The following is a 144,179-nucleotide window of genomic DNA, read 5'->3' on the forward strand; positions in this document are numbered from 1 at the left end:
ATACCTGCCTTGCCTGCAATATTTGAGTTGAACCGAACCATTGTTTCGGTCACTCGTCTGGTCAGTGCTAATTCAATATTAGCTACCAGTTTGTTTGGCACTCTTGGCTTCCTTAAGAGGTTTTCCAGCTCAGTTAGTCCTATGCCGGACTGATGAGTGCTAATAAGCACGAAACTGCAGTCCTCGCCTGGAATTGACTGAGCTGGCGATGTATTTCTGCCTTAGCCCTGGCTTAGAGCCCCTTGAAAATGACAGGCTGACTTATCCGACATTTTGGTTCCAAGACAGAATTGGATCCAACCTCGTTTCTAGTATTTATAAATACGTCATAATATTCGCTGGTTGCTAAGTCGTAAAATAATTGATGATAAGTTGAGTAAAATGTCACTTTAGGTAAATTTTGAAAGATAACTTCGTTTACAAATTCAGCTAAAATGTATCGGGAAATGTTTACGGTAATAAACCTCATTTTCATACCTTATTTGTTTTTAATTTGAATTAATTAAATTGTATTCATCCACAGAATAAAATAATCAAACATCAATGGGTCAACACACCTAAAGTTTGGACACCAGTTTTCTGCAATGAGGCTTTTGTACAAATGTTTATTTTTTTCGCCCGATAATTTTGGAACCAAAATGTCGGATAAGTCAGCTCCCCTTATATAGGAGCCTTACCCTGGCTATAGGAAGGTAACTTACTGAAGATTCTAGATTGTTTTAATACACAAATATTCTTTACTAATAATAAAGCCTCTGTCCGGATCTCTCTCTGTCTCTGAGGATCTCTGTGACGCGCATACGGCCTAGACCGTTCGACCGATTTTCATGAAGTTTGACTCAAAGTTATTTTGTAGCATGAAAGTGTGCACCTCGAAGCTATTTTTCGAAACATCGATGTGGTTCTTTTTTTATTCCAATTTTAAGAACAAAATTATCATAAGATGAACGAGTAAATTACGAAATTATCATAACGTGGAACCGTAACATGAGCACAAGCCAATTGGCGAGATACGAAATTATCATAACGTTTAACCGTAACATGGGTACAAGCCAATTGGTGAGAAAATTAACACGCATTATTTGTAAATATACAAACGAACCAAAAGACCTTTTAATTTTTCGATTACAGGCAAAGCCGTGTGGGTACCACTATTATTAGATATAACTCAAAATAATTATACAGGGTGTATCAGTACAGCGTTTACAGACATTTAGGCCAGATAGAGTACACCTAGACGATGGGGAATCACATAGCAATGCATGGTCTGAAACGATTTCTTGACGTGGTAGTGATGACACAAGGCACAAGAAAGACAGAACACGAAAAAGAAGAGTATACACGTTTATTATTTTTAACACAGCAAAAATGCTGGTAAATTTTTGTCTGGTGTGTACGATAGATGTCGTTACGTAAACCGATGCATCCGATGACGGTGCAAGCGCACACGCTGTTTTTGTTTCCGTGCTCACTTTGACGCTCGATCTTCAATGCACCGGAGATGTGAGGCATACATCACGGCCCGGGGTCGTAATTTCGAACACCTACTTTGATGATGATCGCTGGCTCCTCCATGTTTTTTTTTTCTTAGTTTTTTTACTGTACTAAAGATTATAAACATGTTTTCGCCTCTTATTCGTGTCTTGTCTTTTTGGTGATTTGTGTTGTCACTACCGCGACAGGAAAGCATTTCCAACCATGTATTGCTATGTTGTTTCCCATATTCTATCTGCCTTGAAAGTCTTTAAACGCTGTACTGATACACCCTGTATATACAGTAGACAGTTAAGAATTACAAAACTTTAAAATTCAATAATAATTCTCAGCCTTTAAGAGGCGCCACTAATGCCAAGAGGAAATTTATGACCCTCCACTTTTCAAGTAAATTCCAAACCATAAAACTATTACGGGCGCAAATTGGCCGTTAAATATTCAAAAACGTATTTTATTTTTGTACCTCAAGGCATATTCACATTCATTTCCGCGATTAACAAACTTTTGTTCTGATATTTTCATTATGGTAGTTATAATATTTATTGGCAAATGTATTTTGGAATATTTCAAGTTGGAGCTTTATTTACTTATTAAAAAAGCTGAACTATGTTACTTTGTTTGCACTTATCATGCTAAAAACGCCAATCCGCTTATTAGGCCATTAAGCTAATTAAGCGATACTAAATCATTCAGCTTAAATGAATTCATTAGAATTTCTTTTTTGAGCATTTACTTTGTTGAGTTGTATCAAGATTAGTGAATTAATTCGCTATATATCACTAACATTTCAATATAAAAATTAAAAGATCTGAAGGTTTTTTAAACTCGTTCGGTAGGTTATTCAATAGGATTGCCAAATATTCCATGTTTTGATGACTTTGAATTGATTTGAGGTGTGCTGATTCGTACATTACTTGATGATTTTGCCTATAATTTTTATTTGTGGTTTTGGTTCCAGAATTTAATAATCTGCGAATGTCTAAAATAAATGATCTCAAAGATTTTTGCTGTTAAGAAAAATAAGAATTGCGTTTACAACATAAATAAAACACACAAAACCTACTCCAGCAGTATAAAAGTCAGCAATATAGTAAAATAAAACATGGTTGAATAATGTTCAGTTTTAGCCTGCCATTGTAAACAAGAATACCCTTGTGTTTAGCGAATAAACCTATTTGTATCTGAGTTCAAAATGCGATCTTGCGGTTTAAAATTGTGTGCATCCATGAATTTGATACGGACGCAACATTTTCATAAATTTCTAAAAAAAATATTTCTTTTTCACAAATGACTGTAAAACATTGAGTTCTGGTAAAATTTGTGACAAAGAACCACTTGGTGTCAGTTACTCAATTTTGATAAAAAGTGCAGACACGACTTGTGTTTAGCACGGCTGACTAGCGTAGTCATACACACAGTACTTTTTACAAACCTTACAGTTAGTCTTAACTTCAAAGTCATGCATTATTCCTATATCTAGAGGACAAAAACTATTTAAGTATAAGGTGTTGAAAAATTTTCGTAGGAAAACCTTTATTCACAACAACGATTCTACAGTAAGAAGTAATCAATCTAATTGGAATTCATGCTATATGCATAGGTTAATGAAATCTCATTTTTACCCTACACTGTGAGTCAGACAGCTTTCTACCAATAATTGCAATAAATACGAGAGGTGGGGTATTTATCCTGGGTGCGGCGATTTCCTCCGATTTACCCTATTTTTTTACATTAAAACTAGTTATTCCCTTCCTCATGAAAACAATTAATGTGCAGAAAACATTTAATGGAAAACAAAATCCTTCCACTATTTTTTTTTTCGAAGGTAAACCAAATAAATATTTTTCCTGTTATTTTAAAGATACTAATATATTGTAAAATCAAGCTGGAAAACACATATTTTTTCTATCTTTACGCAAAAAAGGGAATTTCTTTCACTCGAGCACATAAGAAAAGCTCTCTCGCTGCTGCCAAAATCACAATGCACGTGATTTTTTTCTTTAAGTTTTTTACTCCAACAACATGCTGCTTTATTATGAATGCAAAGTTCAACAAAAATTGTTTTGAAAAATATTTTTTTCCACATGAACAATGGAATTATTTTTGTGAGAGATTATTGCTTTTGAGTGCATAGCAGACCCAAAATAGTAAATACACCCCATATTCCTATCTTATTTTTGCGTAGAAATCTTTTTTTTTTACTTGGGCGCTAAAGAAATGCTTCCTCACTGCTACCCAATAAGTAAATTAAATCGGTTCATTTAGGTTAAAAAAGAACAGCAGGAAAGAAAGAATAAAATATGAACAAAAAAGAGCAAGTAAAATAAGAACAGCGGCTACGGCAATCTTATTTATTTATTTGTTTTTACTTTTTAATTATTAAAACTATTAACTGCATGTTTTAAAACTGCCACTAAAGGAATAGTGAAACTGAGAGAAAAACGTAATTCTCGTTTTATCCTCCCATAATTATCTCTCATTTTTACTTGCGAAGTTGACTTCTTTCGTTCAAGTGCAAAAAAAAAAAAACATCTAATCTCAGGATTAACATTAAGATATCCTACTGTTGTTTTGGGACTACGATATATTTTAATGTTTTTATTACTTTTCTCTAACTTTATAATTTTTAACTACACTACATACTAAAACTATAGCTATGTATTTTTGCGTACATAGTAAAATCAAGACAGCAGACGTACTTATTTTTTCCCTCCGTTATTTTCTTTTAATTTGGATTTCTTTCGCTCTAGCGCAAAAAAAAAAAAAAAAAAGGCGGAAAGAAACAAGAAAGAAAGAAAAACGCTCCCTCTCTGCTATCCAACACTTAAATTAAATCATGTCAATTCTGTTCTAAAAGAAAAGCCGAACAAAAAACAACGAATAAAAAAATGAGAAGTGCGGGTGGTGGAAGCTTAAGTATTTTGCATTTTTATTACTACAAAATCACTAACTTTATATTTTTTAACTACACTAGCTGTATATTTTTAAATATCAGAACCAGCAACGCACTTCATTTTTCTCCCCCGATATTTTACGGAGTTGATTTCTTTCGCTCGAGCGCAAAAGAAACGCTCCCTCACCGCTGCCCAACACTTAAATCAAATCACCTCGTTTCGGTTAAAAAAGAAAAGCAGAAAAAGAAAAAAAGAAAAAACAAAAACGAGCAAATAAAAAAAATAAGAAGAGCGGCTACCGCAATCGATACACGATAGACATGGACGGACCAACGAGATCCTCCCGCCACGCCTCTCGTGGAGTTCATTCTTGGCAGATGGTGCCCTCTAGCGGCGAGAAAAAGCCGGCACCTGTTGAGCAAGGTGTTGCTGGAGCGGCGAGAGAAAGATCGTCAGAGGGGAAGGGAGGGAATGAAAAGGAATAGAGCGAAAGAATGAAGAGAAACAGTTTGGGATGTGCCTCCGTTTCTCACACTGTTCAGAAAGAACTTTAATGAAGCATTGGCGAGCACGTGTTCTTAGGCTGCTCGGGATTTGTTTGTGTTCTGGACTTTCGTGATACCTTGAGCTTATATTGCTTCGTCCCTCCATCCGTGGTCAGTCTTGATATTTTTTCTCAGAGCTGTTACATAATTAGAGATTGCCCCTTGAAATATTATATGACATTCAGAAGAAATTTTCTTAAATCTTAAGCTATATAAGTTCCAATTGAGTAAATGGAGCAAGATTCGAACTCTGTTTTCATTTATAGTCGAAGATCACGATGGATTGAGGAACTCTGTTGAAATTCAGTTATTTATGATGAGCTTTATGATTCGGCAAACTGAATATTTATGAATCCTTACTGAAGATTTATGTAGATGATCTGATGTCTTGACTTGTCTCATATATCAAAACACATTAATATAATAAGGAACATTCTTGAGCAAGTTAGACAGTTGAGATGATCACAATTTCATAGTGGGAGAAGACATGGGACGTTTTGATCATCTTGCTTTATTTGGACAGTGAGTAAAAAGAAAAACTGTTGATGGATTCTTCAGAGCTAAAACGTGCCTTTTTGAATATTTACTGTGATGAATATTGACAATCAAAATACTACCAGAGCTTAAATATACATGCAATAACATTATAGCAGTCTTACGTCTTCTTGACATGATGTCATCTTAGCAATATTTCAGTTTTCGGGACTTATAAACTTTTATACGTATTTTTATGAACTTAAACATGGAAACGTGTGTTTTGATACCTGTTGAGTTCAGTCTTGTTCTTACCACTTCACCTGTTACAAAGAAACCCTACAGTGGAGCATCCGTATGGAGCAATCAAAGAATTTCTAGAGGTTCAAGATTTTTACCTTTTCAAGGAACTGTTCGTTTAGATAAGTTGGAGATCTACTCAAATTTGGAAGATAATGATGTGAGTATGATTTTAATCAACTAGTTTAATAATTTTATGAAGTTTCAATGTGAAATTTCATTTTTGAAATCAAAAAATTTTAATCTGAAATGTGTGCTTTAAAAATAGGAGATAATCAAATAGTTCACTTTAAATTAGGCGTTTCAGAAAAACATAGAAACATAAAGAGAGCAAATATATTTTTGTTTTAAGAAAACAATTAATATGTTTTTTATCCATTCACATAACAAAATTAAGATCTTATTGTTATAATTTACATTAAAACGGTTTATACTTCAAATTTTAAGATGTTTTTTACAGCTTTAAAACTTCAATCACTTCAAGACCAAACTTTAACTATGTTTTTACTCAAAACAGTTGATTTTATGCAATAATTTTATTTTTTAGATACATTATCTCAGTATTTTTTGTTACTATTATTTATCTATAACAGTCTTCACAGATTCTTTATTATATCAGTAACAGTTCTAGATCAACATGTATAACGTTAATTTAGCGAAATGTACTAAATATCACTTCTAAATTATTAATGCGACTTAAACAAAATAATTCTTTTGAATTATGGCCAAATTTAAACCTTTCGAATTTTTTACAAAAGTTTGTTTTACTCTTTGGTTTTCACTTTTCAATTTAGTTAGAAATTAAAAACATATATAGATATTATCTAATAATTGTAAATTTTAAATAGTCTCGCCAGATTGTTACTATTGAATTAAGCTTCACTGAAATCAGAAATATTTATATCATTAGAAACAATTTTCTTTAAAAACACTTTTACTCTACTTTTGGGGTACTAACTATCGAAGAAGATTTTTATACTTGTAATACTTTGCAATTTGTTAAATGATTCCCATTAGGAGACACATTAAAACAGTTAAGCTTCTTCTGGTATTTCAAATATCTTTTAATTGCTAATTTTCTTTTAAGGAGTAACATTTAAAGAGTTTTAAATGAGCAAATACGTAATATGACAGATATGCAATGCTTTTTATAATAGTTGGTTTGATAAAGATAACGTACTGATTAAACATCAACTTATTATTTCATTATCAAATTAATTTCTACGTTAATCAGTTATGCTTAAGAAATGAATTAATGTGTCATTTTTATTGATTAAGATTGATACGTTGCGTCTTTACTCTATGAAACAAGATTAGTAATCAGTGGCGGTTATAACTACATTCATTCTTTATTCAGGTTTAAGTAATAAAAATTAATTAAACTAAACGCGTACTGTTTATGTGAAACTATTAACAATGATTTTACGCTTCCGAGAGTTTATAAAATTTATTATTTTTCACTAATGAGGGGTGGGTGGAGAATTCAAAACTTTTTACAATACCGAATTAGAACCTACTTCACTTACGTAGTCTATATGCAATTGATTTTTTTTTGTTCACTTTTTCTCTTTGTGATACTTTTCTTTTTTTTTTTCTTTTTTTATGATGAGTTACTAAATGGTTAATTTTCAATTAATTTCTTATTAATGTGTTATTTCTGTGATGATTTTACTTTGAGATTCTTAAAAAGATTTTTCATCATGATGAGATAAGAAACATTTTCCAAAAGCTGGGAGATATGAAACTTCCTCAGGATTTTTCCTGTTGAATCTCATAAAGCTTTTTATCAAATTTCAACTCGTACTTTAATAATTATGGAAATTTATCTGTCTTTTGTGTTTGCATAATTTGTTTTTGTTTCAAAATACAAACTAACTCATGCCATATTATTTGGATACATAGTGCGTTGATAAATAAGTTTACATTAAAGTTGCGGTTAGAATGGCTAAACACGAGAATACTTTTAACGGAGATCTTTTATTTGTTCATTTTAGAGAGAAACATCTTATGCTACAGTTGCATGGGAACAGAATAACTCAAAATAAATAGATTTCTGAAAAACCGAAACTTAATCTAAAACTCTCCACATTTTATTCTAATGTCACCACTAGCAGACTATAGCACAACTGTTGGGCATTCTAGAACTTGTAGATTAGAACTGCGAACTATGTGAATTATGTGTCATACTTTGTTCTATACCCAGCATTCCGTGTCTCAAAAAAGTAACTTTCCTGAGTTTACTTCTTTCGTCATTGGTAAAGCTTTTTCTGTTACTAAATAGTGATGTTCCCATCAATTTTTTCTGGGTAATTTTCCTGAGTTTCCCAGTGATCCCTTACGCACAATATGAGTATGCGATCATACACATAATATGTCATAATATGAATTTTTTGAAGTTTGAGGATATACGTCATATGTCTAAAAATGTTTGAGAGTATATGGCGTGTATGGAGTTTACCCTATGGGAACATCACAGTTACTAAACCATTAATATATCCGAGGAACTTTCAGAGGAAATGTTATTTGTATTAATTTAAAGTGCCATGAAATGACTGACTTTATTTTTGCAAAACATTTTTTTTTCTAATGCATATAAAAAAATACCTCTAAAACAGATATTATAAAAACATAAATTTTTAAATTAAATAAAGCACAACTTTAAATATAGTTGTTTATTCTGAAAACACAAATGATAGTTGACAACTTGACGTGCACCTAACAATTTGATTTAAAGACGGCATACTTCTCTTAACAGCAATATCACGCTGTCGCTGACTTAACTAATCAGCTTCCTCCCATCTTTGGCATTTAATCATGTCAAGTGTTCGTAAATTTCATCATTAACTATTCCATCCATTACCTACCATTAAGGTGATAGTAAGAGAAGAAAATCAGGAAAGGAATAAATCTTGTAGGAGCTTCATTAATGTTTCATTACATTACTCTTCGCTATCAGCAAAGATACGTAAAAATAAAGTGATGCAACTCAGGATTTTTTGCACTTCTTCATGCCGCCGTTGTGCCTATTTTGCACATTGAACTTTGTTATTTGTCCTGTTTGCACCCACAAATTTCAAATTTCTTCGAACTTTGGATAGTTTTGTTTCACTACATTTTGTAAACAAACGCTTGTTTATCTCCGCTGGAACACTCAAATTTATTCCTTTCTTTTTATTAAGCAACAAATGGCAGTTTTTCAAATATTTGAGGTTTTTTTTTCGTTGTCCTTAAAAATGAAATGCTATGGTTATCGAAAATGAATGTTCGAAATGAAATGTTAATTATTTCAAACAAAATGAGAATGTTGAATATAGAAGAAAAACATCTTTTGACCTAAAAAACTAAATTTCTTTTTAGCAACTAAATGTTTCATGTTTGCATGATTCATGTTTTACGGTCAAAACATAAAACGGGCTATACTGAAACCAGTAGATGTTCGTTTTACAAATTAAATATAGGGAAAATACATATTGCTCTTGGATTTTTTTTTTTTTTTTTTTTTTTTTTTTTGTCTTATCTGTTTTCTGACTAGTGACATTTACTAAAACTCACTAAACTGTATGATGTCAGACAGAGTAAGTTTCGTAATTAAATGAAGAAAAAAATTGTGTGCCTTTATAGATGAAATCTTTTAACCAACTAAGTCCTCTTGTTTGTTTTCTGCTTATTGTCTTGTAAGACAGAACGGGCAATACATTGCCAAATGACACTAGTTTCTCAGTTTAAATTGGGGAAACAAAACCTGCGCTCTAGAAACTAACTATCTGTTTTTAACAATTACGTTATGCCTGTTTGATTTGATTTTATTGGCTTATAACGCTCAAAGCGCTGTACTGTGCCAGATGCAGTTAGCTCGTAATTTTTCTGGTGCAATGCTCTTTAAGCAAAATCTGCGTTCCTGAACGACTTTTTAAAGTTGTTGCCTCGCATTTGAAAAGCATTTTTATTCATTCGTTTTCCAGTACTAGGTTTTCGTTTGTAGTGTCTGTGTTTCGTTTGTAGTGTCTTTTATGGTTGCTTTCAATTGTCCCAGTGGCTCAGTGGTAGCGCTTCGCGCTTCCATGTCGCAGGCCCGGGTTCTGTTCCCGGGTCAGGCAATGGTCGGCTCAGCCGTTCATCCCTTCAGTATCCGCGTTTATAACGCACTTTTCCACCCAGTAAATCCCCGCTCTGACTCCACAAAAAAAAAAAAAAAAAAAAAAAAAACGATTGAAAAATTCCCCGTTTCCATGAAAAAAGGGATTCTCCCATTGTATCAGAGAAAGTTGTTTTTACCCAGCATACTTAGCGGCTAGTAGATGAACTTGTTTCGTGAATACATTCTGGGTAAAAACACCGCTTTCACTCCAGAAGCTAGTAGGAGGAGAAAAATTCCACATAAACGCCGCAAATAACCGGAATGTGGTGCAAAGCAGGTTTTTTCCGGGGTCGAAAGTGTCCATGGAAACGGCCCTAGTGGGTCGATAAAATGAGTACCAAGCATGCTTGGGAACTAAACCCTGGGGGTTCCGTGTTATGCTGACCACCTAACTGGAACATTTGCCTAGCACCCCAGAGCTGGGCAGATGTCCCGGTTAGGTGGACTGAGACGGGCAAAGTAAGCCTTGGCCCCCATGGGCTATCGTGCCACTGGATTTGGTTTGGTTTTTCAATTGTATTTGTCTAGATTATTTTTTCTTGCACAGTGATCATCAAAGAAAATAAAACATTAGAAGTTTAAAGATAAGTTATATTTTTCATTTTTCACCAAATACTTAATTGACTTTGAATATTTTTGAGTTTCGGTAAACAATTGACAATAGCAGTCGACATTCATAGTTGACAATCAATAGAGCAATAATAACCCTATAATATTTTGAGCTGCCAATGAATGTAGATTATCTTCATGGCTCACCGACAAAACCATTTTTCCTCTTAAAGACCTTGGACATGCATTTGGCTCAGTCGAGCGATAAGTATTCTTTTTTTTAAAATCGTTTAATGCAATTCACTATAAACTCAGCTAAGTATTTAAAAGCCTTTTTAAGACTTAGTTCCTTACCGCCGTATTTTAAGCATTGAAATCGTTCGCAATCACTAATATAGCAATTTACCATAATTCGAGGAATTTGTGACTAATCGTTTAGTTGTTAATTAGCTTAATCTGACTCAACTTGATATTACTATATAATCTTTTAATTAAACATTTTCAAATATTAAACGCGCTTCAACATTCACTCAGATAATAAGCTTTGTTTTCGTTTCATCCTAACACATTATTTCGAATCAGTTTCGAAATTGAATTAAGTCATTACCAATTTGAAAAACTTAGCTTCTCACTCGCCTATTTTTTTTTTTTCCTTTTTTAAAAAAGAAATGCGTTAAGTAATAGCTACGTTTAGATAGAGAAAAATGATTTTACTTCTTTTCTCGGAAGACATATTATTTAAAAAGTTAGACACGTTTGCGGTTTTTTGAAACGATTTTCTACTTTCTCTTGTGTTGCAGTCAAATTTTAGATAAGGTCTTTATAATAATTAGAAACGTGATTAGTTTATCATCCACATAGCAAACGTTTGATGTGTCTCTTTTTTTTTAAATTAGGTGTACTTTTTAATAACAAAGTTCAAGCGTGTTGCTAGAAAATATAGGAAAGTGTGGCGTTTGGTCATTTTCCGAAAAGGTCTGGAAAGAATTTTTCCTTTTCTTGTTTAAAAGAGATACTTTTGTCATCTACGCGAAAATCTAAGTTTTTAGGAAAGTGTCACTCATTATTATATTTTGCTCGTACCAGCAGAGTAACGTAGTTGCAGGCCTCTTTTGTCCAATGGCATGGAGTCGAACCCGACAACAATCAGTGGAGTTTAAAATGCAGAAAACCGTTGATGACCATATCATATGATTATGCAGCATGCGAAACAACCCTTGAATACTCTCGGAAAAATCAAATATTTTGTGCAATTCTGTATACGTATGAGCGTATATGCTTCCACCTGTTGGGAAGCTGATTCTAAAGCGATAACGGCAAACCACTAAAAGAGAGGTGCCAAATGAAAGAACGGTGCCACATTGAGAATAATAATTAATTGTATAATTTTCAAAAATGAGTAAAAATTTTCTTGAAACCTTTTATTTCAAATATGAGTACCCATGTTTTCAAATAGTGTGCTGAATTCTTTCATACTCAAAAATGAGTACATAACTCGTTTAATACTCAATTTTAAAATTACTACATATTCAAAAATATGTACAAATATTTCAAAAATGAGCAAACGCTGATTTGAGTATTTGAACGTTCCAAATTTGAATACCCTAAAGTCGAAGCCATTATGACTCTGCGATATGTTCAAAATTGAGTTATTTTCGTCATTTCTGAAATTATTGTTTTTAGAGTGCAGTCTCTTGGGAATTTGCAAAGAGCTCTAACATTGAGGAATCGACACGCAAAACCAATCAAACATATATAACCTGTAAAATATGACTTTATTAGTCCGTGTTTGCCTATATTTCGTAAAATGTTCCGCTTTAGAAATGCAGTTATGTCAGTATTATGCTCAGAAATAATATAGGTGTTATACTCAAGTAGTCAACTTCATTTCATAAACGATTTGAAATAGTTATTATTGCTGTGATAACCATTTTTAAACGTTTTTGAAACGTTTGAACGTTACGTGTACTACCTGGGTAGATAAAAAGCTTTAATTCGACTTGCCTCACGCGAATCAGTTGCTATTTTAAGAACACATTTAGGTTATGCCACATTTGGAAGCTAAACCAAGCTATAACCTTTCGTTCAGAAATGAAATTTGGTTGAATAAAGACTCATGGGAACACTATATTGTCGATTCTTTCACTTAAATTGCTTTACTATACGATTACAGTTCTTAAATTATAATCTGTAAGCACTATTCTTTTCGTAAAAGTTACCCCATTTTTTAAGGACTCCATCGCTCTTTGCGAAAATTGAATCTTGGCGCTTTCAGCTTTCTCTTTTCATTTCAATTTAATATTTTCTCAGCTGCATAGCTGTCTTTTTAACTTAATTTTCCATCTCTTTTTAGAAAGCTTAAAAACTTTCCAGCTCTTTTTAGAAAGCGCTTTATTTTAAAATAGTTTTAATAGAGTAATCGTGGATGTTGATGTATATGAACTGCTCACTAGTTTCTCCTAATTAACATTTAGACTGTGATTCCCAGATTTTTTCTTTAAGATTAATATTTCATCATAACATTAAAAAAATATATAGCATCTTTTTCTTGCTTCTACTTTTAGTTGTACTATTGTAGCCTTTGGTAAAACTTCTTCCCAGGATAGAGCGATGTCACTTCGTAGTTTCAAGTGATTGCTAAGGCAATTTTCTATAACTATATTTTCAATAAAGGGTGATTATTCTTTAGCTCCTAACAATTAGAATCAGAGGAATGGGGAGTAATTCAAAGCACAGAAATAGTTTAAAATGTATCCAAATGTATGTGGGTGATTATTCTTTAGCTCCTAACAATTAGAATCAGAGGAATGGGGAGTAATTCAAAGCACAGAAATAGTTAAAAATGTATCCAAATGTATGTGGGTGATTATTCTTTAGCTCCTAACAATTAGAATCAGAGGAATGGGGAGTAATTCAAAGCACAGAAATAGTTTAAAATGTATCCAAATAGTTATCGCATTTTCTGCTTACGAATATCAGCAGCGAAAAATATTGGGTCTGCCATATCATCCTCCCGTGTTTGGAGAGAATTCTGCGTGAGTTGTGGCGGGGATACGATGTCGGAAATGAAATCGATAGGTAGCAATACGTGTACCATTTATAGCAGTAGCAACGGCACGGTGCGATGAGCATTGTCCTCTGTTGTGGAAGAGTGTATGCAAGATAGTGGCATTTTTATTGCTACTCAGCAAGAATAATGCTTTCGGTTCAGGTTTGACCTACATGATTCTATTCTAGGTAAAAGAAAATAATACATGAAATACACCGCCAATTCAGTCATTCCAGTTCTTCAATCTTCGAGTTGAATCGAACCATTGCTTCAGTCACTCGTATGGACTGTGCTAATTCTGTAATAACTACCAATTTTTGACAGTCTTGGCTTCCTTAAGAGGTATTCCACCTCCAGCTCAGTCACTTCCTATGCCGAGATGATGAGAGCTAATAAGCACGAAACTGCAGTCTTTGACTGGAATGACTGAGTCGGCAGTGCATTTCATGCATTTCTGCCTTGGCCCTGACTATAGGGCGGTAACTTACTGAAAAAAGACAATAATGTTTAGGTATCAAATCGGTCTCAGATTATTACAGCTCTGAAAAATGTAGCGAGTTAGAAAACGTCTATCCATGAATTCCAAAGCGCACTTAAATGAAATACCCCGCAAACTTAAAGGAACTATCACGGGCACGAGAAATAGGAGAAAAAGCTCAGTCCATGACAGGAATGAGCGGAAAGAGATTAAACTCTAAATTTTGAACTAAACACGAAACGTTACACCAAAAAATACTGACGTATTTTCCTTTTAATATCTACGATTGCTTGTATTCAACACTTCAACTAAGTCTAAAGAACATTAACTCCATAGAAACGCTCAGTGAGACATGTTTAGACATGTCTGAAGTAAACATGCTGGTTTTCTTATCGCATTGTCGAAGAAATATTTTACATTAGTTTAACTTTTGGAACATGTACCTTAAACAAAAACTGTTGATACTTTAGTCCATGTTTGGGTTTTATGTTCTTAATACATCTTGAAAAAAAAAAAAAGTTTTCCCACCACACATCTGCATAGTTGAAATTCATTGATAATGTTGCAATTAATGTTAATTCTTGATAAGAGTCCAAAATATGAGCAAAACACGTGCTAAGTTTAACCCTAGGTAGTTTTTCATCGAAAAGTTTTCAAAATAGCCTCTATATAGCAGGACTTATCGGGGTTAGCAATGATTTCTCCAACCCAAAACAAATGAGATTTACTTTTCAATTTTTACAAATTATCTAAAAAGTTTTAGCTTTTTCAGCTACATCTTTATGCTTCTAGGTTTTTCATATGCTATATTAAACCATTAAATTACAAGTAGAAGAATAACTTTGACTGTTGGACATTATGAGGTTTCTGAACACCTCACCAATATTAGAAATTTATTAATATTAACAACTATATCCGTCTAAGATTATTTTTGTTTGTTCCTCATTTATATACAGGAAAAGTACATTTTTGCAGGGCCCGATTAGGATATCAGGTGACCCCAGGTGATGCGCTTTTTCGAGTCCCCTGTGTTGTCGAACTTATCAATTTCAGTCATTGGCCACAGTTCTTCGCATTTGAAGGCCCCTAAAAAGCGAAGGTCCTAGGCCACGGCCGAGTTATCAGGACTTGCTAGTGGGTAGTTATATATAATTCAATCCGACCACCCCATGTGAAAAAAGATAATGCTTCCGGCATGCAAAATTTAACTGTCCTGATGACAGCATCATTAGTCGCCTTGTCATCACATCGTTATGAAACAATGTCCGGCTTCCTAAGACAACCAAGACCAGACGGTTGGATCATTGCTGAAGGCGTTGCACTCAATAAAAGTGCATAAAACCTCTAAAACGTCAATCAAGACTCTTGTCCAACTGGTTGGATCGAAAGTCATTGCAATTCAAACTAAAACAAAAATTACAGAAGTCGTAAATTATCTTAAACGGTCTTCAGTCCACTCCTCGTAGCATGTAATTAGCTTCTTGATTAATTAAAAGAGATCTTATTCCACAATATCCGGAGCTTGAGATTATTGTTCTAATGACCTTATACCGGGTTGTTTATTAGAAGAAATTGCGCTGTTCGCGCATAATATTTGGATCACCCTGAAATAGATATCCTTTCCTGAGACTTAAAAGTTAAAGATGTTGACTCGGGCTTATTTTTATGGCAGATATAATTGGCAATAGGCAACATTGCAGACAAGTATATATGACTTTCATATACGAACTTTATGGAGAGAATGTAGATCAAGCGATCGATGTCATTGGAATCCAGACCAAAATAAGCATAACTATAAATTTATGCATTTCAATTGATTCTTAATTACGTTTAACTCGTAACAATGAGTAGCTAATAAGGAAGGTGCTATCCCTCGGCTGTCAATAAAAATTCAATATTTTTTGCCCAAGTTAGTTATAGCTCTCATTAGCAAAATCATTTTTTCCTTCTAAAATTTGGGTGACTCTTTGATAATCTGGAAAAGTTATCCTACCTGCCTAAAATCATTTAAAAGTGCCGTATGAAACAAACCGGGTTAAAAACGAAATATTTAACGGTATTATATTATACAAGTGGTACCCACACGGCTTTGCCCGTAGAGGAAAATTAAAAGATCATTTGGCTCACCTGTATATCTTTAAATAATTGTTGAATTTCTCAACACTTTGCTATGTTAATTTGCTCGCCCATTTTATGGTCATTTGCTTGTTCATGTTATGGTAATTTACTCGTCCATGTTATGATAATTTGCTCGATAACATGTTCTTAATGTTAGAATAGAAAATGAACAAAATCTAATTTTCGTAAAATCGCTTCGAGGCGCTTACCCCTATGCTACGAACTAACTTTGTGCCAAATTTCATGAAAATCGGCTAAATGGTCAAGGTGCTATGCACGTAACAGACATCCATACTTCCGGTATGCCGGAAGCCACGTCTGAAAGGGTTATAGTAAATTTATAGTGAAGAGTGTAAATCGACCAGTCCGTACCTGAGAGTTTTTGCTTGACATCATTACTATCTTTCATCAATGTATCTTGTAGTTAGTTCTCTACAAATAAAATCTGCGTTTTTTAATGCGAAACAATGTCTGTATTTTATGATTTTAACTGAACTTTTCCGTAGATTTGACATTAAGATGAGCTGAATATAGAGTTAATTGTTTTCGATACTTAACTGAAAATAATATTTGAACTTATTTATCATATTTGATGACTTGCAATGGGACCATAGATGGATTTTGCTTAACAATTTTTGTTGAAAACAGTTCTACAAGACTTTTCAACAGAAAAAAAATTAACTTTGCTTTCACACTTTTACAAAATTCTAGTAATTATACATTTTCAAAATCTGCAGTATCAAAAGAACTCCAAAAATAAAACCAATTGACAATTTAAAAAAAAATTAAATTGCATTTCTCCTTTGCCTTAAAAATAACACTTCACACATTCTGTACACAAATCCCAAAAACTTTAGATGCTTTTATGAAAAAAAAAAGACTATAAATAATTTGTCTAGACTTTATAGACTTTTTTTTAATAAAATATAGACAATTGCATCTAATTTACCATGTCAGGAACTTAAACTTTTCGACACAAAATGTTTATTAATAACAATAATTATGAAAGTACTCCCTCCTGAAAGTTTCCTAATATGCTCCTTTATTACATGAAATACACCGCCAGCTCAGTCAATACCAGCCGAGGACTGCAGTTTCGTGCTTAACTTAACGGGCTTTAACTTACGTGCTTTAACTTACGTGCTTTAACTTAACGTGCTTTAACTTACATGCTTTAACTTAACGTGCTTTAACTTACGGAATATTCTCCTTTATTGTTTGGGTAGCTAAGTCAGTATGGTTATATTTTTTGAAGCAATAGTTAAATTTTTGCGTAACTTTTATGTACAATTTTTATTAATACAAAATATTTTTTCTTTAGATTTTAATTTAAACGGTGAATGCATTATCTAGTTCAACCCGAAATTGTTGCTTAGCTATATTTCGAAAGTAGTAACGCACTTCATCCAGCATAACTATAAAACTCCTGATTTGTTTGTCTACAGTAAAATTAAAAAGTTTTAACAAACAAATGCTAAGATAGATTAATTACACTTCAACAACATTTTTCACTTAGAGCATACTGAACTACAAGAAAGAACGTGTTGATCACTGCAATACAGGTCGAATGAAATCAGCTTTCATTTCATCTTCCGCTGCCAAAGAATAAATCATTGTTAGTTTTTACATTGACCTTAACAGTTAAGTCAGTTTAAACGGCAGTGATTTCCTTCATTAACTAGTCATCCGTCAGCTTACCACTCAGCCTTGAGTAGCAGCATGTCAGGTAAAGAGTAAATCATGTCAAATATCAATTATGCAAATTGCTGCCATTAGTCAATAAAACAATAAGTTGTGTGAAAAAACAACAGTAACGAAGTTGGTAAATAACAACAAGTAACGTGCTTCTGCGTTTATGTATGTGTTTTAAGAAAAATTCTGAAGGAAGAAAGATATATTCGTAGCATTTTTCATTTTAATCGAATTTTTAAAAAATAAACTCGAAGGGATTAAATATTTGAAAGATTTTTCTCGTGTCGTTTTCATGCTTGAAGCTTTGATGAAGTGGATCCATATTACCCTGAATTTTGTGTCCAATATAGTTTGCATTTTTGATGTTAAAGTATGCAAATCCACGGGTGGAACATTTTTATCTATATATTAGCACCCCCCCCCCCCCCCAAGCTTTTGACTTTTGCTTTTAGTTGGCATATATTCGAAAAGATCTAGTACCTTAATATGAAGCATCAACTCTCCCAATTTTTTTTACACTTGAAGCGGGCTTGGCCTTGCGGTCACGCCCGGAACATCAATACCATACAAATCATTAGAACACACATTACGAGAAAAGCTTTGTCGGATGTCTTTTCATCCATAAGCTCATTACTTTTTGCATTGAAAAAGGCGTTCCCTGTAACGCCGAAACACGTGTCTGCTGTAATTGACAAATTTGTGCTTTTTTTAACGTTGTTTTTCTTACTTTGCTGTTCAGCACAAAGGTATTTATTTATCTTAGATACCTCATGTTGTTATACTTAATGGTTCCTTAACTTAGAGAATATTGGAAATGTTTTGGCACAGGAAGACTTTTTTGCATACAAAGAATTACCCTTTGACAAATTTTAATCCAACGTCAAGCTTTTTGGACCAACAATCAACTCAATAGTTTATAGATCTTATTAAACGAAAAAGGAATGAGATTTCCATCCTTATGTCCCTAAATATCAAATCTTGTTGGTCATCTAAGACGCTGTTTTATAAGAGGAGTTAATCCCTAAGCCATGCAGTAAAGTCCTTTCTACCAATCAAGAGCTCAGGTACTGTATGCAACCTTAATAACAAGGAGCTTTTGATGAAGGTTATAGAGACTGCATAAATGTGTAAAAACTTCATGTCCGGGTTATAAATTCATAAAATAGGCATGATGCTTCTGAAAAGGCAGGTGGTCTATGCCTGCCCAGTATTCATTAGCATACAAAGAATTGCATGCATATAACTGGTTTTTAAGGAAGCATAACTCAAATCTTTTTTTGCCACCATCTGCGGATCTCGGCTTAATACCTGACGACTTAGTGGCTTACATGGCTATATGCTGCTTTGGCTAATATGAAGAAGCTCTGTTTTCACTGAATGAGAAAGTTGTTTTTTTTACGACTTGCAGAATCGTGAGTTACTGCACGTTTCCTTATCACAGTATACCGTTGAAATACCTAGTGCGTAATTATTTTGCGTATTGAAGTGGTTTTTTACAGTTAAAAGGTTTGTTAAATGTACAAAATTCGGTGTTTTAATTCATTTTTAAACAAAGAAATATTTTTTGAATGCTTTAAAGGTGGATTACTGAAAACCAGGGGCGTCCCGATTTGCAAGTTTAGGGAGGGCGGAAATTCTCAATTTGCCGAGTTTAATTCCAAGTTTTGCCGAAGGACGATAATTTTGCCGAATCGCTGGGCAAAATTTCCCAAATAAGGAAATTTTCGGAAGGTTACAGTGACATCCCCTGACCCCGATTTGGGAAACTTTAATTTAAATTTTTTAATTAAGTTTTTGTGAAATATTATCATGAAGACTTTCTAGACCTTTAAAAAAGATTCAAATTAACTTTTAAAAAGCTTAATTGGAGTCTGCTTGAACAATTAATATGGAAAAGAAATAAAAATGAAGGGCTGAAGAAAATCAATAAATGCTCTTAATATATGCTTTTAAATATGATTCTTTATACTTACAAACATATAGAAAAAAAAAGCAAATAAGAAAAGTAAGGTATTAAAAACCACGCTTTAAGCATAATTTACAAGATTTTCAGAAAATAAAGTAAAACTGTTCCCAAGTGTTGATAGTAAAATTTAATTGCGATTACAGCATATCGTCGCCTTCCAGCAACACTAAGACATCTAATCCGAGGAATATCACTAAGATATCCTATTGTTGCTCTTGAGGAAACGATATGAAGAAAAAAAGTCACTTTCAGTGCAGTCAAATACACTGCAATATTTGTTGGAAATTCTGTTCATAACTTGATTTATAGAACAATTTGTTTTTTGTGTACTAAGAGCAATTTTCAAAATAGAGCAAATTGTAGTTAAAGGTTAAGTGATCATTGGCTGAAAGATATAATTAAGCCAAAATAACCGATAAAATCAGCTACCGAACTGCACAAACCTTCCATATCATTAGCAAACGACAGTGGATGATTTCGAAAATGAACTATTTCTATATCGATGAGAGTTATCGCTTCAAAACTATCATACCTTGATATATGCGTTCCAAAATAGCATTTTAACGTCAAAGCATCCGCTCTTGTAGGCGCAGATTATCAAAGATTGAAATCAGTATAATCTTCATGATTGCTTTACTTCGGGCAATACTCAGCATCAAAACATGTCGGACAAGATTGTGGGCTGAGCAACAAGATTAACAATTAACAAGAAACACAATCATAAGCTCTGCTAACCTTATTTTCCGATTCAAAATATTTTACATCGCCCGAAAACTGACGGAACAGCAAAAATGGACAAACGAGAACAGCGTGACAGTCAAGAATGAGTTTGAGCTTTAACCACGTTTCTGACCTTAAGTAGTATATGAACTTAGCCTGATAAATGAACATACTGCTAAGAGATAATGTTCTGATAAGCGCTAATGAGTAGTTTTATTATGTGCGTTATGTCATAATAGGCAGTACTGTTGATTATTGTTTCCGCTACTGATTTATGCGCTACGTTTATTAATAATTGTTTTCCCTCACTGATTTATTTCTGTTCCTTGAGCTGTCATTCAAATACCGGTATGGTTTACTTTTACTTCATACTTCATAGTGTTCAGCAAGACGTCTAACATGTTTTGAATATAATTAAAAGTTTTTATTCGCTTCATTCCAGATTAAGGCAAACATGTTAATGCATTAACTTCTAACAAACATTTTGAGTAGTTTTTTATGCAAAAAGTTGTTAACTATCATATTAGAATAATAATTAGTATGTAAGAATAAGAAAAATGATTGAGATTATTGGCAACATTTTCACTTCTCGCCAAGTTCTTTAAAGTCAAAGATCAATGGATGCAATTTTTCGCTTACGCCGAGGTCACTAAAATAAATGATAAATGATAAAACTTCGGTGAAAGGTTTTTAATAGGCATATAAACTTAAGAGCTATATGAGTTCCGTGCAAAAATACAATAAACTATGCTATAAGAAAATTTTAAATTAAAAAAATAGGATTAAATTGCAAAAATTATGAATAAAGCATTCAATCTCGGAGAAAATTCAGAAGTTTTGGAAAAAAGTCCCTCTGTTCAGTTTTGAACTTTCTTTTGTAATAACTTTCAAATGGAATAAAAAAACATTCATTACAGTCGAGCCCGCTTAATGGAATATCGGGCAATAGAATATCCCGCTTAATGGAATATCGGGTAATAGAATATCCCGCTTAATGTAATAAAATTCCAACGTACTACACCGTTAATTTGTGTTATATTTATTCCGCTTATTAGAATAACTTTTTCTGTTAAATCGCCCATTCCATTAAGCGGGCTCGACTGTATTAACATTTGAAACAATTAATAATGAATTAGAAGTGCAATTAGTATTATTTATTTTATATCCGTTTTAATTAAACTTTATAATTGAACTTGCAAGAAAAGTTGTGTAGTTTTCCCTTTTTTCTTCACCTTTTTGGCTTTACACCGTGACTAAAATAAGAATTAAGGATTAATAAAACGCACAACCATTTTATAACACATATCATCTGGCCTCCTTTTGACACTTGAACGAGACACTCATTAAGTAAGTTTCTTTTTCATGAATTTATTATTTCGCAGCATTTTACTTCGACTGCCTTCAAAATATATATCGTTTCAAGCTACACCATTCTGTTGTAAATAGAACGAACTTTCTTTGAAGTGAAATTGCCAACGATACAGGGACAAAAATTTTCATTTAAAACACCACAAACGACGATTGTTCTTTTATAAGGTTTTCTAACTATGTATTCATTTTTTAATTTTGCTTGTTTTTTTGACGCTGTGTGTCAATGCTTCAATATTTTCACAATGATCTGGTAAATACGTATCTTATAAACGGAATCGGGGACCATTTTGTGATATTTCTCCAGAGTTTGTGGTCATTTGCTAATAATTCGCCAAATTTATTTCCAAAAATTAAACTCCAAATTCATTGTCGGTTTGGTGATGCAGGCGACGTCTGGTCAAACTTCTATGTATCCCTAAGCAAATTTTCCCTCCAAATTTCTTACTAACATATTTTACGTCAATAACTCTTTCACATAAATTTTATTTGAATGAAATTTATTGCAAATTTTGTCTCATCATACTTTCGAAAATTCATTAAAACTAGTTCACAGAGTGTCTGTTTAGTGACACTGCCGACGTTTGGTGATATTTCTATAAAGCCCTGAGCTAAACCTTAAAAATTTCCCAACAAATTTTCTACTGACATATTTTACCTCAATAACTGATTCCCATAAATGTTGTTTGAATGAAATCCGTATTTTACTTCAGAAATTTTGTACGCTGTAAATTGTCTCGTATCATACTATTGAAAATTCATTAAAACTAGTTCAAGGAGAAATAAAAAAAAAGAGTGAATATTTCATGAATTTCTAATGAAACGATAATCCGAAGCATATCAATTTCATTTCGTGATCATTCCGAAAATGAGAGCATCCTCAATTGAGCAACACAATCCCATGCTCACTCTTGCATCTTTCGATTTCTACTATTGCTCTACACATTAATCATGTAAGTAGGCCACATATTAAAGCTAAAAAAAACAAAACCTTAAAGAAATTGAATCCTTAATCGGATAACAATGAAACATTTCCGTTATTGATTATTAATCACTAAATAAGCAATTTTATGTGTAACAACCCAATAAAACTCCGGCTGAAATCGAAATGCTAACCTTTTATTATCTTTTCAAACACTTTCGAAAGAAAATGCCACTTTGTATTCCAAACATGATCAGAATAGCAAATATTAGAATAAAATTTGATAAATAACAATTAAAGTGGGTGTGCCTATGCTTCTCAACAAATCATCTAAGTCAATAAGGAATATCTTTTGGTAAACTTGTTGAATGCCGCCATGGCATGGCTTTGATACGGTTTAAAATTTCTTCGCTATTGTTATTTAGCGTCGATATTTCATCTGTTTATGTGCTTGAGCATTCTTAATTAAGTGTAGAGAGATACATTACATTTCTAATCAAGTGTTCCAATGATTAAATATGTATTTCCTCAAGCACAAAAATCGCCCTTGCGTACTTGTGCATTCAGCTTCGAAAGATTATATGTTGAAAAGAAAACTTTTATTGCTTTGGGGGGAGTGTTGACGGCTCTGTAGCAAGCAGTTGACCAGTAAAATAGTCAACAAGGATACATTATAATTTTATAAACCAGTTACGAAACATTTCCTTTTTATTCATAAAATTCGTGATCCTACTGCATAAGATTTGTGAGGCGCTATGCTTTAAATTGCATTACATTTTTCATATCACCAAGTGTAAAACAAATTGCCTTCAACTTACGCATTGAAAAAATTTCAATTCAATATTTTTTTATATTAACTTACAATGACTTTTCAATAAACATAGCTTAACGTATTTATTTTATCTGTTAAGAGCAGGTATTTATAGATAATATATTTTTGGTTTCATTTTGCACTATAATATAAATCTGAGCAATTTCGAGCTGTGCAGTTTTTTTCCCCCTTGTGTTAGCTTTAACGATAAAGTATTTGCATTAACGAACTACACGAAACCTTCATATAGCAAATATGCTAATATCTCATACCGGCAACAGAAATGACATCAAAAGAAAAAAAGAGGGGAAAAATATGTGGTTTTATGCAATACTACTTTTAAATGATTTATCTTCAAACATCACTAAAAAAGTTCATCAAGTTTTCTATTTGTAGTCTAAATTGAAAAATAGTTAAAGTTCGAACAATTTTCAAAACACATTTGAGGACATTTAAATGATATGTCATTACTGAATACATTATTTATAAATGAGTATCGGTTATGTAAATTAATTTTCTGCGAGTTTTATGGCAAGAAAGAACTTTAACTTTAGACTATAAATTATTAAATAATAACTGTTTTTTTTTTTTCATATTTTGAGATTCGTCATATTTGTTGCAGGAGTGCGATATGTTATCTAAAATCAAAGAAATGTGCTCAGGAATTATGAAAAAAAAAGAGCAGAACTGGCTATGTTATTGAATTACAAAAGCATATTATTCAAAAAAAAAAAAAAAAGCTAAAATGCACATCTGCTTCAGCAAATCTTTGTTAGAAGAAAGTGAACTGCTGTTGGGTGCAACTTGTAAAAATATGTATCAGGCGGACAGTCTTTGCGCATGTCCTGAATTAAACAAAGGAAAAAAACCACCAGCATCTGTCCATAGAAGAGATTAAGGGAAGTCCATCCACGTGTAATGTCAGAATATATCTCGGCCGGCGGGAAATCATTCATTAAAGTTGTGTCTTGGATATGTTCCCTTCAGCAGGTGTGATGTGCCGTTGTTATACATCAAGGTTCCTTCATTTCGAAAGGGAGGGGCAAGATTCGCTGCGCAACAACTGATATCAATTCGTTACATGAACTTGTGCAGTGTTCTTTGTCAAGAAGAAAATGATAGAAGAGACGAAAGTTGGAATCCTTAAAGAACTAGAATAGGTGAACTTTGTCATATATCTGGACAGCTGTTTTGACTCAGTTTTACTAACTTTTTTTTTTTTTTTTTGAAGAGTTCGAAGTTTAAGCATGGTACTTTAAAATTTAACGGAATCAAATAAGATTTTTAAAAAATTGCCAAAATATTCGGTAGCATTGATAAACGATAGTGCAAAACTTTCAAACTGAATTTTATAAATTTAACATCAATGTATTTATCTAAATTTGATCCTAACTTAACTTATGTGATCAAGAATAACGAACATCAAAGAATCCGTTCTTGTCGGCGCAGATTATAAAAGACTTAGTATAAGAATTTATCGTAATGAATTCTTCACTTCAGGCAAAACTGACCATCAGATTTTACTCGGGGCTTTTATTTAGTTCAGCCAGCCCAACTGTTCATAAAGTAATATTAGTTTTTCCGGTAACTTTGGCTTGAAAGATTGGCGATGAAAATTAGCTCAAGCTTTCATTTCAGTTTTTAAAATTGTATTTATTTATATTTTATTAGCTGCGTTGTAATACAAGCTATAAAGGCTGACCAGATTTCAATGGTCGAAATTCGGATAGTTATATATGAGTTTTTTTTTTTTTTTTAATTTATTTATTCATTTTCTTTAAAAAAAAAATCAAGTTTGGTATTGCGGGGGAGTTGATATGTCAAATCTGTGTATAAATTAGCTTTCTAGCTAGTTTATCTACTTGTTAACAGGATTTAAAACTTGGTTTTACAGCAAGTGGATTAGTTTTCTTACTCGATTTCATAGCTACTAAATTAACTTTCATTATAACTTTTAAATAATCGCTTTAAGCAGGGTTATAGCAAATGATTTTTATTACACAAAAAAAAAATCGTTTACGTCTTTAATTAACCGTGATTTCATTCAAGTCTAAATTATTATAATTACATTAGCGTTCACAGAAAAATAATACCTTCCACGCGAGTGCAATTTCGACTGCAAACGGAAACGCAATTAACGCGATATATCCCTCGCCACCCCCTTTACACGATCCATTTTATCGCTCGGCGTACTCACACAATGCGCGGCGAACAAAATCACTTGTTGGATCACAAAAGAAGATCTCGTTCACAATGAAGTACACGCTCTGCAGAGTATGAAATGGTGGCTCTATTGCCAGCCAGCCGTCCATGTCCCGTGACGGATCTTGTCGGTCCTCTCAATAATGACCGGCACGCGACCGGCGACTGACCGGCACTACCGGCAGCTAAGTGACCGTGACGACAATATCAGCATTGAACAGTGCACTTTTGATTTCTGAATACGAGATTGCATCTGGTAATACCTGCAAGATATTTGGACTGAGGAACAAATCATTCGTTAAATGAGACAATGGACTTTTAACCCTGAAAGTGTCGGATTCTGGTCACATCGTAATGATAGGAGAGTAATGATGTGAAAAGATTTCGCGTATCATACGTCTCAAATGTTAAATTCGCATTTGAGGCAATGAGAAGAAAAAGGACGTAAGAACCTAAATAAATAATTTTGAGAAAACCACTGCAAATGGTAATAGAATATATCCTCTAATCACAACCTAATGATTTGAGAGTCATGATGTGAAAAGATTTCGCGTATCATGCGTCTCAAATGTTTATTTCACATTTGATGCAATGAGAAGCAAAAGGATGTAAATGATAAAATGAATAATGTGTCGAAATTTTGAAATAACCATTACAAATGGTAGGAGCACCTATCTTGTGTTTTGGGTCAAGAGATAGTGAGAGTAGTCCTAGTAGGTGCTGATATACACCATAATTTACTAAAAAGAGTCAATGAAAGCCAACCTCGAAAAGAAACTTTAAACGCGTTTTATTCAAAACTTGAAAATTTCCACTCACATCCCTCTGCTTATTGCTTCATAGATAAAATTATTCTCGCTTCACAAATTTACTTATAGAGTAAGAGTTTGAAATGATATAAACTATAAACGCGTTTCACTCAAAACTTTTGTATGTCAACTTGCATCCCTTTGCTTCTCACAGACTCGTTTCTTCTAAATATATAATCAATAATTTTCAGTTGACTTCTCCCCCCCCCCTCCAAAAAAAAATCAGGAAAGGGGGGATACATATTAACTAAAAAACACTATATTCATGAAATGAGACACAAAAAAATTAGAAGAGATACGAATTAGAGATTATACGAATCCTGATGATTAAGGAAAATAATGTATAAGATTATATCATTAAAAGTACGTAAGAGTTGGTCATTTCATATTTTTGGGCTGTGGTCAACGAGAGGCACTTAATTTTTAAAAATGTAACTGCATCGGCTGTACGAAACATATTTTTTCTTAATAACAAGTTATTTATGTAGAAAAGTAACCTGGTAACGGTAGCAAATTGGCATCTTCAGTACACTCAATGCAACTCGTAATGGGAAACACTAGTCTGTCCTACTTTAAAGTACTAATATTTCACATTGGTTGCAGCGAAACTTTTGAACGCTCTCGGAAATTTGATATTGATGTACGAGATTGTTTCAGAAGTAATATTAAAAATGCCAAGGTTTTTTATTTTTTTCTTATCGAACTATTACATTTCCTTTCAGAACAGAAAAATATTAATTATAGTAATAACATAAGATGTTATTACTGTAATGGAAGATGATCTCAGGAAAATTTGCCCTATACATTTGAAGGGGTTCAATTCATGCATTAAGGATCTTGCAAACGACTGGTCAAAAAAAGAAATTGCTTAGTTACTTTGTTCAATTTAGATTATCAATCAATAATATTTGTTCATTACTAATAAGATTAACCTCTTCTTTTTCTCGGATATGCTCTGTTACGATAATAGCAATCGACAATTTATTTTTTATAATTATATTTTTGATAAATTATATGATTCGATTAATTTGTTTTTGTTTAATGATATTTACAGTTATCGTGGTAACGTGCTGCTAATAGTTTGAACTTTTTAACTGACTTTTCAAACACCGTTTTTTGTGAACAAAAAGAGACAGAAAGGCTGTTATAATCAATTCTGTAAAATGTTACAAAAACAGGAGAGTTTAACGGCTTGTTTAAGCTATCGGCATTAAAATTGGTACAGTATTTAATAAAACCTTTTGCCTGAAACAACTTTGGAGGAATAAATGCTTCTCTTAAGTTTTGATATAATAGAAAACAGTTAACATTACCTCTGAAAATAAAAGGATGTTTCAAATGTTGTAATCAATAAATAAATTTTGAATCAAGGACGTTTGCTTAAGAATTCGATTCCGTTCAAGTTCAGCCATGCATGACATGAACACGTATACTTTCTATAACGAACTATCTCCGGGGCTTCCAATCAAAAATCAATCAAACTAATTTAACACATTCCAGTTGCAAGGACATCATGCGCCTTAAGCAGTAGTTTTGTTTCGTGATATTTTAGCACTAAATGCTCAACGCCTCTGACGTCACATGACTAAAACGTATAAACCTGAATTTTGTTCCCGATGCCAGAGGTTTTTAAAGAGTTCGCACCCCATGGGCTGACTTAGAAACTTGCAAATCCTACAGACACTCTGACCTGGACTTAGCTGTGGGACATGGGGAAGAAATGGTTCCTGTATATCATCAGAAAAAGGTATCATTTCCTACATAAATATTTAATGCAGCCTACGACTGAAATTTGCGCAAGTCTGACACAATGATAAACGAGATTTAAATGAAGTGTCCTGTTCAACTTTTATTCGTACTTTTTCCGCTCCTAATGCTTTACATACTTGCTGCATTTCCTGATAGTTCATTCCCGTAATGCAACCCTCACTTCGAACAAATTATAGCAATTATTGTAATGGATTGATTCCTTTAGCAACACTTCAACGAAATATACCTTTCCCTCTATATTTCGTACTAGCAGCTAATATTAGACTACACTGTAGGATTGTTCATCTTTAAAAAACTTGATTTCTTTTCACTGATTCTCATTGAATGGCCCACTCTTATGAAAGAGTTAAGTATAAAGTATTTGATTCACTTTTTCCGAATTTGGAATTGATTTGTATTTTTATGTTATTAATGTTATGTATTTATACTAACCTTAATTGCTTAACCAGGACATTATTTGAATAAACAACGTTAATTGCAAATGAATTCTATAAACAAACCGGGAATGGTTCATATTTTTTCTAGTTTTAAACTAAGATGAGATGTTACTTCATTATTCATTATTGATTATTTAATATGATTTTTTTCGTTAATGATTATATTTACTTAATGGTTTGTTTCCTAATTATTTCGGCATAATATACGTAGATCCTTTACGGTGTTTAATTAATTTCTGTAACATAATTCCTTAAGCATTCTGTGCTTGTATGAAATATTTTCTGTCCGAATTTGATAAGGTAATGACTTCCAACTTTGGTAACTCATTTTCTGTAAAGTCGTTATTCGTATTTTAAAATTAAAGGTCTCTCGGAAGTGCACATTAAAAGATTCCTTGTGGTCTGTTCAGAACCAGACTCATAGTTTCTCTATTATTTGACAGTTTATTGATTGCTAATGATAATTTCCATAACAGCACATTTTAATCTCACTAAAAAATGCATTTTACTTAAAGTTTTTTTTTTATCAAGCATTGTCAAAACTACATCCATAATTTTAGTTTTCGAGTATATCTCACTTTTTTTAATTACCTCTTAATCTATAATTTGGTTTGTAATTTATATTTAATTTTTTTCTTCGCTACGTTGTATTCTAACAAAATCTAGTTTCTTTCTCTAATGTCCTATTTCGGTTATCAATTACAATTTCAACAAACGCGTCTTCAGTCTTTTTTTTTTTTTTTTCATTTAAAATATAATACGGGTCTTTAGATATAAATTAAACTGAAATTTTAAATTTGATCATCTTTCTGCTTATAAATGAACTAATTTTTAAATTTCTGTTTTAATTTTCTGTTTAAAAAAAGTTACCATTTTCAAATAAATTTTCCTCTTTCGCACTTTAATATATATATATATATATATATATAAATAAATATATATATTGTGTACGAGATTTCTAACAGCGTTGCAATCTCATTTGTATTTTAACTGCGATTAGCACCTTTCATAAAAACGCAGACAAAGAAGAAATTAATATTCCAGGCACTCATCACATAATTTTATAAAAATTTGTCCGTTAAACACAACGTTTTTCTGCAACGCTGCTCGGAAGCAACAATCAACGATCAAATTGGCTTTTTTCACTTCCTAGGAAGCAAAGATAAAATGCCACGCGGGTCCCAACTAAACGTTTTTATCGATAACCATCTCAACTCCGTGTGAATGTGTCTAAAAGTCTCCAGAAACCTGAGCTTCAACTACTAAGTAGTCGCTTAATTACGCGATGAGCCTGGAATTAACCGTTATGAGGAATGTAAAGTAATGGTACTGAATTCATTTTCTGGCTCACTGCTCATCGATGCCAACATTTGTAGGAATATAACGCCCCGTTTACCTTCAAATAACTTAACGCCATGGTGCACCGTGGGAATAAGACTCGTCCTACGCAATGGTGTAACATTTTAGGAATGAAAATTACGTATGTGATGGGCCACACGCAAGCAGTTAGAAAGAATCTATCAAACTATATAAACTACATGTTACTTATCAAACACATCATGTTTCTGGGGATTGGACGTTTTTAACGTTTAAGGAGAATGTGTCGAAAATAGATTCTTAATGGGTATTCGTGCGTATATCCGATTGTAACGGAGTTAACGTTAAATGTCTGATTTTGTTAAATTCGTTGAAAAGGTTTCAACGGTGTTTTTGAGTGCAAATAACTTAACGCCGTTGTGTAGCGTGAGAATGTACTAGACTATGTCAGTAACATTATAACATACATCACGAAACTTTAAATTTCTCACGCGAGATTCATTTTACACGTGCAGAAAATAAAATTGTAAGATCTAGACACACAGTTTGATGTTTTAACCCATGCTGAGATTTTTTTCTCTTCACCTTCAAATGAATATGTACCCAGGAAATATTATTTTAAAATATTGATGTTGAAAAATAGATGTTTTTTTTTTTTTAAACTTTTCAAGAGATTCTCAGAAATTTCTTTTCTTTTAATGTTTTACTTTTCAAGACATCATCAGAAATTTCTATATAAATTTAAAGTATTTATGTAAAGGAAAAAAAATCCTAAACTTTTATATTTGGGTCAGATTAGCATTTTTTAATTGAATGAAAACTAAGTTGTTTTGTATGAATTAACATACAATTTTTGGTGAAAAGTTTAGTAGCTTTATGCTTTATACATTACTTTTTTCCATATAAAATATTAGAAAAAAAAACTTCTTCTCGCACAAGGTTTTAAAATCAGACTGAGATGAAATTTTGTAGTTATACTTAAACTTTATTAGCCTCACATTAACTGGTTTATTTGGGTGTTTATAATAAGCAAGCGCTTTAAAGTTCATTGAGGCGATAGATCTTTCTACTAACTGTGAATTATTTTAAATTTGTCTCGAAAGCTTATATTCAGTCTTATTTGAACAGAGTTAAGTAAATTTGATAAGTGTACATATATTCACAACATATCCATTCTGAACGATTTTAGTAACTGCCAGGTTTAGCTGATACTCTTTTGTTTAAACGTATGAATCGAAAACTATTACTAATCATCTAACGATTAAATTTGACAAATAGTTAATCAACTTGGTGTCTTATAATATTTTTAATTGAAAATGCTTTAAAACTTCTAAACGTGCTTCTATTAGCGTTTATATCTAAAATACAGCTTAATACGGAATTTATGCATTTTATAAGATTCATCAGATCTTGAGTATTTTCAAAGAGAAACGTAGTCAAGCCTTTGAATGTTTTCAAAGAGTAAAGATTTAATTACTATTCAGACAAGAAGTTTACTTCCTTTTGGCTATATGCATTTATAAAAAAAAAAAATAAATAAAAAAAAAACATCTTTTTTTTAAAAATAATTTATCGAACAACAAGTGATTATAAGCAAAGTAATCTCATAGGGAAGGTACGAGATGGATACATGTACTTGAAATAAAGCTATCCTGAGATATCTTAAACATTCTTGGGTGTTTCGAAGGTATGGGAGATTGACACAAAAACTTAAGACTAACTTGCATCTTGAGGGTGAAAACTTGCTTCATAGAAAAAGTTTAGGTAATGTAAAAAAAAAAAAAAGGCAAAATACATGGAGTGATACATGACGGAGAATACATTTCACCAAAGACAATGTCCTCATCGACATTTATTCCTTCTTTTCTGCGTACAAACGATTAATTTGTAAATGCAGACGCTTTTTTTAAGCCCCAGTACACTTGAGTACCAAGAGTCAAAACTTTTTATATATTTCTCAACTTGAATGTATCTAAATATATTAAGAAAGAGACATCGAATGCATAAAAAAAAGTCTTAAAAAATGAAGCAAATAATTTATTGTGTTTAAAGGGGCAAAAGAAAAGACATGCTGAAGGGAAAATAGCCTCAAGCACACAGAGGGCTAAAGGGATTGATTATAAGCATAAAAAAGAACCCAGGCTTGGAGAAAAAAATTACTTTGTTTAAAAGTCCTGAAAAAGGGGTCCTTGAAGACGATTGGCTCCAGGGCATAGAAAGGATTAACCGGAGTGTATACATAAAAAATCAAAACCGTTGCTTCTGATTGACCTCGGTTTTCACCGGAAGCAAATACCATGATGATGTCGAGGAGAAACATACCTTTCCGCCAAAACCCCCAGCTAATTAGAAACCCCTACTGGAAAAGTTGGATCAATCTTCAAGATAACACCTCTAAATACCCTTTAAAAACAGACTCATCGCATGTTAAAGGGAATGAAAATACAAACAAAACCCACATCAAGTCGGAATCGTAAATTACGTCTCGCTAAAGTGAGCACAGGGAGGAGGAGGTTGGAAAAGATACAAAAGCTAAACGCGATAATGGTTAGTGGACATCTTCAAAAGAAGGATTTAAAGGGAAAAAAGAAAACCTTTGATTATTATTTTAATTCTGGAGCACCGAAGCGGTTAAGGGGGCAAAGAGGAAGTGGGGGTAGGCAGAACGATAATGTCGTGTGCGTGTCGAACGTCGGATCTGTCATTTAGGAACTTTTTAATGTACGTATCTTTGTGTTCTTTTATTTTATTATTTATTCGCTGAAAGCCCCGTGGCGATGTCAAGCGGCGTATTTATTAAGGTGTGGGGTTATTACAACCGGAATGGATTACTTATCCGATTTTTGGATCTTCCTGTCGGTTTTTTTGGTTCTTTGTTTGGTTCCAGGTCGGGGACAAGTGATCACATATCACCTCAGGGGAGAGGGTCGGTTGATGCATTGGATGTTATTTGGAACGAGAAAAATCACTAGCAAAGGAAAATCTTGGGAATTTAACTTTCTCAGTTAGTTGTCCTACTTTCTTGACATTTCATGTGCAACTATCATGCAAAAATAAAAGTGAAAATTAGTTTTCTTGTCAAAGAACAAGCTACAAGGACACAAATGACTGAAATTGATTGTAGCTTTAGGATATATTTTTTTTTAATGCTCAAAGAAAACTACTTACACAACAAAGGTGCTTTTCATACGTAATGATAAATAGCTCCTTGCAATCGCATTTAATTTTAAATATCTGTTTTTTTTTTTAATGTATCGTCTTTTAAAAGTTTTCGTTTTATTTGTCAAATTGTAATTTAGAAACTGATTCGTCAAATTGTTGTTTCGATTTTTTTTACTTACGCAGAAAATCACTAGTTAAAGTTTTATTTCATTTTTTCATGAATTCATATGGAATAATTAGTTCAATAATATTTTTTCTGTATTGGTTAAAGTACAGAGACAAATTGCAATCAATCCTATAGAACAGTGGTCGGCAAATGGCGGACCGCGGTTCAAGTTAGACCGCAAAAGGTATAATACTGTACAGCTAGAGATAATTTAAAAGTAGAAATTACTCAGAGAAATATTTTTTGAATATTTTTGTGTAGGCTTACTTGCGTAGGTATATTTTTAGGAACCACTTTTTTTCACTTTATCTAATATTTAAAAAGCCATTGCGTGACTGATTTAAGTGTTTAATGGGTAAGTGTAGAATATGAAGGTTTTTTTCAATAACTCAGTAGAAATTTTCAAAAGAATCCAGACCCCAACTAAAATTACTTGCTGATCCCTGCTGTAGAAGATTCTATAAACTATTTTTTTTTTATTTTATTTTACGAAACGCACCCTGAGCGTGCGAAAACAGTAAATCTTTCTACAGTTAGTAAAATCACTTGATATATGATCCCCGGTGAAAGGTTAAGGCTAAAAAAGCACGCGATGGTCAGCAGTGTGGAACCGTTTTTCCGGTTCAGGTGATGCAATGGACCCCAAAAAGTCAATCTACGGTATTTATCTCAAGACTCTGTCCATCTTCAGAAAGATAACGATCACACCATAACTATACTATTCCAGGAACAAAAGCGAACGCCATCCTAATGACGGACATTAGTATCGGTTGCCTATCCTTTCTTTTACTTTTATAAACTCATTTGCTAGCTTCCTTCTGTTCGGGGGACTTTCGAATCTTTTGTTTCAATTGTGGAATGTTCTTTCCGTTGGAAGATATGCCTTTTCGGTTGACGGATTTGTTGTTATTTGGAGTGCTATCGCTATGAGCTATCTCTGAAAGCATATGTTAATGAAGATTTTCTCTCCCATTTTGCTCTTGCCGATGGTAAGACTTTTGTTCTCCTGGATTTAAATAGAACTGCCGCGCGTTGACCAGATATAATGATATGTTTGGTAGTAAACAGGTTTAATGTGCTTTTAACTGCTTCGTGATTTCAATTTAGTAATGTGCCAATTGGAATTAGAACGATATATACATAACCGTAACTTATGAATATTAACTAGTAAAAACATCTGTTGTGATTGATAATAAAAACTAAGGAATTTTATTTACAAATAACATGTTATTTGTGTTATTTTTTTACTGCGTTTATCTTATTCATTTGATTTCGTTTGTTGAAAAATTTCTAACTTTCCGTTACTTTTTTAGCTTAAAGGTACTTTTTTATTTAGAAATTTATAAAAATGTTCAGAAACTTCCGTTTTAATGCTCATTCTTTTTTGGCCTGAAATACTAGTTTGCTAGCCTGAAATATTAGTTTGTTTTAAGTGTTTTTCTTCTTTATTGCTCTATTAAAGCAATGCTGATTATATATGAATATGAATCGAACGTTCATGGTTTTTTCCTTCAGTTCAAGAAAATATGTTTTACAATTTTTTTCGAAACATGAATTGGTATTTGCTTTATAGAAAGCGAAAAATTATAAGCGTCTAAAATCTGAGATTGTTTACTTGACAATATGTATAACAACTGCGTGTTTACCTAATAATCAACGTAATCTGCAATGTTTTTAACTTCAAAAGTAAAACACTGAATATAATACTAAATATATGTAATTCAATATATCCTTAACAGCTGTCGCAGAACAATAAACGCAATCTGAAATTTAGCTGACTGCGATGATGGAGCAATGAGAGTTATCTGAAATCTTCGTAACTGCAATAGGTGAACAATAAACTAAATCTGAAATATTTCTGACTACTATAAGAGAGCATTGACAGTAATCTGAAATATTCTTAACTGCAATAGGTCAACGATAAACTAAATCCAAAATATTGCTGACTACGATAATGGAGCAATGAGAGTAATCTGAAATATTCTTAACTTCAATAGCAGAACAATTAACGTAATCTGAAATATTGCTGACTACGATAATGGAGCGATGACAGCAATCTGAAATATTCTTAATTTCAATAGAAGAACAATAAACGTAATCCAAAATATTGCTGACTACGATAATGGAGCAATAACAGCAATCTGAAATATTCTTAACTTTAATAGCAGAACAATAAACGTAATCTGAAATATTGCTAACTACGATAATGGAGCGAGGAGAGTGGTCTGAAGTACTTGTAACTGCAATAGCGGAGCAATTAATCCGAAATATCTCTAACGAAAAAAGTGAAACAATAAACTTAGTCTTCGATTACATTAGACTTCAATTATTACATTTTAACTGTGAAGGCAGAGAAATTAACATAATCTGAAGCATTCTTTATTGCAGTAGCAAAACAATAAACGTAATCTGATGTTTTCTTAACTGCAATAATGGAACAATGGACGTCCAGAATATTCGTAATTGCAATAGTGGAGCAATGAACCTTATCCGAAATATTTTTAGTTGCGATGGCGGATCAGTAAACGCAATCTGAAGTATTCCTAACTGTGATAGCGTAATATTGAGTGAAATCGAAAATACTACTCACTACAATAGCGAAACCATAAACGTAATTCAAAATATTCCTATTGAAAAGCGAACAATCGGAGGTAATCCTAACTGTGATAGCGTAACGATGAACGCAATCTGAAATGTTTCTAAATACAATAGGGTAAAAATGAACTTAATTTTAAATGTTCCTAAGTGCAGTAGTATGACGATGAATGTAATCTGAAATGTTCTTGAATACAGTAGGTTTGAACATAATTTTAAATGTTAATAAATACAATAAGGCAACAATGAGCGTGATTTGTAATGTTCCTAAATACAATAGGGTATCGATGAACGTATTCTGTAATGTTCCTAAATACAATAGGGTAACAATGAACGTAATTTCAAGCCTTCCTAAGTGCAATATCAGATCAATAAACGCAATCTGAATTATCATTAACTGCAATAGCGTACCAATAAATGTAATCTGTAGTATTCTTTGCTGCAATAGCAGAGCTGTGAACGAAATCTAAAACAATACATAACACGAAAGGTAGCAGACATAAGTTTTTCATCCACAGACTATACGTTTGTATACTATCACAAATAGATAATTAGTACCAGAAATACAATGTTTCTAAAGAAAGTAATCTACATTTTAATCGTTTTCCCTTTAGTTCAAAGCCTTTAACTGCCGAAGTTGCCTTTAAACAAATAAACAATTCAATTTGCATTATTTGTTTGCAAATGATCCATCCATATTGTCCTTGAAAATAAACCAAATAACTCTCTTGTCACGTTTTCCTTCCGTTTAAATTGAGCATAATCAAAATATTTCTCCAATATTTCATGCATACTAAGTTTGCTACGATCGCCTTTTTGCTTGAGGAATATATTTAAATCACGTTCTTCAGAAAGATCAATTCCAATTTTGCCGAGAGACATTAAATTGGGAGAGTAAGAGGGAGCGAAAATCCGTTAAATGAAAATTAATGAGAAAGAAAAAGCGCTGGCAAAGAATGCGAAAAACTGAATGAGAGAGAAAACAAAAGAAAGAAAGTTCGTGGCTACCGTCTTGATCGTGAGCGAACAAGCGCAGCAGGAAGTAGAGCAAATTGTACTCTTCAACCTTTTTCCCTTTTTTTTTTCTGACTTTCATAATATGAGAAAAAATTGAACTGTCTAAAAAAGAATACCATTAGAGTTCTTGAACTTGTTTTATGAGAACAGTTTTTAGGCTGGGGTTTTGACAGATTGTCTTCATTTCCTTTACTTTAAAGCGTATATTTCTTATTCCGGAGTTTTTAATTTAAGGTATTCGATCTCTCTTTGCATTAACGACAACATTTTTTTTTACATCAAAATTCGAAATGAAATACAAAATTCATGTGCTGTAACATTAGCTATTGATATACGAGAATGGAGCTTCAATTTTAATTTTTAATTTTTACCATTTATTTGCCGTAAAGAGTTCCCAAGAGGAAGATAATAGCACTATTGCTCAATTTTTGTTTCCAATTATTTTCTTATCTTTATATCAACTAACACAGATCGTTACGGTTAATTTTACGAAAAATATTTCATTTTACTTAGAACGAGCTGACGATTTTTGTAGACGAGTTTCTTACTTTCTTTTGTTGCATTTTATATTTACTGGAATAGCAATCGGTCGTGGTTGAAGCGAAGATAAAAACATTTGTGAAGCCTCGTGTAGGATACTTCGTTAGTTTAGTTTTAATAATAAATTTATCAAGAATTCTTATGTTTTTTTTTTTTTTTTTTTTTTTTTTTTTTTTTGCCTTACCTACTAACAACACTGGATACACTGTATTAGACCAGGCAATTTGGCTTACAAAAGTTTCTGAGAGGTTTTCCATTAATGATGACATACTCTTTTTCTTCGCAGTTGAGCCCCCTCCATTGCCAGAAAGCGTCACACTTCACCTTAATCCTACCCTCCCCCTGTCACGTGTCATTGTATATTACACAAACCTATCGCAATTAAAAATATTTTTCCAACCAGAATGCAAAACATCATACTTTCTGCTACCCCTGCTCTGCCCCTTATAATTTATAGATCATAAACTATCACAATTTCATGACCCCCCCCCCCCCCCGGTATACGTTATGGGCTCTTATGTGTTCTCAAAAGTGAATATTGCCCCTTCTCCCCTGCTCCAATGATAATAAACCTAGTTAAGTTAAACAAATGCCACATTAATCATCCAAAGTACAGCTTGTTGCAAAATGTAAAAAATCTACGTTTTGCAATAACAATCTAACAAAAATTTCTATCGTTCAATTTAGGTTCGCCACCGGTTCGGTTGCTACGATGAGATTCAGGAAATGGATTGCCAAAGAGTCCGGCATTGCAACTGGATCAGGTTCCTGAGGTTCTCTTCCACACTAAGCAATGAAGTCAACCTATTGGGCTCACTGGTTAAGGGTGAACCAGTGTTTGAGACAGTTCGAACCGTTTCGTCCAACACAGAGCTTGTTGTCTTTTTCGAGCCTGGTGATGATATGGATGAAAATTCTTTAAGGTCTCATGTAACGCTGATGGCTTGCCGGAGTCTAACAGCAGCTCATTATAGGCATGCGATGGGCATGATTCTAGAAGGTATGTAAAAAAAAAGGATATGAGGCAGTAAGAAGCAAACGGATGTAAGTACTTAATGTTTCTAGTAAAACGCGTTTAAAGTTCAGATCCAAGGTAGGCTTTCATTGTTTTTTCTCCCCAAATCATGCTGTAAGCAGCACCCATCAGAGTTACCAGTATCTCTTGCCCTAAAACAGAGAGGAGAGGCTCTTCTACCATTTTTACTGATTTTCTCCAAATTATTAATTTTATCACTTATTTCCCTTTGCTTCTCACTGCCTGATATGGTAAAAAAAACTCGTTTTTAAACCGATGACTAAAATCAAGAAAAGCCTTGAAAACATGCAGTGCTTGAAAAGTTCCAAAAGCACAAAATCTAGGTTCATTCTTGAAAATTGTTTGCTAACTTATTTGCAAAATTAACTTATATAATTACCATAATTCGTCTTTATCAATGCTTAAAATGCTTTGACCACCCACTAACGTAATAATGCTACTAAAAAAAAGAAAAAAGAAGCATTATTATTGGTTTTATATATAGTATTAAATGGATAAAAAATAATGTAATCACATTCTGAGAAGGACCTAACATTTTATTGTATTGTATTTAATAACGTTTGTGATAACCTTTCGGGAAGGATTTATGTAAATTCATTATTAAAAGACTGAAAAACATTTTTTGAAAACGATCTGCTCATTATCTATTTTGAAATGTTTTTTTTTACATCGTGTTCTTTACAGAAAATCATTAGTTTTTTTCAAAGATAGATAAAGAAAGTAGGTATATGAACGTAACCAGCTGTCTTCGTAACTGGTTAAGGTAATTAAGGAATAACTATTCTTGATGTTTTGAAGTTAAACCCTTAAAATATCTATGTTCTTTTTCCTTTTGCGCATAAATAACTACTTTAATGGGTATTTATACGTGGTTAGAAGGTAATGGTTTTTCTCTTCCAGGAAAGGCAAGTTATTATTTGCAACCTACTGGAACGAATTCTTTTTGAAATAGTTCCATTTAGCTTTATAGGCGTAGCACAACGGGAGTTAAACGAATACAAAGAATAGTACTTACTTTTTTTAGTATTATTTTAAGTGAACATTGAATGCAAGGATTATATTTTAATATAAATTACTGAATTTGCAAGTATTTAAACTGCGAATTAAATGAACTTTAGTTAAAAGAAAAACAATATTTTCATTGGAAAAAAAAATTATATCAAATGTAAAAATTTGAAAATTCCGTTGAATAATAATAAATTAAATTGTGGAGTAGGAAATTAAAGATTAAAATAAGAGTATTTTTGAGTGACAGTACTTGAAGGTATTTTGCTTAATATGTAAAAATACTAAGTTTTATGCTGTGGCAAGTGACTTTTGATTCCGAAATCATGGCTTAATAAAGTAAGGCAGCTCGTTAAAATTTATACTGTGTTTAAAACAATTCATGGAACAAAAAGTATCAATACCAGTATCTCTCTAAAATTGCAAAATATTCAGAGCTTAATTTTTATCCAAATATTTTACTTAAAAAAAATTTAATTGAATTTTACAAAGTCATATAGTTTTTTTTTTCAAAATCAATTTTAATGTTAAATTTTGCACTTAATTGTAATTTATGTTTTATTTTTAACTGTATAAATTTTAAACTTTGGTACAAACAAGTTCTTTTGAATTTTTAGTAAGCAGAGGATTTGTGACACATGTTGGTGCCATTTTGCTCACCCCCGAATGAATGTTGAGTTTTTCTTTCGACTCGACCACACGTAGATAAGGGCCTAAGAACGTATAGACACGCGAAATATCCATTTTGATGATTCCCGAGTTAGTTACAACGAGTTTTCTCGTGACGTTTGTATGTACGTATGTATGTATGTATGTGCGTATGTGCGTATGTATGTCGCATAACTCAATAACGGTATGTCTTAGAAAGTTGAAATTTAGTACGTGGACTCCCCTAGTGGAATCTAGTTGTGCACTTCCCCTTTTGGTTGCATTCGGGTGTTTTTCAGAGGGTCTTTTGCCCCTTTTTGGGGGAGGAATCATTGTTAATTTCAATGTAAACTCAAGTGGTGTTACAACTTGGCGGACACTTGGCGATATATCGCCAGTCTTTTGGTCGCCAACTTGCGACAAATTTGGCAATTTTTTTAAAATCTGGTTTTAATTTGGCTATTGTTGGTGATATTTAGAGAGTAAACTATTGAATCACATTAAAATTACCAATAATGGGAAAATAACATTAAATCGGAGTAAAAGGAAGTCATGTGAGGCACACATCAGCTCGTTTTCAAATAAAATCTTGCCTTGTAATTCGCAAGGGATCAAAACATTCACATGAAGAAATCTATTTTGTTGACGTTATCCATGTAACTTAAAAGAGCGTAGAATAACAAATGTACATATATAATAAAACATTTTGCAAATTGCTCCAAAGGGCATGAATTACTAAATCCTTTCGAGTGTTATCTAAAATTCAAAATATGTGCTAATAATGAAAAGCAACATCGGAATCTAATTTTCCAACGAAGTTCAAGTCTTCATTTGAATAAGAATTGCTTCACTGAAAGGCAGGTAATATTATACGATTCATTAAAAGACATATTTTAAAGTCAATGCTATTTTTGTCTGCATTTCTGAACGTATGTGAAGAATAAATAAAATTTAACGCCCCATTATTCCTCAAAGTCTATATTTAAATAAAAAGCTGAAATTAGAATATTAAGCTTAAAACGATGCTTTGAATTATATTCAAGGATTACATTTAAAACATTCCTCTTAGCATTAAAGATGATATATTACATTTCCGAAGAGAAAAATTAGATTCACACGTTTAAATTTTCTAGCTCGAAAAGTATTCAAAGAAAAAATAAATATGCTCCGTTTAGACTTACTCGACTATAACGCAAACGCGATTTAACAGAATATTGTGTGCTTTGACTGTCGAAAAATAAATAAGAGTAAAATAAAAACATTATGTAATTATACAAATGTCCTTTTTGTTTCACATAATATTTAATCCTCCTTAAAGATTTCAGTCATCTTAAACAAATATATCCCTTGCCTTCTAAAGCGTTGTCAAGAATAAAGTTACAAATAGTGTTCACGGAAGAATGAATTTGATATTCTTGAAAAATTTAACCGCGTGTCTCGCTTCATGAAGTAACAACTTTTGACAGAAAGACAGTTTTTAATGCATTAATAAAATATCTTCAATTGCTTCTGCTTTTGTATGAAAATTAAGTACACAAAAGGTATAAAACAAATTCAACGATGCGATAAAATGTTCGTGTCTGACTTAATTGTTTGACTTCCAGTGAACTTGCGTTTTTTATTCATTTGAATTCTTCAGTGGTTTATGATCAGTGAGGAAGAAAACTGATGGAATTGGTTGATCAAAGTTGTAGTATCTTATTTTATTTTTAATCAGAAAGATGTTTATGTCTCTATAGCTACAGTAGCCACATTTAAAAACGTAATTGTAGGAAATATTTAGTGAATGAATATTATATCAAACGCTTTTCACTTGTCATCTTCCTAGTAATAAGTGAATTTTTAACTGATGTTTTATATGTAGAAAAAAATTGAATTGCCTTACATTTGTCAAAATATAAACTACTTTCCTTGAAATTTGGTAGAGGGTAAAAGTGCAGCTGTAAAGTGTTTCTACATTACAGCTGGTCGTCTATCTTAAATTTCAAAATTTTTGAAATTAATTCTGTTACTTCAATTATACTGCTTAAGTTTAAGGCAGTAAATTCTTCTCTGTATGCAATTTTTTACCTAAACGTGTAAAACGATTATTGACTTGAAAAAGTAGCTAACTCATCGAGCTTTTGAAAATTATTCGTTATGAATTTGCTAGAACTTGATGCATAAATATCAATCTTCCTCAAAACATTTATTCAATGAAATAAATCATGTTCCAAGCCTTTATTTTTAACCAATGTTAAATGTTAAATAAGTAATTACAATAATTAGTTAAAGAAGATTGTTGCATACAGTTTTATTAACAGATTTCGTTCTTTGAAAAATATTAATAATGCTGCACAAGTAAATCTTTTACAATAAATACATTGTTCTCTTTGCATTTGACTTTTCGAGCGTTTAGAGCGACAAGGCGTTATTTCCTTAACTCTTTTCGTGCAATTTAAATTTCGTTATTGGTTACTGTAAATCATTTTCTAGCCGTTATTTAAATGAGAAAACTAATAAAAATCTTATTCTAAGCACATGTGCCAGACTAGCCACCTGATTTCCTTTACAAACGGCAAACGGTGGAGCACTCTGAAAATATAATTTAATCATTATTATGATACTACAGTCGTGTAACATGGATGACACTAAGGACACTACGGTGTTACAAAGACACTATTCTCGAGCAGCGTGATATGGTGGCATTACCAATTTCATGGGCACGAGCTTGACATTGCTTATGATAATAGTTGACATCATGGTTTTTCCTAAATGAAAGTTGGTTACATGTTCTCGCAAACATGTTGTCTTTTTCAGTAAAATCCATTTTTCAGAAGGCACCGTAAAATTGCAACTTTTTTGTTAAAAAACAAATCAACAATAAAATCACCCATAATGATTTATTGATGCGCATATCAATGCGTAGAAGATCTATTCTAGCCTTCGGCACAAACTTTATTGAATTCCTTCAAGCATACAGAAAAACGGATGAAGCATATCTGAGCCATTTTTTTCATTCGACCAGGCGTCTGAATTCCGGGATAGCCTTAGCAGCATAACGTCAAGTGTCATTTCGCTGCCGAACCTAAATAGATTGGGCATAGCCCGGTCTCAATTTTCGTATCAAACGTTGAAGTTCCTGTCTTCTTCTGTCATTATTCTCAAACTTCTCTTCGGGAGCTGAAGGGAATATTATATGTGTATAAACATATGATATTTTCGAATGAATATAGCAACAAAAGTGGAGGGGAACGTTCTTGATTATGCATCCAATGTCTACGGGTCACTCAACCATTGAATTGCACAGACCCACCTTACCCTACGGGTAGAATGCCGAAGACTTCACACAGCGGTAACTTTGTTTTTTCACCGTGAACTCTATGCTGAAGAAAAAAATTATACTGCATTGTCCCAACATGGCCCGTTTTGCGGTTTGATGTGGATGACGTCTAAGCTCAAGGCACAGTGCTGTAGTCGTAGGTAGCATTGTGGAAAAAGAACAGTAGCAAGGATTTCATTTTCTTGGCTTCTGAACTTTAAATTTATACCGTCGCTGTCATACCTGTAACTTCATAATGTAGCGAAATATTACCTCTTTTTTTTTTTTTGACATAAGTTTTAGATTAAGTTTAAACGACAAAAAACCTCCGGAGGATTTGTCAAGGTTTATGTACAAAGAACTCTGTGTGAAAAAAATATCGCGTCGCATTTCTAAATACGATAAGTTTATTTGGTAAAAATAACAAATACTAATTGGCGTATGTGCAACTGCAGAAAGAAGTAAATGGCAGAGATTTAATTTCTTTGGTTTCTGAGTTTGAAAAATTGATATGTCACGGCTTTAAATATAAATGTCAAGACATTTTACTATGTTTTGAAGAATGGGAAGGGTTTTTTTTTTTTTTTGGAAAATGACTAATAAACTCTAGTGCATTCGTTAACTGTATCAAAAATGTAATTTTATTTTTTATTGGAACTTTTCTGAGCCTCTCTTCTGTGGCATCAGCCCATTTTGAATTACATATATCAACTCGAAAAAGGAAATTAAAAGATCATTCACTAAACAAGCCTGGTCTATTCCTGTACTATTTGTAGCGAGGAAAAGCAAGTATTAAATAATATCAGAGAAAAACAGTCCACCCAAGCCATTGAAGAGAGGAGTTTTCATTCTTTCTAATACTTAAATAATGAGCATTTCAATTGGTTTTAGCTGTAGTTAGATTACATTTCTATTTGAGAAATTATGTTTGCCTAAAAATATGTTTTTATGAATGTATGTTGATTTTATATTAATTTATATAAATAGATTGCAATTTATATAAATAGTTTGCTCACTAGAATGTATGTTTTGAGTTTTTTTTTTTTTTTTTCAAAAGCATTGGTCCTTCTTGATACCACCACCTTTTTTACAGCTTTTTCGCTGAGTGGGACCAAGTAGCTCCAGCGTGGGGCTACTTGAACCCAATTTTTAAAAATAGAAAAAATATATGAAGAGTTAAAATTGTTGTTTAAAAAAAGCTTAAGGTTGTAGCAGAACGTCTGAAAAGTGGTAGAAACAAGGTTATCAGTGCACATTATGGTTTTATTCTTAAAACTCGCAAAAAATATGAAATTTCGGGTCCAAGTAGCCCCAGTTTACCGTACTAAAGATCCGAATTGCACTATGTCCTATTATATCTAAATATGTTTAGTCCTATTTTAAAAGTACGAAATGCTTAGGTGCAGAGAAATACTTTCAGTGTATTTTATTGACTTTCAGGTATTCCATGCGTTAATAGAAAAGATCACTATGTTTCAGAAATTATTTAATTAATTCTTTCACATAAAATGAGCAATCAGTGTTCTTTTTTAGAAATTTCACATTTGAGATAAAAATAGTTTTAAATACAAGTGGATTCGACTATATTTTCATTCTTACCTTTAATTCTCTGAAAGGCTTTAATTAAAACAAGCATCCCAGCTCACCATTTATTTTAGCTTTTTCCGGTACATTTATGTAGTACAAAAGAAAATCAATTCGGCTTCGCAGCCATCTCATTAAAAATTCTGAACAGTTTCCATTAATAATTCAGGATTCAAAAAGAGAAAGAAATAAAAGAGCCAATCCTCTTTGTCATGAAATAAATTGCAGTTGCCAAAGTGTGATGAAAAGCGGTCTTTACCGTATCTTGCAAACCTTGCTTGAAAGGGTCAATTACGGAGTGCTCAAACCTCTGAACCTCTTCCTAGTCTTCAATGTTGGAGAGTAAAAAAGCAGTTTCCTCTTGACGGCTCGAGGTTCGCTTTTGACAGCATGGCACATCTCCTCAAATGGGTGTACGAAACTTCGGAAATATTTCTTCATAAGGGTTAGGTGATTTGTAAAGGAATTTTGACTGCCGTCGGGAGAAGGGCATCAACTGATAACTTTAACAAGTACGACGTTAATGAAATCTGCATGATGCTTCTAATAATTTTCTAGGAGTAGATGTTTTGGAAATATTTTCAGAGTATGCTTAGGATTAGCAACCCAGATGCCGCCATACTTTCCAATTTTCTTGGATTTACTGGTTTGGAATGAGTTTCTAAAAAATTTGTTTATATAGAACCATGGACGTCCATATGCAAAACTGTAAGGGAGGGGGGCTCAGAAATTTTAACCATGGTTTAGCAGGATATTTTCCCCGTGGAGGCTGATTTTAGGACAGATTAGAGTCATTAAAATTTGACATTTTTAATTATTTATTCATTAATGGCTGGAGAAGAAATATTTTTATATTTTTGCACAAAAAAAGTACTAAAAGCAAAAAAGTTACAATTTCCAAGGGGAGGTTCGAGCCCCCCCCCCCCTTGCTCCCCTATATAGGGGCCAATGTATAGAACACAATACAATTTCTTTCTTTTGTTTTTCAAGCGATAAACAATTTTGAAGTTACAGGATACACATAAACAGAAAAACAGTTCTATAACATATAAAACGTGATGCAGATTTATAAATAACATGTATATTATACATAATAAGAAAAAAAAACATTATACAAGCTCTACTTAGAGTTATTAACATGAAGAGGATAGGTAAATGAAATACAACATATTTAATTATTGCTTATTACTGATAAAATAAATATATATTAAAGATTTGTTTATGTACCTTGAAAAAGAAAGATCTCATTTGAGAGTTTAAAATACAAATATTTAATCAAAGAACGAATGAAATTTTGAGAAAGGGCTTTTAAAATGTTATGACTAAAAGTTTTAAGAGTACTTAAAATGTAGGCAATAGGAATGTGTTAGAAGAATCCTACAAACGGCTTATGCATTTTTCAAGAAAACATTCTATATATCACATGCTCAAAAGATATTATTAGCACTTAAAACTGTCAGTTTCAAACTACTGAACTATAATTCTTATTCTTCATTCTCAGATGCTCTTGAAAGTATTTTTTCCCAACGCTGATTTTCATGGAATTTATATAGTATTTATTTTCTGATAGTAAAAACTATATTTTAGTTCACTATCGTGTAGGATTCCTCCTTGTTTTCAAGAAAGAAAATCTCCTATTTCCGGATACTAGAAAAAAAAGAAGAGAAATTAAACGCTTTTAACTAAATCTACGAACAGGCTTCAAGAAAACGCAATCTCTATAGAAATCGGATAAATTATAAAACAATTTTAAGCAAACAATTTTCTCAACATCATACATTCGTGCGGAACAGAACTCCGTCATTTTCAATAACTAACAATGACTCCAACTGGACGGTTCTAAACGGAAGTCATCTTGGAGAATATTTTTTTCAAAGGATATTCTTTATCCTTCTTCTCAGTTCCTTTAGATCGTTAATAAATAGCACCTGTCCTTCATCAAAATACTTTTCTTTGCCACAAAGATTTTCTTCTGTCTCCACTTTAATCATGTAACCGGTTCCATTGCGTGACATACAAGCTCATTTTGAAATTTCTGGAACTTCATAAAGAGACTTACATTGTACATGGAGTTAACAAAAAAAAAATGTAATTTTTGCTATTATTTCTTCTTTTTGAGGTTGGGAGCTCAGCATTCAGAGTATTTCTTAACGCCATCCCAGACAGCACGTCAGGGCGTGAAATTTAATTTAATTATTTTTCAACTGTGACTTGCGAAATGTATTAGCTGTTGCCATTTCATGATACGAAGTGTCAAGAATTAGAAATTTTCATGTGAAATACCACAACTTTTTTTGACAGCTAAAACAAACACCAAATTGAAATTATTGACTACTAAAGATTCCCCTTAATATGTGCAATTTATCTCAAATGGTGAATTCTGCAAAACACATAATAGAATACAAGTACAACATCCCAACCTTAATGTAATTTTTTGTAATTATAGTAACAAATATTGTATAATCAAACATTTTAAAATCATCCTTACCTACTAATCAAGCATAAGATGCTTTAAAGACAACAAGAGTTTATACTTGACAGATATAAACGCACGGTTTTGTTCTATCAATTGTAGGCTGTAGATTTATTTTGAGTCAAACATTGTGACTCTCAACATTTAACTCAATAAATTAACAATTTGCATACCGAGATCCCAAAACAGCTACTAGCTGTGAATATGTGTTAGAAAATGGGCTAATTAATTATGAGTGTAACTTCAATTTTAAAATGAAGAGAGAAATGAGACCTGATAAATTGTGTTTCTTATATCAAAAAACTACATAATAAAACTCATTTGAGATAGGTGTTTTAGTTAATATTTCTTAGAATATAAACACTGTTCTAAAAAACCACCTGGGATGAAAGATCCACCCCAAATTTAATCAGACTTCTGAAAAGTAGTTTTTGTCACTCCCTTGACCTTAAATACCTTTAATTACGTCTAGACAAAATTTAGACTTAACATATTGCTACTATATGCCATTAGCAAGTTTCCCGTACTTCTTCAACATAAGTTGGCTCATTTAAATAACAATGCCCAAATGATACCATTAGAGAAGGCTTCAGTTCGCGTAATTGAGCAAATACGTGGTAGTAGAGCGTGAAGAAATATTCAACACCCACTAATTCTTCCCACCAAATTGAAAAGAAACTCTAATGAACATAATTTGCATAAATGAGTGAAAAAGTGCGGGAGGTTTTATTATGTAATACTGTTCTTAGAAACTTGGAATTTTTTTCGGAGGAATATGTTTAATGCTTCATGGTTTTTGTTATTAACTGTGCTATTCAAATGCATGGTAGTTCTGTCAAGAAAGATTTAATTATTCTTTTGTTAATGTCCAAATCAAAAGCTAAAATTTATTTTAAGTATCACTTTAAGTAAAAGTGAAAGATTAAACACATATTTTACAACAAATAGTACGTAATTAAATAATGTTTTTACATTATACTAAAAGAATCATGTTATACATGCATGTCACTGTGAAGAAACCAAGTAAAAGTTGACATTCGCCGGTGAATGTCCACATTTGCAAAGCAGAAATCGGCAAAAAACCCACCGGTCACATATATTCTCTACCGTGAAAGACCGTCATTGGAGAATATCATCGACAATTTTATTTGGTCTTTCACCACTGCCTTTGGTATGTGAATGTTGATATTTATCGGCTAATGCAGAAATTTATCTAATTTCAGAGTTACTAAGTGACATATATATCATCTTATATCGTAAGATTTTTTTCAATGAATCATTTAAAATTTAAAAAGAAAAAATATATAATTAAAAAAATCTTTGACAAATCATTTATATTGCTTGGAGACAGTATTTAAATTCCGACATCTGTAGAGATAATTATTCCGCAATTTTACTTCTGCCTGCCTAGTATCTAAAACTTGTGATGTTACCTGAAATAAATTACATTTTTGCTTTAAAACATGATACGCGTTCCCCCAAATGTAATATCTTCCTTAAAACCCTTTGCGTAGTAAATCATTTTCGTCATAAGGTTATCTATTTATACTTCCTTTGTCTTTCTTCAAAGGAATGACTCGGAACAAACATATCAATTTTTCCAGCACTAATTACAAAGCGTCCAAGTAAACAGCTAATTGTCGTCCTTTGATCTGGATCTGTACTTGGCAATATAACGCGTTCCTCGTGTTGGCATTTAAAGTTCATTATCACTCACGCAGTCGTTATTATTTCCGCTAGAAGATTCTTGCTGGTGGCAGCGAAAGAAAATTCAACCATTCTGCTATTTATTTCTAATTACGCAATGGCAACAGCCGTCGGCCAATGTCGATATCCATTTGCTACGTTCTTTCTGCTTTCTTCATCAATACCAGAAGAAAGAAAAAACAAGGTCGCTTGTTTTTGTGATTATAGCTTATTATTGAGAATGATGCGAATTGTGATTATGATTGTTCTTTGGGAGTGTGCTCTGTGCTCTACGATGTGTTGATGGTTGTTGTTGCATACTGAACTTGTGTGAATCCAGTGTCATTGAAAATTTCTTATAATTGCTGTTTAACAACTCAAACAACACAAAGGCGTTACAATTAACGTTCCATATGCCTCTCTGATAAATTGCTCTGCCTGAGCTTATCAAAGATAATAAGCATCTTATTACCAATGTTTGACTGCTTTTAATTGCGTTCATTATTTTTTTTAATAAAACCCTGTGGCAGTTAGTTGCGTATATAAGAATTCTATAAATGACCGTAAAAGCTTCGTATTTAGGTTTCTTAAAATTAAGCGTGGCGAATCATGAAAACATGACTGGAATAAACAGTGCTGTAAAAAATTAGATCATTTTTATTATAAAGTTTTGCGGCATAACATTTTTTTCACTTTTAAAATTAATGAGATGCTTTAAAGCTATAGTTAAGTTCGTTCTTTGTCGAGCCTTAATGTATTATTTCGAATAATCTTTTCGAATAAAGCTGAAAGTCTGTCTGTATATCTGGATCTCTGTCTGGATGTCTGTGACGCGCATAGCGCTTAGACTGTTCGGCCGATTTTCATGAAATTTGGCACAGAATTAGTTTACAGCATGGGGGTGTGCACCTTTTTCAAAGATTCAATTTTGTTCCTTTTCTATTCGAACTTTGAAAAAATTTTACCGAGCAAATTATCACAACGTGAATCAGTAAATTACCAAATTATCATAACTTGGAACCGTAACAGGGGCAAGTAAATGAACATAGCAAATTGGCGAGAAATTCACCATCCAGTATTTGTAAATGTGCAGGCGAACCAAATGACCTTTTAATTTTCTACCACGGGCAAAGCCGTGCGGATACCACTAGTGTATAATATATTCAAATAATGCTGATCAAAACGATATTTAATGAAAATATTTAAGATGAGGCTTCATTGGAGTTTTGTAGTTTTTGCAAAATCTTTTAGAATTCAAGTGATCATTGATTAGTTACGGAAAAAAACATTTTTTTATGAATATATATTAAAAATATGTACCAAGAGGGGGGATGAATTTAGACTATGGATCGTCAAATTGTCATTTCCATAGTTACTAGACGAAAAGTTACCAAGAAGTTAAAAAATTCCACAGTGTTCCTAAAGCTCTAAAACAACAACAAAAAAAAGTATCAATTTCAATTATTTCAGAAATTCCTATTGGAAGCGTAGAACAACCGAAAAGCAATATTCAGATTACTTTTATTCAAATATTTGGTACAAAAATAGAAGCAGTGAGGGATAACTAACTGTCGAATAAATAATTTAATCGCTAAAATATTGCGTCGTACAATATGAAATCTAAACATGAATAGAAGATTGCCAAGTATATAAACAAACATTTGCAATAGCAATTCCTTTGGAGGAACAAGGAAAATAAATGATCAACAACAGTTATTGTCTAACATTTGAAAATTTAAGAAATATAAAACTAACATATATTTTCGCCTTAGAGTAACACTGGGATATTGAAATGTAGAAATAACAACAAGCTATCCTACTGTTGCTCTGAGACGACGATATGCTTTATAAAACAACTGACAAAATCCATTGCAATAAAACACTCGATTAGTAAAAAAAGTGTCGGAAATAAAACACTCTAAAAGGTTCGTTAACCCCTAATTAATCTTAAACACACTTCAGTTAGTTACTGTCTCTCAAAACTAGGACTATTTTCTTACCAGTACCACCTAGACTTAAATAAATTTTACAACTTGTCTTCTGCCATGCATGCTTATATTATAATCTAGTGGTAACCGCACGGCTTTGCCCGTAATAGAAAAATTAAAAAGTGTTTTGGTTCGACTGTATATTTACAAATAATGTATGGGGAATTTTCTTGCCAATTGGCTTGTACCCGGTTCCACGTTATGATAATTTCGTAATTTACTCGTCCATCTTATGATAATCTTGTTCTTAAAATTGGAATAAAAAACGAACCATATCGAATTTTCAAAATATCGCTTCAAGGTGCACACTCCCATGCTACAAACTAATTCTGTGCCAAATTTCATGAAAATCCATCGAACGGTCTCGGTGCTATGCGTGTCGCAGAGAGAGATCCCGACAGACAGTGATCCGGACGGAGAGACTTTCAGCTGTATTATTAGTAAAGAAGAGAGTTTCCGTATTTGAAAATAATCTCTAACGAAAACGTTAAAAATTTGACGATTTTTCATTTGTGTTAAAAAATAACTGTTGGTTATTTTCAACAACAATACAACATTCATCTCTGTATGAAAAATATTCAATAAAGTTTTGAAACCAGTGTAATTCATGTTTTTTTCCCCTCTATCTCTTTCCCAGATACTCCATTAGACTTATCACGTTCCCTACTTTCATCTCGTGTCCCGGTGATGACATTGGACATTCCACAGTCGACAAGGACATTGATGACACCACCATCAGAGCCCGAGGAACGACGATCGGTATCCAGTGACGGTCTATCTCCTAGTGATGAAGTACGTAAAAAATTAGAACTATATAATAGAAAATAGATTTTTTTCAGTATCACCTTATAATAGATTTCTATTAAAAGTAAGAAAGACCAAAAATTTTCTAGACAACTGATTTTCCCCGTTCAACTTGTTGCTTGCAAAATCTCATAGAAAGACTTAACAGTGAAAGGAATATGCAAAATGTTGTAAGGTTTCAAACAGTAATCTCATCATTTTTTTTTTTTTTTTGGAAGCTTTTTCGCTTCAATGTTTTCCGTAGTTATTTTGGAAGAGTTTGTAGTTTTGATTTAAACTGAAATACATTGCTCTACTAAAAAACTGTCCATAAAATTTAAACTACTATGAATTAACAGGCATGAAGCAGAATTTTTTTTTTTTTTCGTAATATTCGTAATCTCAGGATTAGTAAGAGCAATCAGTTTAAATCATTTAAAAAAAACACTGATCAAAAAGGAAATCCAAATTGCGTTGGTAATTTCTATTGCAATAAAGATTGAACAGTTATCTCAGAAAACATCCTACCACATCGGTGAGAATCAAATAATGTTATGTCCTCTGCTATAATCTCATGCTCTCTCAAAATCATTGAATACAGACGCGCCACCTAGCGGAACCTCAAATATATTCATTTAAGCCTCATTCGTTTTGTAGCATATTTCTTAGCACTTATTTTATGGATGTTGCAGTGTTTATTCTTTTTACTTGATACATATAATAACGATGCTTATATTAACTTAAATAAAGTTATCTCAAGTAATCACTATTTTCTTTCAGTCAATGAACTGTGAAATTCGGCCAACAGTGGTTAAAAAAGGCAGAGAAAGAACATTACTACCATGTGAAGTGTGCGGCAAAGCTTTTGACAGACCATCACTACTGAGGAGGCATATGCGAACGCATACAGGTAAAGATTATTTGGATTATGTTATAGCAGTATAACTCTTAAAATTTCATTTTAATTTTCCTGAAATGCATTTTTTTAAAAATGCATACCTTAATCCTTAAAGTTAAAATAAAGAACTCAACTGATATTCAACCATTTTTTGTTTCGTAAAAATTTAATTTAGTATTTTAATTTATTTATTTATCACAAGCAGCAAAACATTCTGAAAAAAAATTATATTTTAATAATTAAGGAGTATATCTTCATCCAAATTTGTTACAAATTCAACGTTAACTTTGTAGTACTAATAGTTTCGCCCAAATAATTTTTATTAAAAACCAAGAATCTTACATTTCGACATCAGAAAATTTCTTTCAAAATATATTTTATTTAGGGCATTTTTTGTGGTATAAGTATCAATCAAATATTTTCTTCCCTCAGACTGATTATCTATTTATTTTTTTCATTAATTTAAACTTTCTTTTCTTCTTGAGTGCTACTTTCCAATGTATAGCTTTTTTGAGATCTCGTGCTCAAAATGTCTTCAATTTTTTAAAGCATTAAAAATATGTTTAATAAAATACATCCGATTAAAAACTATTTTTAAACTTAATGTTATTTTTCATGATTTTTTCCCGGTTCTTTCATTATTTTGGTTTGTTCTTTTTATTTTTGCTGTATTCATCAAACTAACCAAGGTTTATCTTGAACTTAGAAATATTTAAGTAATGTGATGTATTATAAATTCAAAAAGCATTTAATAGCAGTTTTATTTTACTACTTCACTTCTCACACCAATTCATTCACTTCGCATTGTGGTACTGTCAAAATTTCATAAAAGTAATTTTTTAAGCCTCAATGCATCTTTTTCAAGATCAATGCGTTCAACAAATACGCTTTACTGACCGGACATTTCTATATTTTGAATAATGAGACAAAGTCAACATCTTTTTTAAAGTTTTCGTTTTGTTTCAATTTTCAGGAGAAAAACCGCATGTATGTGATGTTTGTGGCAAAGGCTTCAGTACTTCCAGCTCGCTGAATACGCACAGAAGAATACATTCAGGGGAGAAACCACACCAGTGCCATGTCTGTGGCAAAAGATTCACTGCTAGCTCAAACCTTTACTACCACAGAATGACACACAGCAAAGTAAGTGTGATATTAGAACTATAATACTACCTTGCTTAGATTATTCACATATCTTATTCATTTTTTCTACTTTAACTAAATTAAAATCAAAACTTTGTAAATATGGATCGGGATCGTTGAATCAGTATGTGATGATCAATGAAACATTTATAGTGACGAAAGGTATCAGTCAAAGTAACGTAATTAAACGTAACGCTGTTATTACCTCTTATGAGAATATTAGATTCAGATGGACAGAAAAAAATCGTTAATGCCTGGAAAATAATGGGCAGCTGATGTGCCCAATTTCTGCCAGTAACACATCGTGAAAAAGCCAGGAATGTTTTCCACTAAAATTCAGTAACCTTCTTGAAATTATCCTGGAAGTCTCCTAAAAAGTCAGAAATCTTCCCATTTAAAGCCGATCGTGTCTCTGAAACTTTAAGTAAGGTAGGTATAATATAATAACTTGGCACTTTCTTGGTTTATTAAGAAAGTTCCAAAATAAGTATTGGAAACATGGCCAAAGCTAAGACAGAATTGCCAGAAAGCATCAAGAATTTTACTCTTCTGAAATTCTTACAAAGCTACGCAGTCCATGCACTTATTCGCTCCGTTTGGGAGTTTAATCAGTCTGGACGATCGTAATCGAACTGAAGCCGTTACACTTTATAAAGACGCTCAATTAATCTTTAAACTGGGAGCTAAAATTTTTTCTCACAACAGTGACAAGTCTGATTTCGTGCAACTTGTAGCAATTCAGGAAACTTTTTGACCAAGATAATTGATATTTTCAGGAAGTGGATAAGAGTCATTGAAACCCTGAAACGTTACACGGAAATAATCAGTAACGTTTCGGAATTTTTTTACAGTGTAGGTTACCTTGGTCACAAGCCTTAGTTTCGACCAAAGTTAGTGGTCGTTGAAAGTAATATTAAGTTTTAGGGACGCATATATATTTTTATGTACAACATTAAAAAGAACATTCAAAACTTTAAAATGTATGAGTAAACGTAATAAAGTTACATGTTTTCTGAGGCATATAGTATCAAAATACGAGTGACCGTGAAAATAATATTATACACGAAAACAGGTGCATTTTGAGTAATTTTGAAAAGTCACGCATTTCGAATTTTAAAATGGTCACAATACTGTAAAATATGGATGCTTTGGCATTCATATTCTCATTTCGTTTTTAGTAGACAATTGATTTTGACATTTCAACAGATGAAAAAAGTTTCATGCAAAATTCATATCAAGTTCAATTTTAGATGAAATAGCAGCTTTGAAGTCAGTTTAACAAAGCAATAAATTTCCTTTATTGCCTCAAGGAAAATGCCATATTGAGCAATAGTAGCACGATGAATGTATTCAGCGGGTTGAGCAATTATACGTCGTACGGTACATGATTTCACCGTTATAAGTTCCAGTATATAAATGCTTAGATTAAAACTTCACGTCTGTATTTTAATCAATGGATAAATCTCAAATTATGCATTCTTGAGTCCGAAATTATTTAGCCCTTGTGGGAATTAGTGTTCTACCTCGGATAAAAAACTACAATGGCAAATTTAGTTGGTGAGAAAAAACCGGCCTTCAGCAATTTCGAGAGAGATACCATCCATCAGAAATAATTCTTTTGCGACTACGCCACCAACTACTTTTCATTATCATACAAAAGTTACAGCAGCTTAATTTGTTTCCAGCTCTAATTCACAGATAGCAATAATGAAGAAAAGGAAATTGAAGCGAAGTGAAGTATTGATAAATGCGTCCTCTGCGACCCTACGGTTATTGAATAGCCGGAGGTAAAGGCTTGACCTAACTCTTGCATAGCATGTATGCTAATCTTGCTCGATGTTATACTTTAGATATCAACCGCGACGTAAGTCACTCAGACTATTTTCCATTTGGATATCAATCAGAGAGGATTGAATGCACGTGCCTTCATTTCTTTTATTCTATTTGAACCAGTAACATCTTGCATTTGGCTGATATCGATCATAGAATCAATGAGTAAGAAGAATGAACGAATAGTGGCACATTTATGTGTGATATGCTGCAGGTCGTACATGGAATTGATAAAGAAAATATACTAATTAAATGATTTTCTGCGAACAAAACGAGCAGTGCAAAATGTGATATTTCTAATCACGCTATGCGTAAAGAAACCACGTCGCTTGAATCTTTAAATCGGTTTAAACCTTATTCACGAATTCTCTAGAACATTTTTTTAAATAAAATTTCTGATTTCATGTTTCAATTTTCAACCTACTTATAAATTAAAAGTTAAGATGGCTGTTTCTCCTTTGAAAACATGTGATAACTTTAACTATTAACTGTAATTTGTAAAACTTTAATAACTAACTGTAATTTGTACAACTTAAATTACTAACAAGATTTGCATCTTATAAATAGCAGAGGAACTGCGCCATCAATCGATGTCCAAAATATCGTAATGATACAAAGTCGATGTATCTGAATAATTCAATAAAATTCTTTTTTTTTCCTTCATTAATTTGGATATTTTTGTTTAACATTTCATGCTGTTGAAGGAGCGCATCTGTTAACTATAAAGGATATATTTGTGCAAGAGCTCCAAATTGGTATAATGGGTCAAAAATGGCTGTTTCAAACATGTTAAGTTAATAATCATGTAACTAATCAACAGAATTAAGGAAATGAAAACTAAATAAATTAATGAATATTAATCAGAACATAAAAAGTATAATTAAGTATTTTTGCTAAACAAAATTTATTAATATTTTAATGACGTTTTGATTCTTACACGAAAGCTTAACTTGCAAAATGAAGCCTCCGTAAACTGTGGAAAGTATTTCCGAAACTATAAAGGTGAACAAAATTAACAAAAAAAAAAAAAAAAAAAACAAAGTATCCAAAAATTAATTTAAAAGCATCGCTTTGTTATTATTTCTTTTCAAATGCGCTGTTTTCGAGTCGTGTATTTTTAATGTTCAGTGCAGGGGATGAACGTATAATACCAAAAACTTGAAATTGCCGTTTGAAACTTCACTCCTTTTTTATCACAGTATGTAGTGTAACATTGCCAGGGTAGACATTATTTTTTTCTTTTTGCAAATCAAGCGTGAAAGAGATCTTCAAAATTTATGCAACCTACCGAAACACTAGATGACAGCATAATTTAAAAGAATTCTAGCAATCGATCTGACGCTGATTTTTTCTCCACTATATTCAAAGAATGCTAACTACTGCCGCTTTTTTTCTCTTTAGTTTTTCTTTTTCTTCTTTTTTTTGGCAACAATGTAGCAGAACAAATGCGATAATCAAATTGATGACATTTGACGACTGGGTCAATGTCGGGAAACTTGAATGCCATAAATCGGTTCAAAATGCAAATCACTGCAGCTCTTATCGATATTTGCATAGATAATTGAATGATACATTTCATTGTAAAGGATGTATTTTGTTACAGTTTTTGACTTAGATAACCAATGAGAAAGTGCCATTAAGATTTGAGGAATTTGAAGAAAAACAAAACTTGAAAGTTAAGCTTTTTTTTAGGCACAAATGGGGTGGCAGTTGAAAAATGTTGGGTAATTTGATTTTTTTTCTACAGTAGCGAGAAAGTTCGCTTACTTTATTTAATTTTTACTGATAAGGGTAAAAGAATTTTTTTTTTTTTTTTTGATGAAAAATCTCCGCTTAAGATTAAACCAAAAAGTAGGACAAGTAGGGATAGATAATTAATTATCGTTATTTGTCTTAAACATCGTTAGGAAAAGTAGTTAATGAAATGATGTATGCATGAATTACATGAAATATGTATTTCATTTACGAAAACACTCTTTTTTAAATATTTTAACAACAGTTTTTGTTTTAAGTTGAACTTTCAATCTAATTTAAAACTTTTAATTAGCAGTAATAGTATGTATTTTAAACATACAATATCAAAACCATTTGCATTATTTTGATACAAAATTACTTTTTTTTAGAGTAATGTATCAGCTTAACAGTTTTCCTTTGATTTTACTTGCAATATTGAATGATAATAAGAAATAAGTCGCAAATGAAAGGAAGAAAATATTCCTGCATACCCCTTCCTGCCATTATCTTAACTGATCGAGGCCATTTTTTTTTATATAAAGAAAAATAAATAATGGGGGAAAATAAAAGTACGTATTAATTATGCTATACTTTAACTTAAGCTTTTTTTCATTAATAACTTGTTAAAAATGTTTAAACCTTTTGGTTTTTTTTTTCTGAAATTGAAACTATACATTTTATTAAACTTTCAACCATTTCAATTATTAAGCGATAAAATAATAAATAGTTAGATAATAACATCAAATGGTTGGCATAAAATTTTAGAAACTTCTCTTTCATTTTAGTTACATCATACTATTATATAGGTTTTAAAAATATGGAATGATTGTGCTACAGAAAAAAAATGTAATTTTAAGTGTCCTGATTGCATAAAAATTTTTGCTCCGACAAGAAAAACGACAAATTTATTCAGTATAGTTTGTTTCCAAATGACGGAAGGAAAATAATGAAAACCTAACTTCGGCGCTCAGAAACTTTAGGCGCCGTAGCATGTCTTTGTGCACATGCGTTTCAAAGCAACTGTGTAAGTATAGTAATATACATAAACTACTAGATTTTTTAATGCAAATTTAAGACAAAGGAAGCAAATTACCATTCCACTAGTGATTCATTTGAAATTTAAGCACCAGAAAACAAAACAAAATTATTGAAAAGTTTATTGCCAACTTTTACCTTTCCTGAGCTTAGAAATCACACACCCGCAATAAAAATGTATCAATTATTTTTTTTTCTCTCTTTTTTTCCTTCTCAACCGAAAAACTTGGAATCAAATATAATAATTTTACAGTTTTATTTCTGAGAACAGAAAAGTATGACTTATGAACGCTCCTTACAACCTTTGAACCTGCGAAAATTTAATTATGTTCCTTCATCTCCTGGTGAAGTTTCTTTCCCTCTAAATATTTTTTTCATCATGCATGTTTATAACGAAAATCTAAAATACCTATATATTTACTTTTCATGACATTTTTGGGACAAAAATGAGAGTTTTTCTGAACTCGATTCCATCAGACTCTTAATAAAATGAAAATCATTTGCTTTTATACGTAAATGAATCACAAATATGTTAATCTTCAATATTACTTACTATTTGCTTTTTAAAATCCTAACTTTTAAAGAAAATATCCATAAAAAGAAAATGCTTCTTGATAATCATTTAAAATTTTATTTAAAAACTAAAAAAACACATATTTTTACTATCTGACTTCATATTTGAATTTTAAACAATAATTCCAACAGAAAAAAACATGAAATAATTTGCGGGAAAAATGCATTTGTTTGCAGGATGTATTTTTTCTTCCTCTAAATGATATTTTATGCATGCAACGAGCATTTCATATTATTTATTGTTTAACTAAATATGCATTTCCAAACACAATTTCACAGCAAATAATTCAAGCTACCGGTGTTGGAAACACTTGGAATCTTTTACAAAGTTCGCTTCACCAATTAACATATTATTACTACAGCCTCACTTCATTAATCAGCCTCCATTCATGTTCCCGTCAAAGGATGAGCCGACACCGAAACAAGCAATAGTAAAACATTCCATTTCCAAGATGCTTCTGCACTTTTCCACCCTCTGATTTTTAGAACGTGATTTTCGTGTCGAAATCGCCGACGATGTTGCATTTTCGTACCTCGTGACCCCATGGTATGACCTCATTAGCTCGCAATTACCTTCTCTTGATTCCCAATTCAGTATCTAGCGCCGCTTGTTTATCCTCCTTCTTCCTCAAACGTCGCTTATTTCCGGCATTTAATGATTCACTGCGAGTGTCTTCTTATGGCACCGACAGATGAAAGGATACCCAAATGTTGTTCTCCAATGCAAATCCACCATAAGTTTTTGTATAGTACCATCTGCAGTTTTCCCTATCCTTACATGCGACGTATCGTTTACTTATAAACATTTAGCCTTGTTCAGAAATTTATGTTTTACCGAAGCAATGCGTGTTAGTCAAGACCAGGTGTCTTTTATGGATATTATTGCCTAAGCTCTTCAGTTAATATTTCGTTAAGCCCTATCTGGCACTGTAAAAGTTTTTTTGCTTTCACTCGTGTAGGTACTTTGTCTAACGTAAACATTTGCTTTTGAATGTAAATTTTTTGTGAATATTTATTTATTGCACGTAGCTTACAGAATTATTCATTTTTTGCATTCCTAATTCAATATATACCACTGATTGTTCGTCCTCCTTCCTCCTCAAACATCGCTTCTTTCCCGACATTTAGTAATTCACTACTAGTGCCTTATTATGGTACCGACAGATGAAAGGATACCCAAATGTTGTTGTCCATTGCAAATCCCCCATAAGTTTTTGTATAGTACCATCTGCAGTTTTCTCTATCATTACATGCGATGTTGTATTTACCTATGGAACATAAATTCTTGTTTCACAAACTAATGTTTTACCTTAACAATTCGTGCTGCTTTACCTAGACCAGGTGCTTCAACTGGTTAGTTAGTGATGATAACTTCATTAAATCCTATTTTTCGTAACGCATAAGTTTTATCTTTTTCTGCAGAGCAGATATTCTCTTTCACATAAAAAATTCCCTTGAAAGTATTAGTTTTGTTTCTGAATATTTATTTAATGCCCGCATTTTAAATAAGTGTGCAGTTTAAACATTAAATTTACCACAACATACACACGCTGTTTGAATTCCCTAAATAGTTGAAGATTGTTTTTAAAAGACAAATATTGAACTAGAGCGCTTGTAACGATTGTATTCACTTATTTTACAATCTATCGTTTAAAAAATAATCGCTTAGAATTTGTTTTTTAACAAAATTTAACGTTTACATCTCCTAAAACGTTCTGTGTCAAAGTTGATTTACTCACCTCTCACTAAATAGCAAAAATTTGTTAATTATGAATACAAATGAAAATAATTAGTTAATCTAAGCTTAAAAATAGCGATTCATTCAACACGTCTTGAGTTTTTCAACTTACAGCTCTGTGCCTAAATGAAATGATCGCATGAATATTTAGCGTTCCACCAATTTTATATCATCTCATATATTCCATTACAAATTTATTTCGCAATAAATAAAAATGGAACCCGAAAACAAAATACGTACAGAAAAAAACTACTATTTTTACTTTTAAAATGTGTCTCAGACAAACATTTGTAACTAGATATGAGCAGGACATCGAAAATATAATTAAACACTGCAGTAGAAATATATGAAAATATTTCAGTCCTCTGATAATCGTTGAATGAGTGTGATAATCTCATAAATCATGTGACCACCCGTGAAAAATTAAACTCTAATTGGAAATATTCTACTAACAAAGCTAGCTAAAAATGATCTTTAGCTTCTCCAAAATAACGATTGAAATTTTATGATTGTTTAGTCCTGGACGATCATCGTTCACCAATAAAACATTGATTTTATAGTGCCGAATAACTTATTTATGCTCACCTTGCGGGATCTTTTTAACTACATGATCTCCAACCCCACCTGCCGAAAACTCATATCATTGCAAATAATAGCCCTTAAGCCAGGCGTATCACTTTCATTTGCCTACATTGTAATTCTAAGTGTTCTACCCGCACCAATTTGGGAGAAAAAGGTTGGGCAGTTGCGAAGTTAAAATACCACCGATCCCCTTGGTCATAATGCGCCGGTGCAGGGCAAATAAATTATCTCCCCAAAACCAACATTAACATCGATTTGGAGTGGCACCGATGGTTAGTTAGATGCCCTGTGAGGAGTAGGCGTCGAGCAGCTATTACTCGCTATGTAAGCTAACATAAAACGTGATGAAAATTTTATGTCAATTAATGTTCTGTTAAACGTTTTCTAACAAAGAGCGGCAAGAAACTACATTTTTAAAACGAGTTTAATAATTGATGAAAAATTTGCATATTTTAGTTGAAAATCTGCAAGGAAATATATTATTTTAAATTCGAGATGTGAAAGACTACGGTCGCTTTCAGAGAATCGACATTTGTTTTAAAATGTAGTAGGATGCGTGCATTGTTGTCGCTACCCACTACATAAAGTCAAGTTCAGCGCGATTTAAATCAATGAAAACTAATGATTCGCTAATAACTTTTCAAAAGGCAGTTTTATTCATAATTTACAAAAGTTGCGATTACTCGACAATCACTAAAATATTTTAAAACAATAATTTATTTAAAGTAAGAAAAAACAACGTCAAAAAAAGCACAAATCGCCAATTACAGCAGACACGTGTTTCGGCGTTACAGAGAACTGTGACGCCGAAACAGGTGTCTGCCGTAATTGGTAATTTGTGCTTTTTTTGACATTGTTTTTTCTTACTTTACTGTTCAGCACAAAGGTATTTATTTATCTTAATAATTTATTTGCTATTTTTCTACTTTCTTGACTTGCTCTCCCCCCCCCCACACACACACACAAAAATGATTTGATGTCTCGTAGAAAAAAACCTCTAAGAATAAATAAAATTTAAAGTATTTAATGTATTTTTAAAAAATCCAAAATAAAAATTAGAATGACTTGTGAGATTTGGAATCGCCTGTATGTCTATCTGTCTTTTCTACATCCTCCTCGGTAACTTTTGAAGAAATTGAACTTTCCAAACAAAAAAGCTTTTGCTAAAAAGAGCTTGGCCTGGAATTTCATTCGTATGTTATGTGGTCCAGTGAGTTTGGTAGTTGTCTTTCTCTTAGACAACACTTTCCCGATAATTAAAGGATTAAAGTTTTGAAAATGTGTTGAAAAATAGTGTTTGAAGATATGATCTTCTTTGAAAATAAAACGCTTACGAATTTCTGTAGGATATCTTCGGGTGAAATTGCAACACGACGAGAAATGAAAGACAATCCCCTATCAATATATTTCGACATGTTCTGCTCCACTGAAGTAAAGTCTTCATGAACAAAACACATATTTTTACCAAAAAAATACGTTCCAACGACGATGCACTCTTCGGCCAACAGCCACCTGCCTACATTTGCCTGAAGGATAAAAACGAAAGAGATTGTGGGCAAAAATGCGGCAGCTGACTTTTTCTTCCACGCACAGCCCAAGCGGAAATTACAGATTGGACGGTGCTTTTTCAACATTTTAACTACCAGTCTATGCAAGGGGAACGAAGTCCTTGCTAGGAGTGGTGGCAGAGTCGTTAGATAGGGGTTATTCGCAACACCGGTAGTCGACGGACAGATACACCTGCCCGTGGATGGTCATTTAGGACTCTGCCATCGATCTTGCATCTGAAGCTGAAGGCGAAACAATCGGCAAATTGGCTTCCAGGCAGATGGTGAAGATTTCATTTTTTATGGAGGAGCCCTTGTGATACGAGTCTATTGAAATAAGACTATTATTAACGTCGTGATCGCGAAAGAAAGAAGTGTTTTTTTTTATTATTTCTTTTGTTGATTCGGTTGCTTCAGCATTGCGTTTGCGTTTCCAGTAAGTTCTAACGGCGAAGTGCGTAATACAGAATATAGATGTAAAGCATAAATAAATTAAAACTTACTTTAAAATTTTCAGGAAACTCCCCAAAATATGTTTCCAAAAAAGTTTAAGCATTTTCGAATGCAGACAGAAAGGTTTTACGTAGGTTAAAAATACTGTCTTCGCAAAACATTTTCTTTGGAGAAAACAGCAAGTAAAACCACTCTTATCTCGTGATGTAAAGATTCTGATGATTTAAATGTGAAAAAGTTATTTTTATCGGAATAGTATTAATAGAGTGAAGAAAATTGCTTTTTAAGTGAGCCAAGATATATTTTTTGCTTTCACACCTCTAGCAAGAAGGAAAATACTTAACATAAAGATGAAACGGAATTGCATTATTTTGCATAAAAATATACTAAGAATACTTAATAAAATGTAATGTGTGGGTGTGTGTTGTATTTGTTTACACCAAACTCTAAAATAATTTCAGGAACATTGTTAATTAGTCATCACCATTAACATGGATTGTTTGAAAGACGTAACTTTGTATCATAACGCACGTCTTGTAAGTGATTCTTTGACGTACTAACTTTTATGTAATACAAATTAACTACTTGTTTACAAAAGATATTTTCTTATTTTCTCTCCAAATTATAAAATTATAAATTAAATATCAATCTGGAATTATCAGCAGTATCCATCTTCACGAAAAAAGTATATATATATATATATATATATATATATATATATATATATATATATATATATATATATATACTTACTTATTTTCGCAGTTGAAGAAAATTTCAAGTATTATCATTCCAATTACATTTGAACTCATTTTTCAGCTCAGCCACAAAAGCATACAACTTTAATGGTATACTTACCTTTAACAAGCTGGTATTATGTAAAACAAAACATCGGTATGCAACGCCAAGGAGATAAAAAGAATATCATTATTATGACATCTGCAACATCAATGACTGAAAAACGCCTCTCTAATTAGGCTTCAACATTGTTTCACCACTGACAGAGAACAATCTTCGCGAAGGAGCCAGGCTACCACGTGTAACAGTGCACCTGCATCAACAAATCTGTGAAAACAAAACAAGATCTTGTGATGCACACCCAAATGAAAGACTCGGAAATTTCCCGCCCGTTTTGATACACTTGCTCCTACAGAGCGTATTGCCACAAAAGATAAAGAAAATAAGAATGTAAATTCAAAGGAATTCTTAGAATAACGTACGTATGAAAATATTATGACAATGGGCTGCTATATTTTTCATAAAAACGCCTTCTCTGTTACCTTGATCAGGTAATTCGGGAATATCTGTAGGTTAAACGAGTCATTTTCGATTACCAAGGAACTAAATGGAGGAAAGCAGTGCTGGAATTTCAATTTAAATCGCTTCTTTCTAAAAGAAAATGTATTTCACACTTTGCATTCATATATCAAAATTTAACTAATTTATCGTCTATGCTAAAGTTTTTTTTTTTTTTGAACTACATTCAATTACCGTAATTAATAGTGCTATATAGTAAATATCCTGTGTAAGTGTTTTTTTCTTTTTTAAAGTATTGTGGTGCATAAAAAACATTCTGTTACAGAAAAATCGAGCATCCGTATGTTGTTTTATATTATTTTTCATGACTTAAAGCAACAAATTAAGATTAATTGTTGCTCTTATTAGACTTCCCGTCTTGTGATTTCAGCTAAAAAAAAGTTGTGAAGAAAAGAATTAAAATGACCCTTAAGCAAATTTATTAAAATTTTTTAAAAAGCATCATTTGATTCAAAAACAAAAGAAATCTTAACATAGTAAGTAGATAGTAGAAAAATTCCAAGTCGTGGAAAATTATGATTGCTTATAAAATTTGAGTATAATACTAATTAATAACTATGAAAATCAAGTTAAGGACGCTACTCGGTTTTGGTATTATCACTGTAAAAATATTTAAATAATAACAAAAATGAAGAAAGTTTTCTGTATCTTTTGTGTGCCGTATTTATTCATTTATACATATTTTTTAAATTAGTTCTTTAATAGTCGTCTAAAACAAACTGATCTGAAAGTAATTTCGTGTTGTTAGAAAAAAATTAATCTGAAGTCAATTTCATTAGGCGAATTCTATAGCCATTCTTTATTTTTAACTTTATTTCTGTGAAAATAACTATAAAATATATCGCGTGAAATTAATCGTGTAATGCCTGAGGGCACATTTTATTGTAATAGGGGGACTTATTTGAAATTACATGCTGTCAAAAGTCTCTTAAAAGCAACATCTGACTTTGATGGCATAAAAATCAAGCAAAGATAAAGAAAGTCATGAATTAAACTATGTACTAGTCCCCTATTTCAAACACTAATACATTATTAAAATAAACTACAATATTTTAAACATTTTTTTTTTCAGTTACAGAAACACTGTGGTTTAACTGCATTCCTCTTTATTTTTTAAATAAAAAGACATGCGTGAAAATATATTTCTTCTGTAATTAGATTGTTTAATAAAAAGTTTAAACAATAAGCGTAACGAGAAAGCATAATTTATCAATCGTGTATTTAATCAAAAATGAAAAATTATTATGGCAAAAAAAATTACTCAGGCAAACATATGTTTGTAATTAAATTCTTTGACAGTAATAAAACGACTTATGGGAAAATTATTCTTCCTGAACAAAAATAACCGAAAAAACAAACGAAAACAAGCAACCACAACAAATCGTGAAGCGAATTCGGTAGCGCTTCTCGATTTCACACACTGATACTTGCCGCTCCTGTCACGATTTGTCAATTTCGGTTGCCAACTAAAAGAAACAAATGTCATCATTGGCCTCTAGATTAACCAACATGCACTGCTTCTTATTACCATTGCCAACGAAAGTAGAAACAGATGAGAGAAAGAGAGTAGCAATAATAATTAGTGTGTCAGAAAATACAAAGTAGATTTTCACGATCTGCGCAAAGAACATGAGCCGACCGCTGACGTGATCTACCTTCTTGGAAAACGTGTGCTATAGATCAGTTCCATTCCTTCGCGTATGTAATGATTGTAGATACAGAGGTGCAAAATCACGACATATCTGGAGGCTTTAATGCTTCCTGGGAACTTTCTCCTCATTATGTTGTGAGATTTTTATTTGCACCATGATTTATGTGTATCAACTTAAAAAATTAAAATAAAAAATAAAAAAACAGCATTTTTACTAACAGAAAATAAATTTCTTATGCAGAGACACCTCGAACATTTTCCTCTAGGACAGGGCAAATTCTCAATTTAGGGACTAAAATGTAGATTTTTTAAATACAAGCTTGACCACCAATATGCATCTAATGAGAAGAGACATCGAATATCAAGTAAAAAACTTATTGGAAAGAGATAGTAGGCGCTATTAAAAAATGCAATTACTGTCTCCAAAATTCGCCAAATTGTGTGACTAAATTTGGTCACAGTGACCTACATTTAGAGCGTTTCTGTTACTGTTACATGTATAGAAGAGTAATTTTTTTTTTTTTTTGAGCTCACAGAGTTATCCAGTTGTAGTCTCATATTTCAAGAAAAAAATTCAAGCATTGTTTTGCTGAAAATCGCAGCAACATGATTAAAATTTTAGACTTAAAACGTACTTAATTCATGTGCGTTATTAGAATAATTGCAAATTGATTTATTATAATCACAAACGTTATAAACACTGAAATGCTACCTCGCGGGATCCTAGACAAATGGAAGAATTAAGATATGTAATGGAAGCGATAAAATGTCCGCCATTCACTTTTGCTTTACGAAAACAAATCCTTGATGTTTTCGTATCAAGGATTTGTTTTCCAATTGTTGTTGATCGATCTACAATATTAATAAAGTTGGTTTAGTCCGCATTTACTTGTTCAGTTACGAATTCGGCAAAACCATTGATCGTGAAAATCTGATATGCTTTTTTCAAGCCAAATGATTTGTTTTATAAAGCTTTAAATTTAATATAAATAAAAGTAGGATAATTTTAATAACGTAAATCTTGAAGCAAAATAATAATTTCTTTATTTACGACAAAAACATAAAAGGATTTTTTCCATATAAGAACTTGAAAAATACTCGAACCTACTAACCAACAAAATGAAGCGTACACCTCTGTTATACGCAACTGTGGTTGATTGATTTGAAAAAGCTTTTGTAACAGTTCCATCTTTCGTTTGTATTCAATGATATAAAAGGATTTTACTGTCTTCCGGAACTTGAAAAATGCTCTATAACCAATAAAATTAAGCATAGGCCACTGTCACACGCAGCTCTTTAGTTGATTGATTTGAACAAACCTTTTGTAACAGTTCTCATGAAAAAAAGTGAATAAAAACAGAATACTACACAAGCGATGTTGGCAAGGATTATTATCAAAGCTGACTACACGATATTTCTTACGGCATTCTTTGCTACCAGATGAGCTTTTATGCCAGACAAGTTCATCTTCACAGCCATTCCTTCTGTTCTCGTTTCAAAACTCTCAACAATATGACATCTTCTCTCACTACTTGTACCAGAGGACATCATCCCATTAATCATAATGCAGTAAGCTATTTACGCTGTGATATTCGGGGTAAACATTGATCTTAATTACTATGTTTTCACGTCGAGGTTCTAGTATGTACATTGATTCTCATAAACCTTTGTGGGAAGATGCTCGCTTGTCTTGTAATTAGGTATACTGAAACGAACTTTCCTGGGAGTAATATATCATAGTTTAATTAGAGCCCAAAATGCCGAACTTCCTGAAGCATTGTTTTGAAATTTAAATGTTTTACTTTTATTCCATGGAAATGAATCTTCGTTATCTTCTCTCAAGATGACTTTTAAGTAATTTACACCTGCCATTTTTCGCATCAAATAAGGATCATTTACCAAGAGGGTCTAATGAATAATTTATTAGGGCTATATTTTATTCGGGTAAATCTATTACCATCCCATCCAAATACGGTCAGGTGCATCTACTTTAAAATTTAAACAGCCATCTTTTAACCTTGAGTAAGGTCCATATAAAAAGTGTTAGTTGAGGTTGAGTTTAAGAGTCATCTGATGTTTCGTTTTATAAACGGTTTCGTTAAAAAAATACTTTGAAATTTTTTAATGGTTTATTGGTGCAAAAAAAAAGTTAAAAAAATCATGCAAAAGGTGTTCTTACGAAACAAATCAACCAATGAGCATATTGTTTGAGTGAAACATCATTGATTGATTCAATCTGATATTGAATACAGAAAGTGTACCTTATTAAAGATAAAATAATAATAATATATTCCAGTATTATTTCCTGTTAACAATCATGCTCCAGCTAAAAATTTCTTTTCTTCAAAGTTTCTCATTGTGTAATAGCGAGATAAAATGCGAAAACCTCATAAGAAGTGCAGTTGTATTAAATTTGCGGCCACAATTCATTGATTCTCGAATGCAGTTATAAGTGAAGAAAAGTTTGATTGGACAATTATAAGAAAAATCTTGTTCTATTAATTCATATTTGGACAATTATAAGTACTTGCCACTAAAATAAAGCCTGTAGATAAATCAGGTAGCTATTCGTAAATGTGCACTCAGATAAATGTTAAAGAAAAATTTTAATGCTTCTCGCGTACAAATATTGAAACTGTGCAAACAAATGCATTCATTACACACTGTAAAAAAAATTCCGAAACGTTACTGGTTATTTCCGTGGAACGTCTCGGGTTTTCACACGTTTTCACCTATTTCCCCGTAAAAACAAGTATATTCACAAAAACGTTTCCTGAATCGCTACAAGTTGCACTCGTGCATACTTTTCACTGTTGTGGAAAATATTTTTAGCAACCAGTTTAAAGATTAAATGAGCGTGCTTATTAAGTGTATCGGTCTAAGGTTGCTTACGGCCTGTCCAGATTGACTAAGCTCCTAGTGAAAGCGATAAAGTCAATGGATAGCTACAGCTCTGCAAGGCAGAAATTGCAGGCAAGAGATTTGCTTCTTTCATGCATAGCTTTGGCCGTGGTCGCTCTGGTTTTTATGGAGCCTTCTTGGTAAATCAGGAAGGTTCTAATCAATTACGCTAAACTTACTAAATTTTTCTAGAAGGATCTAGAGACATGACTTGCTTTAACAGGGAAGATTTCGCACTTTATTAGGAAACTTATAGGTTAATTTCAGAAAGTTTACTGACTTCTAGCGGAAAACGTTCCTGGTTTTTCCAAGATATGTTACTGGCATAGATAGGGCACATCAGCTGCCTATTATTTTCCAGGAACGTTTCTGAATTGTTTTTACAGTGCAAATGGATTACCATTTTAAAATGTATAGTATGAAAAATATTTTTAGCTCCCAGTTTTAAGATTAACTGAGTGTATTCATAAAGTGTATCGGATATAGTAGTTCGATTGCAGTCCATCCATGCTGATTAAACTCCCAAACGGAGCAAAACAGCACTGTAAAAACGATTCAGAAACGTTCCTGGAAAATAATAGGCAGCTGATGTGCCCAATTTCAACCAGTAACATATCTGACAAAAACCAGGAACGTTTTCAGATAAAAGTCAGTAACTTTTCTGAAATATTGGAAAATCTCCCCTGTTAGAGCCAGTCGCGATCCTTCTAGAAATTAAATTATTTGATTAGAACTTCCTTGATTTACTAAGGAAGCGTTGGAACAACCATGGAAAAAGCTACACAAAAATTGCTAGCAAGAACCAAGCATATTCCTTGCCTCGCAAGACTGCAGCTATCCAGTGACATATTTGCCCCCATTGGAAACTTAGTCAATCTGTAATCAAGTTAAAGCCTATGCACATAATAAACACACTCAGTCAATCTTAAAACTGGTAGCAAAAAATATCTTTCACACCAGTGAGAAGTTTGCATCCGTACATCTTTTAGCAATTCAGGAAACTTTCTTGCGAAAATGCTTGATTTTACGGGGAAATGGGTGAAAACCTCTGGAATCCCGAAAGGTTCCACGGAAATAACCCATAACGTTTCGGAATTTTTTTACAGTGAGTATGGACTAGGTTGCTTTGCAAGAATTGCTGGCGAATAAAATTCTCGATACTTGCTTGCAATTCTGTCTTAGCTTTGGTCATGTTTGCAATACTGCTTATTGAACTTTCTTAATAAATGAAGAAGGTGCCAAGTTATTATACCACACCTACCTACGTTTACTCTGAAGTTACAGAGACACGACTGGCTCTGTAAAACGGGACTGGGTCCCGTTTTACAGAGCTACTGGTCTCAAAAACCCTGAACTACTGGTCTCAAAAACGGGATGATTTCTGAATTTTTCAGGATGCTTCCGGGATGGTTTCAGGAAAGTTAATGAATTTTAGAGGAAAACATTCCTGGTTTTTGTAAGCTATTTTACCGGCAGAAATTGGGCACATCAGCTGCCCATTATTTTCCAGGAACGTTTCTGAATCGTTTTTACAGTGTGGTATGAACACTTAAAATCCGTTGATTTTATCTTTCGTCAATAATTAATCCACAAAAATGCCAATTTAATCTCAGTATTAGATTTACTGCAAATGATAAATTACCGTCATAATATTTTAGCAACAAGAATTTATTAAATATTTCTTACTGACATAAGAAGACAAGAAAATTTTTAAATCTCCATAAAGTGCCGACGTTAAATGGTCAAACGAGAATCAGGAAAAGAAAAATGGTTAGACATTTAGGGTGTGTAGTTCATCAACCTCAGAGTGAACATTACCGAGAATGTATGGAGCAGGGTGGATCAGGAGGCTAAGCAGGGTTGCAGAACACCGTAATCCAAATACAAGAGTATTATAGCTTCTTAATTTGAGGTGTGGTAACTGCGAAAAGAACGCACTAAACACGTGAGCGTTTTGTACAATATTCTAAAAACCCTGCCTCCAGCTATGGGTGCGGAGTTTGAGAAAAATGGCGAGTAAAAAGTGCACAGTGTTCTATCAAGATCAAAGAAGAAAGCCTAAAAATTCATGATAAAGACTTGATGTTTCATCAGATTCTGCAGGCAGTGATGAGCTTGCAAAACAATTAGTTATTGATGGATTATTCAAAAAGGCCTTTGTTAATGAAGTCAAATAAATCTCTTATCCATCATCTGTAAATATCTATTTAATCAAGATACTTTTACTTAATATACCAAATTTTACGTAGGTTTATAACAATAGCATAATTATGCAATGAAATAAACTTGTAAAAGTTTTATTCTGCCGGAAGATTTAGTCGACACACCTTGTTTTTCTTCGTTGCCTGGGTTGAAATATTTTAAAAATCATGCCCCTTATAATTTAGAATTTTAACTAAACATTTGACTTCGTCTGTAAAGGAAAAACTATTTCGTAAGACTTTGTTAATCTTAGAGTAGATTAATCGGAAGTATTTTTTACCACGTAATAAACTATGGAATTTTCAAAATTATTTAGAGTAAACTATGATGCAGAAGAACAGGTATTCGTCCTCAATTTTTAAATGTTGTGCTTACTTTCGGGCCATTCCATGAAAAATGGTCTTTTTTCATGGAATGGCCCGAAAGTACCGTGCCCCAAATATGTTATTGAAAATAATACTTCAAAATATTAATGAACAAATTTTTGTGCTTAACAAATTACAAACTTATTTGTGATATCTCACGCAAAAAATTTCGTCATTACCATTTAAAATTATGACTTTTTAATGAAAGATTTCCAATCTTTCTTCAAAAATGAAATGATGACAAAAAAAAAAAAAGGGAAAGAAAATAAACTCTTTAATTTTTGCTTTTCAGGAAAATATTTTTATCCCTGACAGATACATTATTAATCCCTTACAAATCTTTTTTTTTTACTCTAAAAAAGTTTGATTAAAATTAAAATGGTTCATACCTTTTTGACAGGAGAATCATACTTCTCTATAAACTATTTCTTCAGAAATACGGGAAAAATAATCGTTGGAGGCAGAAATAAATCATTAATCAAGCTCAAGATTAATCGGAATATCAACTGCCAATTTGCAATTACAATAAATCATTTTAAACACATTTCATAGAAATTCATATCGGTTTCGAATGCTCTAAAACGGCTAATTCATGAAATCTCATTACTTGTCACGGTCAATTTTTACGAATTTAAATTTTCCTTCAGTTCCGTGTCTTAAATTCATTTTTATTGTTTCAACACCTCCGTGACTCAAGTTTTACTCACGTAACAGATTGAGCGCTGGAATCAATTTAAATGATTCAAATTAGCATTACCATTAGGTAATTTGGATATGTCATAAAATAATGCCCTTAAATCATTTCCAATAGCACATGTTGTCAAATGATAATGAAGGTCACGACCATTAGCGTCTCCTTTGCTTGAAAAATTTCACGGAACTTCAATTGTTTTAGAACTTAGATAACAAATTGTTTTACCGTATTAAAGATTTTAAATTTATTTATTTATATTCAATTGCCGAGAGGAATGTTCTCAATCTTGTTTTTGATCACGTGCTCTTTTTATTTCTTTCTGTCCCCTCACCGGAAATACCTTCACCTAAAGCCAGTTACATGAGACCCTAGAAGAGAACCTCGAATTCCCACGCTGTTTCCAAATGTCTTCAAAGATAATTTCAAATTGTAATTTTAGGACTTCAATGACGAAATATTTCCGAGAAAAGTCACATAAACGATATTTTTTGCTATTTATTTTATTTTATTTTTTTGTCTTTCCATCTACCCAAAATAGCGTAAAATGCTTTTAGGGGGAAAGAAGGACTATAATTTCAAGCAATATCCGAGGTCCGCAATAAAGGGGGGGGGGAGGTAACTAATAACCTCTATCTTGTTGGCCTATACTGGCCTCTTCTTAATGAGAATCCTGGTTACTCCCATGGTCATAGATTTTACTATTTTTTTCTTGAAGATGTGACGATACTCCGTGACTTTTTTTTTTTTTTTTGAGAAGACTGTGTTCTAATAGAGTAAAATTTACCAAAACAGTGAAAACCTGAATTAATTCCACTTTTTATGGATCAAATGGAAAATGATGGGAGAACAAGAAGACGCTTGCCATTTCATTTTTAACATTAGAATATTTGACAATTTTTATTTAAAAAAAAAAGGCTAGTGAAGCATTTTGGTGTAATAGTTAAATAATAAACATAACTGTTTCCTTCCCACAACGCTAAATTTGAACGGAAACAAGATCTTGAAAATACTCTTGAAAACATTTTTAAGCTGTTGAAAATAAAATAATTATTCGAACTTCTACGTGATTTTCTCAATGTTAAGAAACGTATATGAAATTTCTAAAATACCGGTGCTGAAAAACAGAAAAGTCATTAACATGTTAGCAAATGCTCCGTATTGAAACGATAAAATGGTTTACATCTATTCATAATTAGCCAGAACAAGTACATACAGTAGTTGAAATTGGTATTTCCCTGCTACTGCAATCGGTATTGAACTCTCCGCCCATTTTCAACTAACATATTTAACATTATCATAAAAGCACTAAGATGTAGTAAATAAAAGAACCTTCTTCACAACGAGTGAAATTACACTATTTATAGGTGAAAAGTCACACATTTGTTTTTTGCTTGTTTTTTAGTGTTTTGCTCATTATATAAAAATGTTCCCTTTTTCTCCTGTTTTAGGAAAAGCCGCACAAGTGCAATTTATGTTCAAAGTCCTTCCCTACTCCTGGTGATTTAAAGAGCCATATGTACGTTCACAATGGCTCTTGGCCGTACAAATGTCATATTTGCAATAGAGGCTTTAGTAAGCAGACGAACTTAAGAAATCATCTCTTCCTGCATACCGGTAAGTAAAATGATTATGTTTCAAAATTAATGTGATTGTATGAAATTATTCAGCCAAAACGAATTGAAATACGGATGTTGGTAAAAATAAAGAAATTTACTTTATAAATATTTACGTCACCAAAATAAAGAGAAATACAAAAAAAAAAAAAAAAAAATCCGAAAACCTGCGTATTTACAAGTACCTTTGACCACTTGAATACATTTTGAGGATACAGACATTTTTATGCATCATTTAAAACAAATGTTTATATTAATGGAAATACTTATCAACATATGGCTATATTTTCTTGATTTTTGAAGATAAAAGAAGAATTTAGAAGAACTTAAAGTTATTCTGTGCATTTGAACACCTTTGTGTCCTTGGACACAGGTCTGGATCTACGTACCCACAAAACCCTTAGTGGCATAAAAATCCAATAGGCAGTTAAGAGTTTTGCTGAATTTTTGCAGGGAGGCCTAAAATTTAAAGATCCGGGCCTGCTCGGACGCAAACCACGTTAGTAAATTTAAAGAAATTAAAAAAAAATGGGGATTTTACACGTTAGGCGTTTGTTTGTTAATAAAATGTTTGCGCAAAAACATTTTATGTCTCTGTAATTAATTGACGCTTTATATTGTTAATTGAAATATTTAAAAAATATTTTTTGCATAATAATCGCGGAACCATTTTAATTTATAATCCAAGTATTTTTGTATTAGTTTAAAAAGCAATGATTGTTTACTTAATCTGTTCTCATTAGTTTGTCAATTGAAATTCAAAATTTATATTATATACTATGTAAAAAAATTCATTGCGCTGCTTTTCTTTAAAAATTAATAATTGCAAGTAGACGATACTAGCTGAAAAATGACTTCATTCAATTCCACTCGTATTCTCTAAAATAAAAGCAGCCACTTTATTATATGTGCTTTCTTTATTAAAGTGGAAAATCATAATTTTAAGGATAAAGAATTGAAATTAAGAGCACAATTGTTTAAGTGCCAAAAATTAAAAACTTCAAGACAAGAACAGTTCCATTCATAACATATATCTAACTTTAATAAAAGTGTGTCCTCATAAAATTGAGGTAGAGATGTTTTTACTTCTACCCACCTCTACATTTTATAAAGAAAAATATAATTATAAATGTTAATTATATTTTAAGTCCTGATGCTAAATCTTTACTAATAAAAAAGCTAAAAGCCTGGATCTCTGTCTGGATGTCTATGTATCTGTGACGCGCTTAGCGCCAAGATATTTCGTCCGATTTTCATGAAATTTGGCATAAAATTAGTTTGTAGCTTGGAGGTGTGCACCTCGAAGCGATTTTTCGAAACTTCGATTTTATTCTTTTTCTACTCCAATTTTAAAAACATTTTACCAAGCAAATTAACAGAACATGGACGAGCAAATTACCTTAACTTGGATGGGCAAGCTACCATAACATAGCGAGCAAATTAAGACAGCAAATTGGTGAGAAATTCATCATCCATTATTTGTAAATATGCAGATGAAACTAATGGCCTTTTAATTTGCTACTACGGGCAAAGCCGTGCGGGTACCGCGAGCCGCTAATAAATCCTAGCTTTCATTCAGCTTCCATCTTATTATACTTTTCTACAAAGCGAAATTCCGTATTGTTTTTCACGTTTTTTTCTCCTATTTCACGATGCGAAATCGAAAAAGAAAAGTCCAAATGTTATTTCAATCATAATATAAAGATTCATGATTCAGTTTTTATTCTCCCAGACACTGGTCATTCGTGCGCGTCTCCATTGCCACATATGGTGCTTGCTGCCACACGTAACTACGTTTTCGAGAAAAATATAATATTCCTTTCTTCAGTTCTTTCATTCATTTTTGCGTAAAACCACACAACAGCTGGCATCCTCGCTGAAATGTCCTTAGAAATAATCTAATAAGAAAAAACTATGAAGTGACCACTTATTATATTTATGGAATCGCCGCTGGTAATATGAAATTCTGGAAAGATTTTTTAACAACAATAAGGAACTACAGAAGTAGGAAGTGATTAAAGAAAAAAAAAAGAAAGAGAGGCTTTTTTTTCGACTTCCAGGTGACAATCGTAAAGCAGATGACAAAGATGTAATTTCTACGTGACGAAGTGAAGGCATTATACTCCTGTGAGATAAAGGGACCATATCCATATGTAATTCTGAGCATTTCAAAAGTATATATAGGACTCTATGTATCGTGTATCTATCAATTAAGTGCACAATAAAATCTCGTACAGATCAAAAAAAATTTGAATAAAATGCTGGTGATCTTGAATAAAATTATTGCCAACAGAAAACTATCTATGCCTTTTTTTTCTTTTTTTTTTTTTTTTTTTTTTTTGTAAATGCCAATGTATCGAGCAAAATCTGCAAGAATATATTTATTTTATTATTTAATTAAAGCGTAAATAAATTAAACAAGCAAATATGATATGTACAATTGCATTTATTCCTCAAATTTTCTACTAACACATTTTCTTCGGGTTGCTAAATTGTAATTCACGTTAAAGCGTCCTTTCTTTATATATTTTATCGATAAAATTGTTTTACGATTCATCTATATCGTTTTTTGTCAAAAAAAGGTTAGTTTTAGTTATGCTTAATTTATTAACTCAAACCTGTTCTGAGGGTGGATAAAATGTAATTCATGTTAAAAATTTTATCTTACGCAAAAAAAAAAAAAAAAAACTTTTTAACAACATATCACTCGGTCACCACGCGTGGAATTATTACGTTGTGTTTTGCGTACTTGAAAAATCATTAGTGAAAAAAATATCCTAAATACATAGGGGATTTTTTCTTTTTTTTTTGGCATGTGCCATTCTACCACACGTAGTTAACACTTAATTTTTCGAACGTTTCTTGCTTTTTCAAACTTATCTATTCAAATAACCATACTAATTTGTACATAATGTTCTATCTTTATTAAATACATAATTTTGAAAATTTTCGGTGTGCCCTGGTCGCCCTAGTGCCTAGCACCCCTTCCTCCACTTAGGATTTATAGCCCATTGGCGCATCTGCTCCTTTAAACACCTGAGATTTAAAGATCATTCCGTAACTCATCACTGCTTCACATGTTTTCAGTACACTTTTCTTCAGCACTTTAATTCAAGCCATAATTTTTATGTTAGCCGTAGTAAAGATATTTGATCTATGTAATTTTTAAATCAAAACTGATGATCCCAGTTAAAATCAATATTTCAATTTGATTCTTAAAATTTGTTTTTAGAAGAGAAATGAATTGTAATGAATTAAAGTTATAACACACTTTCTAGTTCTGCATTCTTTAAATCATTCTCATACTTTAAATTCAAACTGTCCCGAGTATTTCACCACAACGGATGATTCCGGTTATTGTTACAATCGCAACTTGAGTACAACCCCTTTACGCGGAAACTCTTGCCTTTTTTCACGGCGTAATGCACTGCCATTCAACAGGTGTCGGTTAATAGTTGTAGGCGGATTCTCGTTGACCATATGCTAGCAGGGGAACGCGGAACAAGGTCGAGGGGTGCACCACACCTCCCCCAAACGAGCATCCAAGGATAGATAATTAATTCGGGGTATCTTTAAACCCCGAACCTATTCTGCTATGAGAGCGCGGATGATGTAATTGAGCTAAGACTTTGTTTTTGTTTGTATTTTCCACTCCCCTGCACACAGCGTAATCTTTTCATATAACGTTTATATTTCGCTTTAGGGGATTTAATGTGGAGCTGGGTTTGCGGTGGTGTAACTATTATTCTGTTTTCTTTATATAAAAATAGCAAAGTTAATTTTGCAATTTCTCTACGGGCATCAATAAATACTTTTTCGAAGAATGGGAGTGTTTTTCCCTCCCATAGGGATGGTTTTTGGATGTAATCTTACAGGAAATGTCAGTAAATAAACTTTTTTTTCTGTAATTTCTAAACTATGTTGTTTTCAACTAATCCCCCCCCCTCTAAAAAAGAAGAGAGAAAGAAAATAATAATGGTTGGAAAATTACGATAGCACTTCAACCTTCCTCCTTGAAAATCAGCTGATAATATTCCTTATAAATTAGCTTTTCTTGGAAGTTGTAGACTAAAATATGTAGCGATTTTCGTTTAAGGCCGCCATTTTTTCAGCAAATTTTTGAAGTCACTGTGTCAATAAGATGATAATTTATTTATTTTTTAATGGCTATTTTTTTTTTTCAAAGTGCCTCTAAATGTTAATGAATTGAGCTTTCTGCTAAAATATTTTGGTTGATCTTCTCTCTTTAGTGATCTTTTCTTATTTATTTTTTCAGTTTTGTTAAAAATTAAGCCCCGGTCTATTGCCAAAAAAAAGGATTGGGAAGCAATGAAAAAAACCTGAATTAGTATGAACTAACTGATTCCATTCGATAAGATTTAATTCGAAGAAAATAATTTGGTCATTCTTACTTTCAGTAAAATGAAACATCCAACTGAATCAGTCCGTAAAACTCACTTTTTCATTATTCTAATATGTTCATACTTGTTCACACTTCTACCAAGTATGCTCCTAAATATTTCCTTAAATAGCTATCAAGTGTGTAATTAAAACAAATTTAAATAGGTCACATAAAAAATGATTTTCTTTACAACCACGCAATTACTTGTTTTCATAGTGAGTATTACACAGGGCGTCAATTTCTAAAAAGCTTAGCTTTCTAAAAACCTCAGAGTTGTTTCTTGTTTAGATAACCTAGGCAAAGTTTTCTAATGCATACTTGACTTTCAAAAGACTGCTGTATGCGTTACCTGATAGAGAACGCTGCTTTAAGAATATATAAGAAAATTTTATTTTCAATCCTTAGTTTAATGCGTTATTTTAACTCTTCTCATTTCTAACCTTTGTTTCTCGACAACTTACTGTGAAGTGACGGTATAATTACCATATTGCTTTTAAATTATGCTTCATTATTTTTCCGTTTTATTTAATCATTATTTGTTATTATTATTACTATTATTAAACTATTGTTATCAATTTTTAATTATTTTTTGTTTAGCTATTAATATTATTATTATTGATTTTTAATTACTATTGTTAGTAATTATATTATTATTATTCAGTAAGAGTAATAATCATTATTATTTTCTCTTATTAATATCAAATTATTATTGTTATTATTATTACCATTTAATCATAATAATTTTTATTTTTACTATCATTTATTCATATTAATTACTATTATTATCATTTAATATTAAAAAAAGATATTATTATAGTTATTTAGTTATTAGCATTACTATTAGTATGGACATTTAATTACTATTGTTATTATTATTATTATTATTATTTTTCAATAATTAATATTATTAAATAACTAATATTATTTTATCATTAATAATTCATTAGTATTTTTACTATTACTATTATTTAATTATTATTATTAGTATATTTATTATTAACTTATGTATTCATTTATAAAATGCGTTATAATAGCGAAAATTAAAGCAAAAGAAACTGCAAGTTTTATCCCTCACACTTTCAACAACACTTTATTAGTGTTAAATAATCTTAATTTAACACTTTAATTAGATTTTAAATCTGCCCATGAATTTGAATACATATCTTGTCTCTGACTTCCTTTGAATGTGAATGGACTATTTAATAATGGCCGGTCGATTTCAACTCGTCTTATATCCATCACTACCACTTTCATTTATTGCAATTGAGATCTGAACGTGACAGTCGTTCATTTCTCGCGAAAATAATGCAGAGCGCATCGTGTACGTCATTAATATTTAAAATAATTCTAGCGACGTACAGAGATTGTTCTTATCGCATAATGTCCAATGAGAAGCCTTCCAAAGGACGTTCGATTTTTTATCGAACCACAGAACCAGTTCTAAGTCAGATACGATCTCTTTAATATTATCATTGAAAGGGTTTCGTCATGAAGCATATATCGGTTAGCTGCATTACTATAACAATAATTAAAAAAAAAAAGTTTCGATGTTACACTTCACTGGAAAAGTGGCTTACTGAAAATAACCCACTTGTAGAGCTTTTTGATGCCAATTTTGTACTGTCATAGTAAATTCGAAATTCCTTTCAATATTTTTGGAATTAAATTTGGTTAACTACTAAAAAAGGGCATATATGCTTATTTATGAATAAATATTGTGAAAAGCATTTTACAGTAAAATATGATCTAAAGATGTTGCTTAATGATCAAGTCCAAATAAGGATTCTCACAGTTTTATTCTGATATCAGTATCAGAAGTCCCTTTTACAACGGGAACATTTTGAAATGGCTGAAATTTGCACAGTCCACTGTTTCATCACCAAGGTTCATAGTTCATGAAATACACCGCCAACTCAGTCAATTCCAGCCGAGGACTGCAGTTTCGTGCTTATTAGCACTCATCAGCCCGGCATAGGATCTGATTATACCTGCCTTGCCTGCAATATTCGAGTAGAACCGAACCATTGTTTCGGTCACTCGTCTGCTCAGTTTTAATTCCATATTAGCTACCAGTTTGTTTGGCACTCTTGGCTTCCTTAAGAGGTTTTCCACCTCCAGCTCAGTTAGTCCTATGTCGGGTTGATGAGTGCTAATAAGCACGAAACTGCAGTCCTCGGCTGGAATTGACTGAGCTGGCGGTGTATTTCATGTATTTTTGCCTTAGGCCTGACTGTAGGGCGATAACTTACTGAATGAGGTTCATAGTTGCAAAATTTGTTCTCCTGGAAAATAAAGGGTAATAATTTACAAACAAAAAGTTTCACTACAGTGGAGAAATGTTATTTTAAACATTTTAAAAATCTTTCTTTCCATATATCGTACACCTAATACAACGCCGCCACAAGTCAAAAATTGTCGATTTCGAGTTATATATATATATTTTGGTGCATTTTTATTAGTTCTATTAAAATGCAAAACAGACACAAATGAAAAAAAAGAAAAAAAAAACGTTATTTTGGATATGTGTCAGTGTGTTACTATAAGAATTTAAGCTAAAGCGCATTAAATTTAAATTGATTTTTTCTCGAAAAGTAGTTTTTGCAGATGTGACAGTGTTGTACTAGGTGTGCTACATCATAAACACTCAACAAAATATATCTAAAATTGTTCTTGCAAGTATTCAATTGGGAATGATCTTAAAAATGTTTATAGTGGTACTTTATGATCTTTACCATTTAGCTCGAGAATTTCAAATGCCAATTATTTATTAGTCACGTGGTTCTTAGAAGTCTTTTTTTTAGTACCCTTTACTATCATTTCGAGAAAAAAAAGCTTATTCCTTGTTCGGTCATTTTTTGAAGAAAGTCAAAAAAAAAAAAAAAAAATCTAAGTTAATTTTGATTTCAATGCACAGTTGCCGTTCATAGACATTTTTCAAATTCTTGACATTAGCTTACGAAAGGCTGACGTGAAGTGGATATCTTCCACATTTCCACAATTTATTAATCGAATAATTTGATTGGTTCGGAAAATTTAATCGGTTGAAAAAAATGTACATCAGCATATTAATAGATCATTCTAGAACAAAATGTATTCTAGATAGCAATCTGTTATTGACTTAACCTACTATTCATCTTATAAGTAGCATTTAAAACTTTCTAAGACTGATTTCAGGTTTAAAACCACACCCATTTAACGAAGACATTTTTTCCTTATGTTTAATTTATATGCATTTAAGGCGCCACAGTAAACCGACCAAACTGGAGTCTTGTGAGACAAGATGCAAAATTTAAATTTTTTTTTCACTCGTAAACTAAGTAATAGTTCTTGACCGATTTTTTCTCTATTGTTACCTTGCTGTTGCTTTCTTCATACTTGAGTTTAACTCGACAATCCACACGCTGTCAGAATCATTAATAGCATTTAAATTAAAAGAAGTAATAAATGATGCAGGGACATCGATATATCCGATAGCAAAATCAAAATATAATTGATGAAGAACTCGGCAACATGTTTAGTGTACTATAAAGAAACGTTTAATTATAATATTAACCTCAAATTTATTAAAATGAAAGTGGTTCGTCGTTAAACGCTTTATTTAGACCTTTGAGCTCGTTTAAGACATTTGTCCTACAACACTTAAATTAGTTCCAAATACATGGCAATAAATTGATAGAAAGTAATATGAAACAATCAGTTAATTTAATTAACGATGAACATTCTTGAATAATTTATTTGAGAGTTTTTATAGGGTCATTTACAGTACAATCTAATTAACTGTCAGAGGGCTATTTACAATAGAGTAGGCCTAAAATGGGCGACTTTTTTCATCAACAACTAATGGAATATTGCAGTGATGTATCTTGAGGGTTGGTACTGAGGATGTAATTTAGAGCCCTTTGAAACTCAGAAAAATGTCTTCTGTGACCTAGGAAACGGGTTAACACCAATTATTTAAAAATCCATTTTTTTTTTTCTGGATACGCCACAGGAATATATTTATGAAGTTGTTATGTATATATTCAACATAAATTTAAAATTTGGACTCTTTCATAGTATATGTTCCGACTTGGCTATGTTCCTTAATCAGTATGATGAATATATATAAATCACTCGCTTCAGCATTACAAGTGAAGGTAGAAAATGAACTTTATAGTAAAAGAAAATGAATTATTTAGTGTGGAAAATTCACCGTAAGTGAAGAGATGAACTTGTACAAGAAGCGAATCGACTCTACTACGACGAAATCTTCAGTAAATACACTTACTCTATATCTCCACTTTTACTGTATCTTCTATGTCGTATTTTTATTGACGGATTTTAATTTACTTTCAAAGTATCATTTTTTTAATAACGCTAAACTTATAAAGAGTTTTCGGGTTTTTTTTTTTTTTTTTTTTAATTTCAACTTTGCCGACTCGTAGAGCTATGGATAGTATTTATACACTATTCCTCCACGATTTTTGGGAAAAAATCTAATTCGTTGTTGATATAGCAATGTAAAAAATTATACCCCTTGAAAGTTTCTTTAAAAACAAAAAAAAAAAAAGAATACTCTTTAGAATCAACATTATATTTTCCAAATGCTCACATTTCCTTATTCCAAATACGAAATCGATCCTTCATTAAATAATAAATAAATAAGTAAATAAATAAGCGACTTGAGATTAACAAGGTTATAAAAGACAAAATGAAACTCGTGACATCACTGGTAGCAAACGACCCATCTAACGCGGGGAGAGAACAAAAGGCAAAAAAAGCTCGCATAAAGAAAAAAAAATAAATAACAATAATCAACAACGGGCTAGATTGTTACCTAATGCCTTCTGGGCGTTCTCCTCAAACCGCCCAAAAATGCACCCATCGCTCCAAACAAGAGGGGAAATTCACGCCCCCTCCGCCCTGAAGAATGCAGGCAAGGCGTTTGAGCTGGGTATGCCCCCGCACTTTGGGCCGTACCTGTGCGGCCCATCCGTTAGTCGGAGGTTTCGATGATGTGAACCATGACCTTTTTACGGCCTTTTGCCTAATAGTCGCTCGGAGCGAGTGCCTGGTAGCTAAGTGGATTTCATTTTGTCGTTGCGACTCCAAACCCATTTTGTGCATTTGTAGAAATTAATGAGATGGAAGTAAAAGCGTTTACCCTAAAGTTTTTTTACTTCATTTTATAAAAAGGGAAGTATTGTAGTTGCGAAAAAAATTTCACTCAAAAATTGACCTTAATTTCCATTTTGCTCACCCCCGAATGATTTATTTTTTTTTTTAGACTCGACCACACGTGGATAAGTGCCTAAGAACGTATAAACACGCAAAATAACCATTTTGACGATTCCCGAGAAAAAAAACAACGAGTTTTCTCGTGACGTCTGTATGTAAGTATGTATGTGCGTACGTGCGTATTTTCGCACGTGCGTATGTGCGTATGTATGTCGCATAATTCAAGAACGGAATGTCATAGAAAGTTGAAATTTGGTACGTAGAGTCCTAGTGGCTCTAGTTGTGCACCTTCTTTTTTGGTTGCATTCGGATGCTCCAAAGGGGGTTTTGGCCCCTTTATGGAGGGAAATCATTGTTAATTTCGATGTAAACTCCAATGGTGTTATAATTTGGCGGACACTTGGCGATAGATTGCCAGTCTTTTGGTCGCCAAGTTTTGTCGCAACTTGGCGACAAAATTGGCGATTTTTTAAAATTCTTATTTATTTATTTATTTAATCTGTTTCAATTTGGCCACTGTTGATGATATTTAGAGAGTAATCTATTGAATCACAATAAAACTGCCAATAATGAGAAAATGACATTAAATTGGAGTAAAAGAAAGTCATGTGATGTGCACATCATCTCGTTTTTATTTGAAATTTTGTTCCCAATATAATTTTAGTGTAGTGTTTAATGAAAGGTTCAGTTGATTTTTAATCCAGTTCTATGCCATAACCAGTGATGTATTCTGCCGTGGGCAGCTAAATGGCAGTATCTTCAGAAATAAGTTTTCGCGATATTAGATGAAACGCGTTTCGAATTCAATACTAACAATAGGGAAATGTTGGAATTATTTTTTTTTCGCGCTTTATTTTCAATCGAAACCAAATAAATGAGCTTGTACAATAAAACTAACGTACAATATATGAAAAAAATGCAAAAAAAAAATGAAAATGAAAAATTTTAAGTTGCTCACTGGACGTGCCCCTTTACTTGCTCGCGGGAGTGTTAGCACTAGAATGTAGCGAGTTTTGAGCAGGGCTGTGGAGTATAAGTCAAAGAGTCGGAGTTGGACTAATTTTGGAGTAAAGGAGTTGGAGTCGGGAGTCGGAGCTTAAAGTTCCCACAAACTCCGCCACTTTGCCTGTCTTTCGGAGTCGGAGTCGAAAACTTTGAAATTCCCGGTTTCGGTGATTTCCCCCCCGACTTCACTGCCCGGGTTTTATGTCGTGGTTTTCCTCGTAAACGTAGAGCGAACTTAATTTTTTTTACTACAGAATTATCAATAAAAAGTTAGAAAATAGGATAAAATAGGATTCGATGCACTAACAGGATTTTGGAGTTGCAACAAGGATTTGTTACAACATACTGATACGTGAAACACAATGCCAAGCTCTGGACTCTTCCCCAGAAGGTCTTTTGTAATTTCCTTATTTTTTTGGAAACTTATACAGAACCTTATTTTATGCATTAACTAAAAGACAAAATAAATTTAAAGGCAATTTCCTTTTCCACCCACTTCATACCCCAGTACTCAGTATAAGACGATTTTCTAATTATAAAGTTTACAAAATACTTTTTCTACAAGTCTTCAACACTTTAATATCTCTAAATGTTCTCTACACTATCTCATCGAGAGAAGAAAACGCTTAAGTACTGTAACGTAATTTACTCTGCACAAAAAAAAAAAAAAAAAAAAAATCCAGAGAAATCAAAAGGAAGAATCATTATTTCTTGTGAATTCGAGTAGGAAATAGTTTTCTAAATAATCAAACACAATACCCCTCATAACAAAGTACTCCGTGGTGTGTGAATTTCTGGTAATAAAGTTTACACAATGATTTTTGTACCAGGCTCTAGAAGACAAATCAGCTTGATTTTTATTACAAGGAGTACCAAGCATACTTGAGCATTGTAAAATAATTTACGCTAATCTGGAAAACTTACGAAAAAAACTCATTACTATTTTCAAATTAAAATGCGAAACATTTTTCTAAGGCGTTAATTACTTTTTTGCTCTAACACGTTACACTGTAAAAACGATTCAGAAACGTTCCTGGAAAATAACAGGCAGCTGATGTGCCCAATTTCAACCAGTAACATATCTTACAAAAACCAGGACCGTTTTCCGATAAAAGTCAGTAACCTTTCTGAAATATTTGGAAATTTCCAGTGTTAAAGCCAGTCGTAAACTTTCTAGAAAAATTAAAAAGGTTTAATTTATTTGAGTAAAAGCTCCAGAAGTATTAGAGCAACCAGCGCTAAAGCTACGCGAAAATTGTAAGCAAGAACCAAGCATATTAATTGCCTGCAATTCCTGCTTCGCAAGACTGTAGCTACCCAGTGACGTATTTGCTCCCGTTGGAAGCTTTGTCATTCTGGGCGGACATTGACCAATCTAAAGCCGATACACTTAATAAACACGCTCAGTCAATATTTAAACTGGTTGCAACATTTATTTTCCACACCAGTGCAAGGTCTGCATTCGTGCATCTTTCAGGAATTCAGGAAACTTTTTTGCGAAGATACTTGATTTTTTAAGGAAATAGGTGAAAACCTCTGAAATCACGAAATGTTCCATGGAAATAACCAGTAACGTTTCGGAATTTTTTTACAGTGTACATAATTTAGTACTCAACGTAACATGAATTCTTAGCTATAAAGTTTACATAATAGCTTTCGTGAAAGACTTCGGCGAACAAATTACATTTTCTCGAGATTACTAGTACGCATAAATATTGCAAAAAAAAAAAAAAAAATCTCCCTATTCTAAAGAACGTTTACGTATGTAAATTAAAATAAGTTTTTTGTTAGGAAATAAATATTTGTTTTTTTGTAGCAGTGTATAAAGTGGACTACACTAGATACAAAGCCTTAAGTAATAGTATTTGAACAATTTAAATATTTTAATCTTTATTAATAATAAAGCTGAAAGTCTCTCTGTATGGATCTCTCTCTGTCCGGATCTCTGTCTGTCAGGATCTCGCCGTTTGACCGATTTTCATGAATTTTGAGACAGAATTAGTTTGTAGCAGGGGGGTGTTCACCTCGAAGCGATTTTTTGAAAATTCGATTCTGTTCTTTTTCTATTCCAATTTTAAGAAAATTTTCCCAAGCAAAATTATTATAAGATGGACGAGTAAATTACCAAGTTATCATAACGTGGAACCGTAACATGGGCAAGCCAATTGGCGAGAAATTCATCATACATTATTTAAATATACAGGCGAACCAAAATACCTTTTAATTTTCTACTACGGGCAAAGCCGTGCGGGTGTCACAAGTAAATCAATAAAAATTGACAACTGTGGCTTAATCTTTTTGAAGTTTTTTTATTATTATCTTTTTTTAACTTATATAATTAAGTATACGAAAATACTTATGAAAAGGATTTTTTTTTCTTTTTTCACGAGCTCGTGTATTAGTACTCAAATTTCTTAACAAATAAATTGAATCCATTCAACACTTTTTTCTGTAGTAGCATTTACAGCATACATTTTTTAAAAATTCAACTGAAATTAACATTGAAACATTAAAGTATTTATTCTTAAGCTTGTTATAAAATTGATTGTTTTGCATTTATATTCCTCTCAAAATGTTAATAAAATATCCTTAATTTCAGTGATTAATATCTTCAACAGTTGTTTATCGCAGAAATGTTGCTAATGTTTTTTTATTTATGGATTTTAATTTAATTTTAACAATAAAAAGCACTCTTCGCTTATTAGGCACGTAAAAGTTCTCACGATCTAACACGAAGAGTCCAAAATATTAATTAAAAACCGCCTCTGAAGTCTGCTAAGTGCTACATACATTTATACCCTGTTCATTATCTTTGTAATCATATGAATTATTTCACCCCTTTTGGCAGGTTACGACTAGATTAATACACTGAATATAAAATGAAATTAACACGCCAAGAAGTTTGTTGTATACATACAAACCTCTTGTTCCATCAACTCAGTGCTGGTCGATCTCTTTGTTTTCTTGATTAATAGCTGCCTTTTTGGGCTTGTACAATGTTGCACATCACAGAGCATTTTGCCTGTTTTGTTGTTTTATTATGCGTAGCGCGTGGTCAGCAGTAAATATCGTTTATAATCGGGTGGGGTCCGGTTAGCCTTCACTAAAAAAACTCATTATTAAGAGGCATACGCGGTTTTCCACGCCGTTCTTTTTTAAGGACGTTTTTTATTCTTTGATTGTAACAGATATGCTTGGGAAAAGTGAACTTTCAATAAGTTTAGTGCCTACATCGATGTCTGATATCTCTATCAAGTTAATTTTAACTTTGCCGGCAAGGTCACATGTCGAATAGAAATCAGTAATTTAAAGGAAAATACCCTGAACCTCATCTCATATGGGATGATTATATTATAGATTAGTAAAAAAAAGATTAATATTCAATTATCCATTATTTTTAAACAATGCACAGAACTTTAGCTAAAAGCTCGTACATTCCTTTTAATTATCTGTAAAAGAATAGGAACAATTTGGGAGGTTTTGCAAAGTTTTTCTTAAAACAAGACTTCTAACAAAAAAAAAAAAAAATGAATATGAAAAAAAAAAGTTTTTGATAAATTTAGTGCTAACCGAAACATTGGATATTTCTTTGCAGTTAATTAGAGATTCTTCAAAGTTTCACAGCAAATTAAGTAATTTCAATATTTAGAAAAGATAATTTTTTGTGCACATCTTGCCTAGTAATGTATTTTTGTCCGAAGTGCTGTAAAATGCATAATATTTTAAATTGTTTTTTTTTTTATGCAGTAAAAATTATTTTTTGCAACAAAAACTAAAATGTTTACATTCATACAGCTTTTGAAGCAAATTTTGTATTTCAAATAACATATTTTGCATAGAACGTATTTTTTTCTGTCAAAAGTATCTAACCTTTCTGTTTGTTTGTTTTCTCCATTCATTTTTTTTAAAATTCATACATTTGTTTTTATCACACATACATGCGTATATTATGTCTCTATATGAGGTTTCCTGCAAAAGAAAGTGCACACAACATAACCATTCTCTCTCCTTTTTAACCTAAAACTTATAACATTTCTTTCTTTTTCAACTTACACATTAACGCAATTTAATTTTCGTCTCGTACGTAAAAAGGTTCATGGACAAGTCATTAGCATAAAAAGGAAGGAAAAAAACTATGAAGCTGCATTCCAGAAATTAGGAGAAAACAATTGCCAGAGTCTTTTCCATATTTTTGCTGCATATTACATCACAGTGCGTCGCAAATTCTCATCTATCACACCAGTGTCATGCAGTCGAGACACCCACCCTTCCTGGGTGTCATACCTCCATGAATGAATGCAGAACAATGGCGAGGGCGGAAGATATATCTTCCTCCCCTTTCTCAAGGTGATAAGTTTTGTGAATGACATTTCGCAACAAGACGGTTACCTCATCTTGGTGACGTTTCGTATGTCACGACAGCGATATTCGAGTAATTTGAATGCGACCGACAGAAATAATGGGATCTTTATGGAAATAGATGCTCTCGTTTTTCTTGCTTTATATTTACGAGGTAAAAAACGATCTTTCTGGAAACAATGTAGTATAGTTTGGGTAAGGAAGTATAATGTGTTGATAGGTAAAAATGATAGCAGTAAAATATGAAGATTCGGCTGAAGTCTCATATTGCATGATGCACGTTCGAAGGAAATTCATATTAGATGAGATTTTTAAAAACCGTAATTTCATACTTATGCACGTGTACACTGAGCATGTAATTTCGTTGAAATTTAGTGCAGAATGACTGAAAAACAATGTTGCATTCATGTAGTTTTGATAAAATATGGCATAAATTTATGAACTTTAGAAATCAAGTAAAAAGCGAAGACTCTTAGGTAATGTCGAAACTTTTGAAGAATTGATACTGAAAGGGGTTTAAAACATCGTATTATTAGAAGTAGACACAAGTGTACCTTATGAGTTATGATATCGTTTTATTTAAAGAATTTAAAATTCTTTACATGAAATTTATTGGTTGACATTTCTCTTTAATTAGGCAGGGGGTATGCCCACTTAGGCGTTGGGGGTGTCGCAGTGACATTTTTTAGAGGAGGATAACTTTAGACGGTTTTTCGTTCTTGGGGGGGGGGATGCCCCCTTAGGCATTGATCCCCTCACAACGGGGGGGGGGGGAGTTATAGTGAAATTGGTGCCGAAGAAATATTTTGGAGGAGGATAACTTCAGACGGCTCTTAATTCTCGGTTGGTGTGCTTTGTAGTTTTTGAATGGGGGGATATACTATCGGTTTTGGGGGAATTCGCAAATTTTTCTTACGCATATAAATTTATAGATCGAGATGTAATTTCAAGGAAAAACATCGAATTAAAGTTTTCTCTACTACCCAATACTGCTTTTTGTTTTCCTCTGTAGGTAAAATGTACCTCAATTTCGAGACATGCTAATTGGTCAAAAAAAAAAAATCACGTGAGAAAAGTTGTTTTAAGCCATAGTAGATCGTGAGGCGAACCAGCCTCAGAAATCATATCGGCAAAACATAAAGAGAAATCTAAATCACGGCATCTAATCCGAAACTCAACCTTGGCGATTAATATCAGCAAAATCATTACCAAACCTTCACCCCATCGTTTATATAAAGCGAAGAAAAAACAAACTCTAAAAATGAAAATCGAAGTAGTCTCGGATGCCAAAAAGTTCGCCAATTGTTACAACGAACTTTGATAGCTGCATTATTGTGCCAGTGAGATCTTGATCTCTGTGGTATTATGTAGAAACAAAAGTGTTAGAGTTGTTAAAATAGATTAGTCTCGTTATTTAGCCTTCTTTTTGTAGCAGTAAAAGTATAAGTTAGTATTAGGTAATTAAAAAGATAATAAGAGAAAATATTGCTAAGAAGTAAATACTGAGTTGACAAATTTATTCTTATTCTATAATTATAATTACAATTTATTTATTTCAATTATTTAGAACATTTGTTTTAAGAATTAATGTTGTCCTCCTACTTGTTTTAATTTCAGTGGAAAATCCAACAAAGTGTTTTATTCTTGTATAAATTGATAACAAACTGTTATAAATAAGTGCATAAATGTACAAATTTCAACACATTAAAAGAAAAAAATCTCTGAGGTAAAAATTTGATACGTTTGAAAACTAATCATTTTAAATATCTAATGGATGACTCAAAGTTCCCCACGTTTAACGTTTAAAATCACAAAAAAAGTTAGCTTATAAGTATCTGCCTTCTTTTTTGAAATTCTAACAGCACAACTCATAGCTTTTATAATTGAACATATGTTAAGCAAACTTTCTGCTTGATTAAGAAAAAAACAGTTTTTTTGTTTAAAAAAAAAAAAAAAAACTTTTTAAAAGACAAAAGGTAATAGAAGTTGTAAATTTCATTACAGCGAGCAGCACTAAAACGTGATAATAAAAAAAAGGTGTCAAATCTCAAATTTAGTTCATTAATTAGTACCAATTACTATTTTCCTTTAAAAATATTAAGCATTTAATGAAATATCACCTATCAGTTTTCAGTTTGAAATAAAAAATGAATGTTTTTACTTTAGCACAGGGTCGGCCCGTAGCTGCCTGCGTACCGATAGGCCCGGCAGTGCAGAGGGACCAACGTCCTTAAGGTGCCCCACGGTCCAAGAAATTGATTGAAAAAACTAGCAATAAGACTTATAACAGAGCAAATTTACATTACTGGCCACTGTGGAGGGGCATTACAGATTTTGTTGCAGGGGGGGGGGAGCAAAATTTATAAATCTGGGCCTGCACAGGGCCTAAACCTTCTAATCAGGACTTCTTTTAACTGACACAAACATCTCGGTTTCTAGTTATTTTATTCAATATTTTAGACTTCACATATTGCCTGTAATTTGAAAGCAAGTAGTATTAGGATCAACGCATAGCAACTCTTTTTAGCTTTGGTTAGTAAAAAAAATAAATAAATGAATGAATTTCATAAAAATTTGCTAATAGTTTGCTGATATTGGTTATTAGGACTTTTGACGTAGAGCATCCAGGGCGCTGGGACCGTGTCGTTGTCCACTGTGAATATGAGAAAATTCATTCTGGAAACGTAATCAGAGTTCGCCAACGCAAGAGAACAAAACGAGCAATCACCGCCAAACTTGGCAATCTCATCTTCGTGATTTCAGCTCGTACTGAAATAAATAAATAAACGAATCAGCGATCTGCAATTGATCTGGAACGGGTAGGTATCGTAAGATTTCAGGTAGAGGAAACCAGAAAAAAAAAAAAAAAATTAAAAAAACCCCAAGAAAACAAATCTCAGTCTCAAGTCTCATACGGTTCCCAGCACGACGCATCGTGCGTAATGAGAAGATAGTAGCCAAGCGAGAAAAGGTTTGGGGTGGAAGAGAAGTCAGCTTCCAATTCACCCTACGTGATATGTGATTTATCACGAACGTTCGTGACAGCAGTTGCCGCTCCCGGTTGATTAAGAGCAGGCTACCGCCTCGGTTAATGAAGGCGGCCCCCCAATGGAGTACCTTGCTTAGTTCCACCAGGAGTCTATTTTCGGTCGTGTTTTTATTTTTCGCTTCATTATTTCGAAGTTCGTTTATATGGAGTGTTTTTTTCCCTTGCCAACCTCGCCTTCTGGAGGAAAAATCTGGGAGGGATGGTGAATGGGATCAACGGAAAGAATCTTTTAACAATGGTCCATTTAGTTTTACTACATCTCCAGATAGTTTGGTATATGGGCAGGAGATGATGGGTATCTGTAAATAAAACCAACTAAGTGAATCGTAAAATATTGCTCGTGAAATCGCAGTGTTAATTGTTAAAAAGTGGTCCGTAAAGGATCTAATTCTAATGAGAATATTGTAAGTTCTTGGTTAAAATTATCAATTAATGGGAAAAAAATGGATTAGAATACTGCGTTTTAAAGATCACAATCATACAATCATTATATGCATTGCTTTAAGTAAGATATATGACTGTTGAAAAAAATTTTTTTCGTCAATATGTTTCTCTGGCCACTCATCTTATTCAAAACTGAAACTATGTACTGCACTTTTCAAGTGCCATGTTTCCTTACAGCACCATTTTTGTGTGATAAAAGTTTGTTTATTTCTCCATAGAAACGTAATCACAGCCCTTGAAAACGAGGTTTATGCAAACCTTTTTTACTTATTTTAGTGCCAAATTTTCTCTTTGCACCTCCGAGATAATAATGTCGACATTCAGTTATAAATAACTTAATTGATACTTCTTGAATTGGAATTTCTGTAAGAGTCACATTATAAGCAATGATTCATTCTAAATTAAGTATATTGCAGAAAATATTGGATTAGATTAGATTTTGATTTTCGAGTTTTGACGGATATGCACGTTTTAAAGGACTTTTAAATGCCTTTTTGTGTTGTGTAATCCTTTCTTTTTCATGACGGTGAAGTGCATAAATTTTCCGCAATCAATAATAATAATGTCTTTTCTTATAAGTTATTTCTGTCGGTCGTTCTATCTCTCTTTTGAAAAAATGAACTTAAAAAATTTTTTAAATAAAAAACAATTAAGCTTCATTAATTTCCTTTACGGAGGACTTGATACTGATCTCTTGTTTGCTCCTGCTGCTCGAATGTACTATAAATATAGATTTCCCTTGTTTGCTTTTAAAAGCTCCTAGGTTCCATTAAATTTCCAAACGGCTCACTACATTAATAACCGAATTAAAAGAATTTCTCTAGCAAATACAATATAAAATTTAAATGTTATTAGTTTCTTACTATGAATTTAAACCTTTGGAATATATGAATTATTATTTATATTTTCTGCTTACGTGCTCTTTGCTCCTTGCTAGAGAACAATCTAGACTGAATTTTAGTTTTGTCATTAAACATGGTAAGATTTCAAATGTTCTTAGTATGAATATTTGCAACCTTACGTATTTTTTTAAGAATCTACTAAATAAAAAGAGGAGTTCCTTGTATCCTCAAAACATTTGAGCTTTTTTTTTTTTTTTTTTTTGCTATTTTGCTAATTGTGAGCTTTATTGACACTGCTGTGTACTACATTTAGTTAAATACTTATATGCACTAAAACTACAAAGACTGAAATGTTAATCTGTTGGTAAAATTTTTATTTTTTATACATTTTATAAGATCTTTGTGACTGAAAATGCATAGTTCTATACGCGCACAACTCAGTATAATTTCAGTTGTGGTGAACATAATTTAAGTTATGTGAAAAAAAAGAGTAAATTATTTCTGAGAGAATATTAATATATTTTGACTTAAATAATCAGTATCTGCATTGCGAAAAAAAAATAAGAAAATATTGTGACTGGTAGTTACTGTTTCTCGTTTTTTCAGTTGGAAGTATAATGCTCCTCAAAACAAGATTTTATTAAACAACCTAGGTAAATCACACCAAAAATGCGGAACTGTTTATTGCAAGTCGACGAAAAACCTAATAAGGCCTTTATAACTGAAAACTCATTGTCTTTCTGCATGCAGAACTCAATGTCATTTAACTTGGTTTAAACACAATTGAAGTTTAGGAAATATAAATAGATGCATTCTAAGAATTACGCTATAATTTGACAAAAGTAATCAGTGTCTCCATTGCTGAAAAAAAAAAAAAGAAAGAAAGAAAATCCTGTGACTAGTAGTTAGCGTTCCTCGTTTTTGCAGTATGAAGTCTAATACTCCTCAAAACAAGATTTTAGTAAACAACCTAGGTAAACCACACCAAAAATGCGGAACTGTTTCTTGTAAGTAGACGAAAAATCTGATAAAAAGTGGAGGGAGAAACAGTGATAAAACATTTCACCATGACCTGTTAGAGAGCCCAGACATAGGGAATGTCTTTTCTTTCGCTAAAGATGCATGCGTGCTGTTGTCAAGTGTGATTTACCCCACCTTGCAAACGCAACAACTTCGGCCATCTACCAATAAAGACCAACGTCGATCCTTTGTGCAGTAAGTCATTGGACAAGTTTACTGTGGGTCTTTCGCATTCCAGAAAGCAATACAAAGCGCCGGTGATAAACTGGGAATTTCTTCTTCGTTTAGAGGGTCTTTTTTTGCGTTTAACATGGAATTCCGTGAAGGATTTGTGTAAAGTGGTATGTTGATGATTATAGATAACATAAGTACTTGTTATCCTGGATCCGTCCTTGCATTGATGATTGAGATTTAGGTTACTGGAGTCATTTATACCTGCGAGAGGTTACGATTGCTGACCTACGATCTTGAAAAATTTGTTTCATGATCTTCCATAAAAAAGACTAAAAAAATACCTTGGACCATGATGTCGTGACAAGTTTTTTTTACGAGTGACTTGCATTTATACAGATATTTTGAGTGATCGTTAAAACTTTAATAACTTTTTGGAAGTTCGAGATGAGAGGAATATAAAAGAAAGCCAAGGATAAATATATAAACACAATAGATACACATGTGTTGTACGTTTGCGTTATAATACAGAGTTTAGCAAGCAAATATCTAACGAAAATACGGAAATAATAATAATAATAATTGTGTAATAATAATAATAGTAATGATGATAATATTCGCAATAACAATAATAATTGTGATAATAGTGATAATAGTTATAATGATAATGGTGATAATTAATAATAATAATAATAATAATAATAATAATAATAATAAGGCAATAATAATAGCGATGATAATCATAATTTTTATGATAATAGTAACAACAGTAATAAAAATAATAATAATAATAATAATAATAATAATAATAATTATTATTATTATTGTGATGGTAATAATAATAATAACAATAATACTAATAATTATTATTATGATGGTAATAATAATAATAACAATAATAATATTAATAATAATAATAATATTGATGCTATTTTCTAGGAAATAGTTTCAAAATCAAAGCTTTCGAGTTCGAGTCGAACCTTAACTTTCAATTTTTTTAGCTAATGAAAAAAGAACCCCTCTTGTTTACTTTCTTTTAGAAGCGATTTACCTTAACAACTAATGACTTTGAGGCAGTTATATTTATGTTTATAAAACAAAATAGAATAACAAATAACTTCAGGATTAGTTTCAAGTTAAAATGAAAATTTCAAAAAAAAACCCTGAATTTACATTTGTTTTACATATACTATACTTTTAGAGATAGTTGCGAAGAAGTTTCGAATCGCTTCAAAATGCACTTAAAATTACTCTTACAAAGAAGAGAATTACGATATCTGCACTCTGTCCTTTACAAGCCGACAGAAATCTGTGAAAGAATTCCACCAAACATGTTGCACCGTATCATAGGTCGAATGACTGATTGACTTGTCACGACGTTTATAGCGATATACATACATGTAAGAATCCAGAGCAGAATACGATAATTCATAATGGATGCTTGTGATATCCCAACCAAAAAAAAAATCTTTACTTCTTTATATTTTCCTTTTATTATTTTCTTTTTCGTTTCGTCGTTCTCCCTCATCCCTGTCTTGAAATGACATAATTTGTTTTATTTGAATCTCAATTTCACTGTTTTTGCTTTGAATCGAACTAATAAATGCGCAATTCACCTCGTTATGCAACAGTAGCAAAAGCTGAAAGTCGTACATAGTAAATAAATAAAAATCGCATATAACTAGAGTACATTTCACGCTATAAAAATTAATTATTTCTAGTTCAGTGTACGGAACAATACCTAATTTATCGAAAAAAATGGAAACTTAATTTTTTCTCAAAAACTACCAGGTAAAGGCTATGATCTTATTCCAAAAAACTTATTTATTACTTTATCAATTATGCATTAACCTCTTTTTTATTTCTAGAAATACTTGACTAATGCCAATGGCTTTACTTACTTTCTGGCTTATTTGCATTGTTATCGCTTCCGATTCTTTCCCCATTATTTTTCGGGCACTTTTCAGTATTTTCTGCGTTTTTTTCCAAATATTTATTCACCTTTGTGTAATATTTAATCATTATCGGACTTACCCTTTAAAAGATTACTTGTGTGAAGTCACAAAATAATCTAACAGTCAAAATAATCTGATTTAACAACTTTTATTCAACAAAGTTTCGTTTTTTTTGTTGGAGAGGGGGGTGGGGGAGTGGCGAGCCTCCCTTCACGGTTCCACCTATTTGTGAACTTAACACAAATTTTTACCTGTCCGTAGGTCAAAAAAGGTGGAGAAACGCTGATATACAATATTTCAACGTTTTCTGAATATTGCAATCGAGGTTTGTTAAATATAAGGTTTTTTTATGTGCTCCGAACACTAAATTTTCTTTAAAAAAGTGTTCAGTTTCATTTGAAGAACAAAGATAATTTTTTTCCCTGTGTTTATCGACTGATTTTAATTCAGTGGAATTTTCTTAAACTTTCGTAACGATATCTCTCCGCATCATCATTTTAAATTGCACGAAAGTATTACAAAACAAAATATTATTTTTAACTGATGATAATAAATACTGAAAAACATTTTATTTTCTCTACAGTGTTATTAACGCATCATAAATTTAAGTTTAGTGAAAGTATCAAATCTTCAAGTGACCGCATTTTGCACTTAAATTATTAAGCTTGCTTTTCTTCTTCTGCTAGACTAAGAAAAATATCAGCTTTATCTTATCTAATAAATCAGTATCCTTTTAAAACATTAATAAATCAGGCTTTGCTGTAAATCAAGCAGCGCTTTATATACTTAGCGTCCAATATTAGCTTTTCGAGACTGCAAACTTTCGATTAACAAAAAAATAAAAAGCAAAATTATATTGGATAGTGTAGCCTGGGGGTAATCTCGATGTTCAACGCTTTTTTTTTTTTTTTTTTTTTAAGAGGCGTGTGTTCTGGCGAACGAATTAGGACGGAATGGAAAATTTTCACTTAAGTTTTAACTGATGTTTTCGCGTAACTTCTACATTTTTTTTCTTTTGAGGGGAGGGGAGGGGATGACATTCTCGTAAACTATGAGTAAGTGCTAATAATGTTTTCTTTTTTCTTTTTTTAAAAAAACTTCCTTAATTTGTTGTTCCAAAAAAGAAAAGGAGAGAAATCAATGACCAGTGTTAATAGAGTGAACTATATGGAATGCGTTTATTTTTAAGTTTAATTTTGATGTATGGGAAAAATTCTGCTTGAAGCTATTTGTGAAAGAGTTGTTTAACCACAAAATATAGGACAATTAGTTCAATGATTTGACTTTTTACATTTTTTCTTGATGTAGAAATGAGCGATCCTTGAAAAGAGCATAATGGCCAAATTTTAAAGGTTTTCTTTCTTAAAGAAGCAAATGCGATATGTAAACTGCTTTAAATGAAACAGAAATATTTTTAACCTAATACAATGGTTAAATAAACATTTCTTGCTGTACAGAGTTTTACAAAATATTTGTTGATAACTTTATACTGTTCAGGTATAACTGTTCAGAAATACAGGAAACAATCCAGAAATGTCGACTAATAATTCATTTCATTTCGGAAAGAAATTTCAACAATTACTTGTTTTATGCAGAATGTTACCACCCTATACCAGAACTAAGGCATAACTACATGCAAATAGTACATTACTTGCATATAGTTTTGCCTTAGCCGTTGCCAAGGGGCGGTAATTTACTGCTTAATCCCAAACTTTGCCTTCAATTGCGCAGACTGATGAGTCCAAACAACAACAAAACTGCAGTCTGAATTGGATAACCAGGCTGTACATATATTGTTTGTAATTACTAGCTTTACTAATTTACAATTTATTTCAGTATGAAATCATCTGGAATAGCTTTAAAGAACAACTAATTCCGGATTTCATACATGAGCGCATTAAATTTCCATGTTCAGTTAAAATAATATTTATTGCGGAAAATATATTTGCTCAGATCTTGAAAATTATGCATCAACTATCTATCGTATACGTGTGTGTATTTTATGTATTTATTTCTTTCATTTTAGGTGATAAACCTCATTCCTGCAAACACTGCCACAAGCGATTTGCTTTAGCATGCAATTTAAGGGCACATCTGAAAACACACGAAGGTAATTGTTTCTCACTTATTTTACGTTTTATCAACAATTTATAATTTACATTGTGCTTCCACGAAGAAAATCACGATGTCACAAATTTGTTTTTAAGTTTCAAACACAGTAGAACTCTAATTATCAAAATCAAATGGGACCAGACCCCTTTCGGAAAATCAGAAAGTCGGATAATTGGGACTTTTCTGAAAAAGAGCTGCATATTAATATTGAATTAAAGCTTTAAAACACTGTACCCCGTGGTGAAGGAACATTCTTTACAGATGAAAATCATCTTCTTCCAATGAACTTCAATAAATGTTTAGATACCTGATTGTAAATAAAATTAATGAAGTAAAAATCTCAAATATTTTTTAATTCCTTTAATTTTCTCTCAAAAAGTAAGCTAAAAAAAGCTTCTTGTACCATGAATTTTGAGCTTGAGCAATCTGTTTAATTAAAATTTTCTCAAATACATGATTAGACTTCATGGTTAAAGTCTTCCATTGAACAAAATTTACGCTGCAAGGTCCCAATATAATTTAAATGAGATCTCAATCAACTAATACTAATAGCAGATAATTACATTTAATATATCATAGCTAAAACCCAGTATCTCATTATTCATAAAAATAAATTTGAGTGGTCTTCATGCTTGATCCCTAAAAGTTCACCAAAAGCAATTTTTCAATCACCAACAGCTAGAATTAGTGCGCTTTCCGGCTAATGCCATGCAGAAGGAAGGGTTTAAACCTGATAAATTCGATGACCACGAAATTCATAATTACCACCGTTAATTACCTTTTGGCGAGATTTTAACCGAGAAGCTCTACCCATATACGAAGTGATTGGCAGGCTAGTTAAAATACTGAAATTTTAATTTCTCTTTCGCACTTCCTGGACTGTAGATTGCGAGTTTGAATCCTGGTTGTACTGATTATTTACCATTTAATCCTCTCTCGATGCTCATTTATTACAATGTTGAAAAGACTCCATCACGCCCCCGAATAAAAGAAAAACGAAATTATTATCTTTTGAATATATTACGTATAAATAACACATTTAATCTTTGCTGACAGCAATCACCCGCCGCGGAATGGTTTGAAAATTTTCAAATGATCTGAATTTGGGTCAATGTCAGCCAAGGAATCAAAGAACTTCAATGACCTTTGAAATACGTGAATAGTCGTTTTTGGATATCGCATATTTCATCTGTTTGAATGGGTCACTTCTTGTTTTTCATATGCAATTAATATTTGTTTCCGGAGATAGGATCTTGGTATGAAAGGAGCTTTTTTAAATAAGATTCACAAAAGGTTCAATACATATTTTGAAGAGTCTTTTTCCAAAACTTTAGAATCGTTGCAGCCTTTATGAAGCGTAAACATTTTTTTGGCTTCATAGATAAGAATTTTAATGATTTTAAAAATAAAAAAATATTTTAAAACTCTATGCAGTAATCAATAAAATTGAATCGAGTACGTATTGAGGTATTTCTCTTCCGTTTACCAAGTTCCGTGTTTTTAGGAACTAACTAACAATGGACTTTTTCCTTCTTCTTAGGTTTAGCGTTGGAAATATTTCTTTTAGTAAATTGTTTGAACTAGTTAATGTAAAATAATAGCCAAAAGAAAACGTCTCAAAATATGATAGTGTAGTAAAATATAACTTTTCACATTTATTTTCTGAAAAAATGACTCGTAAAGTTCTGAATAATTTTCCCATTTCAGGAATAACGATTGTTAGTTATTTGGAAAGAAAGTTTTTGTAAGCGAGTTGAGTTGATATTTTGTTCTTATTTTTCAAGCAGATTTTGAAAACTATTATATAAATAGGGTATAATATAATAGTATACCGTCAGTTATTTTAGATGATTTTACTATTTTTTTATGTTTACTTCGTAAAGATTTTATAGCATTTTTTTTTTTTTTTTGCAGTAGCTCAACTAAAAGCATAAAATAGTTAGAATAATCACATTTTTGATTAAAAACATATTTTAGAATACGCTGAAATAATCGATATGCTTTTAATTGAAATCATTCTTTTTTTTTTTTTTTTTTTGCTGTTTTGTGTCCCATTGTGTCATCTGTCTAATGTGTATTAGCAAGAAATTCATCCCTCCAAGAATTAGTTTCTTATTTTAAAAAAAAACTTAAAAAACAAAGTTTGTTTTTATTTTTCAGCTAGTGCTAGGTTTTCTATGCTCGTATTCTGTTTTAAAGTTTTGAAATACAAAGAGAAACTAAAGCCATGGCACAGAAAAAAAGTGTACTAGGATACATGAAATACACCACCAGCTCAGTCATTCCAGCCGAGGACTGCAGTTTCGTGCTTATTAGCACTCATCAGCCCGGCTGTATTTCATGTATTTCTGCTTTAGCCCTGGCTATAGGGCGGTAACTTACTGAATGTATCTAGGAGAGTTCTTTTTTAATAACTTTACGGTTATTTTGAAATGAAGTAACCTTTGCGGTTTTGCCTTTTTGTGTACGTAAATATTAATAGCTTTTAAACAAGCGTTCAGTCAAGTTCGTCACATTGGACACTAAATTTTAATATTTGAAATATTTTAATAATGTGAACTAACTTAACATCAACTAAATTAAAACAATTTTATTAAACTTATGTATTTTCAAAAAATATTATTATTATTTTTATTATTATTATTTTTTAATATTATTACTATTATTTTAATTTCCCTTCTTTAAAAATGAAGTGTTAAAAATTTTTGACTTACATTTAAAATCTAAATTATGAATGATAAATAATAATTTTCTAGTGAACCACAGTTCGTTATTACATAAAACTCATCCTGAATCGGGGAAAAATAATCCAAAGTGTTCATCTTTGTTTAAATTTTTAAAGATTTGGAATGGAGAAAAAAATCCTTTTGAACATATTTACAGCGTCTTTAAACGTCCTTAACCTTTTGAATGTCTGAATTTCGGTTGACTTGGAACGGAGAACATATTTGTTTTTGAACGTCATTACAAGTATCGACACTACGTTAAGGAATGGATGATTTATTTGAGTTCTCTAAAGTTCTCTATGTGCGAATAGTGTAAAAGTGTGGTCAAAGTACAGTAATTCTAAATTCTAAAAAAAATTGCTTAAATTCTGTATGATCAGGGACGATAGCAATAACTGAGCATTTTTTCCAAACACAGAAAATTTTCAACTATAAACACGAAATACGTGTATAAGCAAAAATGAACACAAAGATAGTAGGTTAATCTTTCCGTTTGAGTACTCCAATTTGTGATATTATTTTTGCTTTATTACTTCCATCACAGGTCAAATTGTAACTTTAGTCGTATAAAAAGCAGTACAACAATAAATTGTGTATATATATAACTTTCTGCCTCTTTTGGAAAAAAACTAAAAATATGCTCCAAAGTGGGTAAAACGTAGCTAATAAATATTAAGTTTTGAGATCTTGATTCAAAAACGTTTCCACTTATCATAATGAGTTAGTCGTCAAAATGAATACACGATAATAAATTGCTTGCAGTAAACAAACAGGTGAATAAATAAAACTAGTCGACCCGTGCGGAACTCCGCACTGTACTTCGAATCGATTCATAAGGCATTTCGCTCTTTAAAAATTTCAAAGAAAGAACAGTGTGAAGAAGAACCGAAAAAAGTAAGCGCACAAGAGAAGGCATTTAATTTGAAGACATCAGTAACAAAACCTCGTTAAGTACAACGTTGTGATAATTTGATCATCGCTCACCTTTTCTTGTACGTATTTTCAATTCAAACATAAATATCATTAAAAGTGTGACTAAGTGACTCGTGAAAAAGAAGTAATTTTGCATGTGAAAAAACAGGTTGTGACAAATACAGTCCTGCCCACGTGAGCATCTGACGGGAAAAAAAAGAAAAATTAAAGAGGTATTCATTGGCACGTATTCGAACTGGCGCCATTCTAATTAACAGCCCGACACTCCAACAAACCTAGCAATTGCGCCTTCCTTTTCGAATGCTATTCATTGAAGGAATGCGTAGGAAAAAACAGCAAAAAAACTTTTTGCCCCCCCCCCCAAAAAAAAATAATAATAATAAGATCATGCGTCTATGTTTTGTTATTAGCCAGCATGATACGATTTAAGATTATTCGTAAAATATGGAATTTGATTAAAGAATGAGGAAGATTTCACGCAGCGACTGAAACAAACATTATAGAGAAGTAATAAATTCGATTGAAAATAAGTGTTTTTATTTTTAAATATTAAACAATTTCCCAAAACAGGCTGCTTTAACCGTTACGGCTTAAATGCCCGCACATGTTTTTCTTTTAATCGAACCCTTAAAATTCAAAAACAAAACCAGTTGAACTGACTCAGTTTTTTAAGTGTAATTTTTCGAACGTAAACAAAATGTTTTTTTTCAGCCGAAAGCTCGAGGAGTAGAAAATGATTTCTTACTAATGAAGTTGATAATAATTTTAATGTTTTATATCGTATTCGAATAAATAATTAAAGGTTTAGTGGGTGAAACTCGTAGTTTCAATTTGGCGTAGTATTTTTTCATTTGCACAAAAGGTTGAACAATGCTGTTAAAAAAATCTACATTTCAGCATGCAATTAAAATGTTTTTCTGCACAAAAAGGATTCCCTTGAGGTATATCTAATACTTTTTTTTATGCTTACATTATGCTCAGTGGTCTGGACAGATTCAAACCTTTAAAAAAAAGGGAAGAACACCCTTCGATTAGCAGTCAACTTATCTGAATAATAACTGTAGCCTGCATAAAGGAGTCGAAACACTAAATAGCATTCCCACAGTATTTATTTTATTACGTGTGTTATCTGTTGTATGTTATGAGTACATGTAATGCGTAATATTAATGTAAATTTGCTATTATGTCGGATAGTCCGAACTGGCCCGAAGTTCTGACAGTTTATAGCCGAACGCTCTACCGGAATAAATACCCACAGGTTAATTTAAAATTTTTTTTCTTACAGAGAAGTGTTTTTATTTTTGAAATTTTTTACAATTTGTTATCGCAGGCTGTTTGAACCGTTATGGCTTAGATAGCAGCACGTGTTCATCATTTAACAGCACGGTTAAAATACAAAATAATTTGAACTAAGTTCTTTTTTAAGCGTAGCTTTTCAAATGTAGTAAAAATGTGATACGCTACTTGTTTTTGTTTTTTTTTTTTTTTTTTTGCAAAAAGAAGAAAAATATATGTATTACCCTTTAAATTGAGGTAGTAATTTTTTTATTTGTACAAAGAGTCAAAAACTCATTAGAAGAATCTATATTTCAGCATACGATTTATTATATTTTACTGAACAGAAAACAATTCCATTGTAGTCTGAAATCTTAAACCTGATACTTATATTTTCGCTTACATTATGCTTTAATTTTCTTACCGGAGCCAAAGCTTAAAAAAAAAAAGAAAAAAAACCTTACAATTGAGTATCAACTTAGCTCCGTGTTACATCAAGTTTTCATAACAGCTAGGAGCGTTTCTATCTCATGTATTCCCTCATATTTGTTATTGATTGTTCATGTAATGCGCAATATTTTTCTAACTTTTTGATGCAGTTTGTCCGGACGCGGGCCCGAACACGCATTCTCCTGGTTACCAGTCGAACGCTCTGCCGATCAAGCTATTCAGCTCTGTCGGTAACAGTGCAAGTTAAAGTTATAAATTTAACCGAAAACTTCATTCTGGTTTTTTAAAACAGGTTTTTTTTGCTCGAAAAAACAATTTTTAGACCGTGGGTCTATTTTTCGTCAGTAGCCTGCACGATAAGCTTTAAAATAAGGTGTAAATCAAAGAAATCGATCAAGAATTGAGGAAAATCTCGCGTAGAAACCAAAAACAGGCTACAGAAATAATATATAAGGATAAGCTATTTTCAACTCAAATTATTTTGAAATCGCAAATCACTTTTCAAATGGCAAGAATAAATTCAAAAGTAACATAACTGCTTTACCACTGATTGACATTTATCTTCATATAAGCGTGAAATTCGACATAAGCAACGATGAGATATCAAACGTCAACCATACCATCATTTCCAATATAAAATATATTTCCATTTTCATTACACATCAGACATATATCAAGCATTATTCATAACCCTTTCAATAGCATATGCAGCAAAAATCCGTGACAGGATACAGAACTCTCCATCAGAAGAGCATGCCAGAATATAATCAATGACTTCAACCACACCCACAAACCGTCGGAAACTCAATTGGCAGCTCGTCGATCAATCCTTACCCATCCATTATCTAATAAGTAAAGTAAAAGAGCAAAAAAAATTGCAACAAAAATAGCCCCGGTTGCGCTTAGAGCATGTTACTGGAATACCCCAGCAAAAATCTAATCCTGTTACTAATTAATTCATCCAACTTGATCTAAATCCGTATTGCTTAGGTAGGTATCACTGAGAAGGTGTTAGTACACTGAATGGCGAACCAATTGCGGGCAGGTTGGAGCATTTATCATTCTTGTCGATTGATAAGTTAGTTCTTTGTATCCATTTCAATTCCATTCCGACTGTTGAGAATTATATTTACGACTCTTGTCAAAAGTTCTTGGGCATGTTACCTTTTAGAGTTAGCTATAGAGTTTGGTTGATTTACCGTATACTGCTGTTTTACGATGTTGGATATTAGACTATGCGCCACCAAAGTCAAGTAGTATATATGTGTGTCGGTTTGCGTGTATCTTGTTTACTATTTCTTTTAAAAAGGATTGCTTGTAACCTTGGGAAAGTGTCCATCATTTCAGTTGAATTATTTTCAATTTCGGACTTATAATTGGCATTTGAGCAAATATAAATAAATAAATAGACAACGTGCAAATTTTTAAAAAAAACCTCAAATGTTCTCAGAAACAACTTTTAAAGGCTGCGACCCATATTTAAATATTTCCTACACTACTGCACAGGGGCGTAGCAGGAAATTCGTGAAGGTCCCCTGGCTGCCAACTTTGATGCTTAAAATTTGTAATAAAACCTGTTAGAATTTAATTTAATTTTCACACAGATAGTCAGATGCACAAAATTGATTAGATAATGAAAGGCATCTTTTAACAATAGAAGACTAGCGTCAACTTTCGCAGTAAGTATTTTTTGAGCGTCAAGGGAGGCTGAGACTTCGAATCACCTCCTTTCCTTTTGCACTGCTTCTACAGAAACAAGCAAGAATAATACTAATGTAAAAATTTAGTCTCGCAATTAGTTCATTTAGGTGATCCTTCTATCACCAAAAATCAGCTTCATTGTTAAATTTGTTAAAGAGGAGTATTATTTAAAAGATAGATCAATTTTGTTACGAAATAAATTCTGAATATTTATCCCTAATGCTTCACAACTAGTTAAAGCTACATTTTTCTAAAATTGTGAAATATATCATTGAATTATAGCAAATAATGCGACTTCTTGCTAACTACGGCTCATTATCTTTTCATCTCATCAAATTAAGAACAGATGACAAAGACTTTTTCAAATATAAATATTTTAATGACTGTTAAGGAGCTTGAGCATTACAAAATGCTCCGAGCAACAAAGAGTTAAGTCAAAGATTATCTTTGAAACTTTCATCGTCTTTTATAGGTATTAAAAATAACTAAACTTTTTCGAAAAAAACCACTTGTGGTACATTACTATTATGTATGTGCGAATTTTCTTGATCGTAAATACAGACGCAAAATTACGTTTATGGAAGTATGCAATCTTAAATGTGCAAATAAGCAATAATTTTAACAATTATACGTGCAATGTAAAATGACAATATTACACTAGGAAATGTTCATGCCTATCATTTCAAACTTATCAATGAAGGGGTGGGGAGGTGGGGGGAATTCAATGCAAATTATATCAGAAAGCAGCATAAAACACATTCACTTTTTGTAAATACATTAATTTTTTAAAACCAGGAGGCAATTGCACCCTCCTGATCCATATAGATAACGAACCTGCAAAAGTGCATGTCATAAATCCCTAACCTAGAATAATATCAAATATAGAAATTTACAGGCATCGTTAGGCTTCTAAATAATATCGCAATATTCTTTACATCGCTCTGTAGAACAATAAGGGTACCATTCTCATTCATCCTTTTTTAGAACCTTAACCCTTTTGAAACTCCCCGCTTTGACCTTTGCAGTATATCCAGCGAAAAGTAATAGAAATATTTTCCTCAAAATGGAATTTACAAAATAGACTCTGAAATTTAATGCATCACTTGAAAATTTTACTCATTGTATGTATTTACTTTTTATTTTACATTCTATTTGTTCTAATAGTTCAAATAGTATTCATCTTTCAATGAGCCTTTCCAACTACTTTATATTCTAACGCTTTCCTTATAACAAGAGTAGAATATTAGAAAAGATTGCTATTTAAGCAAGGTAATAAGGCGCAATTTACAACAAAAGTGGAAATTTTTCATTATTTCTTTTTCTCTACACGTTGGAGAAAATGTTTTCTGCAGCCTTGAAACACAAGCCGGCAATTTTCATTGTTTTGTATATTGTATTGCATTATTTCACTTGATGCTCCCAATAATTGCTTGAAACTTAATATTTTTATCAATCATTCAATTGGGATAATTTTCTGAAAATGTACTTTCTCCAATTAAATAAATAATATAAAAATCTGACCCGCACATGCTTTTTAAATTACTGATATGAAGTCCTCCTTTTACATTTAAAAATCTGGTAGCTAAGAGAAAATCTCAATTTTTCAAATCCCATATCTAACTTATGTACATGAACTTAAACAAATAATCCGTAAGACAAAATTATTAGAAGATACAAATTAAATGGCATTCAACACTGATATGCTTAAATCATTTTGCATCGAAATACAATTTCTGAAAACCTGCCTCTTACCATTAGCGTGCCAGCTGTTACCGGGTACCATCATTTTCATTACCAGATCACGAAGTCGCGGGAAAAATCCATATAACACCTCGACCTTTGGCAGTATTTACATAACAACCGGTTTCCCTAAGCAGTTGGAAGACATGTTCTTAGTTGTCAGTATAATGGGATGTTTGCTTTTGTTTGCTAAGATGGGTGAATTTCTCTCGCATTTTTATTACTTTATTATTATTCTGGTTATCTGTTTTACGAATCGTTATTTCTTTCTCGGCGAAGATGCAATTTATGGAGGAATAGCAATTTATTCCGATTTTTTAGGAATGGTTTGTTAGCTAGTTTGGTTCAAAACTGCAACCAATTTGTATTAATTTTTTTGATTGAAGGTTTATTTTTATCTTACGAAATAGCCTGTTTTTTTACTACTACCTCTTGATGTTCACCGTATAATTCAAACTATTTTATTTAATATCTTTTGAATAAAAAGTTTATTAATTTAGGCTATGATTTAAAAGTGGTTTAGCGACAAAAGTAAGTGAGATTTGAACATCAAATGCGATATGATTTAGGAGATAAAAGAAAACGTTAAAAAAAAAATTGTGCCATGAACTTCCAAAAAAGAAGAAAAAATATTGACAAAAATAATAAGAAGAAAGTAGATATAACTTTTTTCAGGAACTACCATTATCTTGATACGTTGAGACTCTTCACATTGTATGTCAATGAGTTTCTATAAATTTATTGAAAAAAACATTAATGCAAGTAAAATTAATTGTACTTTTAACAAGATCGTTTCCCTTAACACGCAGTAGTTAATGTAGTAACGTGTAGTAGTTAACGCGTAATAAGTTATAATAATCTTCTCCATAAAACATTATAGTTAATTATGATTGAAAAAAGATTGTTTTCTTAAGGTTTCTTCCTAAACCCTGAAAGCCGGCATATTATCAATTTCGAATTTGTTTAACAATTTCATTGAAAAATCACAACAATTTCATCAAACATTCTAAATTTATTGCCTTTCTTCAGAGTTGCTACTTAAGTTAGACTACTATATTAGTTAAAGTCCTAAATAAAAAGAAAAACTTTTGCTTTAATGTTTATCAAAATGACAAATATCCCATCAAATATTTTGCCGAGGAAAAAGTTTTGCATGTCATTGAAAAATCTACAACCTCATCCTTTTCATGCGAATGCTATATTCGGAAAAAATAGATATCATTAATTTAAAAATTAATTTTTAATAATGTAATAGAAAATCAAAAAAATCATTAAAAATGTATTGTGTTTATACTTAGTTGAATCAAAATTGTTCTTCTTGTTGGGTAACAAGAAAAGTCTTTGCTTAAATGTTTATCAAAATGACAAATTTTCCATCAAATGTTTTGCCGAAGAAAAAGTTCTGCATGTCATTGAAAAATCTGCAAGTTCATCCTTTTCATGCAAATGCTATATTCGGGAAAAATAGATATCATTAATTTAAAAATTAAATTTTAACAATGTAATTGAAAATAAAAAAAAATTCATTAAAAATGTATTGTGTTTATCCTTAGTTGAATCAAAATTGTTCTTCTTGTTGGGTAACAAGAAAAGTCTTTGCTTAAATGTTTATCAAAATGACAAATTTTCCATCAATGTTTTGCCGAAGAAGTCTTACATGCTATTGAAATATCTCCAAGTTCATCCTTTTTAAGGGAATGTGACATTTTGAGAAAAAATAAATAGATATCATTAATCTAACAAAATCTTCTAGATCAATATCTTTCGATGCCGTTGGCGTATTCCACACACAATGTAAGTTTCTGATGTAAACATCTTCGTACCGAACAGTCGACTACTGATTAAAAGAAATATTGACCCGATTTTCTTTTAGCTGCCGATAGCTTAGAGTCTGCTCTACTTTCTTCTCTATTTTCCCTTGTTGTTGTTCTCCTGTTTCATTTCAGATGCTCCCTCGGGCATTTTTTATACATTTTTTAAAAGTGTAGAAGATGCTGCGCACGTACTTTTGTGATCTGTAAAAAAACCTTTAGGATACTAATAGTAAGAAAGGTTTCACTGGTCTCTACCCTATAATTAAAGATAATTGCGAGGAAATACTTTTCAATGTACACTTTGAGCTTCAGAACCAAAGTTCTGAATGAGATATTTCAAATCTGTAGGTGGTGTTCAAGGTGCAAATTAAACAATAATACTAATAAATAAAGATTTCGAAGTTGCAAATCATTTCTGGCAAGAAAGAAAAAAAAGGATAGTGAATAGGGTGTTTGTTCAAGTGGAAAACCTAGATATAGTGAAGCCTGTGTAAGTTAACCACTTGCAGTGCAGTACTTTAGTGGTCAACTTAGACAAGTGGTCAACTTATAGAGGTTGATATATATGATATAGGACTTATTCTGTACCTGTCAAAAACGGTAAACTTAGGTGGTCAATTAACAATGGTGGACAACTTTGCAAGAGTCGCTGCTACCTGAAAAAGTCAAGGACACTTTTCTGACACTTGGAAAACCTGGAACTGTCAGGGAAAGTTTTTATGTCTAGAAATAAGTCAGATTTTTTTCAACTTTTTGAGGAAAGAGTAATATTTTCCTAGCTAGTTACGGGGGTTTTCTTTCTTTCTTTCTTTCTTTTTTTTTTTATAATTTTATTGAAAGTTTTAGCAGTTTCATTTTTTATAATAAAATTTTCATACATCATTAAAAATTGAATCATCGAAAATGGGAAGTGAAGCTATTTTTTCCGCCTTCTTCTTTGCGCAAAAAAACATGTTATTTTATTTTATTTTTGCAATCAGTATTTTCATAGCTCTCTGCTAAGGCATGATATAATGATCAGTCTTTAGTGATTGTATTGGAATTATTTTCTATGTGTATAAAATGCTATTTTGTACATTTTTGTGCTCTTTTACAAGTATTTAATTAATTAATTTATTTATTTATTTTTATTTTATTTATTTATTTATTTATTGTTTTGTTTTGTGGCTGATGTACTTAAATACTTCAAGTGTGAAAAAAAAATGGAATTTAAAAAATGAAGTAGAATAATATTAATTTATAAATAGAATTTTATAGTAATTTTTGCAGAAAAATGCATTTTTTATCTTTTTGAATCATTTTCAAAAAAATACATCAACCATTTGGTCATTTTATATTACCTGTATATAAAAGTCAGAGAAGTTAAAGGCTGATCTGGAAAACACAAAATTACTTATTATTACCCTTTTTTTTTCCTCTATTGAAATTTTTTTGAATCTGGCAACTGAGACATAATTAATTATGTATAGGAGTATTCTAGAGAAGAAATCGAAAAAAAAAAAAAACAATAGCTATGATTCGTACCACTTGGAAAATTTCCATGGGGCATGTGCTACCAGGGCCAAGTTCCTAAATAGGCGGAGACCATCCAAATAACTAAAATTGTTTAGTTTCAAGTTCTTGTCCTTTAAGAAAAATATAGAAAAATTGCACTTTTTCTTCACTTCTTTACCTTTTCTTTTGCTTAATCTAGGTGCAGAATGCTCTGCGCCCCAACAAGTATTTAAGCAGTGGTTGAGCACCACAACACACCTGTTGCTGGCCTTCCAGGGTTCTTGTGAATACGTGTGTTGCTATGGTTCGATTACAGAGGGTTCAGAGAAAGTGCTTGATCTACTTCCACCACTATCTGCTATCTCATTTCGGCTCTGTCGCCTCCCCCCTCCCCTGTGTGTATGCATCATAGAGTTACGGCAGAGACATTTTGAAAAACAATGGGATCATTTCCGAAATTTAAAAGTATTGTTTTCTGAAAGAGCATGCTTAAAAACATAGGATCTGACCATTTTTTAAACAATTTGACAAAGTTTAATATTTTAAAAAAAATATTTTAATTGTTACGCAGATTCAATTTTACTTTTTACGCTTCTGTACATGACAACACAAGTGATGAAATGCCATTCACGGATGCCATTAGCGCAGAGCGCAATATTTAATTCGCATCTTTTCCGACATGTAGTGGCAACGATACGGTTGATAGCGAGGGTAGAGCGTAATATTTAATTCGGTTCTGAATTATCATAACGTGGAAACGCGATAGACAGCAAGCGTAAGCATTCAGCGCGCCAGTGGATTACTCGCCAAAGTTCATCACTTGTGACGTCATAAAAACCATGCGTTGTTTGAAAAATCGGACATTTAAAAAAAATAATTAAAAATTAATCGTTTTGAAAATAAAAGATTTTCCTCGCTCTATGTTTTTTTTTTTTTTTTTTTTTTTTTTTGCTCATTCTATCAACTTCAGTGACTAAAAGTAGTAATTTTGACTGGTAGCAGCAACCCCATTGTAAAGCTATCAGTTTACATTTAAACGGTCCTGTCAATAGCTTTCAACCAGTTAAGAAACACTTAACATTTAATGAAAAACATAAAAGTGTCTAGGAAATCATACACTGTTTTTATAAAAAAAAAAAAAAAAAAAAAGATGCTTTGCTGGCATCAAAGTGCCAATCGCTGCTTAGACATTACCATCTGTGAATGAAAATAAGGAAGGTCACTTATTCCTCCGGGCCATCCATATTCCAATCCACAACAATGCAATTCCTTTTTAAGTAGACCATTATGGAAATTAATTGTGCTCCCCTTTATCAGATTGGATTTATTTATGTCTCAATCACGGATCTATATTGACCATATATCGAAAACATCGATTATCAAGTAGCCAGTGTATTACCTAACACTATCGATATTGCAGTAAATCGCAAACACGATCTTCCCTGAAGTTACATTTAATCGAGACTGAGCAATACTTGTTGTCAGATTCTAAAGGCCTAAATCGATAATCAGAAGTGAATTATGACACTCTGCGGTGTGTAAACATCCAATGACCTGCAGTGTTGTTTCGGTTTTTATTTTGTAAGAGAAAGGTGGGCATATGGTTGTGGGTTAGGATTATTTAACCTAGAAATAAACTGAACTGATACATTTCGTTTCGTCAGATTTATTCTTTAAATTTGACTTAAACATTTAAAATTTAACAATTACTATCATGTGTATTAGATTTAATTGCTGAAAATTGTACTCCTAATGCAAATATTTTAAAATTGATCTCAAAAAAACTTTATTTTCCTCTGAACAACTGTCATGCAATGTTTATTTTACTTTAAGAACTTTGCGTGCGCAATCGTTATATCACGCAAAGGAAGTTCCGTCTTTCTATTTAACTTTAAACGGCAATAAACGTGATACTGTGATTTGTCACATATTGCTACCAGTTAAAAAATATTAAATTGTAGTGCAGTAAACGCGACTGATAACAAAGTGTTAGTCGGATCACGTGACTAATATAACGTTTACCGAAATGCTTGAAAACATTTTAAACAGTTGCAATATGTAAGTAACAGAAATGAATATAAAAACAAGATCAACGGCAAGCTATCATATCATGACGTCCTGTGATATCAGGATTTCCTTTCACTTCCATAAAAATAATACTATCAACTACAGGGTGTAACACTAATGACAAAAAGAGTCAGAATTAAATTAATAATAATATTTATTATTATTACAATATTGATAATGATGAGGTTGATGATGATAATAATAATAATAATGATGACGATGATAATGATAATAATAATAATAATAATAATAACAATAGTAATAATAATAATAATAATAACAATAGTTATAATAATAATTGTAATAATGTCAAGATAAATCCAAGTTTTTAGACTATAGAAAGTACAATAAAGTATCAGAAAATGTAGGATTATTGAAAATTGACTAAATTATGTTAATCATTTCAACGTTTCATTTCATGAAGAGGAGGGGGTTTTTCTGAAATATTTTTCATCAAAAATATTACAATGAGTGTTCATGAAAAAAGAATCGGATATGCAGATCAATAATTGTTTCAGAAGAGTTGATCACAATTTAGACTTGCGTCGCCAAATCCATACATTCATTTCTTAAGTTCAAAAAAAAAAAAAAAAAAATAATAATTGCAACGATATTGCCAGAAAAAAAACTGACTATCCTGGTATCACATTTATCTGACTACTCTTATTTGCCTTGAATGTATTTTATTGATGACTTTTAAATAGCATACATGAAGTATTGTATGTAATTAATGTCTTATATTATTTCCGCTTATAGATAATTGGCTATTAGAATAGGTATCACCAGCGGTTAGGAATACCCAATTTTTTCCCTATTTTTCTCGTTTAATATTCTCATCGCATTTTTTCTCCGCTAAAGATAGGCGTGTTCGATGACGATTCAATGTCAAATCTTCAAACTGGACATCTTGTAGGCGCTCCTTAAAACAAGTGTGAAAAAAAAATCTCTTAAAACATCCATGTTCTGATACAAGTTGGCACAGATGGCCATAACCAACCTTGATCCAAATACTGAGCTATGTTGTATCAAAAACCTGATTTTTTTCTCGCTTTTTAAATCACTTTAGGGGTCATACCATCTATTCATTTTCTCCCACCGCTTTTCTCAATTCTAATTTTCTTTTTCTAATATTATTTTGGAATTTATAAAGCCAAGAAATGAAACCGGTGTGGATAAGAATAAAGTGAATCGAATTAAGTTTCAGGTTATGTTATTCGCATTTGCTTAATGTTAAATTATCAGTTATTATTTCAAGCGATTTTTCTCCCATTAGTTGTATCGCACAATTTTATCGCATATTCACAGAAATTAACCACTAAAAATTTCATTGAAAGGAATTGTAAAGCAATTTTTCGGTTGATTCTTACGTTTCATACCCTTCTATAATTTGCTTCACTATTTTTGCCACTGGCTAAAACAGAGATTTTTTTGCTGTGAGAGTAAGGGAATGTTTTACGATAAATGATGTTTACAAAACTTACCTTGTAGGTATTCTTTGTTTCTTTTCTTTCGTTGAAAAGAAATTAAGAGCATTAGTTCATAGCGTTATTTCTGTTCATAGTCTTTGCTAATATTGCCGTTAATAGTTAATGAATGTTTCAAAATATTTACATTAAATGCCGATATTACATTAAATGCCGCAGGTTTTAAATAATTGATGATCATGAAGAAAGTAATACGATATAAGTTCATTTATTGATCAAAAATACATAGTCGTTTCAGAACAGATTGGTACATTTTATGAAGCAAAGCATACTTATACATTTTACATAGTGCAAAATAGTGTACTCACAAAATCAAATTGATTTTTATAATATGGCAAATGAATTATTTAATGTCTCGTGAGTCAATGTATTTTTTCTTTGGTATGTCAGTGATTTTTTTCATGGTAATTAGTTTAAATTTTATTTGAAAATTAATTCAAACGAAAAATTAGGTAGTTGGCGCATGAACCTTTGAAAAATATTTCCGCAGGTTTTGATTTTTTAAAAAGAAAACAAAATCATGCTTGCAGCTTTAATAATTTAATTTTTGTGCCTAAAAGCTGCTTTTAAACTTGATGAAATGCTAAATTCTGTTTTTTTTTATTTCAGGGGAACACAATGAAAAATGCACCCAGTGTGGCAAAACCTTCCCAGCAGCAGCTAAAAAACTCACACATGGTTACTGCCAACCATGTTACCAAAACAGCAACGGCATCGCCCTAACGAAGAAATTCTCTAGTCCGAGCGACGAAAATGAACAAGAAACCAGCAAATCACCTGTCTCAGAACCTGCAATGGATCTGAATGGGGCTTCCATAAAGCGAGAAATCACTGCTCCCTCAGAAATACCTGTTGGCTCATCTCCTCCTCCCCCACCGATGCTTCTCGGGATGTTAGATCAAGTGATGTTGCGGTATCGAGAAGCAGGTGGTCTTCTTCCACCCTCACTTTCTGCGTTGAAGTTCCTTGAAGGAATGCCTGTTCTTTCACAAAGAAACTGATTAAGCTTCAGCATGCGTTTATACAGTAACGATACTGCAAGATGTCTGAATGGACAGAGTAAAGCTCAACTTGATGACTTTAATGACCAAAACGGTTGATGTCATTCCTATTTCGTGATTGACGACTATAGATGATGTCATTCCTATTTCGGGATTGACAGTTGTAGATGATGTCATTCCTATTTCGTGATTGACAATTGTAAATGATGTCATTCCTATTTCGTGATTAATAATTGTAAAGTTCATATTGCCAAAATCATGACTATGGCGTTGCGTTTCAGTACTTAAATAAAAAAGAAACTTACATGTGATGCTGTACTCTACATTAATTATTGGATTTTATACAAGATATTTTCACTATCCTTCAAAATGAAAAAATCTCAAGATTTACCGCAGATATGTGTTTTTCTTATACATTTACTGTTGAAGCAATCACATGACGATTGCATTTACCTATGAAGAAGACAACTTGCCGTACTTTTGAAGCACAAATACAAAATCAATTGCAATGAACCGAATTATATGACGTACAATATTTTAAAGTATTATTGAACTCTGTAGCACTTTTTCTTCAACATTAAATTGTCAATCATCAGCTGAAAGGAAAGTACCTGTTTCTGTAAGACATGGAATTTTGGTTGAGATTGAGGGAACAATTTTGGTTTTGTAAACATATGTATTTAATGGAAATGTATGTTTCGATGTTTGTTAAAATGGAATGAACAGCACAAAACATCCAAAGTCTTCGATTTATGTATATAAGTCTCTATATATGTATATTGTAAAATTAAGTGAGTTAGCTTTAACGTTATGAATACAAGTAACAAGAATATTCTCCCATTCTTGAAGACTTTATTACTCTTATTTATTTGCCGCAGAGATCATGTCTACTTTTTTAAAACTAAAAATGCATTCAATATATAACTATTGACTTTTTTTTCATAAAATAATATAATAATTGAAGAAAGATCATTACAAAGTATTATTTCTTAAATATTTAAGATTATCTGGTTAATTGAAAAATTTATTGTTTCAACTTGAACGCAAAAATACATGGAATCCTCTATGTTTAAAAAAATAACTAGTACTTATCTATTTCTGTACTACAGTTTGAAATACTCTTCTCAAAGAATAGACAATGGTCTAAAACATAATAGCAATTTACAAAAATGAGTTCTGAAATTTTGGACTTCTTTTATTCTTTTTCGAATTGCAAAACCATGTTATGTGCATCCATTTTTGGATACTCATATATTTGTTCGATTGAATTCACTATTACAATAATATATTGCCTTTTGCATATATATGTAGACTCTAAATGCACATTATTTTTATACAAATGTACTTACTAGTATTTTTAGTTTAAATGCATTATATTATAGAAACATATTTGATATGTTTTTTACAAATATATGTACAATAATTCACCTGTCTTCCACATATGAGGTAATGTGCTTAAATTTTCATTCAATGAAAGCGTAAGACATTATTTTTTTAAATCAAGTAGATTCATTAGGTTTTCTAAACTATAGGTATAGCTTTTCTACAACGAATCACGATTACTTTTATTCTATTTACTTTATATCAAAGTAAAGAACGAAATATTTTGCTTTTTCAATGTTTTACCAAAGAATTAGAAATAAATCATATAAGAACATAGAACTATTTGTACACTCTCAATACAAAATAAAGCATGCTACTCATGAAATTTGTTTTGTTATTATCTTGAAATTTTATTATCGGTATAAACAAGATAACGTTTTTATAAAAATGTACAAAAGTGTATTATACTGTGAAAATGACTGATTGAAGCATTTTTTCTTCATAGTATAATATGCTCCATAGTTTTAATAAAGAAATATGGTAGAAGTATGCAGTTTATTTTGTAGGTGAGAAGTTTGCTTGTAAATACACGTTATTTTTGATAGAGCAAAGAATACAAATTATACTGTCATTAGTATGCTGAAAGACTTTATGTGATAGTACTACCTACTATATCAATGAATGTTTCTTTTATAATAAATGTGTCTTAAAAAATTGTCGTTTTCCAAAGCACTGATGCCAAGTTACTAAAATGTTAAAATTATGTAACGCAATATAAAATACGCTTCTGAAGTATTCATCAAAAAATGTTCATTTATTGGGCAATCAACCAAAAAGCATTGGTGCATTTAGGTTATAGCAAAAAGCTGTTGATGCTTATTTTTTTGATTTTACAGGGCAAATCGAGAATTAAATGCCTGAAAATATTCGCTTAAACTGTATATTTTCTTTAAAATCAGTCAAAACACGCTGGTACATTCCAGCAATGATCTGTTGAGGCTAGTTTGTGATTATAGAGCGCGAATCAAAAATTAAAATGTCCGAAACTATTCTTTGGAAATGTTTATTTACTGTTTAATCAATCAAAATGCACTGGTTCATTATGGTCATTGCAAAAGCTGTTGATGCTTATTTTGGATTCTACTGCACGTCTTGAGAATTAAATGCTTGAAAAAATTTATTCAAACTGCGTATTTACTTTGTATCAATCAAAACGCCCTGTTGCACTCCGGTCGTAAAGAAAGCTGTTAATGTTAATTTGTAGTTTTACAGAGTGAATCAAAAATTAAATGACCGAAATTATTTTATGGAAATGTTTATTTACTGTGTAATCAATCAAAATGCACTGGTTAATTATGGTCATTGCAAAAGCTGTTGATGCTTATCTTTGATTCTACAGCACACCTCGAAAATTAAATGCTTGAAAAAATTCATTGCAACTGCTTATTCACTTTGCAATCAAGTAAAACGCCCTGATGACTCCAGTCGTAAGGAAAGCTGTTGATGTTAATTTTTAAAGTTTTGCAGCGCAAATCAAAAATAAGATGCAAGAAATTATTGTTCAGAATTTTTTATTTACTGTTAAATCAATCAATTTGAACTGGATCTTCATAGTCATCACAAAAGCTGTTGATGCTTTGGGCTTTAGTTTTAAGAATAAAATCCGTGAGTCAGAATGAGTTAACAAATGAGATATGAATGTCAATTAACTATCAAGTAAATGTACAAACATATGTGCCATTTATTTTTTTACATCATTTATAAAAGTGTTCTGTCCTTTCATTTCTAATCAATGATTTTCTCCACAGTCATTGTTGCTATTGATGAGTCATATTTCGGTATGGTACACATAAAGTTATGTCTAGTGCCTTTACATAATCAAACTTAAAATGTTAGTTCTTTCATGTCTTTGTTCAAAACGATATCTCTATTGCCTGTTGAATTGTAGTTATGGGAGAGATTATTTCATGTTTAAAATGGTTTAATAAATTGTGTTAAGTATTTGAGAAAGTGTTATACATTTAAGAAATTGCATGTTTGAAAGCAATGAAGTAAATTAAGAACGGAACACTTCACAACAATAAACTGAGGCATAAAACCCATTTTCTGAACCTTTGTAGGCTAACTTTTCCTATGAAATCAATGAATGTATTTTGTACCTACTCTGAAGTACCTACTCTAAATGAATTGATCTTTTTCTGTCTACAATTAATGCTATTTTTCTATGTAAATATTGTACTTTAAAGTATTGTTGTGGGCTATTCAAAATTGGCAAAGGGTTGTTAAATCAAAATCTTTCTTTTTGATTACTTTATTTGTATTTCATTCTTCTTTGTTCTTTTGTAATAGTAATATATCCTTTCTACGTCTAGTCAGTACCATATTGTTCCATGTGTAGTGCATATTTGTACTTTAAATAATGAATGAAATAAAGATAAAACTGCTTCTATTTTGTATATATTTTAGTGTCTTATTATTTACCAAATTTCAAGGATTATGTTTTCTTGACAATTTGTAACCGGGGCGAAGCTAAGTCCAAGCAAACATTACAATGTAATCCGCATAATTCAACTAAGCAGTCAATTGTACCTCCTGTAAGATCTGAATCATTCTCTAAGAATGCTTTATAAGTCCGGGAAGAAGCAGTAGTTTTCGTGAAACCTGGTTTTCCAAAACACACAAAAGAATTTCGTATCTTCTCCCTTCAAATCTAGAGGTAAATGTAATGGCACGATTTTATTTTTCAGAAATTACTCTTTTCAGAACTGAAAAAATATATTCCTCTGAATTAAGCAAGTGCATTTGCATCAAACTAGGAAATTCAACAGCACATCGAATTAAACAAAATTTACTACAGCTGTTTTATTTTTTCTATTGTCTTGTGCTAAGCTTATGTAGGCTGGCAATTTGGAGTGCGTTGCTTCCCTTTCCCGACTGTATAGTAATTTGGTGTGAAGTCCAACTTCAACAGTATACACAAACACATGCCATGAAGGCTGTTTAAAGAATAGGCAACGATTCACACCACAACACATTCACACATAGAAAGGACAAGGACAGGAGAGAGAAAGCACATCCATACCTGAGTCGGGATTCAGACTCAAACCTCCCTATCTGCAGTCAGACTTCTGCGGCCCCTAGACAAGGCATTAGGCAAAGCCTATTGCTACAAAGCTTAAATACCTGAACTAATCTACAAATGTATCATCTAAATTATATAAAAAATAAATAACAATTTTATGAACTTGCTAGTTGTGAAGCATTTAGTTTGATAGCAAAGAGGCTATACATGTATGTTTTTTTAATACGAAAGTTTACTGAACAAGAAAATGGCAAATCACGAGAAGCAGGTGTTCTTTTTCCGCCCTCTCTATCGTGTGTCTTTTTCTAGAAACACTGCAGTTTTTTGTTTTTTTTTTTTTTCCTCGGTGTGGTATCCCTCCTGCAAAAGAAAATTGCAAGTTAAAATTTTTTAAAAGACCAATTTTTTACAAACATTACGGTAGTTGTCTATGAGTAACCAAAACGGTTATTATTTCGGAGTATGTACAATCCAATCGGTACTGATCGAGCAGAATCTATTCACCCAACCAGCAACTGTTTCAGAGTATATGTTACAGAATCTGCAGTCGTGTAAAAAGTACCTGTTACCCAGCCGATATTTGTCCAGAATGTTATCGAGCCGTCAGTGCTCTGGGAATATGTTATCCAACTGGTAGTAGTTTAAAAGTATCAGTTATCCAACTGGTAGTCTCCAAGTAGTATCTGTTACCCAACCGGTGGTTTAAATGTACATTTTATGCAAAAGGTAATGTTCTCAAAACTCTTGTTGGTATACCACATCAAGCGTAAAACGTTCGTTAAACCAAACACACTCGAACAAGAACAAAATGCAGACATACTTTCTTTATCTTCGATATTATGGAGGTCTCTTTTCAATTGTAAATTCGTATAAACTTCGTCAATTAAACGCAAAATTTGCAGAATTTCTTGCTTGCAGGTATTTTGAATTACAAAGAAAAAAGAACGTTTTCAACGCAGAAGACTTGAGCTCATGAGTAACAGAACATCCGACAAAAATCTTTATGAAATTATTTTCATTGTTTGTGTTTAATTAAGGCTGATATCTGTATTTAGTTTTAATGTAAAGAAATTGTCCTATTTTTGATCTTGTAGGGTCTATCGAAAAGAATCAGTAATTTAAAGTTACATCTTAAGATGCATTCACACCATTTGATGTGTCGAAATTGGCACTTATTATGAATAATGGTTCTTAAAACATTGGGACACTTCTATATTTACATGAGACATGCACGTGTATAGTGCATTCATTACATGACTTTTTCTCTTTTTTAAGTTTAGTGTATCATTTAAATTTTTTTCAGAAATAATGTACATTATTGCAATTGAGTACACGTTGCAAAAAGTGATTTCGTTATGCTAAAATTGAATAAGCTTATTGTAAACAAACATTTCAGTCATAGCAATTCGGTATATCCACACTGTAAAAACAATTCAGAAACATTCCTGGAAAATAATAGGCAGCTGATGTGCCCAATTTCAGCCAGTAACATAGCTTACAAAAACCAGGAACGTTTTCCGATAAAAGTCAGTAACCTTTCAGAAATATTAAAAAATCTCCCCTATTAACGCCAGTCGTGAACCTTATAGAATAATTAAATCGGTTCAATTCATTTGATTGGAACCTTCCTGATTTACCAAGAAAGCTCTAGAAATATTAGAGCAACCACGGCCAAGCTAAGAGAAAATTGCAAGCAAGAACCAAGCATATTCCTTGCCTGCAATTCCTGCCTCGCAAAAGCTGTAGCTATCCAGTGACTTATTTGCTCCCATTGGAAGCCCGGACGGGCTATAAACAATCTAAAGCCGATACACTTAATAAACACGCTCCGTCAATATTTAAACTGGTAGCAAAAATATTTTTCACACCAGTGCAAGGTCTGCATTCGTGCATCTTTTAGGAATTCAGGAAACTTTTTTGCGAAGATGCTTGATTTTTTGGGGAAATAAGTGAAAACCTCTGAAATCACGAAACCTACCACGGAAATAACCAGTAACGTTTCGGAATTTTTTTACAGTGCATGTTATAGTTCATCTATGAGATTTATTTAAACATTTTTAAATTACTTAATATGAAACGTTGTAATTCAATTAAGAATCAGCACATAGTAACGATTACTGTGATGAAATTCAAAACTACATGTATTTTACATCTGACATATTTGTGACGTATATATTATATACATCACAAATATATAGATAATGTATTATATATTTATTTAAGAAATTCAACAAAACATTACATGGTAAACAACTGTTAATTCTATTACAAAGTTTGATAATTGCGTGGTATGGTACCATTCTAGTCATAATCTCAACACAAGTTAATATTAGTACACTTAATAAACTTGTGACAGTATCCAAAATCCTATGCATACCAAGTACCTAGTTATAACATTTTAATATTTTTGCAACGAGGAATATGGGGAAGGGGGGGGGGGGAATCGTGACAGAAACACTGCAATACCGTATGCGGCAGAAATATTTTTCAAAAGAATTAGAACCTTGAAAAAGATTATGTAGGCATTAACGAAGTGTGGGGCAATATGCCCACGCAATACGTAATCAATATTTCATCCTTTGTCGTTTTTGACTTGAAGAGGTTTTTTTAACTCTTGAAACCCAAAACCGGAAGAAAATAAGTCTTATGAAATTTCCATCTGATTTATCTTGTGAACAGACTCAGTGTACTTCATTATGGGATGCACATCTGTGTGTTATCGCAATTCGAAAAAAAAAAAAGACACGAATACTTTACTACCTTATACTTCCCCGTTCATCTATTCCAAGGTTCCTTTGACGAGCCACTCCCATTGCAGAATCTCGAAGACTGCATCGAGCAGAACTCAAGAAGCTTTACCAACTCCAAGGCCGGCGGACCTGTTTACATGTGTCCAGTTAAGGGACAAGGCCAAAAAAAATTGATTTCCTTCTCATATTAAACACTTCCATCGATCTTTTGAAATTCTGTATGCCATCTTAGGCGTGTCCCTTGTGATAGATACGCATTTGGATCCTCTGCGGCGTGAATGATCAGAAATGACACGTAGGTACATGTTCTTCGTTTTCCATTTAATAGCCGTGGAAAAAGATTTGAAACACAAAACTGCCAACCAGTGAGAAATGAAATTGAGTTTGACTGGAAGAAAGGATCAGTGGAACTATCATATTTCGGTTAATCTTAAAAGCAATAGAATGTCTTCTAATACCACGAAATTTATGCATGCAATAATGCATAGAATATTAGAAAGTTTTAACCATCCGTCGTATTTTAATCGCATATTTTTGTTTTCATAAACATTCATACTAGTGTCTTCATCTGGACAGCTTTTACTCCAATTTGTTAAAAAGTGGGATTTTCCATCCTTGTTTAGTCAAATGCGAAACAATACATTCGATTAATAATAAAATCTTCCGTTGAATAAGGTACTAATAAATATTCTGACACTACACTACCAGAAAGAAAATCAGAATTTATTCGCGTCCCCCAGAAATCAGTGCTTAAAATTTACGAAACTATTTCAAGCAATTTGCAACTAGAGTTTCCAAATGATATTTCCGTAGCATGAGCGAGGTTTCTGATTTTTTTTTAAACAGCGTATTGTTTCACTGCAATAAATCTTTATTTGTTAGATATAAAACACGAAAACTGTGAGAAATAATACTTAAAGAATACAGTAAATGATTTTTTTTTTAAGATTACCTTAGTAGTAATAAATTTACTCCATCGGAAAGAAAAGCGTTAGGTGTTTAGAATAACAAAAATCAACTATTTTTACTATTATTGTTTTTTTTTTCGTTTTTTCGTTTTACTTTTTTTTAATTTTTATTTATATTTTTTTTAAATCGGTAAATTGAAACATTTTCACTTTTGGACAAGTTTTACAAGTATTTTAAGAAAAAATATAACATAGGGGAGACTGTGGGTACTTGACCCCCACTTTAGTTTTCAATTTTTTTCTCGGCTGCAAATTATTAGTTTTTTTTTTTTTTTTTTTCCAAAAAAGTACGTGAAGAAAGAAAATTTTTTCCTCTATCTGCCAGTATTTTTCTTTAGTTGAAATTAAACAGGTAGTTTTGATAAAATATTTTTTCAATAACTTTATAAAGGGATCATGTATCCCCACATCAAGGGATACATGATCCCTTCATGAGGGATACTTGATCCCTTCATGAGGGATACTTGATCCCTCTGAGAAAGTACATAAACGTTTCTTTAGATCTGCTTTATTTATGAATTTTTGTCTTCTACATAATGAATTTAAAAATAATACTAGTTCTATCTTTTTTAATTAGATTATAATAAAGTGAACATTTGGAAAAAAAATATGTACACAACTTAAATGAACTTATGATGCTTTTGATCAGTAACTGATTCTCTAATACTGTTGTGAACAATATATTTCATAAATAAAACTAACAATGTTTTTTTAAAAAACGCAATGAAACTCAAATTACAACAAATAAAATAAAAGGACGACAAAGACCAAAAATCAAGTTATTTGCTTTTTGTCTTGCAATAGTAAAATTAAGGGTTTTATCAATTGAATAAAGTTTAAAAAAGAGGGATGAAAAATGTAATTATCAGCATATTTATAGAAAAGAATAGAAAGTCTAGCAAATATTTTCAAAACCTGAAAAGTCAAATGCGAACAATTCTTTTGTTGTAGTTTTTAAAGTTCAGCTCAATCCATCTGGATGTATGCAACTTAACAGATTTATTCTCATTTACTACACTTTCGCAATTTTTCAGGAAAAATAGATTGATTAAACATGTTACCTTTTCGCTTTAGAAAACTTACTTCGAACTCTAGAAATCCAACTAAGCATTCTATCCGCTAATGGGTCCACATAATGGGCAACTATCTTTTTTGATGTAAATCTAACTATAGCAAAATCATTTTTTTTTTCATTCAAACAAAGATTTGACATCTACTTCAACTTGTTCAAGCTCATTTGGCTGATTAAAACATAACTCATGATTTGAGTTTGTTTATGTTTAGATATTTGAGGTGTTATGTGGGTTACAAGTGCAAACTGATATTTTCACTGTTTAGCATAGTTACTGCAATGATTAAATAAATCTATTACTCATACTTTGATAAATTGTATTATGTTAATATGGTTTTGAATGATTAAAGTTAATGTCAACTAAGTAAACAACAGTTATATATTTTTTTTCATTGTGTTTACATTGTCATATGGATACTTGATCCCTAGGATCATGATCCCTCTAAACGAAGGGATTAATTATCCCTAATATGCGATTTTTACAAATATACTTGTTATATTATTAACAATCAGTGGTAATTTACTAAAAATATGTCTCAATTATAAAAGATTGTCTATACTTCAACATTACACTTCAGTATTTGTTTTAAGTGGTATATGTTGGATAATGTAAACTTCAGAATGCTTTCCTAAACAAAAGTTTCCCTTGATACATTCAGACAATCATTTCTTGAGCTAAAACAAAATGGCTGAAAAAAACAAAGTGTTGTCAGATTTTATGTACAACTTTAACATCAATCTCAGGTTTCAAATCTCTATTTAATGATTTTGGTTCATTTTTGGTTATGAGATCATGTATACCCAGGGATTAAGTATCCCCAATCTCCCCTAACGCGAATTAACTTTTTAATACTTGTTGGGAATATTTAATCCACAAGTATCCAAAAAAAAAAAAAAAAACTTGACAAACACATTTTGTTGTTTTTATGAAAAACCCATTCAGATTTTTAAAAAAAACCTGACTCGTCGCGTCGCTTTTTTCGTCGTCAAATCATTTTTTCTATTTGTAAAATTGCTTCTTAGTTTGAAAAATATCACTGATGAAAAACACCAACACTCTAAAGCTAATATACAACTTTTAATTAATACTTAAAAATTAATGCTATCTATAGCCAATCAGCGGTTGTTCCAAAAAGGAAGATATGAGTTCCTTCTCACATCATTTGCCCTTCACATCAATTATCAGCACCACGCTTTTAACCAGTAGCTAATATTCTTTAAACTCAATGATAATTTACATATTTAGTGAAACGACTTTTTCGTGACTCTCCCCACCTATGAGACTAAGCATTATTTCTGTCTGATGAATCTCCACTCGTTTACTACAAGTTCAATTTTTTCACGACCATTTATCACGACGGAACCATGACCTCCATCAAGAGTGTGATGAAATGATAATTGCGCATGGTTTCTCATATTGAAAATGTACTTACCACTTGGCCTTTAACCCTGAACTTCAACTATAGACAATATAGCAACATCAACCTCCGGCTACCGTAATTCAATTTCACAGATTGGGAAGCAGCAATCAGAATTATTGCTGATATTGGGTAATTTGTTACCTAAAATTAGAACTTTAAGTCTGGTACTTCATTCCCAATAATCGACTCGATATCATTTCGTGTTACATCAGCAATCAGAATTATCGCTGATATTGAGTAATTTGTTTAATAAAATTAGAACTTTACGTCTGGTTCTTCATTTCCAGTAATCGACTAAATATTATTTCGTGTTACATCATCAATCAGAATTACTGCTGATATTGGGTAATTTGTTACCTAAAATGAGATTTTTACGTCTAGTATTTCATTCCCAATAATCGACTCAATATCATTTCGTGTTACATCAACAATGAGAATTATTGCTGATATTGAGTAATGTGTTTCCTAAAATTAGAGCTTTATGTCTGGTTCTTCATTTCCAGTAATCGACTCAATATTATTTCGTGTTACATTGTCAATTACAATTACTGCTGATATTGGCTAATTTGTTACCTAAAATTAGAACTTTACGTCTGGTACTTTTCCCCAATAATCGATTCGATATTTCGTGTTATATCAGCGATCAAAATTATTGCTGATTATTGGGTAATTTGTTTCCTAAAATAAGAACTTTACGTCTGGTACTTCATTTCCAGTAATCGACACGATAGCAGTTCGTGTTACATCAGCAATCAGAATTACTGCTGATATTGAATAATTTGTTTCCTAAAATTAGAACTTTATGTCTGGTATTTCATTTCAGTAATCGACTCGATATCATTTCGTGCTATGTTCCGTGATCCATAGTTGAATGTTGAGCATCTAGTAACAGACGTCATTTGTTTATCAGTGTTCAACAACAACTCGATGCTCAAAATCATTTCGAATTCAGAATGTTAGCATAAGTTAGAAATGAGACCATCTACTATATTAAAAAAATCTTACTTTAGCCCTTTGAAGGGCTAGTCATAAAATTTTCAGAAATAGAATTTACAAAAAAACAGTGGATTCCTGTGAGTGGATTTACTTGATTATCTAGAGATAGATTTTCCCGAAATAAAAATGTTTTTATATCAAATTTTTTTCGCAGGGGTGATGCCTTCATTTGTTTACAGCGCGCACCTAGGGCAAGAAAAACGGGTTCATGTACTCAAAATTAAAAGCTCGAAAAAAGTTGCTAAAAAGTGTTTTTATTCCAATTTAAAACCCAATTTTCCCATAAATCCATAATAGGGGCAAAAAAAAAAAAAAAAAACACTTGCACATATTAATATTATATATCATTGGAAAGAGCATAATTTTCTGCGTTCTACGCATTTTTTTTTTTTTTTTTTTTTTCAATTCTCTTACTTAATTACGTTGGGAGTTATTCGCGTTTTAAGGCTCCAATGGATTCCAGGCAAAAATGAAAAATTATTATTGTGTTGAATAGTCCATTAATTGAGGAAGGCTATAGGCTATATAACATCACGCGCTAACTAATAGGAGTGGAGCAGCAATAAATTGAAATTAAATCAATTATAATCATGATGTATTTTTTGTTGCACCAATAGTGCACTCGGTAAAGCATTGAGTCAACAACCCTAGGTTCTTGGGCTCGAACCCGGTTGTGGGCGGGAAGATTTTCAGCACCCAGTTCATTTAAAATTAAATAATTTATAATTCAAGGGTTTTCAATTATTTTTTATTGAAATTTAAAAAAAAAATCAATTTTCTTATTTAACGGAAAACATAGATGGGGAAAGGGTGTGTAATTTTTTACTGTACTTAAAAAATTGAGCTTAAAATAGTTTTTAATACATTGTTGTTTTTTTAACTCGGGTGAAACCGCGGGGCGCAGCTAAAATTAATAAACGAAAGTATTAGATGTTTCTCAATATTATTAGTGACTCAGGCAACGCTGGGTATGTTTTCTAGTATTTCTTAAAATAATTTCAATAAAATTGGCGAATAAAAAGAATTCTTAAAAATTATCGTTTTTGTTGAATTCACCTTCACCAAAACTAGACGTTTAGTGAAAATGTGTTTCTTCATACAGCTAACAAGTTTTTTTTTTTTTTTTTTTTTCATAAAAGCCGTGTTTCTTTTTGGTAGAAATGTATGCTCTGTAACACATACACCCAAATTTGTTTTGTGCGGTCCTTTGTGTGTGTGTGTGTGTGTGTGTGCGTGCGGTATATGAAAATTATTTATAAAACAAGTGGAAATTATTTATAAAACGAGTGCGAGGTAGTGTCTTCAAGTGACGACAGAAGCATCCCGGGGAGTTACTGTGACCTCTCAAAAATTTCCTTATTCGGGAAATTTTTCGTGAGTCGGCAAAATTATCATCACTTGGTTTGTTTTGATTTCGTTTAAATATAACATTTTGGGTTATTTTCTACGTGAGACTACGTAAGCTTTTTATGCGGTCCCTATCCATCGCATAAAAACAGCTTTGGGGTATTCGCAACTCCAACGAACTATAGGGGGCACTGCAGTCACTGTCTAATGGCCGACTTAAAAAGTAAAACAAACGCATGTGGTAACGAAGAAAATGCTAAAAGTGTTGTGATTTTTGTTCGTATGTATGATATTTTTCGCTTTATTCTTTTTAAATTAATTTTCAAAGTCTTGTGGATATTCTGGCCCACGTAGAAATGAGAATTCAAGAAGCATTACTAAACGTCAAAGATTAATGCAAACTACTTAGTTCGTAGTTCTAAGCAGCTATTTCCACGATGTTGAATTCGATATTTATCAATTCTTGATAAAACTAAATAATAATTGTGGCCTGACAAGAACAACAATTAATGCTAGAAAATTCAATATTACGAGTACAAATTATTATCGAAAGAAGATGATACTTCTTTGCCTTGCTTGGCTAGCGCTTATTGTTTTGCATTTTTTGCTGAGTTATTTCTCTCGAATTCCCGAATCGGTTAATTTAAAATTTTTCTGTTTCGATTTTTCTAATTTCTGAGTTACGATTTAATTATGTCAAGTTATGCAAATCATCTACAGAATTCTTACGGATACATGGTGGTAGTTTTCTTTTCAGTTGATTGATCATTATTTCTTTTTATTTATCAAATTCTGTAATCTTACTACCATTTTATTCCACTCATGATAAAAACTAAAAATGGTTTAACTAAAAACGCGAAATCTCGCCAAGGCTACTTTGCTCGCACAATACTAAAACTATAACCCTAAACAAATTTGGCGAAACCTCTCAGCTGAGAATAAAAGGAATAAAGTAAATTCTTTCTCGGTGAAACATTTTTCATTTTGTTCTACGATAATATATTCAAGAAAATATTTTGCATACCGTCCATTCCAACTAAATGCTGCTGTAAAAGATGGTTAGTTAAATTAATTTAAGATTTAAAAAAAACTCATATTCTTACAAATTCATACAAAACAATAAAATTTTTTACCTTGTATAACGTTATCCAAGTTTGTTAATCCAGTTTTCGCTTTCACCATTTTCGATCAACTCATATTTTAGAAGGAAATAAGGAAAACTAACTTTATTTTGAGAAGCTCGAGAATACTACTAAGGGACGAATTAATTTCTGTAGCTGAAAGCAAACTAAGACTCATCGATTGCGTTAATAAATACTCAGAACAAACTGCCTGTGTTTACGTCAACAGACACACGTGGAACGCAACGTGGCAATGTTTTAGTTTCATCGGCAGTTTTGTAAATCACCGCAAGGTAGCGTATTCGAGCGCTGGAGTTCCGAATTTCAATAAAAGTCTTTTTTATTCGGAGGAAAGTAAGGATTTTCATTCTATACATATTGCACTAAATATTTCAATACAATTAAATGCTCTGTGCGTTGGAAGATTTTGACTTGATGCTGATTCAGAAATCAAGATAGCATAGTGTGGTCACACTGCTCAATGACAGACGTTTTTCAAAATCTATTCTCTTTTCTGCTCGATAGAGAACCACGTGATCCTTCGCTGCGAGACCAATGAAATTCATTCACTCGAATTAAACTATCATCTACTTTTTTGGCATGCATAAACATAGTGGGTATTTTTATTGATATTTTTTTATTTATTTTTATTTATTAATACTAAAAAATCGCCCGTTAAGGTATGACGGATAAAAATTGCTTCTACATTTGAAAGAAGCAAATGCCTGATTGGTGATATTTTGATAGTTGAAATGTTAACCCTAACTCCAGTGGATTAACCCTAAACTCCAGTAGATACCGTTCATTGTTGAACTCTTTTTGGTTTCTTCAATCTCCTAAAATGACAGTCTTACCAGTAAAACAGTTAAGGTACCGGATCAAGTTCGGCCTCGTCAAAATAAAGCATTTCTCTGCATTTCAAACATTACAAAAAATATTATCGAATTATCATATCGTGGAGCAAGTTTCATTGTTGATGACGATAGGAGTGTTACTCGATCATTCGCTATTATATATATGAGGATTTTTAAACGATAAATCTAAACTTAGTGATATTTTTTATTTGTTTGGTTCTTTAATTGGCAGTTTCTTTCGGCTTAGATAGTTATTAGTTATTATCTTGTTATTTAACTTTAAATGCTAAGCAATGGTGGTTTTAAATGATTTTTAGCGTATTTAAATCAGAACCTTTTTTCTTTGAAAGAGAGAGTTTTGATGGGCAGTGGCCGCCATAACATCAGGATTTCTTTTACTGCTTCAGGGAGTATGTTTTCAGCTTACACTGTTAAAAATTCAGGAAGGTTTTCTGGTAATTGTTACTGTAAAATGGCGAACTTAACGCATCGCTGATTTTTACGGTAATTTATACCGGAGAAATAAGCGATCCCAGCGCCAATTAGTTGCTGTGGCCTACCGAGGAAACCGTAAAATTTTACAGTAACATTTGATTTTTACGGTAATAGTTACTGGCAACATGGATGCCAGTAACAATTACCGTAAATTTTCCGGAAAAATTTTAACAGTGTAGGTAAAATTATGTGGGCACATTTTACCTAACGAAAAACATTTTTCTTTTTACTTCAGTGTGGTAAGGGAATTTTAAATTTGCCCAAAGAGCTTTTTTACTGGCTGATTAATCGATACTGCCAATTAATCGGTGTATCATTCAACCTTATTCAATCCTAAACCAATTGTCTTGCATTATCCGATATAACCTTTAAAACGTCTCTAAAGAAGTTGCTCCAAAAGTTGTATCGACGCGATTCAGGATGATGTAATTTACGCTGTTTAAGACATCAAGACCGCGATTAAGCAGAAGAAATTATGACAGATTAATGTTTTAGACAGAGTTCATTTAGGAACAATGGAGAAACCTAACTTCACGAAATGTATTCGGATAATAAATCAACATTTTGTTGTAGTTTAACACTAAAATATATGTTTATCCCTGCGACTACTTTTTAATAGCTCACGAATGTAAAGGTTTTTTCCCCCGTAATTCTTATTTAGCCTGTATAGCCAATTATTTTAACAGTGTAAGCTGTACTTACACAGAAGCAAAAATTATGAACACCTCGTAAAAATATTTCTTCTTTTGTCATAGTTGAAGTATCTAGGTAAAAACTTTGCAGCTGGCTCTGTAATTTCCGAGAATCTATTAGCTACACAGCAAGTTAAAAAAAAGGAAATAATGAAATACACATGCATCCTAATAATCTTCCGGAGCATCATCTACACTTGTAGGTGTCACGGTGCTGTAGTTGAGGGGGGGGGGGAGTATTTGGGGCAAACTTACCATTTTACAGAATGGTTGTCATAATTGTCGAATTAATATTCGGCCACAGGTTAGTTAAGATTACTTTTTCCTATTTTAACTGAAAAAGTAAACTTTTCCTTAAATTAAAAATGCGAGTTCAAAACCAGTATACTTTTCTTTTGTATTTGTTTTATAATTATGTAATACTAACTGTTTTTTCATAACACTAGCGGCACCCGCACGGCTTTACCCGTAGTAGAAAATTAAAAGGTCTTTTGCTTCGCCTGTATATTTACAAATAATGTATGAAGATTTTCTCGCTAATTGGCTTGCCCATGTTACGGATCCACGTTATGATAATTTGGTAATTTACTCGTCCATCTTATGGTAGTTTTGCTCAGGTAAATATTCTTAAAATTGAAATAGAAAAAGAACAACATCGAAATTTTGAAAAATAGCTTCGAGGTGTACACCCCCATGCTACAAACTAATTCTGTGCCAAATTTCATGAAAATCGGCCGAACGGTCTAGGCGCTATGCGCGTCACAGAGATCCTGACAGACAGAGACACTTTCAGCTTGTCCTGTGTGACGTGAGGGCATGTCAGTCCAGTCGGAAACTAGGGAACCGGGCCTTGGAGAGGAGGGCGGCGATACTGACGCAAAAAAAGAAAGAAAGAAAAGAAGGAAAGAAAAAAGAAAAGAAATAAAGGAAGAAGGCAAAGAGGGGAGGGGGACTCCGAATAAGAGAAAATGTCAAGATTAAGAAAACTTTACTCTGGCACCTAAAGAAGAATTAATTTTCTAGTAAGCAGTTTTGCTTTGTTTTTTCTCCCATTCCATTTTTCTTCTTTTTCCACTTTTCTTTTATCCCTCTCACCCTTTACTTTTTCTTACCTACCTCGCTTTTCTTTTCTTTTTTTAGGCGGCTGGAGGGGCCCGGCGACATAACTCACAAGGGGTTCACCTTGGCTCTCTGCGGCCGTGATAATAAAATACATAGGAGAGGGTGGCCCAAAGCGGGTAGGAACTCGTATTCCCCCCCCCCCCCCCATGGTGTGTTAGCGGCGATGAATACGTATGTCGTGTTTACCCGAAAATCCCCGAGTTATTTTCCGTCCCAGCAAAGCAGCATGGCGCAACCAGGCTTAAAATTAAAAAAGTGAAACATTTCTTTTTTTTTTAAATGAAGTTTTGTAACTTGTGATTAGTCGAAGACCAGCTTATTTTTATTTTTTATTCATTATTTTATTTTTTTATTGTCAATAACCACGCACCACGCGCTGCAATAAGAGCTGCTACACGAATCGGCATAGAGTGAAAAAAAGTTTGAATATCTGCCTGCGGAAGAGTATTCCATATTGTTTGTGAACAACCAAAGTTCGTCTGTCAAAGCGCCCAACGAAATCCCAAACATGTTCAATCGGTGACATATCCGGGGAATATGCAGGCCAATGAAGAAGCTGTACCTGCTGCGAATCAAGGTAGGATTAGACAGTCCTGGCGACATGCGAACGGGCATTATCCTGTTGGAATACAGCCCCTGACAATCCTTGCAGGAAAGGAATAGCTTGGGGCTGTAAAACTGCGTTTATGTATCGGTTACTGTTCAAATTGCTCACAATTCGTAGCAATTGTGATCGTCCATGATGTGCTATAGCACCCCAGACCATAAGTCCGGGTGTTCGTCCACTGTGGCGTTCGATAATGCAATCTGGAATGTGTAGTTCACCTGCATAGCGCCTGACACGAAGTCGGAGATCATGGTGCCGCAAATTGAAGTGGGAGTCGTCAGAAAAGACGACCTGTTGCCAATCAGCACGCCAGCTTCTATGCACATTGCCCCATTGTAGCCGCAGGCGGCGATTATTTTGCGGGAGAGGAATCCTTTATAAAGAAATCCTTGCGCGCAGCTCACGCTGCAACAGACGTCTCCGAATTGATGAAGCACACAATGAAACACCTGTAGCTGTTGACCACTGTGCTGCCAATTGTCTAGAAGAAGCTGTGCGGTCCGTAGCGCCATACGCATCAGGTGCCTGTCATCGCGAGCTGACGTCACATTTCGGGGTCTACTCCCGGATTTCTGAGCTGTCCGACCCTCGTCCGTCCACTGTTTCCAAACACGCATGATTGTGCTGCTGTTACGCTGCACACGAGCGGCTACTGCACGATAAGACAATCCAGCTTTACGAGGGCCGACGATTCTGCCCCGTTCAAACTCCGGAATTAGCTCAAATCTCGCTTTCTTTCGTCGAAGGGGCATAGTTAAGATTCAGTTAACGTTTACTGTAGCATATAACCACCGTTAATCATACACGCCTCGCTACAGACGTCTATTTATAATCGGTTCGATCCGTCGTTCAGAAGGCGCTGCTCAGCATACGCATAAGCTTCCGGTCTGCAATTCTAATTATTTGCATATCAGGCCCTACTTTACATTTCCTGCAATTTTCAGATCACTCGCGTAAGTCCTTCGTGGTGTTGCAATCTCACAAACACAAGTGTATTAACTCATTCTGACACTATCGATCTATAAACTACGATGGTCATTCCGTTTTTTTAATTATTAATTTAAGGTTATATTTATTGAAATAAAAATCGTGCCTTTGGGCAAAGTTGGTATAGGATTTAATCATATATTTATTTAAAATTTCTTGACTCGTCTTTCTTGCAAGAACGTGAGTCGTGTGCTGACTTAGATTTTCTCTTTCAATATTATAAGTTATAAATTAATAATAATAAAATTGTTATATTATAGGATGGCACAATTAATTAATCTTTTAATTAACTTTTGAGTTAATAAACTAATTCAGTATATTTATTTATAAACTATAGACTAGTCAGTATATTTGTTTATAAACTGATTATAAACCATTTCTTTATGGTTTATAATCAGTATATAAACAAATATACTGACTTTCAATTGGATAAGTACAACTGTTTTACATTTTTTATGTACAGGCAGGTAGCTAATCAAGTAGTTCAATCATTTATAACTCCATATTTGTTTGAAAAATGTACCAAATCACAATTAGTTAAGTTTACCCTTTTTGAGCTCAATGGTAGGGCAAAGTGGGTTTTTCACATGATTGTTAAGTTTGATAATAAATAGATATTGGGTTTGAAATAGTACAAAATCACATTTTATTTTAAAGTTCAAGAACCCTGCTAAGAAATAATACGAAAATTGTTGCGATTTAAACCCAAAAACTACAATTTTCGAGCGTTCTTCGAAAATCTATCCCCTTTGGGCCACCCTCTCATATACATCCTAATGATCTCCTGGAGCATCACCTATATTTGTAATTTATAGTGTATCACAGTGCTATATTTGGGGGATAAATATTTGGAAGGAACTTGTCCTTTCATAGGATGGTTGTCAAGATTGCTGAATTGTTGTTTGCCAAAGGTCGGTCTAGATTCCTTTTGCCTATTTTAACTCAAAAAATAGACTTTTTTTAAAAATTAAAAATAGTAGTTTGAATCCAGGTCACTTTATATTTGCATTTCAGTGCAGGCCAAATTATTGGACAAAAGAGTTTTTTTTTTTTTTTGTTTGTTTTGTTTTTTGTACACTATTTTTACTAAAATACTATTTATTTTGCTGTTAAAGTACAGTACATACTGTACACTAATTATTACGTCACTATACCTTAATTTGATGTTTGCAGGTGGCAGCACTGTCTGCTTTGTTCATGTGATTTGTTTATTTACCTACCAGGAACATAACCTCAATCATCTTAAACAGTTAACTCGTTCTTTTTATTAGTGTGTTCTGTTTTACTTAAAGTTAGTTTTAGGTAATTAGTGAGTATGTGCATGTGAGTATATATAATAGTGAGTATAAACAATTTTTTACCTCCTTTTTTTAAAAGTTAAGAAACGGTGTAAACCTTGTGAAAAGTATGCCAAAAAGACTTAAAAGGCTCATCAAGAACAAGTGAATGCGCACTGTAAAAAAATTCCGAAACGTTACTGGTTATTTCCGTGGAACGTTTTGGCATTTCAGAGGTTTTTACCTATTTCCGCGCAAAATCAAGTATCTTTGCAAAAAAGTTTCCTGAATTGCTAAAAGATGCACGAAAGCAGACTTTTCACTGGTGCGAAAAATATTTTTTGCTACCAGTTTAAAGATTGACTGAGTGTGTTTATTTAGCATGCCGGCTTTAGTTTGTCAACGGTTCGTCCGAGTTGACTAAGCATCCAATGGGAGCAAATAAGTCATTGGAAGCTATGCGAGGCGGAAGTTGCTGGCCCAAGGATTATGCTTGGATCTTGCTAGCAATTTTCGCGTAGCTTTGGCCATGTTTGCGCTAATGCTTCTGGAGCTTTCTTGGCAAATCAGGGAGGTTCAAATCAAATACATTAAACCTCTTTAATTTTTCTAAAATGTTCACGACTAGCTTTAACAGCGGAGATTTCCAATATTTCAGAAAGGTTACTGACTTTTATCGGAAAACGTTCCTGGTTTTTGTAAGATATGTTACTGGTTGAAATTAGGCATATCAGCTGCCTATTATTTTCCAGGAACGTTTCTGAATCGTTTTTACAGTGCATACTAAAAATTAGATAATTATTCCACTGTTCGTTAATGTGTCTATAGTTATGTAATCAATAAAGAATTTGCTTTTAAAACAGTCTTAGTCAAATAATTTGGCCAGCATTGTAGTTTTACAGTAATAAAAAAAATCGAGGGAGTGGGTAGGTTTTATAACATATTTATGGTCTGTTTTAGAAAACAATTATGATAGATTTTAGAACACATACACTGTAAAAACGTTTCAGAAGCTTTCTTGGAAAATAATGGGCAGCTGATGTGCCCAATTTCTGCCAGTAACATGTCTCGCAAAAGCCAGGAACGTTTTCCGATAAAATTCAGTAACCTTCCTGATATTATTTCGGAAACCTCCTTAGAAATTCAGAAATCTTCCCGTTTGAAGCCAGTCGCGTCTTTGGAACTTTAGAGTAAACTTTGATAGGTATAATATAATAGCTTGCTTCTTTCCTGATTTAAGAAAGCTCCATAAGCAGCATTGCAAACAGGGCCACAGCTAAGCCAGAATTGCAAGCAGGTATCGAGAATTTTACTCGCCTGCAACTCTTGCAAAGCAGTTTTGATAGTCGAACTGTCGGTGAAACAAACTAAAAATCATCCTTTGTTTTTCAAACAAGTTCCTTTTTAGAATTATAGTCAGATTAATATCATTGCAGATCATTTACGATTAGAAAAAAAATGTTTTTAATTAACGAAAAATATTATTAAAAAGCGTATTTTAGAGAAATTTTAACTTTTTATAGATTTGCGGGATAGAAAGGTGATCTGTAAGCAGACTATTTGACAAATTTGTTCATAGCTGTATACGTTTCAGCTTTTCTATCCTATAGCATTAAAGAAAACTGCACCAAAACGTAAAAAAAATAACTTAAAAACAAACGGTGAAAGTCTGCTTTTCTTTGAATTTTAGGCTTGTTGCGTGATTCGAATACACTATCCGATTTCACTTTTTTCTTTTTTTTTAATTATTATTTAAAGCTTTACCAAGCACAACTTTTCCGTCTTTTAGCATGAAAAAAAAAAAAAACATTGAAGCAAAAATTTAAACCAATCTCCATTTTGTCAAATTTTGACGCTCGTTGAACACTTGAAGTATACGAGTATACAAGTCAATTTATGCATTTATATAATTTTTTTAATGTTCGCCAATCGCAAATATTCCGTGCTATAGCAGCTCTAAAATGCGGTTTATTTACTTTTTCTGCACCACTTAAATTTACAACCTTAGCTAATCAAAAATGAATTTATTTCGTGGTAAAAAATCGTTGTTGGTATATGAGAAAGTACAATATTTTATATTTAGACGGGACGTCTGGTTTGCCTTTAGAGATCCATTTAGAAATATATACATCTAAAATTTATTTAATTAAATTTTTTAATATTAACTTAAAGTATAATTTAAAAAAGGGCAGTGGATGAAATGATAAACTTCGAGTTTTGGGACTTAATGTTTTTTTTTAAGAAAATTCAGTTCATATTAAACACTTTTCTCGACACTTCTTTACCCACATTTTTCACAAAAAAGTACTTTTTAATGAATTATGCCTGCTGTTTGTTTCACAAAAGTAGTTTTGATCAGCTTATACCTAATGGATAACATAAAGGATAATACGGAAAAGACAAAAGTTTTCGAATAAAAAAAAATGACAATACTTTCTTACAAAAAAAAAAAAAAACTTATTGGTAAAAATCCAACTCCCCCATGACAAATTTCTCCATTTAGCGAACGTTTCGAAGACCTCAACGAAGAAGGTGATACCCCCCAATTCAACGAAACATGTTACGGCAATGTAATTAAAATACAAAATATGTAATCAGCAAAGTTTTCAGAAATCCTCAAATGGGTTTGCTACTTTCTTTTTACCTACAACATGATCTTGGGAATTGCTTTTTGGCCCAACACCTAATTTTTAATGTTTCTGAAAATTTTTTACTCATAGGAGTAATCATCGACATTGAAAAAAAAAAAAAATCTATTATCCGTAGCAGAAAACGGTAGATTCCGACATGTCATACAGGATGCATTAATGAACAATATCTAGTAAATATTTACGGAAATTAAAGCTGAAAGTCTTATTGAAACCGTTCATTTTTCCGATGCCTTACATATCTCTTAAACATTCATAAAATATCAGCACATAATCAACAAGAAATAAATCGTACAGTATCTTCCTCACTTTATTAAGTAGACAACTAATTTTTCCGAGACAAGAATAATAATAAAAATGCTGGTCTTTTGTTACTAAAGATTTTGCACACTTTAATTATGGAAAAATTATTCTTTGTTTGAATCAAAGTCCTGATGAATGAACAAATGCCCAAATCTTGTAAAAAAACATTTTTTTCTTTTCAACCGTTGTACCGGTTTGTAAGGTTAAGGTAAGTGCAAAAATATCATTTCGCTCTTCCTTTCGATTTTATGGGGGGGGAAAACGATTAAACGCACATAGTAACAAACATTAAACCAAAGTCCGATTGTATTTTTCTTCATAACGAAATAGCATTCATGTTAAGTAAAGTGTTGAAATCATCACTTTCCGTTATCACCAATGCACTTTTGAAGGTTTTTACGGAAGTTACCATGTTTCCTCTCTCTTCTTACAAACATCGCTCTGTACATTAAGAAAAACAGTTAGCTGCTTAACAACAGAATATTTATAATTTTTTTTCACGCACTTTGAAAAGTTTTAAGTACTCAATGTAGAATTTGTACCCAAATCCTTAAATGATTCCATTTCTGTTTACATACATAATATTTTAAAGCAATTTGTACACGAAATTTCTTGTAAAAATTTCAAGTCTTTTGCAATTGAGAGAATACAAATTTCGTCTAGACCCTGAGATTTTGACCTATTTTTTCTCTGAATGCACAGATATTGTATCATAAAATAATATTTTGCATTTACATACAAAATATTTTGGAGCATTTTTTTACGATATTTTCTATAGAAATTTCAAGTAGTTGGAATCGAAAGATTTTTATTTTCCTATGGACTCTAAGGTTTGGGTTTGATTTTAGTATGGATTCACTAATTTGCATATTATGCAAGAATACATTTTCTTTTCTGTACGTAATAATTTTAAGGGCTTATTTTTGAAAATTTCCCATGGCATTTTAAAAATCTTTTGCAATAGAAAGTGTTATAATTTCTTCGAGACCCTGAGGTTTGGAATACATTTCAATCTGGATGCATTAATTTGTATATCGTGCAAGAGATTACGATTTAGGGAATGTTTTCTATAAATTTAGGTTATCAAAGCATCTCATCTAATCAGGTGCGTGATTTTTTCGCTGCAATTATTCATTCCATCATAATTTCAAAACCTATGACAGTTTCTTCACCTTATTTGATTGGTTAGTTAGGAACATTCGTTCCAGAAGTGAACAATGTTTCGAATCTTTACAATAGCTTCTTAAAAAACTTCACGATGAAAAAGAACATACAATCTGATTACAAACCTTAAAACTTGGTTATCAGAAGCATGAGTTTGAATTGCAACTTTTTGACTGATTACTGATGCAAAGCAGCACTTATCGTTTGCTTCCGCGATACAGCCTTGTGTGGATTCAGTTACATGCACGATATAAGTTAAATTGTGCTTCTGGTTGTGTTTTGTGGTATTCCATACTATTTGTGACTACGATGTTTTCCCCGTATTTCTAAAGATTATATCTGCGTTTCGTTGCTCTATATGTAAATGTAAAGCTTAAAAAAAAATAACGATGATTGATTTGCAGATGTTTTGACTACAATGTTGATGACTTCCGATTAAATTGCGAAACCGTTTACATTTTAGTGCACCTGCTAACGCTTCTCTATTATTATGGGTAGAAAGATTTGAACTTAAACTTTTTGGGACGCAAGTTATCGTTATTCATCTTCTTGAAATATTGCTAAAAATAAATCTGCATCAGTATGTGCTATTTTGATTTTTTTTTACTGTTGTGTACATCATCAAAACTCTGCCTAAGCAGACATTTTTGAAAATGTCTTTTAAAATTTCTCCACCGGTGGAGGCAGCAAGAAGCAAAGGTATATAAGTGGATGAATTAAAGTTTTGAGTAAAACGCCTTTAAAGCTCAAATCCTAGGTAGGCTTTAATTGATATTTTTTTCTAAATTATGTAGTATAACAGCACCTTACAGGGCTTAAAGTATTATCTCTTGCCCCCCCCCCCGCCCCTCCCTTACAAAAGAGTGGTTTTCTCTATCATTCGAATTGGTTATCTCCAAAAAATTTTAATTTGACACTTACATCCCTTTGCTTCTCACTGTATGTATCTATGTATGTACGTCCAAGTAACTTCTCCCGAACGCCAAGGAACTGATCATCGAGCCAAGTATCGAGGGATTCGTAATCTTCCCGTCTTTATGTTTGGCTATTTAACATAATCCTCCGATAATAATTAGCGTAGATATCAATTAAAAACTATTCATTATGACTCTTTGGTTTCAAAATGAAATCTCCATTTTTCGGAGACTTTCCTCGGTTCAAATCATTATTCAGTGCTTCATCTCAACTTTTCGTAACAATGCTTTTATTAAAATTTGTAGTTGTAGCGTGAAGAAAATCGTTAAATGAAATATCTGTTGCCATTTTTTTCGAATATAAACAAATATACATTTTGTTTTGAGGCTTTTCCTGCAATCGGGGGATTTAAAATGTTTACTTTTTGGTTATTTTCGCGCAATCTGCCGCAAGATTTTACTGTTTTCTTTTCTTTTCTCTTTTTTTTTTTTTCAAGACTGATATTATGCAACTTCTAAACATGATTTTGTAATATATCATGCAAATGAGTGAAAGGTTTTGATGAGTGTAAAATCAATGTACCATTTGAAGCAAATTTATGCATAAACTTTAACTACAAGTGTAAAAACCTTCGAAAACTTCATTTCAGTTTTATTTTCTTACAGACAACCGTTAAAAAGTAAGTTATTACCTCAACTTTGCTTCCAACTGCGCGAGCTAAGCTTTTACAAATATGCAATATTTCAACATCCTTGAACCGCAAAAGCATTGTGGTCATGAACAGCGAACAACGGCATTTTTCAATTAAATTTTTTTGATGGACCCACCCATTTTTTTCCTCCTAAACCTCAACAGCCTTCAAAATAAAAATGAAAAAATGTTCGAAAGAACTTCTCAAGATTAGTGCTCTGAAAGATCAATTTAACCTCTGCGCTAAAATAAATAGGCCAAAACTTATATCTCTGTTGAACGAAAGCACGTATGAGCCACATTAGAAAGAATGTTAATGGGAGACTTTTAAAGTTTCAAACTGATGTGTTAAAAGGATAATAGCACATAAGAGCTTTAAACGAGAAATCGTTGCAACATTGAATAAATGACTTGTATCACATTTTTTAACGTTGTAAAAGAAGCTTTTAATAGTATTCATACTCAGCAGAGCATTTTCAGATTGTCTGCATTCGTGCGACTTGTAGCAATTCAGGAAACTTTTCGACAGTGATACTTGATTTTTCCAGGAAGTGGATAAAAACCGTTGAAATCCCGAAACGTTACACGGAAATACTCGGTAACGTTTCGGAATTTTTTTACAGTGCATATTTAAAATTTTAGAAAGGGCCATTTCGGAAGATGGTCTTGATTACGGATATCTTGAGACCCAACAATTTAATTAGGTTGCTCGAACAGTTACTATGTTCTAACGTCTTTAAGGATTTATTTTGACAAGACAATGCTAGTCTTTGCTGACATCTTTAAGCCTTACCTTTCAGTTCTGTTTTGACTGTCTAAGTCAGCTGTTTAGTCATTAAATGAAATTGTGTTTGATGGTATTGGTCCAACTTAGTACATTTAATTGCAACGACTAATTGGGAAACATTCATATTGCAAAAATTGTAATGTTCATTATGCATGATCCTAATTCTTTTAAGAATCAGTCATCACATTTTAAAGTGTCATGGACAATTATAAGGTCAGAAGTAATATCTGGAATATTTCTTTTGGTATGCATTGCACAATAGATTATTTTTATCACATGTTAATTTTACAGATATGTTGCATTGTTGAAGACTATGAACTTTAAAGCAGCAGGTGCTATTCAAAATTTTCTTAACATTGTTTTTTTCTTTATGTTGAATATTCATTCATATGCATTTACTCGTATTTCAGTAATATGCAAAGCATAACATTTAACATAATGTTTAATTGTGCGAATAAACAAATGAAAAGAAAAAAAACTTGAAGGTCATTAAAGTGAAACTCTTTTTTCGAGATTGAAAATCATAGTTACGTATGAGGGTCTTTAATTCATTTCGTTTCTCTGGATTTCATCTAAATTCAATTTACTGAAAAACTGTATTACAATACAAAATGAAAAACCACTTTTTGTATACATTTTGAAAGAAATATAAATGCTACGAATAAAGCTCGGTTTATAAAATATAATTTGCTTAAAATCAATTAGTTCTTCCTGCCACTTATTTTTACATATTCATTTAATCAAATATTACGCAAGTTGCAAAAGATTAATTACGTATGTAGCTTAAATTTTATTGTTTTTTTTTTTTTGTAAACATGTGCTATTGTATAACCCGCTACATTGATAGGATACATCAAAACTAATTCTGAATTTAGAATTTTTCTCTAAAATTTCGTTCTTTTAAACTATTGCCAATTATCAGTTGCGTCGAAGATTTGGACTTGTAAACATGACTTTCTTTCTTTCTTCACCGTTTTATTTATATCGAAAACGAAGAGGAGATAGAGATGCGATGACGGTCATGTGGGTCCTGTCGACCTGTGGGAAAGTTCAGCGCGATCCTACACAAAATAAAAATTTTAAAAAATGCAAGTTTTCCACAATTGAGGTCGTGAGAAGCAAAGGGATGGAAGTGGCAAAATTAAAAATTTGAAGATAACCAGTACAAATGGTAGGTGAACCACTCCTCTTTTAAGAGATAGTAATAGTAGCCCTGGCAGGTGCTGATGTAGAGAATGATTTAGAAAAAAAATCTTTAGAAAGTTCTTAGAAAGTAATCTTTAAACGCGTTTCACCCAAAACTTGAAACTTGAACAATGACTTGAAATGTCTTGTTCCTTGACTTGAAACTTGAAAATGTCCGCTTCCCTTCTTTGCTTCTCACTACCTCAAATGCATTACCCCTCTTCTCTCCAGTAAATATCTTGAAATTTAGATTGTTACTTGAATTGCTGCTAGGTTAGTAAAAAACTTGATTTCATTCTAAGATATGAAGCATCCTCTGATGCCTTTATGCTTGCTGATCCTTTTATGATATGAAGTGGCTCTGTGGTGGAAGCTTCGTCTTATAAGCCCTCGTTGGTTCGATTCCCGCCGATGCCCTAGGTATTATTTTTTTTCTCTTTCGTTGTAAATTTTTCCTGTGCGTGTCTGGAGGCAAGGCGTTTTTCACACATTCAATGTATGTATCAAAGTGGTTTTAGCGTCGAGTTTTATTTATTTCTGTGTAAAAAAAATAAATAAACAAAATTCTTTGATATGATCGGAATTAATTGAATTAAAAATTTGCATAATTTTCTTCTTTTTACTTTAAAACGTTTTTAAAAATACTCTAGATACAAAAAAATACGTTTTAACTCAAAATATAAGTATTTCAGAGTGAAACAAACTGAATTTTAAAGCCATTAATTTCAAATTATTTTTGAACAATAACTAACGCCTCTCAGTGTAATGACAAGCACCACCCGGTCCAAATTTGATCCAA

General features: G+C 32.2%; 1 protein-coding gene across 1 annotated transcript; it reads left to right on the forward strand.

Annotated features, from left to right (window-relative positions):
• The first annotated feature begins 5,675 nt into the window (after positions 1-5,675).
• LOC129227753 (zinc finger protein 558-like) lies at positions 5,676-115,574 on the forward strand. The gene is made up of 8 exons (XM_054862357.1): positions 5,676-5,867; positions 38,221-38,533; positions 51,892-52,046; positions 52,818-52,947; positions 53,909-54,078; positions 74,149-74,314; positions 98,804-98,887; positions 115,183-115,574. Exons 1-8 carry the CDS (start codon positions 5,676-5,678, stop codon positions 115,572-115,574), a joined length of 1,602 nt encoding a protein of 533 aa, XP_054718332.1.
• The last annotated feature ends 28,605 nt before the right edge of the window (positions 115,575-144,179 follow it).

This window comes from Uloborus diversus, chromosome 8, assembly GCF_026930045.1.
Source record: "Uloborus diversus isolate 005 chromosome 8, Udiv.v.3.1, whole genome shotgun sequence".
Classification (NCBI taxonomy): Eukaryota; Metazoa; Arthropoda; class Arachnida; order Araneae; family Uloboridae; genus Uloborus; species Uloborus diversus.

Coding starts and splice junctions, on each gene's coding strand:
- LOC129227753 (XM_054862357.1), top strand. CDS start 5,676: ATGGAAACGTGTGTTTTGATACCTGTTGAGTTCAGTCTTGTTCTTACC. Junction 38,534..51,891: donor GATGGGCATGATTCTAGAAG/GTATGTAAAAAA, acceptor TCTCTTTCCCAG/ATACTCCATTAGACTTATCA. Junction 74,315..98,803: donor TCATCTCTTCCTGCATACCG/GTAAGTAAAATG, acceptor CTTTCATTTTAG/GTGATAAACCTCATTCCTGC.